The 144,179-nt window shown below is 48.8% G+C and overlaps 3 protein-coding genes across 3 annotated transcripts; 1 reads left to right on the top strand and 2 right to left on the bottom strand.

The window, feature by feature from the left end:
* Nucleotides 1-2,718: 2,718 nt before the first annotated feature.
* On the bottom strand, nt 2,719-38,831 carry CNIH1 (cornichon family member 1). The gene is made up of 5 exons (XM_082275389.1): nt 38,646-38,831; nt 24,742-24,810; nt 7,220-7,332; nt 5,845-5,988; nt 2,719-3,197 (listed from the first exon to the last, which is right to left on the bottom strand). Exons 1-5 carry the CDS (start codon nt 38,724-38,726, stop codon nt 3,170-3,172), a joined length of 435 nt encoding a protein of 144 aa, XP_082131515.1. The 5' UTR covers nt 38,727-38,831; the 3' UTR covers nt 2,719-3,169.
* Nucleotides 38,832-58,769: 19,938 nt separating this feature from the next.
* On the bottom strand, nt 58,770-89,257 carry GMFB (glia maturation factor beta). Its single transcript, XM_082275396.1, has 7 exons — nt 89,160-89,257; nt 84,339-84,435; nt 75,253-75,302; nt 70,704-70,768; nt 66,484-66,551; nt 61,679-61,752; nt 58,770-59,217 (listed from the first exon to the last, which is right to left on the bottom strand). Exons 1-7 carry the CDS (start codon nt 89,160-89,162, stop codon nt 59,146-59,148), a joined length of 429 nt encoding a protein of 142 aa, XP_082131522.1. The 5' UTR covers nt 89,163-89,257; the 3' UTR covers nt 58,770-59,145.
* A 486-nt stretch (nt 89,258-89,743) lies between these two features.
* CGRRF1 (cell growth regulator with ring finger domain 1) lies at nt 89,744-116,379 on the top strand. The gene is made up of 6 exons (XM_082275383.1): nt 89,744-89,868; nt 94,081-94,220; nt 96,064-96,241; nt 99,153-99,300; nt 112,097-112,204; nt 116,011-116,379. The coding sequence occupies exons 1-6, from the start codon at nt 89,765-89,767 to the stop codon at nt 116,329-116,331; spliced, it is 999 nt and encodes a 332-aa protein (XP_082131509.1). The 5' UTR covers nt 89,744-89,764; the 3' UTR covers nt 116,332-116,379.
* The last annotated feature ends 27,800 nt before the right edge of the window (nt 116,380-144,179 follow it).

The following is a 144,179-nucleotide window of genomic DNA, read 5'->3' as shown; positions in this document are numbered from 1 at the left end:
CTGCATGGAATGACAGAGAGACTCATCCTTAAAGTCACCATAACCACGTGTCACTAAGCTTCTACCTATCACACTTCTTCACTAGGGTCTATAACCCTGCACTCTAATATGTACTTACCTTGTACATTGTTTTACCATTAAATCGTTTGATTAATTCTCTTTAAATACTTGTTCGAATATCATTGATACCTGGCCTTAAAAGTCCCATCCAAAATTGGCCTGAAGTACCGACACATATATCATTTACCCAAGGACGACGGCAAACCCGTATTGCAGATAGGATAATAGAGATCAAATCTTTTACGTGAGCAATAGGCAATTTCTGCCTATCAGATAAGTTCCCAATGACACCATCGTTCCTTTTAGCTATCTGTAAGGGGGCAATTCTTCCCAATGATGACAAGAGTAAGGAGCATTCTTCCCACTGACTGTCACACTAATGTGTCATGAGTTGTAGATTTTTAATTTTTATCAGGGGTTCCCCGAGACCAGAAATTCATTTCAAGGGTTCCTCTGTGTTGAAAAGGTTGAGAAAGGCTGCCCGACACTGGCATCCTAACAACCAATGATGTTATCAGCTGATGAAAAGGTTGAGAAAGGATGCGCTAGACCAGTGATAGCGAACCTTGGCACCCCAGATGTTTTGGAACTACATTTCCCATGATGCTCATGCACTCTGCAGTGTAGTTGAGCATCATAGGAAATGTCGTTCCAAAACATCTGGGGTGCCAAGGTTCTCCATCACTGCCCTAGACACTGGCATCCTAACAACCAATGATGTGATCAGCTGATGAGGATGTCCGTTGGCTCCACAGCATCCTTCTTTGACACCCCCCTGTGCCCTGGGGTCACATTAGCTGAGAGAGGGAGGAGAGAAATATTGGAATACTAGTCAGTATCAGTGTGCAAAAGTGTATTTGCTTTGTAAGAAAAAACCACCTCTAACATTGGGTGTCCTACAAGTGGAAGTTGCTGCATTATGTAAAAACTATTAGAATAGTTTTCACATTTTATTTTAGAATGGGGCGCCTCAAGACTGTCCATAATTTTAAAGGGTGACTTGACTGAAAAATGGTTGAGAAACCAGTCCCACACAACCCTTTCCCAAACTTCTTACCTTGGAGGAACACTAAATAATTTTCAAGATTTGGAGAATCGCGATTTTTAGACACCGCTACCCCAGTGATCTCCATTATAGCTGAGCCGCTGCCCTGCTGCATTCAGAAGACGTCGGCTGCTCCGCATGGGTGCCAATCAGAGAATGATTTGGGTTTTCTAATTGAATGCAAATCATTCTCTGACTGAGAAAGGAGTAGAATGTGATGTCTCCGCCCCATCTGATCACAGAATGCTTTGTGTTCATTCAGAAAATGCAAAGCTGTCTCTGAATGGTGCCTGTGCTGAGTAAAGACTCGTACACACTTGATGAAAATCAGACGAAATATCCTCCGATATTTCTCTCATGCTTAGCAGTTATAACCGTTTTTAGTTGACAGTGCAAATTTTTCGTCCGATTTTTTTTTTTTGGGACATCTGTTCCTAGACTTCCGGGTCATCAGCAACTTCAGATCATGCACAGTCTTTCGTATCCGATTTTTCGCGGACGTACTGCATACACATTAAGCAAAAAGTGGTCGTCTGGGGACGGACGATAAAAATTTTGGCGTTTGTCCCTCCGTTTTTTTTTTAGTTGAAAATGTCCGCATCGGCTGCTGAACGTTGTGTACACACTAGCCGAAAATCATACGATTTTACCTCGGACGGGAACCTTTGGCAGATTCTCTACTAGTGTGTATCCCACTTAAGTCGACTGACAATTCTGTGGTCAGAATGCAGCAGGACAATCGGCGTGGGACCCAGAAGCCACTGGAGAGTCACTATAGTAGTGGTGTCAACATCAGTGATGTCCAGCTTCAGCCAGGTATATCATTCATTATATGTAGTTACATTGATCCAGCTCTGACCAATGTAACACCTGCTGATGCCTGAAATTATCCTCTGCCCCATAGAACAAAATTATTTGCAGTAATAATCCTAAAAAAAAAAATGCATGTCCACCAACATCGGTCAGTGTAGAAGTGACCCCCCCTTACATTGGTGGTCAGTTTATATTGTGGACAGTGAAGAAGTGACCCCCCTTACATTGGTGGTCAGTTTACATTGTGATTAGCGTAGAAATGACCCCTTACATTGGTGGTCAGTTTACATTGGTGGTCAGTTTACATTGGTGGTCGGTGTAGAAGTGACCCCTTGCATTGGTGGTCAGTTTACATTGTGGACAGTGTAGAAGTGACCCCCCCTTACATCGGTGGACAGTGTAGAAGTGACCCCCCCTTACATCGGTGGACAGTGTAGAAGTGACCCCCCCTACATCGGTGGACAGTGTAGAAGTGACCCCCCCCCCCCCCACATCAGTGGACAATGTAGAAGTGACCCCCCCCCCCCCCCCCACATCAGTGGACAGTGTAGAAGTGACCCTCCCTTACATCAGTGGACAGTGTAGAAGTGACCCCTTGCATTGGGTGGTCAGTAAAGGTCAATCTGATCACAGAGCCCCTTGAAACCTCAGTGGGGAACCCCGGTTGAGATGAATACTAAACTCCATAAGCACCCTGAAAGCCGAGTGTGGAACCCAAATCACAGCATCAGTATTCCCCCCCCCCCCAATACCATTGTACCCCATCGAGTCCCATCAACCAGGGGGATGCTATGGAGAGGTAAAATCAACAGCGAGGAGTTTATTCCAAAATTACAGGGTTGTGAATTTTGTGGCAGTCACTCAGATGAAAACCCTTCCTGAGGCCCGGGTCTGGCCTTGTTGTTCTATCAATGCTGCAAGATGACTTGCAAAAAAAGAAAAAAAAAAAAAAAAAAAAAAAGGATATATAAGGGGGTACATAAGAAAAAGCAGCGAGTAAATTTGCGGGAAAAGACAACTTTTCAAAGAATGATAAATATACATAAATCTCTCAGTCTTCAAAAAAACAAAAAAAAGAAAAACGCTTCCCATCTTCACAAAACTGGATCTGGTAAAACCCGGGAAGTGGAGTTTCCCCACTTGAGGTCTTCCGGGGACTCGTTGGCCGTTGTAGTGGGATCTTGTTGGATCAATTGCCTATAATGTTTATAGTTTGCATGCAAATAGCTGGAGCCGGCGTCCTCAGCGTCTTTATGAGCTCACTAAGACGTAAATCATGCTGGAAGGAGAGAGAAGAAAAAGTTTCAATGACGGCGGAGATTAAAGCAGAACTCCAACTTTGTAAATACAGTAAACCCCCCTCCATTGCGGGGGTTACGTTCCGGACCCACCCATGATAAGTGCAAATCCGCAAAATAGAAAAGACCCCGATATAAATACAACCTAGGCATGGTTTTTTACTGTCACTGTATTTTTAAAAGCAGTTTAAGGTTTTTAAGCACACTTTTAAAACAATAGAAACTCATTTAAACATAAAAGATACTGAGAGAGAGCAAGAGCTATGGAAAAACACAAAAATATTTAATTAACAATGATTTAATTAGTCAAAATAATATAAATAGTTCTTACAGAAAAAAAAACGCATAAATCCAGGACCGCGAAAACTGAACCGCGATGGAGCGGGGGGTTCACTGTACTTCCAGAAATCTGTCCCAATGCATTTTCCTCCAATGTCACCCGCCTACCTGTATTCCTATTGTAAATAATGCTTGGTTTCAATGAAATGCCCTACTTCTGGCTGCAACAGACCAAGTTTAGATTCCTAATTGTATTGCTGGAGACTAAAGGAGGTGGCATTACCAATGCTGATGCTGGGTGGGAATGATACAACCCCACCCCTGTTCTTGGGTGGGATTGAATGGATCACAGTGTACAAAGAATACCACCTGAGCCCTGCTTGGAGTAAACTTGCGGCATGCAAATATCTCCATTATACTTTTAAATGTTACAAGACAGGTGGAGCTAAAACACTTTATACCGGGGGTCTTCAAACTATGGCCCTCCAGCTGTTCAGGAACTACAATTCCCATCATGCCTAGTCATGACTGTGAATGTCAGTTTTACAATGCCTCATGGGATATGTAGTTCTGCAACAGCTGGAGGGCCGTAGTTTGAGGATCCCTGCTTTATATGGAGAGCAATGCTCCCCCCCCCCCCCCCCCCAGAAACTACATGAGACCCAAAGAATTATGGGGCACAGAGTTTCAGGAAATTACATTGGGTGGAAAGTGATGACATCACATGGATGTCAAGAAGTCGCTTTAGGATGATAGAAGCAAATGTTTGAGAACACCACGGCAGGTGTGTTGGCAGCTGACTACCTACACGGGGGAGGGGAAGGGAGTTGAGCTTTATAAAACTAGCAAAATCAGTTTGCTTACACATTTATGATAAAAAAAAGCGTGCCGGTGATTTATGGCAAGCAGCACTTAAAAAAAAACAAAAAACAATTCTATACCGTGTCTATGTGAGTTAGGAGGCGCAGAGTGTAAGCATCCCGAGGGTAAGGATTGATGCCAGTGTGCAGTATGCATGTAAAGCGCTCAGCGCCATATAAATACCAATAATCTGCATGTTTGTGAGCTTATTTACAGAGAATAGCGCACACATGCAAAAGAAATGACTATCAAATATAAAGGCAATCAATAAATAAAAATGGGGGTTTGGTCCCACCATATGGCCATATCGTGCTCAAGCCCACCACTGCGTCAAAGTACCCCATTATCAGTGGGTCCTACACTATCCATAAAAAGAAGGACGAATCCAACCTCTCACCATTGGAGATGCTTACTCCTTACTGGGAGAGATGTGCAACTGCACTATGAGGGACTCCTCCTATATCTGCTTACTAGTGGACCCTGATAAAGTACAGGTGTGTGTGGGGGGTGGGGTGCTCAACCTCAGAAGTCTGGTCAGACCGAATACATAATAATCAAAGAGCTGGGGGGGCACACCCTGAACAAGCATTTCTAAAGCTCTTTGTTTGATTATTATGTATTCGGTCTGACCAGACTTCTGGGGTTGCAGTTGCACATCTCTCCCAGTAAGGAGAAAGTATCTCCAATGGTGAGAGGTTGGATTTATCTTTCTTTTTATGGATAGTGTAGGACCCACTGATAATGGGGTACTTTGACGCAGTGGTGGGCTTGAGCACGATATGGCCATATGGTGGGACTAAATCCCACATTATCATCCCAGGAGATAGAGTGAAGGATTATGGACTGTTTGAGTCATTTCTGAACTTTTTCCTGCTGCCTATGTGACATCTATTGCATTTCGGACTTTTGTGCAGTGGGCACAGTATTTTTTTGGCACTTGCTTCTTGACAAGTTTGCGCTACTATATATATATAGGGATATTGCTGAGTATCTATCTATTATATATCTTTCTCCATATGTTTTAGTTAAGTAGCTGCATAGCCAATTTATTTATTGGTGAGTGGTCCTCATTTGAAGCGCTTGGGATAGCTTATACCTTTATTTGGTTTTCGTTGGGCATTTAAGCTGTCATATTATATACTTTGACGCAGTAGTGGGCTTGAGCACGATATGGCCATATGGTGGGACCAAATCCCCATTTTTATTTATTGATTGTCTTTATATTTGATAGTCATTTCTTTTGCATGTGTGCGCTATTCTCTGTAAATATGCATGTTCCTTGGTTCATAGCTGCACCAGCTTTAGAAATGCATGTTCAGGGTGTTTTTCATAGCTGCACCAGCTCTTTGTTTGATTGTTTGTGAGCTTATACAGGAATGTAAAACGCTGCAAATAAAATGAGGTTAAAAAAAAAAACCTTCTACCTTTATAAACACTGATGATGCAAAGATGATTCACTTCTAGGGCAGAGGATGAGAGAACACTTACCCATAAAGGTAGTAGAAAAAGGAGAGCAGGTAAAAAGCTAATTTACACCATCCTTCCTTCTGACAGTATGCCAAAATATCTGCATTCATTATAGTGGTGGGGTCATAGAGGCCGGGTCCGCTCATCACTGGCCGACTCATATACCTGCAATACAAGAAAATCATCCAAAAAGACTCATTTCCTATCATTAAAGCTGTGCAAAGAAACTTTTTTCTATATTTAAACATAGATAATAAAAAAATATACATTATATATATATATATATATATATATATATATATATATATATATATATATATATATATATATATATATATATAGAGAGAGAGAGAGAGAGAGAGAGAGAGAGAGAGTATATATATATACATACATACACACACAGATATATATATATATATATATATATACACACACACACAGATTATTATATATATATATATTATAGAGAGAGAGAGAGAGAAAATATATATATATATATATATATATATATACACACACACATATACATATCTATATATATATATATATATATATATATATATATATATATATATATACACACACACACATACAGAGAGATTATATATATATATATATATATATATATATATATATCTCTATCTTCCTTACACGGGTCAGCATAAGTGTTGGGAGGGGGAAGAGTGCATTTTGCGCGGTCGTGCGGCGCTGTACCCAAATTACAATTAATGTCCCCCCCCCCCCCCCCCCCCCACAGAGATTTCTTTTGGTGGTATTTGATCACCTCTGCAATTTTTTTTTTTTTTTTTTTTTTTTGCGCTATAAACACAAAAAAAAAAAAAAAAGACTATTCTGAGAAAAAAAATATATATATTTTTCCCTTTCTGCTATATAACATTTCCAATAACAAAAATTTAAAAATCTGTTTTCTTAATTTTAGGCCAATTTGTATTCTGCTACATATTTTTGGTAAAAAAATAAATCGCAATAAGTGTATATTGATTGGTTTGTGGTGTTCAGATACACTTTAAGGGCTCATTTACACTAGTGATTGAGGGACAGTATCCCCCCCCCCTCCCCCCATGCTCGCCGTTTAGCGGCAGAGGTGGTAGCAGGTGGTGTAGATATGAACCTTCCTTTGTAGCCGCAGCATGAATTATACACCCCCATCACTCTGCAAGCACCCCCCCAATCTGGTGCAATGCGTATGGTTGTGGTGCCCTTCATGCAGAGCTCAGGTGGTGGAAGAGGCAATAAAACATCCATTCACCACCTATCATCAAATGCTCTCTGAAGAGCAATCCAATGGCAGATTGCCTTTCAGAGACCAAAGCGAGTGTGAATGAGCTCTATAGGATTTCATTATAAATGCTGATAGTAATGAGTGAAATCTTACCTCCAGATGTGGTACGCCAGCAGCGGCATGTTCAAACTGAGAGTGAGCCATTCCGCGGCACATAGAAACATAACACAGAAGAACGCATGGATGAGATACTCTGGAAGGACAAGCTGCAAGAAAAACGACAAAACAGAAAGAAGGGTTACATGGACAGACGTGTACAGAGCCCCCCCTGTATACAGGGACATCGCCTCCCCTACACTACACCCCCCCATCAAACACTTTCCTCACATTTCCAGTTTGTTTTAAGGCAGAACTAAAAGCAAAATAAACCTAGAATGCCGCATGTCCCCAACATCTGCTGTATTTTCTCATGCCCCCCCCCCCCGTAACATTCTTATTACTTGTTGATCCTGCTAGTGAATCTTTTTTTACACTTCCTGTACCAGGCCAAGCTGTCCAGCATCCCTTGGCTGTTACAGTAAGCCTCAGATTCTGCTGTTCATTGATCAACCAGCAGGGGGCAGTGACTGCAAAGAATGGGATAAAAACACAGTGACCGTCCTGCAGCTTTGGAAGCGGGAGCTCATCCTATTAACCACTTCGGGGGCAGAAAGATTTTCCCCCTTAATGACCAGCCCCTATTTTGCGATTCGGCACTGCATTACTTTGAATGACAATTGCGCGGTCGTGCGACACTGTACCCAAACGAAATTGATGTCCTTTTTTCCCCACAAACAGAGCTTTCTTTTGGTGGTATTTGATCACCTCTGCAGTTTTTATCTTTTCCGCTAAAAAAATAAATAAATAAATAATTTTAAAAAAAAAAAAACTTTTTTTTAGGAATTCTGAAAAAAAATTTTTTTTTTTTTTATTTCTGCTATAAAACATCCAATTAAAAAAAATATATATATATTTTCATCATTTTAGGCCAATATGTATTCTTCTACAGATTTTTAGTAAAAAAAAAAAAAAAACTCCCAATAAGAATATATTGATTGGTTTGCGCAAATTTTATTGTGTCTACAAACTAGGAGAAAGATTTAAGGCATTTTTATGCATTTACTAGTAATGGCGGCAAGCCACGTTTTTTTTTAGCAGCACTGTGACATTGCGGCGGACAGATTGGACTCCTAACTGACATTTTTGACACTTTTTGGGGGGACCAGTGACATTAATATATGCACTGTCACTGGTAGGGAAGGGGTTAACCCTATGGGTGATCAATGGGTTAAATGTGAGCCTAGGGGAGTGATTCTAACTGTGGGGGGGGGGGGGGGAGACCAGTGACATTACTACAATAATCAGTACTAAAAATGTGCACCAATACAGTACTAAAGGGGTAAGTGTGTCCCTAGGAAGTGCTGTCTGTGTGGGGGATGAATATAGAGATCCGTGTTCCTAAATAGCAGGAATAGAAGATCCCTGTGTTCATCTGTGACAGAACGGTGGTCCGCCTTGTTTACATCAGCAGACAGTCCTTCTGTCTCTATGGGGGGGGGGTGATGGCGGGTGGCCAGGGGACATCACATCCGCCGGACCTGCTGATTGGATCCCCCTGTGGCCAATTGGCCGGCGTGTGTGCCCCCACTGGCTATTGCGTGAAATGAGGTACAGGACAGGTGCGTTGTTTCGTGCAATAGAGCCGACCTGCAGCAGTAAAACTACAGCGGTTGGTCAGTCAGTGGTTAAAGGGAGGCCTTCCAGAGAACATAAACTGGCAGGATCAACCGGTCATTCTAAATCCATTACCCCCCCCCCCCCACCCCCACCAATATCAGAAATAAAACTTGAGCCACATTTATTCACAAGGCAGAAGGGAGCCGTTAATAAAATGAAAACTAGTATTTGGATTAACATACACATTATTACATTTCTACCCCAGGAAGGGGTTAATAATCACAATTTTGCAACTTTGACATGCGTTAGTAAAGCCGCACAGAACTACTTTGTGGATCACAACGCTTTTTTTTTTTTTTTTTAGGACAAATTGGGCTTTTGGTGGTAAATGATAACGGCTATCAACCGATAGATTTTTATTATCAAATGAAAACTGGTCCAAAACAGTAAAAAAAAAAAAAATCTTTTTATTTAGCTGTATATTTCTTGGTACAACCAGAATCTTCCACAAAAGAAAAACCAAAATAAATTCTCCCGCTCCTAGCGATCGCAGCGATACCTCACATGTGTATTGGTTAGTAGTAGTTTGTACCCGGAGTACCGCCCAGAAACAATAGTGCTTTTTTTTTTTTTTATCCTGCCTAAAATACACCGACATTAATTAAAAAAAAGAACCGACCCGGACCCAAACACTAACCCTGGCACCGACCTAAATCTAACCTTCATCTAGGTATTTTTATTATTTAAATTCTCGCTTTATTTTTATTTTAACACTTCTTTCTACAATGTATCTCCTTTATCCATTCACTAAGAAAACACAGGGGGTGGGCTTCATTGTGATAGCCAATCAGAGGCTATTACAGCGATCAGGTGACCCGGAATTGGGAGTTGCGGATCCCAATTGTTAGTATGGGGCTCCCAATGAGACCAGCACAAAGGGAGATACCAAAATAGGCGGCCCCACCAGAAAAAAGGGCGGTCCAGTGAGGGCGGCAGATTTGTGTTACCTCAGCGTCGCTCAATCAACATCGACTCTTTTTAATCCTTATACTGCCAGCATTAATAAATAGATAGGAAAGGAGATTTACTTGTTTTATACTTTTTTACATTTCTTGTTACTTCCTGGTTTCTGGCCTAGGCAAACATCCATCCCATGAAGGGAGGAGGGGCTTTCAGCTAAGCACACCCTCTCCTGCCTGCATGCCTGAGCTAAGGGCAGATGGATTAATAAGTAGTAAATGCTATCTGAATCATCTGCCCTTACTCAAGATGGCCACGGTCAGAAATGCTAGAGGGGGTGTTTTCAAAAGTGATTTCTCAACAAATACAGCAAGGAGACATGGATGGATGGATGGATGGAAAGGAGGATGAGGACGTTTGCTTTGAATATATGTAAATAAAAAAAACTGAATGAAGTCGTGTTTTCAGGTTGTGGAATGAAGTCGTGTTTTCCGGTTGTGGAATGAAGTCGTGTTTTCCGGTTGTGGAATGAAGTCGTGTTTTCGGCTCACGGAATGAAGTCGTGTTTTCGGCTCACGGAATGAAGTCGTGTTTTCGGCTCGTGGAATGAAGTCGTGTTTTCGGCTCGCGGAATGAAGTCGTGTTTTCGGCTCGTGGAATGAAGTCGTGTTTTCGGCTCGTGGAATGAAGTCGTGTTTTCGGCTCGTGGAATGAAGTCGTGTTTTCGGCTCGTGGAATGAAGTCGTGTTTTCGGCTCGTGGAATGAAGTCGTGTTTTCGGCTCGTGGAATGAAGTCGTGTTTTCGGCTCGTGGAATGAAGTCGTGTTTTCGGCTCGTGGAATGAAGTCGTGTTTTCGGCTCGTGGAATGAAGTCGTGTTTTCGGCTCGTGGAATGAAGTCGTGTTTTCGGCTCGTGGAATGAAGTAGTGTTTTCAGGTTGTGGAATGAAGTCGTGTTTTCGGCTTGTGGAATGAAGTCGTGTTTTCGGCTTGTGGAATGAAATCGTGTTTTCGGCTCGTGGAATGAAGTCGTGTTTTCGGGTTGTGGAATGAAGTCGTGTTTTCAGGTTGTGGAATGAAGTCGTGTTTTCAGGTTGTGGAATGAAGTCGTGTTTTCGGCTCGTGGAATGAAGTCGTGTTTTCGGCTCGTGGAATGAAGTCGTGTTTTCGGCTCGTGGAATGAAATCGTGTTTTCGGCTCGTGGAATGAAGTAGTGTTTTCAGGTTGTGGAATGAAGTCGTGTTTTCGGGTTGTGGAATGAAGTCGTGTTTTCGGCTTGTGGAATGAAATCGTGTTTTCGGCTCGTGGAATGAAGTCGTGTTTTCGGGTTGTGGAATGAAGTCGTGTTTTCAGGTTGTGGAATGAAGTCGTGTTTTCAGGTTGTGGAATGAAGTCGTGTTTTCGGCTCGTGGAATGAAGTCGTGTTTTCGGCTCGCGGAATGAAGTCGTGTTTTCGGCTCGCGGAATGAAGTCGTGTTTTTGGCTTGTGGCGCTCAGATGAAGTCGTGTTTTCGGCTCGCGGAATGAAGTCGTGTTTTTGGCTCGTGGAATGAAGTCGTGTTTTCGGCTCATGGCGCTCAGATGAAGTCGTGTTTTCGGCTCGCGGAATGAAGTCGTGTTATCGGCTCGCGGAATGAAGTCGTGTTTTTGGCTCGCGGAATGAAGTCGTGTTATCGGCTCGTGGAATGAAGTCGTGTTTTCGGCTCGCGGAATGAAGTCGTGTTTTCGGCTCGTGGAATGAAGTCGTGTTTTCGGCTTGCGGAATGAAGTCGTGTTTTCGGCTTGTGGAATGAAGTCGTGTTTTTGGCTTGTGGAATGAAGTTGTGTTTTTGTCTTGTGGCGCTCAGGTGAAGTGCAGTTGCCCTTCAGGCCGGGAACACAGATGGATTCCGGCTCTGTGATTTACTCATCCTGGCACAATACAGATTCTCATCAGCCTGAATCTTCTTATTCTGAGATCGAAGGCAAAAACAGGAAAAGAAAACTGCAGAAACCACCAAAAACAACCAACCAATGGTCTTCCCTCCAGTGTTATTGGGGGAGGGGCAGAACCAATCATGGTGTAATGTGTGACAAATGTAATATTAGTACAGGCAGTACACCCCCTGCTAAGGAAGGGTTCCTATATTCTGATCAGCTATTTGCCCACTTGACTACCAGAGAAATCTTTGAATTGTTCCCAAAAAATTTCTTTTTAAATCTGCATTTTTTGCTATGAGAGTGTAAACCCCCATGAACTATATAAACACCGCTTCAACAAAATGTAAGGAACACTTTTTAATCAGAGTATAGCATCAAGTTATTAAACTCCCGGGATGTTGATCTGGTCAGTTAAGTAGCAGAGGGGGTTGTTAATCACATTCAGCTGCTTTGGTGTTCATGAAATTAACAGGTGCACTAGATGGGCAACAATGAGACGACCTTCAAAAACAGGAATGGTTTTACAGGTGGAGGCCACTGACATTTTTTCCCTACTCATGTTTTCTGACTATTTTTCTCTAGTTTTGCATTTGGCTGGGGTCAGTGTCACTACTGGTAGGATGAGGCCATACCTGGACCCTATAGAGGGGGTCAGTGTCACTACTGGTAGAATTAGGCCATACCTGGACCCTATAGAGGGGGGTCAGTGTCACTACTGGTAGTATGAGGCCATACCTGGACCCTATAGAGGGGGGTCAGTGTCACTACTGGTAGCATGAGGCCATACCTGGACCCTATAGAGGGGGGTCAGTGTCACTACTGGTAGTATGAGGGCATACCTGGACCCTATAGAGGGGGGTCAGTGTCACTACTGGTAGCATGAGGTCATACCTGGACCCTATAGAGGGGGTCAGTGTCACTACTGGTAGGATGAGGCCATACCTGGACCCTATAGAGGGGGTCAGTGTCACTACTGGTAGGATGAGGCCATACCTGGACCCTATAGAGGGGGGTCAGTGTCACTACTGGTAGCATGAGGCCATACCTGGACCCTATAGAGGGGGGTCAGTGTCACTACTGGTAGCATGAGGCCATACCTGGACCCTATATAGGGGGGTCAGTGTCACTACTGGTAGGATGAGGCCATACCTGGACCCTATAGAGGGGGTCAGTGTCACTACTGGTAGCATGAGGCCATACCTGGACCCTATAGAGGGGGGTCAGTGTCACTACTGGTAGGATGAGGCCATACCTGGACCCTATAGAGGGGGGTCAGTGTCACTACTGGTAGGATGAGGCCATACCTGGACCCTATAGAGGGGGGCAGTGTCACTACTGGTAGGATGAGGCCATACCTGGACCCTATATAGGGGGGTCAGTGTCACTACTGGTAGGATGAGGCCATACCTGGACCCTATAGAGGGGGGTCAGTGTCACTACTGGTAGCATGAGGCCATACCTGGACCCTATATAGGGGGGTCAGTGTCACTACTGGTAGGATGAGGCCATACCTGGACCCTATAGAGGGGGGTCAGTGTCACTACTGGTAGCATGAGGCCATACCTGGACCCTATAGAGGGGGGTCAGTGTCACTACTGGTAGCATGAGGCCATACCTGGACCCTATATAGGGGGGTCAGTGTCACTACTGGTAGGATGAGGCCATACCTGGACCCTATAGAGGGGGTCAGTGTCACTACTGGTAGCATGAGGCCATACCTGGACCCTATAGAGGGGGGGTCAGTGTCACTACTGGTAGCATGAGGCCATACCTGGACCCTATATAGGGGGGTCAGTGTCACTACTGGTAGGATGAGGCCATACCTGGACCCTATAGAGGGGGTCAGTGTCACTACTGGTAGGATGAGGCCATACCTGGACCCTATAGAGGGGGGTCAGTGTCACTACTGGTAGGATGAGGCCATACCTGGACCCTATAGAGGGGGGTCAGTGTCACTACTGGTAGGATGAGGCCATACCTGGACCCTATAGAGGGGGGCAGTGTCACTACTGGTAGAATTAGGCCATACCTGGACCCTATAGAGGGGGTCAGTGTCACTACTGGTAGCATGAGGCCATACCTGGACCCTATAGAGGGGGTCAGTGTCACTACTGGTAGCATGAGGAGATACCTGGACCCTATAGAAGGGGTCAGTGTCACTACTGGTAGTATGAGGCCATACCTGGACCCTATAGAGGGGATCAGTGTCACTACTGGTAGTATGAGGCCATACCTGGACCCTATAGAGGGGATCAGTGTCACTACTGGTAGTATGAGGCCATACCTGGACCCTATAGAGGGGGTCAGTGTCACTACTGGTAGCATGAGGCCATACCTGGACCCTATAGAGGTTGCACAGGCAGTCCAACTCCTCCAGGATGACATCAATACTTCCCATTGCCAGAAGGTTTGCTGTGTCTCCCAGCACAGTCTCAGGATGTTGTCAGCCATGCATACAAGAACATGGGGGTCATACAAACTACTGAGGACCATTCTGAGGTCCTGCAATGAAATTTCAGCAAAATGGACTCGCCTGCTGCATCATTTTTTCACTTTAATTTTTGGGGTGTCTTTGAATTCAGCCCTCTGTAGAGCGATCATGACCAGTCCAGTCCATACCAGTATAGATCCTAAACACATTACCCAGTCCATATCAGTAAAGATAACCAGCAAGCATACCCCATTTACATCTCATGTGTTTTCAAAGTGTTCCTCTCATTTTTGAAGAGTGAGAATGTGTGTGTGTGTGTGTGTGTGTGTGTGTGTGTGTGTGTGTGTGTGTGTGTGTGTGTGTGTGTGTGTGTATATACACACACACACACAAACTGGTGGTAGTTACATTTCTCGCAACATTTTCTCAGCTGCTTATCAAACGCTTATTTTCAGAAAAAATAAGCTAAAATGAATTTTAGTGCAGACACACCCATACAAAATTATACCGAATTTTTTGATGGCCGGGGAAACTGTCAATGGGGCCAGGAAAGTGATGTGTGGTCAACAACTACAAGGGGAGGAGAGCGGACGTGTTTTGGCTCTCCTTCCTCCCGCCGCCGCTCCACAACCTGGCGGCACCCGCTATGCCGGTCCCGAGCATGCAGATGGGCAAGCTGAGCCCAGGATACATAGGGGGGGGGGTTTCAGGTGGCAGCCCTTTGCCAGAGCTCGACAAACCCCAGGTCGCCATGGTAACAAGTAGTTTCATCCTGGCACTTGGCTGGTAACCGGTCCTCTGTATGGAGACACTGGGAGTCTTCCTTTCCCTCCACTTCAGCTACTTAAGCACAGATCCTCAGCTACACCAACCAAGGAATTACAGCTGTGACCCCAAAAGTGACATTATTCACAGAAGGGATGGAATGTTCCCCGAGTTCCTCCCGCTCCGACTGTATGAGCCGTTTCCTGTGGTCCTGGGCTCCCTGGGTGCTGTGGCGGGGGAGGGGGGTACTTTGAGAGCCCCAGAAAAGTCATCACTTTGCCATCTCAGGATGGGCCCACAGCCCCGTGAAGGCTGGAAAAAGAAGTCAATACCCCGGGATGTAGTATTCTACCTATACGGGGGGGTGCGGGAATTAAAGATTTGGATTTTTTTTTGGGGGGGGGGGTGATTTAGGAGGACTCCATTACACCATTCTAGGACCTCTGGGCAATCTTCAATATGAATTTGTCAAACCCTTCTTTCCTGAGTGTCACTGCTTTTGCACTCCTTCCAATATCGTAGAAAGTAGAGATGTGGGTATAAAACAGGTGGGAGTCTTCCGATGCCGCCCCCCCCCCAGTCTTTTCTATCTAGACTCCCAATGTAGGTCAACTGACAGTACTTTTATCTCAACCTCTACAGAGCTACATGAAGACTGAGACCCCAGTGTCACAAACTTCCGTCCCCCACTCCTTCCTTCCCAACTCATACCTGTCCTTATTTCTGATAATATTCTCAGGATTGCTTTGAATGTCCAGCAAGAAAATTTCAACTCCGTCTAACTCTGCAACCTGCATCTATGATGGCCGATGAGGACTGCCTTTTATACTGTCTCTGTTTTTGCTGTTATCTATTTGCCAACTGCCGCTATAGCAGTGTTACCGCTACAGGGGGGCCGCACTGCACAGGATCATAATTATATATATATACACACACACACACACATATACATACATACACACAGTGGATAAAAAAAAAGTCTACACACCCCCGTTAAAATATCAGGTTTCTGTGATGTAAAAAAATGAGACAAAAATAATTTCAGGACCTTTCACCTTTAATGTGACCCATAAACTGTACAACTCAGATGAAAAAACAAACTGAAATCTTTTAGGCATTTCGAATTTCCAAGGCATTCGATATTCCATGGAACAGTGAAGACCGTCACCGTCCAGTGGAGAAAATTTGGCACCACAGTGACATCACCAAGAACTGGACGTCACCCCAAATTTGTTTGAAAAGACGAGAAGAAAACTGGTCAGGGAGGCCAAGAGGCCGACAGCAACATTACAGGATCTGCAGGAATATGTGGCAAGTACTGGCTGTGTGGTGGCATGCGAACTAAAGGACGACGGAGGGGCCGGCGTGAAAAGGGGAGGAGGACGGAGGGGCCCGCATGAAAAGGGGAGGAGGAGGACGGAGGGGCCGGCGTGAAAAGGGGAGGAGGAGGACGGAGGGGCCGGCGTGAAAAGGGGAGGAGGAGGACGGAGGGGCCGGCGTGAAAAGGGGAGGAGGAGGACGGAGGGGCCGGCGTGAAAAGGGGAGGAGGAGGAGGACGGAGGGGCCCGCATGAAAAGGGGAGGAGGAGGAGGACGGAGGGGCCGGCGTGAAAAGGGGAGGAGGAGGAGGACGGAGGGGCCCGCATGAAAAGGGGAGGAGGAGGAAGACGGAGGGGCCGGCGTGAAAAGGGGAGGAGGAGGAGGACGGAGGGGCCCGCATGAAAAGGGGAGGAGGAGGACGACGGAGGGGCCGGCGTGAAAAGGGGAGGAGGAGGAGGACGGAGGGGCCCGCATGAAAAGGGGAGGAGGAGGAGGACGGAGGGGCCCGCATGAAAAGGGGAGGAGGACAACGGAGGGGCCCGCATGAAAAGGGGAGGAGGAGGACGACGGAGGGGCCGGCGTGAAAAGGGGAGGAGGAGGAGGACGGAGGGGCCCGCATGAAAAGGGGAGGAGGAGGAGGACGGAGGGGCCCGCATGAAAAGGGGAGGAGGAGGAGGACGGAGGGGCCCGCATGAAAAGGGGAGGAGGACGGAGGGGCCCGCATGAAAAGGGGAGGAGGAGGAGGACGGAGGGGCCCGCATGAAAAGGGGAGGAGGAGGAGGACGGAGGGGCCCGCATGAAAAGGGGAGGAGGAGGAGGACGGAGGGGCCCGCATGAAAAGGGGAGGAGGAGGAGGACGGAGGGGCCCGCATGAAAAGGGGAGGAGGAGGAGGACGGAGGGGCCCGCATGAAAAGGGGAGGAGGAGGACGACGGAGGGGCCCGCATGAAAAGGGGAGGAGGAGGACGACGGAGGGGCCCGCATGAAAAGGGGAGGAGGAGGACGACGGAGGGGCCCGCATGAAAAGGGGAGGAGGACGGAGGGGCCCGCATGAAAAGGGGAGGAGGACGGAGGGGCCCGCATGAAAAGGGGAGGAGGACGGAGGGGCCCGCATGAAAAGGGGAGGAGGACGGAGGGGCCCGCATGAAAAGGGGAGGAGGACGGAGGGGCCCGCATGAAAAGGGGAGGAGGACGGAGGGGCCCGCATGAAAAGGGGAGGAGGACGGTGGGGCCCGCATGAAAAGGGGAGGAGGACGGAGGGGCCCGCATGAAAAGGGGAGGAGGACGGAGGGGCCCGCATGAAAAGGGGAGGAGGAGGAGGACGGAGGGGCCCGCATGAAAAGGGGAGGAGGAGGACGACCGAGGGGCCCGCATGAAAAGGGGAGGAGGAATATAAAAAGCTAAAAAAAAATTCATTAAACAAAAAAAATAATAATAATAATCTTTATAAATAAGTTGTATTTGTGTATTATGTGACAACCTACCTAACCTGCACATCCCCGTGTTAATATCATGCAGAACAATCTCATAACCGGTTAATAAAATGGATTGGGAACTATGGACAGGACAAAGGATTGTTTTTATGAGTGAAATATGAAGGGAATTTGAAATAATTAAACTGTAAAATGCCTTCTGAATGATGTAAGGAGTGACAGACCGGGAACATAAATTGGCGCTATGAGCATCAATGAGCGCTGATTCCATTTTCAGATGTATATCCCACAGTTTGTGGACTCAAACTATCCTTCAGTCTAAATAATAATCACTGATTTGGGTTATTTTCACCAAAGAAATACATTTTATCCTAAATTTATGAAGATTTATTTATTTGCAAACTTTTATAACAGAAACAAAGAAATACGCAGGCTTTCTTTCCAAATTTTTGATCCTTTTTTTATTTACTTAGCAAAAAAATAATAAAGAAAAACCCAGTGGTGAACAAATACCACCAAAAGAAAGCTTTGTGTGAAAATAATGATAAAAATGTCATATGGGTACAGTGTTGCATGACCGTGCAATTGTCATTCAAAGCGTGTCAGCGCTGGGCAGGAAGGGGGCGAGAGCCCGCTATTGAAGGAGTAAAACTTATTAGTTGGAGTTTGATTTTGTTTGCCACTTAAAGGAGCTGAAAAAGCTGAAGGTGCATTCTATGCATTAAGATAAAAAAAATCTTCTGTGTGCAGCCCCCCCCCCCCCCCCCTCAATACTTACCTGAGGTCATGTAGATCCAGTGATGTTGCAGGAGTGTCTCAGCTAACCTGGACTCCCCTCCTCCCCCGTGCGTGGCACCATCAACTTCAGCTGCTGTCAATCAAAGTCAGTCAGCCAATGAGGAGAGAAAGGGGGCGGGGCTGGGCTGCGGCTCTGTGTCTGAATGGATACGCAGAGCTGTGACTCGGCTCGGGTGCCTCCATAGCAAGCTGCTTGCTGTGGTGGCACTGAACAGGAGGGGCTAGGAGCAGGAAAGAGGGACCCAAGAAGAGGAGGATCGGGGGTGCTCCGTGCAAAACCAACTGCACACAGGAGGGAAGTAGAACAGGTTATTTAAAAAAAAAACGAGACTTTACAATCACTTTAAAGTATTAGCTGCAGTTTTACTGTTTTTTTGCTCAAGTCCTTAAAAAGCAGAACATGTGCACAGCATTCCCCCCCCCCCCCCCTTCCCAGCAATGTGACATCTGGGACCTCCCTCACCCCATCATCTTCTGGGTTCTGCATCTACAGATATCTTCAATGTGGGAAAGATTCCAACACTTTTAGAAGAGGCGGGAGTGGGGGCAGTCTCCCCCCCCCCCCCCCAGTCCGTAAACCTGGAAGTGATCCGGTCCAGCCATTTACTGGGCAGAAAGTGAGGGCAAGATGACCCCCTACTCGGCTCTATGCCCTTGGAGGACCAGAGCGACCTCTGACATCACTTACGTTCAAAAAATTATTTTTTCTGCTTTTGGAGATAAATGAGAGATCTGCGGTCTTTGTAAACCCCAACTCTCACCCCCCCTTTAAAACTAAGATATATATATATATATATATATATATATATATATATATATATATATATATATATATATATTTATATTTATTTATTTAATTTTTTATTTTATTTAAAAAAAAAAAAAAAAGCAGAAAGTCCGGCGCCTCAGGAAATAATACCAGGGTTATGGCATCCAGCTGCAGCCATCACCCTCGGTATTAAACGTCAAAGTCATGACGTATTTTCCCAGTTAGGTGGTTGGAAAGTAGTTGTAGCGGGATGATATGCAGCTGCAAGCACCATCTTCATACAGTGTTTTAGAGGTGGCGGTTGGCTCTCTTGTAATAGCAATCAGAGCCCTTTCGGGATAGTGCTGTGCCGGAGTGATGTCTGAAGCTAGAGGCCTCACCCCGGTACCGGCGTCCATAGCCGATGGTCGGCTGTCTTGTAATGACCGAGAAGCCACTCGGCTGTCATTGCAAGGATCGGGAGAAGACTCCTCCCCCCCCCGGGTCTCCCGTCCCACCGGGAGACCCGGGCATCCTACCTGCACGGCAACCGAAGACCCAATCAAAGCGGCATTCGGCTCTGATTGGGTCTCCATGTAAAAACCGGAAGTGATGTCATGACCTCACTTCCGGGTACTCTGCGCCACATTCAAAAAACGTACAGCATTCAAAACAGCCAAACTTGGAGTTTTGAATGCTTTTAAGTGCAGAGGAGGGGTTTGGGGTCCCTCCACAAGAGTGCCAGGTAAAAAATAATGTAAAAATTTTTTTTTTTTTGTGTACGAAATTATTGGCCAATACCAATACGCGATGACCAAAATATCGGTCGACCCCTAATTGACGCCCCCAGTGATTTGCATACGGCAGTGTGAACTGCCTGCGAGTTGAGTGCAATATTGGAACCCGCAGTGGATTCCCGCATCGCATATGTGTGTGAACCGGCACTTAAGGTCACTTTTTCCTTTAATACCCGGCTGATTCTGTGGCTCTGAAGATGAAGAATTCAGTTAAACCCTCTGAAGGCAGAGAACAGTTTATGGAATTTTAGTCAGCAAGCAAAACCAAGTAGCTGCGTCTGAGCAGATGAACAGATTTATTCCGAATCGGAGGGGATGGAAATGAAGCAGGCATGTCTGGGGAGGGGGGGGGGGGGGTAAAAGAGGGGGCGGAGGAGGAGAAAACAATCCAACAAACAGATGTTCCTAAATAATAAAAAAGGTGGCAGTTGAACATCAAGCGGAATGTACACACCTTGAGTGCAATTTTCACTCTTTTAATCTTTTTCAGCTTTTCAAATGTCTTTTGTTTGCGACAAAGTAAAAAGCAGATTGGAAGAATGTTAGTGTGACAGCTGGCAAGAGATTAATAGATAAAATACCAATCAAATCGCTCATCATAAAAACGCACAAACTCCCAGAATTCATCACAACCTCTTAAAGGTACAGTCCCCACTAACGCAGATTTATCTTTTAGCAATGAGCAGGATTGTGTGTAATGTAACCTTTCTCCTCCGCAATAATAATATAGAGCCATCAATGGTCAACTATTCATGATTTTAGATTGTAAGCTCTCACCAGCCGGACCCTCCTATTCCTCTTAGACTGCTTTGTTGTGGAAATTTAATTGTGGACATTTTCTTTAGTTAAATAGTTATAATGTCTCCCAGTGTCGGTTTTACAGATAATCGCTATTCACAGTGATTGTCGCTTTAACTGTCATTGCAGGAAAGACTTGTTAGTGAAGACCTTCCATTGGATGAGATGGCACAATACTTGTAGCAAAGAGTCCATCGCATAGGTCTATGTCTGCAGTTCGGGGCCCCGTACTGCGGAGATATGTTTGTGATATGGAAATTCTTATTTTACCAAGATTAATAGAGGGCATCTTTTAGTCACATTCGGATCGGTGTGATTGAAACACTGCTACTATTGTCTAATGCAGATAAAGCCTTATCAACTGGAACAGTTAGAACGGTCACTGTCATATTTGGTTTATATATGAATCCTATATGATTGGACCCACTAATAAGTATGAGTACATGTTTATGGATTGACATGAATGAACAATGGAAAGCCATGTGCCCCTTGTGGCAGTTGAGCCCTTTGTTCGCTCGTGTCCATTCATGGGCTTGTACTCCACAGTTTCTATTGTGTTTTTTGAATGTATACATGTTCTGCGATTGGTGGTCTTGAAGCCACTCCCTGTAACTCCCTTTTGTTAAATAAACCTGATGTGTCCTGGAGAAGGCAGGTACTCAGAGGAACCCTCCAGAGAGCATCGAATTGACTACAGCAAGCTTGTCTGTTCATTTCTTTGCTGCCAGCGCTGGGAAACTTTATACAGAAGAGCGGTACAATTGTACTTTTCAGTACAAGCTATTAATAGCGTTTGGTGAGCATTAATTTTGAGCACATTGAAGCGGGTTTCTATGCTCCAAGCCCTATTAATTTCCACGACAGCTTTTAGCCGGGGCACCCCAAGACCTAAAAATTATTCCCAGAGTTCATGTGGCGAAAAAACATTGAGGGCCAGTTCACATCACATGCAATCCAGTGCATCTTATTCTTATTATTAGATTAATGAAGGATAGTAGGTGATATGGTTTTCAATGACCGTTCACACCAGTGTGGTCAGTTCCAGAAAAAAAAAAAGTTAAACATGCTGCATTTTTCCTGCACGGGAAAGCAGTAAAACGCATCAAAACACACCTAAAAGCAACAAAAGTGCATGAATAGTAGGTGAAATGGTTTTCAATGACAGCTCCAGAATAAAAAAGTAAAACATGCTGCATTTTTACTGCACTGGAACACAGTAAAACGCATCAAAAACGCACCTAAAAGCAAAAAAAAAAAAAACACTGGCTTTCCAGGTGCATTTCTGCATGTGTTCTTCATGCATTTTTGATGCAGTCCAATGCATTTTTATTTCTACATCAAAAAAAGCATGGATAGTAGGGGATATCGTTTTCAATGACAGTTCACAGTCAGTGCCAGAAAAATGAAAAATAAAAAAGTATAACATGCTACATTTTTCCTGCACTGGAATGCGGTAAAACGCATCAATAACACATTGGAACATATATGTCCTTATATATAAATAAGGAGGGGGGGGGGGATGCACTGGACTGCATATGAGAGGGGGAAATGCACTGAACTGCAACAAAAACACGCATGCAGAAAAGCATCTAGAACGGATCCGGACTGCGTTTCTATGATGTGAACTGGCCCTGAGAAATGCTTCTGTTTAACTATTTCAGCTCCAGGCCTTTTGTCATTTTTTTGTTTACAAGTTAAAATCTGTATTTTTTGCAAGAAAATCAGTAGAGCCCCCAAACATATATATTTTTTAGCAAAGACTGGAGAAAAAAAATGGCGGTCGTTGCAATTGGTTATGTCATGCAGTAATTTCTCAGTGTTTTTGGGGAATTTTTGGGGAAAAATACACTTTCATAAATTTTAATGTAAAAATCAATATATAGCCCAATTAGTTTTTTGTGAAAGATGTTACACCGAGTAGACACAACATGTCATGCTTCAAAATGTCGCACACCCGTGGAATGGCATTTAACTGCGGTACTTAATCTCCATAAACGAAGCTTTAAAAATGTTTACAGTTTAGAGTTAGAGATAGTTTAGCGCTAGAATTATTGCTCCCGCTATCCCGCTATAATGATCAAACCTGGATTACATATTCAGACGAGATCTACATTGGCGTTTGCTTCTGCCTGCGAGCCCGGAGGGATGGGAACATTTTTTATTATTATTACTTTATTTTTTCACTATCCCATTAATTTTATTAATTTTTTTTCTGTAATTACTTTTCCGATTACAAGAAATATAAAGATCCCTTGTAGCAGGAATAAGGCATGAAAAGGTCCTCTTTATGAAGACTTCTGGGGTCAATAAGACCCCACATTTCTCCTCTGCTTTCCAGGGTAAAAAAAATGGTGGGGTTTACATATGCCAGAGCTGAAAGTCTGCCAGGGTCATAGAGATGGCTTGGGGATCATCTGGTACACAGTCAGTTCTATGGTAAACTGCGACATCAGATTTCTGGCCTCCCAGGGTCATAGAGATGGCTTGGGGATCATCTGGTGCACGGCCAGTTCTATGGTAAACCACGACTTCGGATCTCTGGCTTTCCAATCGCATGGGAGAGCCCAGAGAGGCACCGTTGGGTGGCAGAAGGACGTCCCCTCCCACCGCCTGTAAAAGCAATCCAGCAGCTAATAAGCCACTAGGATGGCTTTCACAAGAGAGGAAACCATCAGCTGAAAACAAAGATATCTGGATGAAGACTGTAGCTGCACCCTTAATCCACTTCAAATCCAGGACATCATATGACATCCTATGGGCAGGAGGTGGTTAACAAAACTTGGGTTATGCTCTTGTTTATAGGCCTTTTACGCACCTTCCGAAGCCTGACTGAAAAACACTCTGTTCTGCATTGCTGCTAGGCACTCCCAGCCATTACTGCTCTCCCCCACCATGACAGTAATAAGCCCGCCGACCCCCCCCCCCCCCCCCAACGTGTGATCCACTATCCCCTCCACTACAGCATCCCCAGAGCTACTGCAACCGAGGGGGGAGAGAGCGTATGTCAGGACGGGGTGGGGGAGTATGGGGTTGAATTGGCTGGAAGTGACTAAGCAACAAAGCAGAGGAGGGGGCGGTTCAGCCAGGCTTTGAGAGCTACACCTATAGCTGGGACTTTCTTTTTTATCATCTACAGGTGCTCCTGATCTCCATAGGCAGTTATACCGGCCATAGAGGAGGAGATTTTCTTTTTGGTTGAAGGAAATTGCTCGATTGCCCCATCAACACACTCAATGCTGATTGTGTTTTCCCAGTAGGGGGAGCTGTCCTTGCCGGGAGAACACACAGTGATTACTGCTCGCTCCTATAGCTGCCGGCAATAATGTAACGAAAAACCGTTATAAAAAGGACATTTGTATTAATAGAAGAGCTCTAATCGTGAAAAACGGGTCGCATGCTGGGTCAGTAATCCGCATGGTTGCTTTGCAGTGCCGGGGTCCTGGGTGCAATTCCAATCAGGACCTCATCGGCAAGGAATTCAAATGTTTTCCATGTTTGCGAGTTTCCTTTTAGTAGACCAGCTTTCTCCCAACAAAAGCCATTGCAGCATTGTAATTGGTAAAGAGGGACGGCGGTAGGATTAGGAGATTGTAAACTCTTCTAGGCCAGCAATTTAGGTCAGTGACTCGGTGTAATCTGTAAAGCTCTGCATAGCACATCAGGCAATAAAAATTACATTTAAATGAGAAAAACAGCTGAATGCAGCGAAATGGAATCTCAATTCCACCAGAAAATATAAAAAGTCAGTGAGGTTTGGTGCTGCAACAGAACTAAAAGTATCAGCATGTCCCTCACATGGTGCGGGCTTCAACCCATTTTTACAGAAGCTGGACAAACTTTGCTTCCAAGGACAAGGCTGCGAAGTGGGACCGTACCTTTATCCCCACCCCCTCACACGCTCTCATAAAGACGTACATTCACTGACACAGCAAGCATGAATGATGCACGCACACAGGGGGGGGGGGGGGGCTCTGTCATGAGAAGGGACTTACCGGATTGAGGGTGTTACACTGGTCTATAGGATTCTTGTAGTCTGTTTTCAATTCATCAAAAGCAATTATCTGAAAAGGAGAAACAAAATAAAATTACTTTCCATCCCCAAACCCTAAAACTATGTCTGTCTGTCTCTTCTATATATCCACCTAAGGACACGCCCCTTTTCTAGCAATTTTACAAGTAAAAATTAATTTTTTGCTAGAAAATTACTTTTTATGTCACATGGTATTTGCACAGCGGTTTTTCAAACACAATATTTTTGGAGAAAATACTTTTGTAATACAAAAAAAAACTGCAATATACAGTATCTCACAAAAGTGAGTACACCCCTAAGTGACAATGTCCAAATTGGGCTCAAAGTGTCAATATTTTGTGTGGTCACCATTATTTTCCAGCACTGCCTTAACCCTCTTGGGCATGGAGTTCACCAGAGCTTCACAGGTTGTCACTGGAGTCCTCTTCCCCTCCTCCATGATGACATCACAGAGCTGGTGGATGTTAGAGACCTTGCGCTCCTCCACCTTCTGTTTGAGGATCCCCACAGATGCCCAATAGGGTTTAGGTCTGGAGACATGCTTGGCCAGTCCATCACCTTTACCCTCAGCTTCTTTAGCAAGGCAGTGGTCATCTTGGAGGTGTTTGGGGTCGTTATGTTGGAATACTGCCCTGCGGCCCAGTCTCTGAAGGGAGGGGATCATGCTCTGCTTCAGTATGTCACAGTACATGTTGGCATTCATGGTTCCCTCAATGATCTGTAGCTCCCCAGTGCCGGCAGCACTCATGCAGCCCCAGACCATGACACTCCCACCACCATGCTTGACTGTAGGAAGACACACTTGTCTTTGTACTCCTCACCTGGTTGCCCCCACACACGCCTGACACCATCTGACACCAAATAAGTTTATCTTGGTCTCATCAGAGCACAGGAGATGGTTCCAGTAATCCATGTCCTTAGTCTACTTGTCTTCAGCAAACTGTTTGCGGATCTTGTGCATCATCTTTAGAAGAGGCTTCCTTCTGGGACAACAGCCATGCAGACCAATTTGATGCAGTGTGTGGCGTATGGTCTGAGCACTGACAGGCTGACCCCCCCAACCCTTCAACCTCTGCAGCAATGCTGGCAGCACTCATACGTCTATTTCCCAAAGACAACCTCTGGATATGACGCTGAGCACGTGCACTCAACTTCTTTGGTGGACCATGGTGAGGCCTGTTCTGAGTGGAACCTGTCCTGGTAAACCGCTGTATGGTCTTGGCCACCGTGCTGCAGCTCAGTTTCAGGGTCTTGGCAATCTTCTTATAGATAAAAAATCCCAAACTAAATGAGATAATATAGCGCTTGCTGATATGTGCAGGGGACTGGGAGAGTAAAAAATGCAATATAATATAATCTAAAATTCTCTAAAACTTTAAAAGAGCTGTACCCTTAAGACATAAATATCATAAGAATAATTAATGTGCCAAAATCAAGTCCAAAAATTCACAGTGACAATAAAGTGCTGAGTGACATATAAAATAGTTCATAAGTGGTTCAGTGATAAATATTCCAAAAAAAAAAAAAAATGCCAAGAAAAGATGAAAAAGTGCTGGTGCTAAATCTTCCAATGAACCAGGATCTCCAATCATGCAGATATTAGGGTAAGATGTACACTCACCAGATGAGGTGGGTCTCAACTACCTTACGGCAAAGAGACCGATAGCGCTTTAGTGACCCTCCAGGTCAGAATGCTGGCAACTGCTGGGCTCCTGTCCCTCTCCGCTGGGATCCTCCAAGCGGAATGTGCGGGTTCCACACGGTATCCCCAGGTGTTTAAGGAAAGAAGGACATGCTCCCAATAGTACAGTACCATTAAACGAAGTTTATTCAATTAAAAGAAGTTTTATTGACCTGAGACCTTGTAAGGCCCCTTTCACACATACTGACCATTTGTCCGTTTTTCATCCATCCGTTGGCGGATTAAAAACGGACATCAATGCATTCCTATGGAAAAACGGATGACAACGGATGATCATCCATTCACATCCGTTTTCATCCGCTTCCATCAATATCAGTTTATTTTTTAACGGATGAAAGCCCTATTTTTCTTCTGTTAAAAAAACGGATCGAACGAAAAACAAACAAAAAAAAAAAAAACGGACAAAAAAACTGATACATTTTGACGTGACTGAACTGATCGGACCGTATGTGTGAAAGGGGCCTAACACTAACGAGTCACATGACACCGGGGAGGGAAAATGGCTAATTGAGCCCAATTTGGAGATTGTCACTTAGGGGTGTACTGACTTTTGTTGCCAGCGGTTTAGACATTAATGGCTGTGTGTTGAGTTATTTTGAGGGGACAGTAAATTTACACTGTTATACAAGCTGTACACTCACTACTTTACATTGTAGCAAAGTCTCATTTCTTCAGTGTTGTCACATGAAAAGATAGAATAAAATATTTACAAAAATGTATAGGGTGTACTTACTTTTGTGAGATACTGTATAATGCAATTTTTGGTCAAATATAAAAGATGTTACGCCGCGTAAATAGATACCAAACAAGTCACACTTTTAAATTGCGCACGGTCATGGAACAGCGACAAACTACAATACCTAAAAATCTCCATAGGCGATGCTTTAGAAACTTTTACAGGTTACCAATTTAGAGTTACAAAGGAGGGCCAGCGCAAGAATCATTGCTCTCGCTGTAACGTTTGCAGCGATAACGCACATGTGCGGTGCACACTCTGTTTACACATATGACTGCGGGACCTACTTATAATTACATCATCTGTGACCAGAAGAGCCGAGGGCAGAAGACCAGAAGAGCCGAGGGCAGAAGACCAGAAGAGCCGAGGGCAGAAGACCAGAAGAGCCGAGGGCAGAAGACCAGAAGAGCCGAGGGCAGAAGACCAGAAGAGCCGAGGGGAGAAGACCAGAAGAGCCGAGGGGAGAAGACCAGAAGAGCCGAGGGGAGAAGACCAGAAGAGCCGAGGGGAGAAGACCAGAAGAGCCGAGGGGAGAAGACCAGAAGAGCCGAGGGGAGAAGACCAGAAGAGCCGAGGGGAGAAGACCAGAAGAGCCGAGGGGAGCAGACCAGAAGAGCCGAGGGGAGCAGACCAGAAGAGCAGAGGGGAGCAGACCAGAAGAGCAGAGGGGAGCAGACCAGAAGAGCAGAGGGGAGCAGACCAGAAGAGCCGAGGGGAGCAGACCAGAAGAGCCGAGGGGAGCAGACCAGAAGAGCCGAGGGCAGAAGACCAGAAGAGCCGAGGGCAGAAGACCAGAAGAGCCGAGGGCAGAAGACCAGAAGAGCCGAGGGCAGAAGACCAGAAGAGCCGAGGGCAGAAGACCAGAAGAGCCGAGGGCAGAAGACCAGAAGAGCCGAGGGCAGAAGACCAGAAGAGCCGAGGGCAGAAGACCAGAAGAGCCGAGGGCAGAAGACCAGAGGGGAGAAGACCAGAGCTCGTCCCCTCCCCTTTCCTGGCCTGCATGCTTGGATAAGGGTTTGGTATGGATTTTGGGGGGGGGGGGGGGGGGACTCCGTAGTTTTTTCGACGTGGGGCTCCCCTCAAAATCTATACCAGACCCGAAGGGCCTGGTTTGGAACATGGGGGGAGGACCCCCACGCCGTTTTTTTTTTCCCCCATTTTGGTGTGGAGTTCCCCCTCAAGATTCTCAGAGCACAAGTGGCACCGCAAGTTGGATCATCCTGATCTGAATTGTGATGCGCCTTCCATTCAAATCAATAGGGAACCATTGATTTTGAACGGAGGCAGAAAAAACGCTGCTAAAAGCGACGCGGCCAAACGTGCAATAACGTCACTGGAAAAAGCTACTAAAAGCACGTTTTTACAGCTGCTTTTTCCTGGCGTTGGAAGTGGCTCTGCAGCTCGTTGTTTCTGACGCCCTGTGTGCATGGAGCCTTATTTTTCTCCCCTTCACAGGAGAGATCTCCTTACAGCTGCTTCTCATCTCTCTCCCCTCCCCCACCCTTCCAACAAGAGGCATTTTGCAACCATTGGTATTTTTCTAACATCTTAAAGGGGTTGTAAAGGCAGAAGGTGCATTCTACAGTGAGGGGAAAAAAGTATTGACCCCCTGCTGATTTTGTACGTTTGCCCACTGACAAAGAAATGATCAGTCTATAATTTTATTGGTCGGTTTATTTTACCAGTGAGAGACAGAACAACAAAAATATCCAGAAAAGCACATTTAAAAAAAAAAATGTAAAAATTGAATTTCATTTTAATGAGAGAGAAAAAATAGATTTTGATGAAACATAATACCAGATTGAGGTACCACAGAGGTAGCGGGAACCTTCTCAGAGGAGCCATATGGCGCACTCCCTCTATAAAGGTACGAATCAAAGCATGCATAGCTAACGGGCGTATGAAATATATAGCCAAAGCCGACACTTGGCCTTTGATAGTGCCCAAAGCCGACCCCTTTTCAACTCCTTTCTGCAGAAAGGCCAAGACCCTAGCTATCGAAAACAAGCGAGGGAACACCTTCAGTGATTCATATCATAAAATATACGATTTCACGTACGATGATATGTCTTCCTAGAAGTCGACTTTGTGATTCCTACGCTGTTGAAGGCTACGAAGTCAGAAAGACCTCTCTCTCTCTCTCAACACCTGGCTTTCAACAGCCATGCTGTTAAAGCCAGTCACTGTAAAGCAGGATTGAAGATTGGACCTTGAGACAACAGATCTTCCCTGAGAGGAAGTCTCAAAGGAGCATCAGCGACAAACCTTACTAGGTCTGCATACCAAGACTGGCGAGGCCAATCCAGAGTCACCAGAATGGCCTGAATCCCTTCCAGCTCTATCCTGCGCAGAAGCCTTGGCAGGAGTTTCAAGGGAGGAAAGACATAAATTAGCCGATACTGACTACAAGAAGCCACCAGAGCATCTGTGGCGATCGGCCAGAGGATCACGAGACCTGGCTATGAATCTCTGAACCTTCTTGTTGAGGCGAGAAGCAAACAGATCTACCTCGGGAGTGCCCCACCGAACACAAAGGAGATGAAACAGGGACCACTCCTCTTGATCCAACACCTGACGACTCAGACAATCTGCCTGCCAGTTTTCCACAACTGGAATGTGTACCAAGGTACCAGGTGGGCCCAAATCCGAAACAGATTACCTCCCACCTAGGATGGGGGTGCTGTCAGCCAAGGGGAAGCTGCGACTCAGGGTGCTCCAGGTCGTGTGTGTCCCAGCGAGATGGTCAACTCACAGGCTCGTCCCCATCCACTGGGGCACTGTCGTGGCAAGGCCTAGTTCTGGACTATAACCTGCTCATGCTCACTGGCCAGGCTGGCAGACCTTAAGGATCTAGATTATCCAGTGCAAAACCTTAGCTGGCTGTTGCTTGTAGTTCCTCTGGATCTTGGTCCTCAGGAACTAACTAGTGAAAATAAAAAAATAAAAATCACTTTCCTATAATAGCGAAGACCAAAGTCCCAGCAGGAAGCAAGGTCCTATTCCTTAAACTAGACAGAAAAACTGTTTTATGACAGCTGGGTGTGTGGGGTTACACCTGCAGGGACAGCCCCTATAGGTGTGGTTAAGCTTTTTTTCCTGCCTAGTGCCTGTTCCTGATAGGAGGAGCATAACCCTATAGACTGACTAGATGGAGCTGCGTCTGTCGAACGATAGAGAAATAAGTATTTGATCCCCTATCAATCAGCAAGATTTCTGGCTTCCAGGTGTCTTCTATACAGGTAATGAGCTGAGATTAGGAGGATTCTCTTAAAAGGGAACGCTCCTAATCTCAGCTTGTTACCTGTATAGAAGACACCTGGCCACAGAAGCAATCAGATTCCAATCTCTCCACCATGGCCAAGACCAAAGAGCTGTCCAAGGATGTCAGGGAGAAGATTGTAGACCTACACAAGGCTGGAATGGCTACAAGACCATCGCCAAGCAGCTTGGTGAGAGGTGACAACAGTTGGTTGGAAGAAACAGAAAATAACTGTCAGTCTCCCTCAGTCTGGGGCTCCATGGAGGATCTCACCTCATGGAGGTTCAATGATGATGGAGAACGGTGAGGAATCAGCCCAGAACTACACAGGAGAATCTTCTCAATGATCTCAGCTGGGACCATCGTCACCAAGAAAACAATTGGTAACACTACGCCGAGAAGGACTGAAATCCCGCAGCACCCACAAGGTCCCCCTGCTGAAGAAATCACATGGTACAGCCCGTCTGATGTTTGCTAATGAACATCTGAATGATTCAGAGGAAAACTGGGTGAAAGTGTTGATGCCAAAGAGCTTGAATTTGGTCTCATCTGACTACAACTCAACTCGCTGTGTTTGGAGGAGGAGGAATGCTGACTATGACGTCATGTCATCGCTTCCAGGTTACTACATCAGAGTCTTCGGCCAGCGGGCGTATGTGCCAGCTGGTCTGGTCGCTCTGGCCTCCCGGTGGGACGGGATCCAACAAGGGAATTTTTATTAATAAAATGTATGTTTTAGACCCATGTCACCCTTGTTTGACCATCAGCGGGCCATCTGTATCCATTGGCCGGACTCGCTCTTCTATGGCGGATGTGTATTTATACATATGCAATTCATGTTTTACCTTTTGATCAAGTGTATACAATAAATTTAATTTTAAATGTATCTTTTTCTTTTTTATCTATTATGCTCACCATTGCATATTCCACACCCTCCAAAGTCCCCTCTTTTTATTGAGTGGGGTTTGACTCCCTGTAGTTCCTTGTTGGGCCCCGGAGAACCTCCCTCACTTTAGTTTTGATTATCTTTATTGGGATGCGGGTGTGGTTGATTGCAATTATTCTCAACACCCATCCCCTCTTTTCCTATATATGTATGTTTTATTATAAATTTGGCATAGAAGTTCCCTTTTAACCACTTAAGGACTGGAAGGTTTTACTCCCTTAATGACCAGGCCCTTTTTTGCGATTAGAACGGACAATTGCGCGGTCGTGCAATGAATGCTGTACTCAAATAAAATTGATGTCCTTTTTTTTCCCACAAGTAGAGCTTTCTTATGGTGGTATTTGATCACCTGCCAAAAATATGCACTGTCACTGTACTGACACTGGCAGGGAATGGGTTAACACCAGGAGCGATCAAAGGGTTAAATGTGTGCCTATGGAGTGCTTTCTTACTGTGTGGGGGTTGTAATCACTGGATGAACATAGAGATCAGTGTTACTAAATAGCAGGATCCGTGTGTTCATCACTGACAGAACAGCGGTCTGCTGTGTTTACATCGGCAGACCGCTGTTCTGTCTCTATGGGGAGTGATCGTGGGGGCCCACCTATCTGCTACAGGAAGCGATGTACAGGTAACGTTGTTTTGCGTAACAGAGCCCACCTGCGGCAAGTGGGTAAAGTCCCCGTGCATCTGTGGGGGTCTTTGTTGTAAAACTATTTAAGGCGACGCTGGGGCAGGCAGGAAAAGGTTAAAAACGCAATTTGGAAGCAAACTGTTCTTCACCCCAAAAATAGAAACTATTTTCCTAATTTCCTGAATCTTCTACAAGACCCGGGTGATGTCATTGGCAGAGCTGGAAGCTTGGACCCCCCAAGGAGGCAGGGCTCGAAGCCTGGACCCCCCAAGGAGGCAGGGCTCGAAGCCTGGACCCCCCAAGAGGCAGGGCCCGAAGCCTGGACCCCCCAGGAGGCAGGGCCCGAAGCCTGGACCCCCCAGGAGGCAGGGCCCGAAGCCTGGACCCCCCAGGAGGCAGGGCCCGAAGCCTGGACCCCCCAGGAGGCAGGGCCCGAAGCCAGGACCCCCCAGGAGGCAGGGCCCGAAGCCTGGACCCCCCAGGAGGCAGGGCCCGAAGCCTGGACCCCCCAGGAGGCAGGGCCCGAAGCCTGGACCCCCCAGGAGGCAGGGCCCGAAGCCAGGACCCCCCAGGAGGCAGGGCCCGAAGCCTGGACCCCCCAGGAGGCAGGGCCCGAAGCCAGGACCCCCCAGGAGGCAGGGCCCGAAGCCTGGACCCCCCAGGAGGCAGGGCCCGAAGCCTGGACCCCCCAGGAGGGAGGGCCCGAAGCCTGGACCCCCCAGGAGGCAGGGCCCGAAGCCTGGACCCCCCAGGAGGCAGGGCCCGAAGCCTGGACCCCCCAGGAGGCAGGGCCCGAAGCCTGGACCCCCCAGGAGGCAGGGCCCGAAGCCTGGACCCCCCAGGAGGCAGGGCTCGAAGCCTGGACCCCCCAGGAGGCAGGGCTCGAAGCCTGGACCCCCCAAGAGGCAGGGCTCGAAGCCTGGGACCCCCCCCCCCCAAGAGGCAGGGCTCGAAGCCTGGACCCCCCCCCCCAAGAGGCAGGGCTCGAAGCCTGCACCCCCCCCCCCAAGAGGCAGGGCTCGAAGCCTGGACCCCCCCCCCCCCCAAGAGGCAGGGCTCGAAGCCTGGACCCCCCCAAGAGGCAGGGCTCGAAGCCTGGACCCCCCCAAGAGGCAGGGCTCGAAGCCTGGACCCCCCCAAGAGGCAGGGCTCGAAGCCTGGACCCCCCCAAGAGGCAGGGCTCGAAGCCTGGACCCCCCCAAGAGGCAGGGCTCGAAGCCTGGACCCCCCCAAGAGGCAGGGCTCGAAGCCTGGACCCCCCCAAGAGGCAGGGCTCGAAGCCTGGACCCCCCCAAGAGGCAGGGCTCGAAGCCTGGACCCCCCCAAGAGGCAGGGCTCGAAGCCTGGACCCCCCCAAGAGGCAGGGCTCGAAGCTTGGACCCCCCAGGAGGCAGGGCTCGAAGCCTGGACCCCCCCCCAAGAGGCAGGGCTCGAAGCCTGGGACCCCCCCCCAAGAGGCAGGGCTCGAAGCCTGGACCCCCCCCCCCCCCAAGAGGCAGGGCTCGAAGCCTGGACCCCCCCCCCCCCCCAAGAGGCAGGGCTCGAAGCCTGGACCCCCCCAAGAGGCAGGGCTCGAAGCCTGGACCCCCCCAAGAGGCAGGGCTCGAAGCCTGGACCCCCCCAAGAGGCAGGGCTCGAAGCCTGGACCCCCCCAAGAGGCAGGGCTCGAAGCCTGGACCCCCCCAAGAGGCAGGGCTCGAAGCCTGGACCCCCCCAAGAGGCAGGGCTCGAAGCCTGGACCCCCCCAAGAGGCAGGGCTCGAAGCCTGGACCCCCCCAAGAGGCAGGGCTCGAAGCCTGGACCCCCCCCAAGAGGCAGGGCTCGAAGCCTGGACCCCCCCCAAGAGGCAGGGCTCGAAGCCTGGACCCCCCCCAAGAGGCAGGGCTCGAAGCCTGGACCCCCCCCAAGAGGCAGGGCTCGAAGCCTGGACCCCCCCCAAGAGGCAGGGCTCGAAGCCTGGACCCCCCCCAAGAGGCAGGGCTCGAAGCCTGGACCCCCCCCAAGAGGCAGGGCTCGAAGCCTGGACCCCCCCAAGAGGCAGGGCTCGAAGCCTGGACCCCCCCAAGAGGCAGGGCTCGAAGCCTGGACCCCCCCAAGAGGCAGGGCTCGAAGCCTGGACCCCCCCAAGAGGCAGGGCTCGAAGCCTGGACCCCCCCAAGAGGCAGGGCTCGAAGCCTGGACCCCCCCAAGAGGCAGGGCTCGAAGCCTGGACCCCCCCAAGAGGCAGGGCTCGAAGCCTGGACCCCCCCAAGAGGCAGGGCTCGAAGCCTGGACCCCCCCAAGAGGCAGGGCTCGAAGCCTGGACCCCCCCAAGAGGCAGGGCTCGAAGCCTGGACCCCCCCAAGAGGCAGGGCTCGAAGCCTGGACCCCCCCAAGAGGCAGGGCTCGAAGCCTGGACCCCCCCAAGAGGCAGGGCTCGAAGCCTGGACCCCCCCAAGAGGCAGGGCTCGAAGCCTGGACCCACCCCAAGAGGCAGGGCTCGAAGCCTGGACCCACCCCAAGAGGCAGGGCTCGAAGCCTGACCCCCCCAAGAGGCAGGGCTCGAAGCCTGACCCCCCCAAGAGGCAGGGCTCGAAGCTTGGACCCCCCCAAGAGGCAGGGCTCGAAGCCTGGACCCCCCCAAGAGGCAGGGCTCGAAGCCTGGACCCCCCCAAGAGGCAGGGCTCGAAGCCTGGACCCCCCAAGAGGCAGGGCTCGAAGTCTGGACCCCCCAAGAGGCAGGGCTCGAAGCCTGGAACCCCAGGAGGAAGGGCCAGAAGCCTAGACACCAGGAGGAAGGGCTGGATTGCAGTCTTGCTGTAATTGAAGCTCCCAGATGTGCGGGAAGGGGACATCACCCAGACTTCCCAGCAGCATTAGAGGAGGGGGGTGAGGTTTTATTTTGTTGACAGGTTTACCAATGACATTATTAAAGGGAATAGATCGGTGAGAGGAGGGAATTAGCAGACCTTGTGTGTGCCATGGGGTGATGTATTACAGAGGGTGGAGGATGGTTTCTTTTTGCACACTTTACATCATTGCCTGAACTTCGCACTATGACCAACACAGAGTGATAATTAAGAAATGAACCTTCTACTAGCAGGAGGAGGAGGTGCAGATAGAGATCCCATCCTCCTCTCTATACTCCAGGAACCCCTGAGATCACAGAGCCGCCATAATGCAAATCTTTACTTCAACCTGGCCAGGCTGCCGTGCTTTACTGCAATAAAAAAGGGTGGTCAGGACTTGGCTGTGCATTATGACGGAGGGGGAGGGGGGGGGGATCTGAAAACTGGCTGAACAGAGTTCAAACCTCTGTACTGTATTTGTGAATGTATATTGGCTCTATTTGTTATTTCATCTATTAAAGTAAAATGGAAAATGTATGACAAAGTATTCAATGTGAAGCGGCACTGAGAAGGTGGAGGGAGGTCACACCTGGGAGGAGGATCAGCACTCCGCTCTTCCATCACTCACCTCTCTACTCTGACAGGAGGGACTGTTTGTTCTGTTCCAGCTGAATTCTATCCAACTGACATTAGGGAGTTCATTAATTCTGTCCCATATGAAGCCACATTCACACAGGACTACAGTGTACACCCATGTGAGGGCCGAGTGTGTATGATCGGGGGTGTACAGGTGTTCCTGCCAGTCCCATTCATGTCAATTGGGCTGCACACGGACGCTGCTCCCAATCTGACAGCCGGGCGAGAGTGGACCTGGCCGCTGCTCCCAATCCCACAGCCGGGCGACAGTGGACCTGGCCGCTGCCCCCAATCCCACAGCCGGGCGACAGTGGACCTGGCCGCTGCCCCCAATCCCACAGCCGGGCGACAGTGGACACGGTCGCTGCCCCGAATCCCACAGCCGGGCGACAGTGGACACGGCCGCTGCCCCCAATCCCACAGCCGGGCGACAGTGGACACGGCCGCTGCCCCCAATCCCACAGCCGGCGGGAGTGGACCTGGCCGCTGCCCCGAATCCGACAGCCGGGCGACAGTGAACCTGGCCGCTGCTCCCAATCCCACAGCCGGGCGACAGTGGACACGGCCGCTGTTCCCGACACGGCCGGACTCCCAATCCCACAGCCGGGCGAGAGTGGACACGGCCGCTGCCCCCAATCCCACAGCCGGGCGGGAGTGGACACAAAAGCTGCCAATCATGTTCAATTACAGGGAGCACATTACCCATGAGAGGGCGGCTCTAACGGACCTGCGACCCACAATGTGTTTGTGTGCTTCCTTCCAGTGTTGAACATAGAAATCAGATATTACAGCGTCCCCCATACAAAACTAACCAAGAATAGCTTGTATAAGATCTGAAACATTCATTGAGCAAACTCACGCCGAATATAAACCCTTTTTTTTTTTTTTTTTTACACACATTATTATAAGTGTAAACACATCCCACAGTAGGCAATAGGTGAGTTAATCAGCACAATCAATGATGTGTGGAAGACAGGTGGGTGAGCGGATATTAGCATCTGCTATGAGTCTGACTGTGCGGAGCCGTCTCCTATTGGCAATAGACAGCTAGGCCTTTACCATGGATCCTCGGCCTAGAGTCCCAGAGTCTGTGTGTCTTGGGGAGATGTGGACTTAAATCCAAAGTAACATAAATCCAAGCGCCCCCCCCAGCATACACCCCACAAACAGCAGGGTTCCCGCACAAGCCAGGGCCCATAGTCAGTAGGCAAGAGGCTAGCCTGCCGTCCCCTCCAAAAGCCCCTGTCCTGAGTGAGTTTGTGGCCTGGTCATTAAGGGGGCAAATCCTTCCAGTCCAGAACTGGTTAACTTTAGCTAAATAACTAGCAGTCATCAAGCTCCTGAAGTACAATACACATTATTATCAGTGTAAACACAGAACCCACAGTAGACAATAGGTGAGTTAATTAGCACAATCAGCTTGCAGTCCCCGCCAAAAGCCCCGTCCTGAGAGAGTTTGTCACAGCAGCGCCATCAGAAGATCTCATACAGGGGGTGGATGTGAGAGCATCTGATCTGTCATCTGCAGTGCTGGACTAGCGGCCCCTGCAGGCAGAAATAGTGTCAGTGAGGGACCTCATGTCAGAGGTCCCCCCCCCCCAATCATGTCAGGGATTTCCCCCATCATGTCAGAGGTCCCCCCCCCCCCCAATCATGTCAGGGATTTCCCCCATCATGTCAGAGGTCCCCCCCCCCCCAATCATGTCAGGGATTTCCCCCATCATGTCAGAGGTCCCCCCCCCCAATCATGTCAGGGATTTCCCCCATCATGTCAGAGGTCCCCCCCCCCAATCATGTCAGGGATTTCCCCCATCATGTCAGAGGTCCCCCCCCCCCCCAATCATGTCAGGGATTTCCCCCATCATGTCAGAGGTCCCCCCCCCCAATCATGTCAGGGATTTCCCCCATCATGTCAGAGGTCCCCCCCCCCCCCAATCATGTCAGGGATTTCCCCCATCATGTCAGAGGTCCCCTCCAAAATCACAGGTCCCACCCATCACGTCAAAGGTCCCCCACAAATCACAGGTCCTCCCCCCATCACGTCAGAGATCTCCTCCATTACATCAGAGGCCTTCCTAATCACATCAGAGGTCCCCCCAAATCACAGGGCCCCCCATCATGTCAGAGGTCCCCCCCCCAATCATGTCAGGGATTTCCCCCATTATGTCAGAGGTCTCCCACCCAAAATCACATCAGAGGTCCCCCCATTACATCAGAGGTCCCCCCATTACATCAGAGGTCTTCCTCATGTCAGAGGTACCCCCCCCCCCCAATCACAGGGCCCCCATCATGTCAGAGATCCCCTCCAAAATCACAGGTCCCACTCATTGTGTCAAAGGTCCCCCACAAATCACAGGTCCTCCCCCATCAAATCAGAGGGTCCCCCCAAATCACAGGTCCCCCATCACATCAGAGGGTCCCCCCAAATCACAGGACCCCCCCATTCACGTCGGAGATCCCCTCCAAAATCAGATATCTCCCACAAATCACAAGTCCTCCCCCATCAAGTCCGAGGTCACCCCATCACATCAGAGGGTCCCCCCCAAATCACAGGACCCCCCCATTCATGTCAGAGATCTCCTCCAAAATCACAGGTCTCCCACAAATCACAGGTCTCCCCCATCAAGTCAGAAGTCCCCCATCACATCAGAGGGTCCCCCCAAATCACAGGTCCCCCATCACCTCAGAGGTCGTCCCCCCCCCCCCCCCCCAATTACATCAGAGGCCTCCCTCATGTCACAGGTCCCCCCAGCACATCAAAGGGCCCTCATTGGTTACCCCAGGACAACCTGCCATAGCAGTTCCTATGTGATCCCAGTCAGGTGACCCCCCGTACTGTGTACAATTTGTGGGGTCACCATTATAGCTTGGACCCATCCCCCATCCCATATACGGATTATGAGGGAACTTGGTTGCTACTGGCAACACCCTTCTTCACAACGCCCCTCCCCCTATATGACTGTAGACCAGGATGACTTGTTGCCCCTGGCAACCAACACCCTGATAGGAAAGCTGGAGCAGGCCGTCACCCATAGCAACCATCTCACTGATTGGCTGTGGGGGTACCAGTGATGGGGGGCGGGGAGTGTCAGCTCCCCCTCTCTGTGTGTCTCCCCGGTACTCACATGCCAGATAGCGAAGAAGATGAGGGCGGCGGTGAGGAGCAGAGCCAGCATATAGCAGAAGGCCGCGAACGTGAACGCCATGTTCAGTCCGGGGAGCGAGGAGGAGGCGGCCGGCGCGGGGGCTGCTGGGAAAAATCATTCACCGGGCCGCCGCTCGGCCTCAGGAGACGTCAAGGGGGAGCGCGCACGCAGAGCTGTGAGCAGTCAGAGGCCGGAGGGCGCGCACGTCGCTTACCAAACCCCGGGCCCGCGCGCGCAGGGCTGTGAGGCAGCAAAGGCGGAGGGGAGCGCGCCAGCCGGGTCTCTGAGGGGAGAAGCGGGGGCGCGCCTCCTCAGTCCTGTCACCCATTGATGGAGAATGTCCAATGGCAGCCCCCTCATCCCCATCACTCCTCCTCAGCCTCCATAACTCATCCCCATCACTCCTCCTCAGTCTCCATAACTCATCCCCATCACTCCTCCTCAGTCTCCATAACTCATCCCCATCACTCCTCCTCAGCCTCCATAACTCATCCCCATCACTCCTCCTCAGCCTCCATAACTCATCCCCATCACTCCTCCTCAGCCTCCATAACTCATCCCCATCACTCCTCCTCAGTCTCCATAACTCATCCCCATCACTCCTCCTCAGCCTCCATAACAATCCCCATCACTCCTCCTCAGTCTCCATAACAATCCCCATCACTCCTCCTCAGTCTCCATAACTCATCCCCATCACTCCTCCTCAGTCTCCATAACAATCCCCATCACTCCTCCTCAGTCTCCATAACAATCCCCATCACTCCTCCTCAGCCTCCATAACTCATCCCCATCACTCCTCCTCAGTCTCCATAACAATCCCCATCACTCCTCCTCAGTCTCCATAACTCATCCCCATCACTCCTCCTCAGTCTCCATAACAATCCCCATCACTCCTCCTCAGTCTCCATAACAATCCCCATCACTCCTCCTCAGCCTCCATAACTCATCCCCATCACTCCTCCTCAGTCTCCATAACTCATCCCCATCACTCCTCCTCAGTCTCCATAACTCATCCCCATCACTCCTCCTCAGTCTCCATAACTCATCCCCATCACTCCTCCTCAGCCTCCATAACTCATCCCCATCACTCCTCCTCAGTCTCCATAACTCATCCCCATCACTCCTCCTCAGCCTCCATAACTCATCCCCATCACTCCTCCTCAGTCTCCATAACTCATCCCCATCACTCCTCCTCAGCCTCCATAACTCATCCCCATCACTCCTCCTCAGCCTCCATAACTCATCCCCATCACTCCTCCTCAGTCTCCATAACAATCCATATTATTATATCATAACCCCTTCCTGTCAGCCATTCACTTCTATTAAAGGGTAACCCCCCCCCCCCCCCCCCCCCATCTATTACTGGAAATTACACCTCAAATCAGGTTTTTTTTCTGAAAGCAGAGACCCCAGAGAATAAAATGGCGGTCATTCCAATTTTTATGTAACAACATATTAGCGCAACAGTTTACGAAACGCTGAATTTCTGTAAAAAGTACGCTAAAATTCATCGATTCTATCTATTTTGAGCACAAAAATGCAAAGTATTGACAAATTTGTTTGGGTAAAATATAAAAGATGAGTTTGTGTCAAGTAAATCGATCCGCAACGCGATAAACCTGAGAATTGCACGCGCCTTGTATTTTCCATACGAGATGCAATAAAAGGCCCTTCAGGGTCGTCGGTTTAGAGATAGCCGCGAATTACGGTCCTAGGGATATTGATCGCACTCCGGCGTGTACGGCGATACCTCACATGCATGGCGCAATTTATGTCTACGTGTGCCTGCAACCGCTCTATGCTAGCGTTTCCATCGCGGTGTGTAGGAAGGGGTGACGGTGCAGCTTTTACATTGGTTTTTTATATTTGATTTAGGCCGCTATCACCAGGGATGTGCAGAGACCTTTGGAGGGCTCAAAGTATAACGCCCCGTCACACATTCTGTCCGTTTCTTTGGCGGATCTGAACGGATGCCCAATGCATCTCTATGGGGCATCGGATGTCAGCGGAGACAAGTCCACTGACATCCGATCCGATCCGTCAAATCTGGACGGATGGAAACCCTATTTTCCATGCGTCCAGCGGATCGGATCGGATGGGATTGGATGAGAACGAACAGACAGTCCGTTCCCATCCGATTCCCCCATAGAGAATAGAGGGGACCTGACAGCTCTGTCTCTGCACACAGCGTGGAGACAAAGCTGCCATCCGCCTGCTCAGCGGGGATCGGCGGATCGATCCCTTGCTGAGAAAAATGCAGTCAGGTGTGAAAGGGGCCTAAGGCTGCTTTCACCAGGGCCGTGCAGAGTCCTTTGGAGGGGTCAAAGAATAACGCCCCGGTCACACATTCTGTCTGTCCGTTATTTAACCATCCGTTGACGGATGAAAAACAGACATCAATGCATCTCTATGGAAAAACGGATGTGAGCGCCGGTTCACATTAGTGCGATCACAGAGATCGCATGTAATTCGGAGCGCACTGCTCCTAAAATTAAATGCGATCTCATGTGCGGTGCAAATTTCAGCCATACAGTTTGCATGGCTGAATTTGCACCGCAATCGCACTAAACACGCACAGGACCCTTTTTTTAATCTGCAGCAGAATCGGATCGCATTGTGGTTCACACTAGTGCGATCCGATTCTGTGCGAACTTGCAGATCGCACTGCGATATGCGATCTCAACTGGGGGTGTCGTTAACTTTTAATTGACACCCCCAGCGTATCGCATATGGCAGTGTGAACACGCTGTATATTCGCAGCGTTCCTGCATTGCACAAATGTGAACCGGCACTAAGTGGATGATCATCCATTTACATCCGTTTTTTTAAACTGATCAAAGCTTTATTTTTCTTCCGTTAAAAAAAAAAACCAGATCGGACGAAAATGCAATGATGTAAACTGGCGAATGGTCGGTTTTTCATCCGTTTTTGCATTGGTAGTGGATGTAAAAAAAAAAAAAAAAAACTGAGGAAAAACTGATGATCACGGATGAAAAACCGAGGAATACTTCATCCATTTTAACGTGACTAAACTGATAAAATGAACGGTCCGCATGTGTGAAAGGACCCTAAAAGAGGCACATGGAACACGGCTTCATATATAGGGCCGTGCTCAAAATATCTATAAAGCAATGTATGGCGACGCATTCCTTCCTGATACGCGTATCGATACGGATGATTCTGTACTGATAGGGCAGAAGAATGCTGGAATGCGGCTTTGAAAAAGAAACAGAACAGAAAAGACTATTTTAAGTTTAAAAGTTAAAAAAATATTTTGTGTCTTAAGTTGTGGCAACCTGAAGGCTTTTTCTTCCCTGTTATACAGAATAATAAAGAAGGTACTGCTGGTGGGTACTACTGCCTGGTACTGCTGCCTGGTACTGCTGCCTGGTACTGCTGGTGTTTACTGCTGGTGGGTACTGCTGACTGGTACTGCTGACTGGTACTGCTGGTGGGTACTGCTGACTGGTACTGCTGACTGGTACTGCTGACTGGTACTGCTGGTGTTTACTGCTGGTGGGTACTGCTGACTGGTACTGCTGGTGGGTACTGCTGACTTGTACTGCTGGTGGGGCCTGCTGCCTGGTACTGCTGATGGGTACTGCTGACTGGTACTGCTGGTGGGTACAACAGAAGAAAAGATCAGCGCTAGCCACAGTTGTTAATGTAGACATTAGGACAGCAGCCCATGTGAACCAATAAGGTTCATTGAAGAACATATGTTAAAAAATTAGATTCCAAACCGGTAATTTGTTGCAATGAAGCTGCTGGTCAATGGGGGGTACACAGCACACGTCACCACTGGATGAAGTCCGCACTGTGGGGGGGAGGATACCTTGGATGATGAATTGCTCAACCGACACACAAAAGGGGGAGGGAGGGGGGCACACCGAACCAGCCCATGTCCACTATGAGCTGCTGGTGGGTACAACTGCCTGGTACTGCTGCCTTGTACTGCTGACTGGTACTGCTGGCGAGTACTGCTGACTGGTACTGCTGGTGGGTACTGCTGGCTGGTACTGCTGGCGGGTACTGATGGCTGGTACTGAGGGCAGGTACTGCTGGCTGGTACTGCTGGCAGGTACTGCTGATAGGTACTACTGCCTGGTACTGCTGGCGGGTACTGCAGGCTGGTACTGCTGGTGGTAATTGCTGACCGGTACTGCTGGTGGGTACTACTGCCTGGTACTGCTGGCTGGTACGTAATGCTGACCGGTACTGCTGGTGGGTACTGCTGGTGGTAATTGTTGACCAGTACTGCTGGTGGGTACCGCTGGCTGGTACTGATGGTGGGAACTGCTGATGAGTACTGCTGGCGGGAAATGCTGGTGGGTACTGCTGGTGGGTAATGCTGGTGCTAATTGGGGACGGGTACTGCTGGCTGGTACTGATGGCAGGTACTGTTGGTGGGTACTGCTGGCTGGTACTGGTAGTGGGCACTGCTGGCTGGTACTGCTGGTGGGTACTGCTGGCGGGAAATGCTGGTGGGTACTGCTGGCAGGTACTGTTGGCGGGTACTGCTGGCTGGTACTGGTAGTGGGCACTGCTGGCTGGTACTGCTGGTGGGTACTGCTGGTGGGTACTGCTGGCTGGTACTGTTAGCAGTACTGCTGGCGGGAAATGCTGGTGGGTACTAATGGCAGGAAATGCTGGTGGGTACTGATGGCAGGTACTGTTAGCAGGTACATGCAGAGCGGATGCTTTCTGTATCTCTCCTCTCACAGGCGGAGTTTATTTGACATCACCCCGCCTGTGACAGGAAGGAGCCGGAAGTATACAGGAAGCATCGGCTCCATTCTGACTTGGGAATACACTGACAGCCGAGCAGCCAGGACATGGCGCAGCACTTGCAGGTAGGACCAAAGTAGTGCAGGGACTACTTTGAAGTCGCACAGATATGAACGATACTCATTGGAAATCATGGGGTAAGACTTGTCATGCAACTTTCCAGTCCCAAGCCGCACAAATGTGAAAGAAGCCTTACAGTTGCCAAACGCCTAACTGTAAAATATACATCGTGATTTTTACGTCAAATACCGGGGGGTGATGGCTGCAGCTAGATGCCATAACCCCGGTATTTTCTTTTCCCTCAGGCACCGAACGTTCAGATAAAAGTGATCCCACAGTGCAGCCATCCACCGGCTATTTAACGTCAAAATCATGGCACACCCCTCCCGCCGCTTCTAAAATTGATCCCGCGGCAATCCCAGTGGTTCTTACGTCACCGATCGCTGAGTCATGCAATCGATCGTTTAGACCCCAGATCTCTCCATAAAGAGGACCGCCCTGCGGTATTATCACAAGGGATGGTTACATTTTTTGCGATATCAATAAAAGTCAGACGGTAGCAACGATGGGACAGTAGAGATCCAGGAAGGCCCTGCAGCCTCCGTGAGGGGGTCAGGTGGGAACAAATGGGCTGCAGGGTCCATACTGAACCTGAGGAACCCGCCATGCAAAATTTCAAAAAAAATTACATATTTTTTTTTTAAAGCGGCGGCCCCACAGCGCCGAACCCCCCCCCGCGCGGCCATATTGCATTTTCATAAAATAACAGCGGCTGTAGATTGAAAAGGAAAGGTAATTTTTAATAACATTCAAATACAATATGACTTGTTTCGTAATTGTATTCGCTATTTTATTTTTCTTTATTTGCTATATTTGTTCCCATGAAAGTGGAGTTACTCTTTAAAAAAAAAAACACAGACGGAGGCGGGTATCAGATCACTGCCCTCCTCACTAACTCGTGACAAAGGACCGGCCTATCTCACACCACGCTGTCACTTACGTAACAATGCCACTATCAGCTGCACCCTGGGGAAAGATTTTCCAGCTCGCGGGACCACAATCTACCAGCAGGCTAAGAGTGATTGTCACTGGGCCAATTAACCCTTTAAATGCCACCACCTCCATTTGGTCAGAGCGGGAGGACGCTCGTAATTCTAGCAATTATAATTTTAGAATAATCGTCTGTAACACACACTGTCACCACAGACAGGAATGTTCATAGGATTTATCCTATACAGTAACACTCTTCAAGATACAGGTTTTATTTTTTAGCTCGCATTAAGAGCTTAGGAACAAGGTTAACACTTTTCAAAATAAGGCTTTAATAATGAAAAGATCAAAGTTGGTGCAAATAAAATATCTACAGATAAAAGGTGTTTCAAAGAAATAGAGACATCATTTCAGCAATAGAGAAATAAGGTAGAATTGCAGAGGAAGGATACTTGCAATCAATGTCCTGGGTGTTATCAGAGTTCAGTCGATGAGCCAGGTGTTATCGGTTCTCAAACTTGACAGATGTTCCTGCTTTGATGGTAAAGGAGAACTATCTCAACTGGTTAGGGGGTCTCCCTTTTTCTCTGGGATCAAAGGGGTGTTGACAGATGGCCCTGACCAATAAAACAGAGTATCCCATGGGCTGTCCAGAGTTTATGACAATATCAGGTCCCTCCTCTACAGAAGGTTTTATACCACTATTCAGATCTTCCAATATGTACCAGTTGCATTCTTGAAACTGATTTGGGTTTTTTACAGTAAGGGCAATAAGATTGTGGAACTCGCTTCCACAAATGGTGGTAACTGCGGGGAGTATGGCTACTTTTAAAAGACTCCTGGACATACATCTCCAACATCAAAACATTCAGGGTTGTGGGAAATGAATACGTCCACACACACCTACATGGGTTGAACTGGAAAGACTATTGTCTTTATTCAACCTCAACTACTATGTAACTATGTATGTAATTGTTCAGCATTGAATTTCGCATCCAGGGATACTAAACACAGAGTAGCTCAGATAAACCTGTCACCCAGGGAATATCTGACAGCTATCTTCCCTTCTATATGTGCTAGTGTGGTCATGTATGACCGTATTTCGTTCAGTACAACATTTCTCATTCAAATATATACTTTTTGTTAATGTGTCATGTTCCGGTCTGAGTTAACCACTTAAGCCCCGGAAGATTTTACCCCCATTCCGACCAGGGGGTATTTTGCGATTCGGCACTGCGTGACTTTAACGGACAATTGCGCGGTCGGGGGACGCTGTACCTAAACAAATTTGGCGTCCTTTTTTTCCCACAAACAGAGCTTTCTTTTGGTGGTATTTGATCACCTGTGCGATTTTTTGATCATGCGCTATAAACAAAAAAACAGCGTCAATTTTGCAAAAATAGCAATATTTTTCACATTTTTTTTATATGAAATTCCCCCCAAAAAAAATGTAAAAATCAAAATTTTTTAACATTTTCGGCCAATTTGTTTTATGCTACCTATGTTTGGTAACAAAAAATCGCAAAAAGCGTATTTTGATTGGTTTGCGCAAAAGTTATCGCGTTTACTAACAAAGGGAAAGATTTTTGTCATTTTTGTTGTTTTTTTTTTAACGCGTAATGGCGGCGATCTGCGATTTTTTTTGCGGTACTGCGACATTGCGGCGGACAGATCGGACCCTTGACTGACATTTTTGACACTTTTGGGGTTACCAGTGACATTTCTACAGTAATCAGTGCTATATATATGCACTGTTACTGTAAAAATACACTGGTAGTGAAGGGGTTAACTTTATTTGGGAGGGAGGGGCTGTGTGTGTCCCTAGGGGCGTGATTCTAACTGTGATTGGCTGTGGCTTCAACTGTATGCAGAGTGATCAACGGATCTACATAGTAGATCCATGTGATCAGTGTCTTTACAGCGAGGAGAATGACAGGTGGCTTGTTTACACAAGCTGCCTGACATTCTCCCTCTCCCCCGCCGATCGCCGAGTGGCCTGCGGACATCGGGTCCGCTGGTCACACGCGCGGGGGGGTCCGTGACCACGCGGGAGCGGGAGCGCGCCTCCGGCGGCGCGCGCTCGCTCCCTAGACCCTCACAAGCAAGCAACGTAGCCCTACGTTAGTTTGCCTGTGAGGGGCTGACCGCCGACGTAGATAGTCGTGCGGTGGTCGGCAAGTGGTTAATGAATCGTGTGTGAATTTGTTAAGTTTTGGATTGAGCAGAGCTCTAGGATTGCCTTTTACGATCTCCATTAGTTCTGGTTATCCTTAATGGATTTGGTCAAAGTTTTACGATAAGAAAAGAAAGGAGGCGCAAACAACTAGTGCATTACCCATGGTCACCATATAAAATATTTTAGTATAATGCCAAATGCATACTCACAGACAAGAAGAATGGATAAAAATCATATAACAAGAATCCACCACACATGGAATGGAACATGTCCTTGTTGATAGGACCGCTAACACGTTTCGGGAGTCAAGCTCCCTTCATCAGAGCTGACTCCCGAAACACGTTAGCGGTCCTATCAACAAGTACATGTTCCATTCCATGTGTGGTGGATTCTTGTTATACGATTTTTATCATTCTTCTTGTCTATGAGTATGCATGTGGCATTTTATTAAAATATTTTATATGGTGACCACGGGTAATGCACTAGGTGTTTGCGCCTCCTCTTTTTTTTTTTTTTCTTGTATGTACTCATGTTGGAGTTCCCCACCTGAGGAGAGCAGCACGCTGGTCATCCCCTTCGGAGTGAGCGCTTGGCTGAATTGTTTGTTTAAAGTTTTATGATAGGCCTGGACAAAAGAAACAAACATCCTGCCAGGACTCAGTTAGCGGTTTACAGCTCTGCACAGGCCTAAGTGCTGGTTTTTGATGCCTGAGTTGTGATAACGGCTCTTTTGAAGTGTAAAAGCAATGCATTCCATGAATTAGAGGAGGAGGGAGGGGATAATCACTGTGGTAATGTGTAACTGTTCTGGAAGACTGTCATGGCTGACCTATAATGACTGAACAACATGGCTGCTTGCTACAGCTTTTCGTGTGTCCAGTACGGGATATCATTAAACCGATATTTTCTACTTTCCGGTTTAAAACTAATAAATCGAATAAAATCAAAATTCCTTATAAATGCAGTTATGCATCAGGGACACTGACTGGTGACAGTATGGTAAAAATAAAAAAGGGTTTTTAATTTTTTCTTTACATCCATCCGGTCAGCCTGTCTTCAGCTCAGTGTCACCAAAGGGACATTGTACTCCTCTTTGCGAGTCGATCGTGATTTTTTTTTTTTTTTCTTTTACACTGTTATTGCTTATACAGTGATGATCACTGTATAAGCAATCGTTTTAGCTGTCATTTTAGCTTTGCATTCATAAACAGCTTGCTTACGGTTGTGATCGGCTATAGCTAATAACATGGTACAGGTAGCCATGTGATCGCTATGATCAATCATAGGGATCACATGATACCCGGTTACCGGTAGCGGACACAGCAGTCACAGGAGGAGCATGCAGCACGCTCCTAACCCGGATGAGGCATTATCACGTACACTATATTACCAAAAGTATTGTGCCAAGTGAAGAGTTTGGTGGAGGGGGGATTATGGTGTGGGGGGTGTTTTTCAGGGGTTGAGATTGGCCCCTTAGTTCCAGTGAAGGGAACTCTTAGGACTTGTGCATACCAAGACATTTTGGACAATTTCATGCTCTCAACTTTGTGGGAGGAGTTTGGGGATGTCCCCTTCTTGTTCCAACATGACTGCCCACCAGTGTACAAAGCAAGGTCCATAAAGACATGGATGAGTGAGTTTGGGATGGAGGAACTTGAGTGGCCTGCACAGAGTCCTGCTGACCGCAACCTGATAGAACATCTTTGGGATGAATTAGGGTGGAGACTGCGAGCCAGGCCTTCTCATCCAACATCAGTGCCTGACCTCACAAATACACTTCTGGAAGAATGGGAAAAACATTCCCATAGACACTCCTAAACCTTGTGGACAGCCTTTCCAGAAGAGTTGAAGCTGTTATAGCTGCAAAGGGTGAGCCGACTTAATATTGAACCCTACGGACTAAGACTGGGATGCCATTAAAGTTCATGTGTGTATAAAGGCACACAATGCTCGGCCAAAAAGAAAAAGTTGCCTCCTGGAATTAACTAAGCAACTAACTAAACTAAGCAGTAACTCTCCTTGTCAGGGAATGATCCAAAAACAAACTGGCTCAGCTACCAACACTCTGCAGAATAGCGCAATGGCGCATAGAAATTCGTCAACGCTACTGCGCATGCGCAAACGGACATTCATGGAAGCGAAGATTCATGAGCCAGTGTGCATCGCGTGCGCCACCGCGCACGCAATGAGTAATGGATTGTTCGCGCCCAGCGGCCTATTTAAAGCAGCCAGCTCCAGCCATTAGTTGCTGGATGATCTTCAGCTTCCCTGCTTGTTCCTGTGTTTCTGTTCCTTGCTATTGGATTACCCGTTACCGACCCGGCTTACCTTGACCTGTCTTGTCTCTACTTCTGGCTCTGACCACCGGCTTGTTTACCTACTCTGCTCCAGTCTACTGTGCCCGTGTATGACCCCCAGCTTGCTCTCTCAGGTTCCTCTACTGCCTGATGAACTGTGTTTGACTACTTGGCCTGACCTTGCTTCTGTCTCTCCCATTGGCAACCTCCCTCCGGATACTCTCAAGAAATCCTGCCTTGCAGTACAGCCTGCTTGTCCAGTCACTAAACAGCGGTCACCCCTTCACCGGAGCCTGTTGCAGCTGGCGACCCCTGTTACTTTGGGCACAGCACTCCCTGTTTCCACCTTCAGGGGTGCCTTGCACTTAGCCACAAGGGAAGCCCTCTCAGCACCTCTGCCTCTGATCAGGTACGGGACACTCCTATTGGATATTACTGCATGTGCCCAAAGAATGAGGTCAGCTGACTACCTGAATATACTGAATGACCAGGTTATTCCATCAAGGGAGTTTTTCTTCCCTGATGGCACGGGAATATTCCAAGATGACAATGCCAGGATTAATCGGGCTCAAATTGTGAACGAGTGGTTCAGGGAGCATGAGACATCATTGTCACACATGGATTGGCCACCACAGAGTCCAGAACTTAACCTATTGAGAATCTTTGGGATGTGCTGGAAAAGGCTTTGCACAGTGGTCAGACTCTCCCAAGATCTTGGTGAAAAATTAATGCAACACTGGACGGAAACAAACCTTGTGACATTGCAGGAGCTTATCGAAACGCGCCGTAATCAAAGCTTAAGGTGGTCCAAGAAAATATTAGAGTGTGTGACCTTTTTTTTGGCCGGACAGCGGAGAGAAAGGGGGAGAGAGAGAGATGCAACTCTAACAGTGCCTGCCAGTCTGAGCTGGGCAAATTTCCCTTACTTTTTGCAATACAGAAGAGGGCGCTATCATTCTGGGATCATCTACAAAAAAGCAGTCCTGACTCCTCCCATCATAAGGCCCTACTGACCAATAAGAACCAGTCCAAACCTGGCGGTCTGCAACAACAACTCATCAGCGCCTTGTCTATCGCAAACTCCCAACAATTTGGCCTGACAAAATCACAAATAAAGAACATAATGAAACATTCCAAAAGAAAAATATGTTGAAGAATGGAGAAATGAAATAAACTCCAAGAAACTAGGACTGAACGATAGTCGATATGATATTGACTATCGTTCTGTGGCCGTAGGCGATATTCATATCGCCGAGGTCACGATATTTGCATAGGCAGGGGGAGGGACTCGGAGGAGGACAGGAGGACTCGCAGACTTCCGTGTTAGGCAGGGACTCGGAGGAGAACTCACACATCCAATCCACTGCAGGCTGCAGCCCGCCCCACACATTCAGTGAGTTACTCTACTACGCCCTAGTTTTTTCAATGGCACATTCAGGCAACCTATCACGCCGTGAGCAGCTGCACAGCTAACCAATCACGCGTGCCTGCACACCTGATTGGTTCGCTGTGCCGCTACTCACGGCGTGATTGTGCCATTGAGAAAACTAGGGCGGAGAGTGAGACTCACTGAACGTGTGGGGCGGGCTGCAGCCTGCACGAGTGAGTAATGTAATGTATGCGGCTGTGCTCCTTTCTAATCCACCGCTCCAGCCTCCTACCACCACTGCCAGTAGCAGTATATATGTGAAATACAATAATCTATATTGGCATGGTGTGTATACAAAAAGGGAAAAGTAGATGTATGTATATATATGTAGAGGAAAAGAAATTATTAATAATTCAGAGGTGATTTATATATTTATATATTAATAATTGATTTTCCTCTACATATACATTCATCTACTTTTCCCTTTTTGTATACACACCATGTCATTATAGATGATTTATTGTATTTCACATATATACTGGCAGCACCAATCACTTCCTCTTCCTTTTTATAATCTATTATATAACCCCTTCCAGGGTTATATTCTGAAGTGGGCTGCAGCCAACCTCCTTTATATTTCTCCATATAAAGGACGGGTCCCACAATATCGCAATATATATCGTTGGAAAAAAAATATCGCAATATATTTTTTTTCCAATATCGTGCAGGCCTACAAGAAACTGTTTACCAGTCACTGCAGAGAGACTACAAACTGGCCCCATAACTGGAGGTGCTACAAGAGCCCAAAGACAGACAGACCCTGAGCCTGTACAGACTGAGCGCCCACAGCCTGGAAATGGAATTAGGACGGCACAGAGAAACCTACAAACCCAGGGAGAGCAGATTGTGAACCAGGGGGTACCGGAGGACGAGGACCACTTCCTGCTACAGTGCCCTAAGTACTCATTAGTGAGGGACACTCACTTCCAGAGACTCTCCACTTTCATCCCGGACTTCAATTCTGTAGAAGAGAAGAGGAAACTCCAAATCCTACTGGGAGAATAGGAGCCAATGGTGAGAATAGCTGCACAATATGTGACAGCGTGTCACAGACTGAGAGGGACATGAAAAACTTAAAAGTTCCTAAGGACTTAAAAATCCTTTACATGGACTCACCCCCATTCCCCTTTATATTACCCATTACACACCCCCCCCCCCCCCCCCAAAAAAAAAAACTCAACTGCTTTGGCAATGCTAAATTGTATTTTGGTCCTGCCAATAAAAAGGAGAGAGTGAGAGTGTGAGAGAGATAATAACAATAAATGCACAACAAATGCTCAGTTTAGATACAGAAAGACATAAATAATATTTGCAGGAACTCTTGAAATTGAAATGATTTATTTAACCAAGATAAAACCATAAATGCACAAAACACCACGGCTGGTACTAGAAATATACAGAGACATCATATACTACAACCTGGGAAGGCAGCAGAAGGTTCAGTCTTTTCATCATCACATTACAAACATCCAAAGTGTTCATTTTTTAATTGCATACAAAATAAAGGCAAAAAACAAGTTCACAAGTAAAATAATTTCACCAAGTTTCAGTAAGAAATAAAGTGTGTCCGATGTGCTTTATATACAGAGAACACGGAGATCTACCAATCAGAGGAGAAGGGCCGGAGCAGAACCGGCGGCCATCTCTGCCACGGAGATCAGGTAGTTTAGTGTTGTAAGGAATGTGAATGAATGAGTTCAGAACATGCACAGGGCTGAAATGAAGGACTAACGGGTCACCCTCCGAGCCTCGGCATCCTGAAACTAGAACTGTATCTGCCTCCCACAGCAGCCAATCAGCTCCTGCTTTTTACTTTCTAACCTGAAGAAGCAGCATGAAAAGGCAGAACCTGATTGGTTTCAATAGGTAATGCAGGCAGTTTCACTTTAATACATCAGGTGCTAGAAAACAAACAGTCTTAAAGTCCTGGTCCTAAAGTCTAAGTCAGACCTTTGTGAAAAAAAATATTAAATCCGACCATATTTAATTGAAAAAATGTGCATTTGTTTATTTTTTATTTTCTTGCATAGAAAGCCTTAGAAAGCATTGCAACTGCAATCAGGGGAACATGGATGCAATGCCCAGGCTCCTGCTGCTGCTGGTACAGACCTTTAGTTAGAGGGTTGATAAAAGGACCACAAACATGGTGCCTCCTGGTGGCACTGTGGTTCCCTGGGGGGGAAGGGTTGTAATTCCAGTAACCACCAGCAGGTGTCTCAGGTGGAAACTTGTGGAATTACAACTCTCAACCCAGGGAACCACAGTGCCACCAGCAGGTGATCCGGGTCCTGACACTCACTGCATTCTGCTCTGTTGCAGAAGGGGGGGCAATGCCACAGCGAATGCGTGCCGTAATCAAAGCCAACAAAATATTAGAGTGTGACCCTTTTTTTTTTTGGTGGCGACATTTTTTTGGGCCAGGCGGTGTATGTGTGTATATATATATATCCAAATTAAACAACTGGATGGTGTTGAACACTTCAGGTCAGAACTGCCAGACGCAGGTTAAGGAGACCCAGCAGGTCAAAACAATACCGTCTTGCTTCAGCGTCCTGCTTCAACAAAAGGACCTGCCATGCTAAAAGGAACCTCATGGGCGGAGCATTCACTAAAGGGCTGGCCATGCAGAAAAGCAATCTCCTTTTTAAAGAGGACACAGACCTCACAAAATTAACTGAAATGTTTGAGGAATTATAAGCTACATTGTTAACTTTCAAGAGCGGAATGTGAACACCAACGGATAATGGAATAGATGCAAAATTAAGCCACCCATATAAAACAACTTCTTAAAAAAACGGAATGAACCAATCGCTTACTCCAATGGGAATAATAGGCAATAATTGCATTGAGTCCGTGCTCCACCTCACCTCCTCTCAGTGAGCTCTACGGGATGTATTGCTTTGAGTCCGTGCTCCGCCCCGCCTCCTCTCAGTGAGCGTGGATTTAAAACATTACATCCCGTAGAGCTCACTGAGAGGAGGCGAGGCGGGGCGGAACACGGACTCAATGCAATACATCCCGTAGAGCTCATAGTGGGAGCTGCGTCTGTCAAAGAACTTCAGAGAAAGGTATTTTACGGTAAGTACAAAAATCCAGTTTTCTCTATCGTTCATTGACAGATGCAGCTCCATATCTTCTTAGACCATTGGGCCAAGAAGATATGGAGCTGCGTCTGTCAAAGAACTTCAGAGAAAAGTATGGAGCTGCGTATGTCAATGAATTTCAGAGAAAAGGATTTTACGGTAAGTACAAAAATCCAGTTTTCTCTATCGTTCATTGACAGACGCAGCTCGATATCTTCTTAGACTATTGGCCCACTGGTCTAAGAAGATAAAGAGCTGCGTCTGTCAAAGAATTTTAGAGAAAAGTATTACACGGTAAGTACAAAAATCAAGTTTTCTCTATCGCTCATTGACAGACGCAGCTCAGTATCTTCTTAGAATATTGGCCCAATGGTCTAAGAAGATACGGAGCTGCGTCTGTCCATGAATTTCAGAGAAAAGTATTTTACGGTAAGTACAAAAATCTAGTTTTTTTTTTTACTGCCCCTTTGCACCCTACGGCCCACAGACTGGTGGAATCTCATAAAAGCCTGAATGCATTGAAATATTTAGGAATTCATCTTCATTACATGGGGGAAACAATCAGAAAAATCTGAGGGTTATTCAATTTACACCTTTTGGTGCCATTTTGGCCCAGTTTCTTCAATTTAGGAGGATGTTTATGGTCCCTATCAAACAATAACTGGCTCTAACATCGGAGCCAGAAAAATCGGTTTTGGGGGGAGGCCAATGGCATTGCCTTACAGTAACAAATGACATTCTACATAGCCCTTCAAAAGGCCGTAGTAGAAGTTTGAATTTGGGGATCACCCAGAAGGAGCCTTTGATAAAGCAATCCCAGAGAGCTCCGATTATGGGCTATATACAGGGGTGAAAGAAAATGGCCACCCTTAGGTCATGGAATGGCAGGTGCTGTTCATGGAGATGAAAACTGTATATAAACCAGCGAATGCAGATGCTTTAGAAAGCATACGACCTCAAGCTCAATACTCAATAACATGACAAGTATACTGACCGGTTGTATATTCTGGACCCAAATAAGCCAAAAATTGATCAAATGTGAACAATACTTACCCCGGGTTCCTCCTCTAGGCAAAAGGGGGACCTCATTGGGCTTCTTGCTGGATCCTGGGAAAGCCAAGGATCCAAAATCTCATAAGAATGGACGACCACTTGGTGCTGGAGCGTCTTCTTGCAAGATTTGTCATCTTCAACTTTCCCAAGATCCTAAATGAGACTCAATGGTTTCACCAACACCTGGAGGGAGCAAACTTCCAACCTTTACTGGAGGATTAGAACTGAGAGATGATCAGGCTGGTCCACCAACCAAAGTGTCTACAGGGAGGATTGTCCCTGCCCCTCAGTGACACAGACTGTGCTCACGCAGCGCATACGATCTAATGAACATGTCTGCTCCATTTTCAGATACTTTGATAAAGGAAACCGTTAAGGGGCTCATTCACACGGGCAGGAAAAAGAATACACTGTGTGCATTTAAATGCTGCGTTTAGTTTTTTGTGCATCTAAAAAGCTTAGAGTGCCTCTGGCAATTCTCCGGCGGTCCCCTGTGCTGTGGGTGACGGCATCCACAGAGCTCATCCAAGCACAATAGATCATGCTTGAAGGGAAAGACACCGTACTCCTATCAGCCCAATTATATGGAGATTGAGAATGGCCTCAGCCTCGGCACGTTTCGCCCCCATCACCAAGTCCTGTGTGTGGGAAGAATCAAGCAAGAGGCACGGCCTCTGACCTGGAGATCGAGAATGGCCTCAGCCTTGGCACGTTTTGCCCCCATCACTCAGTCTTGTGAGTGGGAAGAATCAAGTAAGAGGCACAGCCTCTGACCTGGAGATCAAGAATGGCCTCAGCCTCGGTGCATTTTGCCCCCCATCACTAAGTCCTGTGAGTGGGAAGAATCAAGCAAGATGCACGGCCTCTGACCTGGAGATCGAGAATGGCCTCAGCGCGTTTCGCCCCCATCACTAAGTCCTGTGAGTGGGAAGAGTCAGGTCAGAGGCACGGCCTGTGAGGTTGTTCTCGATCCCCATCTGATACTTGGGCATTACCTATACTAATCAAGGAGCCTATACACACTGCTGCATCTACATGCAAAAATGTGCGCTGAGTTTAGCCATACACACAAAAAGTAGATAACAGTCGCCTCCATGGCCACACAGATCTGCAAATTATAGGTGCGTACATGAATAGACGCACATGCATGTACATGTGTAGTCATTTATTGCGATAAACAAAGAACTTTATGGGGAAATTTATTAAAACTGAAGCACACAGAATCTGGTGCCGCTGTGCATAGTAACCAATCAGCTTCTAACTTCAGCTTGTTCAGTTAAGCTTCAACAATAAGCCCCCGTTCACAATGAAGGCGGGTTTGTAATCATGCGGATTCAGCCAGAGGTGTAACTTGAACCTTCAGGTCCCCGGTGCAAGAAACCATGAAGGGCCCCCCGAACCCCTGGCCGGGGCCCTTCCCTTCAAGCCTGGGGCTCTTCCCACTGATCCTCGGGCCCCTTACTCTCGTTCCGGGATCCTTTATTAAGGTCCTGCAGCGGGACCCTTTCACAAGTTCTGCAGTGGGCCCCCTTCCTGCCATCTTGGGGGCTCCCCACGGTGGTGCAATGTCAGGGCCCGATTGCAAGTGTGACCTTTGCGATCCTGAGGAGCACACAGGGGCCCAGAGACAGCAGAACACAAGTGAACTGGATAGGAGGAGTGGCGGGGCAGCATACAGAGGAACCAATCTCCTCCATTTTCCTCCTGCAGCTACAGGAGGAAAAAGGAGGACAGTGATTTCTCTACATGCTGCCCCCGCCCCCTCCTATCCAGGTGTACAGGGGAGCCGCACAGGCCCCCTGGAGCATGGGGCCCGGTTGCAATTGCAACCCCTGTAGTTACGCTCCGGAGTTCAGCTGAAAACTGAACCCACAGTTCAGTGCAAGTTCGGGGATGATTTGAAAGACATCTGTGCGGGTTCATGCACAGATATCCATTGAAATCACCCCCGAAATCGCCAAAAGCAGTGCAGGAACTAAATTTGGAAATCACTTGGGACAATTGCCGGCAATAGGCTGCAATTTGGCATGGCAAATCGTGCCGATGTGTACGGGGGCTAAAATTTGGAAGCCGATTGGTTTCTATGCACAGCTGCACCAGATTCTGTGTGCACCAGCTTTAGTACATCTCCCCCTATATGTCTAAACAGGAGTCCTGTCGGTGTGTATTTAACTCAGGATCTTCTGCTAGTTCTGCGTTCCATGCAGAAAATACACATATATGATGGTGTGAATGAGCCCCTTACACCCCACTACCATAGAGCTTCTCTGTACTTTACGTATTAAATACAGCAGGGATAGGTAACCTCAGTTCTCCAGCTGAGGCAAAACTACAAGTCCCATGAGGCATTGCAGGACTGACAGCCACAGGCATGACTCCCAGAGGGAGAAGCATTATGGGATCTGTAGTTTCTCTACAGCTGCCCCTAATATACAAATCTGTGCCTGGAATATGAAGAGGTATCAGAATGCGCTGTAAGATATAACATGACTACAGGGAAAACTTACAAGCCGTCAATCAGGACAAAGTTTCTGCAATGATGCGCTATGGCGGCGGAGTATTGGGCACGCAGCGATAATGTAATTTGTCCCTTTTCCTGTAAAAACATTTCAGGTGAACAAATAACACTCCAATCGTGTTCACTAGCAGGATAATCGATGTGAAGATCACATTATATCACATGATGGGTAACAGATACAGCAATGGCGCTCAACTCCTTGGCTCAGAGGCTCCCCAGAGGTTTATGTTTAATGAAGAATTCCAGGTATGGAGATTGTTACATAGTTACATTGTTCGAGTTTGGACCACCTCTGTTTATTCCATACCTGTGCGATCCTCTAGAGCAGTGGTCCTCAACTCCGGTCCTCAAGGCACACTAACAGGCCAGATTTTAAGTATTACCTTGGGGAGATGCAGACTATAAGACTGCAATCACTGAGAAGCAAATGATTTCACCTGCGACGTATTTCAGTTTTCTTGCAAACCTGGCCTGTTAGTGTGCCTTGAGGACTGGAGTTGAGAAACACTGATCTAGAGCAGTGGTCCTCAACTCCGCTCCTCGGGGCCCACTAACAGGCCAGATTTGAAGTATTACCTTGGGGAGACGCAGACTAGAATACTGCAATCACTGAGCAGCAAATGCTATCACCTGTGATGTAATTTAGTTATCTTGCAAACCTGGCCTGTTAGTGTGCCTTGAGGACTGGAGTTGAGAAACACTGCTCTAGATCAGTAGTCCTCAACTCCGGTCCTCGGGGCACAATAACAGGCCAGGTTTGCAAGATAACTAAATTACATCACAGGTGATCTCATTTTGCTGCTCGGTGATTGCAGTATTCTAGTCTGCATCTCCCCAAAGGTAATACTTCAAATCTGGCCTGTTAGTGGGCCCCGAGGAGCGGAGTTGAGGACCACTGCTCTAGATCAGCGTTTCTCAACTCCGGTCCTCAGGGCACACTAACAGACCAGATTTTAAGCATTCCAGTATACTGGAACTTTTAACCCCCCTCCCCCCTCCCCACCTCCCAGCCCAGCACAGACTGCTCCAGTAACACTGGCATTTTGCTTGCACCAACTATTCCTCATTTTTGCAGATTTTAAGTATTACCTTGGGGAGATGCAGAGTAGAATACTGCAATCACTGAGCAGCAAATGATATCACCTGTGATGTATTCCAGTTATCTTGCAAACCTGGCCTGTTAGAGGACCGAAGTTGGGAAACACAGCTCTAAAAACAGGGATCTCCAAACTACGGCCCTCCAGTTGTTGCAGAACTACACGTCCCATGAGGCATTGTAAAACTCTGGCATTCACAGACATGACTAGGCATGATGGCAATTGTAGTTCCTCAACAGCTGGAGGGTTGTAGTTTGGAGACCCCTGTTCTAGAAGGAAATCACTGTATAGACACTGCTACTACACCGCTACTACAGTAGCTTCCAGGTCCCGTGCGGAGATGCTGCCCTGCCGCATTGTGAATACAGGAGGTTGGCCGCCTCTCTTTTCTAAATAAATGCAAAGTGTTCTCTGATTGGATGAGGTGGAGATCAGGACATCGCTGCCCCACCTCATCCATCCTTGAACGTTTTTTTGTAAGCTTACCAAATTTCAGCTTTAATAAAGCTTTACCCCTACTATTGGGGACCACAAATACTGAGGGGGGGGGGGGGGGGGGGGCCTAGAGGACCAGGAGTTCTGCGTCACCAAGTCACAGCACAGGTATGCCAGTTGCACCATAAATAATACAAAACAGAAAAATATCTATACAGGATAAAGGTAAAAGGTAGAAAATCCAGAACAGAAACATGGAGCTCCAGTCTGCCCAGGATTACATGGGCAACATGTTAAGGAACTACAATTCCCAGCTGACTCCACCCTCTAGTAAGGTCTGCTGGCACTTGTAGTCCCCTCCACAAGTCATGGTCCCCCCCCCCCCCCAGGTTGCCCATCCCTGCCGTTGCTCCCACATCTTCCCCTCCGAGTGGCTCTGCAGGTAGGAGGGGGAGGGGGGGGGCTGCCTGGGAAGGAGTTAAGCCGCCGGTTTATTTTAGGAAATTCTGCACGTTTGCAGCACAGACGCACGGCGAGTGGGCGGACATCTTGTCTAAATGAGAATTAAGTACAAAGGGAATACTTCGGGCTCTTTGACATAGAAAAATAGAATTTAGTGGAAAAATCCCAGCTTTTCGATCAGCCATTCCTCAGTGAGGTCTTCCGTGTTCCGGATCTCAAATACCTGCAAGAAAAAAAAAATCGCCAAAAATTATTATTGGGTTTACAACGTGACAGAGAAAATAAAACCTTACATGGAGAATTAAACATTTCATCAAAAACAAAAAGCACACACAACATATACACACAACACATACACACAACATATACACACAACATATACACACAACATATACACACAACATATACACACACGTATTTATATACAGTATCAGGAATCAGGGCAGTTCTGGGACTTTAAATGAGGCTCAGCGTCTCCATCCCTGTATATGGAAAATGAGGAAAGAGGGCTGGGACTGTAAATGAGATGCGTGAGAACAACCGGCCTTTAGTAAAAAATTTACTAAGGGTCTGTTGTTCTCATGCATCTCATTTAAAGTTATATACAGTATCTGACAAAAGTAAGTACACCCCTCACATTTTTGTAAATATTTTATTCTATCTTTTCATGTGACAACACTGAAGAAATGAGACTTTGCTACAATGTAAAGTAGTGAGTGTACAGCTTGTATAACAGTGTAAATTTACTGTCCCCTCAAAATAACTCAACACACAGCCATTAATGTCTAAACCGCTGGCAACAAAAGTGAGTACACCCCTAAGTGACAATGTCCAAATTGGGCCCAAAGTGTCAATATTTTGTGTGGCCGCCATTATTTTCCAGCACTGCCTTAACCCTCTTGGGCATGGAGTTCACCAGAGCTTCACAGGTTGTCACTGGAGTCCTCTTCCCCTCCTCCATGATGACATCACAGAGCTGGTGGATGTTAGAGACCTTGCACTCCTCCACCTTCTGTTTGAGGATCCCCCACAGATGCTCAATAGGGTTTAGGTCTGGAGACATGCTTGGCCAGTCCATCACCTTTACCCTCAGCTTCTTTAGCAAGGCAGTGGTCATCTTGGAGGTGTTTGGGGTCGTTATGTTGGAATATTGCCCTGCGGCCCAGTCTCTGAAGGGAGGGGATCATGCTCTGCTTCAGTATGTCACAGTACATGTTGGCATTCATGGTTCCCTCAATGAACTGTAGCTCCCCAGTGCCGGCAGCACTCATGCAGCCCCAGACCATGACACTCCCACCACCATGCTTGACTGTAGGAAGACACACTTGTCTTTGTACTCCTCACCTGGTTGCCCCCACACACGCCTGACACCATCTGAACCAAATAAGTTTATCTTGGTCTCATCAGAGCACAGGAGATGGTTCCAGTAATCCATGTCCTTAGTCTGCTTGTCTTCAGCGAACTGCAGGCTTTCTTGTCCATCATCTTAAGAAGAGGCTTCCTTCTGGGACGACAGCCATGCAGACAAAATTTGATGCAGTGTGCGGCGTATGGTCTGAGCACTGACAGGCTGACCCCCCACCCCTTCAACCTCTGCAGCAATGCTGGCAGCACTCATACGTCTATTTCCCAAAGATAGCCTATGGGTATGACGCTGAGCACGTGCACTCAACTTCTGTGATAGACCATGGCAAGGCCTGTTCTGATGGGAATTAAACCGCTGTATGGTCTTGGCCACCGTGCTGCAGCTCAGTTTCAGGCTGTTGGAAATCTTCTTATAGCCTAGGCCAGTGATGGCGAACCTTGGTACTCCAGATGTTTTTAAAACGACATTTCCCATGATGCTCAACTACACTGCAGAGTGCATGAGCATCATGGGAAATGTCGTTTCAAAACATCTGGGGTGCCAAGGTTCCCCATCACTGGCCTAGGCCATCTTTAGGTAGCGCAACAATTATTTTTTTCAGATCCTCAGAGAGTTCTTTGCCATGAGGTGCCATGTTGAACTTCCAGTGACCAGTATGAGAGAGTGATAGCGATCACACCAAATTTAACACACCTGCTCCCCATTTACACCTGAGACCTTGTAACACTAACGAGTCACATGACTCCGGGGAAGGAAAATGGCTAATTGGGCCCAATTTGGACATTTTCACTTAGGGGTGTACTCAATTTTGTTGCCAGCAGTTTAGACATTAATGGCTGTGTGTTGAGTTATTTTGAGGGGACAGTAAATTTACACTGTTATACAAGCTGTACACTCACTACTTTACATTGTAGCAAAGTCTAATTTCTTCAGTATTGTCACATCAAAAGGTAGAATAAAATATTGACAAAAATGTGAGGGTGTACTTACTTTTGTGAGATACTGTATGTAGACTTCCCTTACCCCAAGCTGGACCAATATAACTATGTGCCTCCTATGAGATGTCTCATCACATCAAAGAAGCACCAGAGGGATGTGGAAGGGAGGGGCCAGCCAATGACTCACTCAGAGAAGATGAAGATTTGGGGGGGTCCTGGGGGGTGCGCAGACTCTGCCCATAGGGTACATGCAGTGAATTGAGGCTTCAATGATGGTTCTAACACACATCGTTACACCACAAGACTAACTGTTTTTGGTAAATTATCTGAAATATGATGAAAAAATAAAACATGAAAGTAAATCTCATGCAGACAATTACCTTTGTGAGTTCAGCTTTCTGAACAAGTTTGTTTTTGCTGCCGGCATACATCATCTGCTGTTCTGGCTTGCAGCCTAGGTTAGAAAAAAAAAACATAAAAACTACTGTCCATTCATGACATAAAGGAGGAAATGACTCAATAGAGGATATTTAACATGAAACGCGTTGGCCATGTTTTAGGTCATATGCTAACAAAGTGATAAATGTTCCCCAACCAGCTGGAGTTTCCAAAACCATCCATTCATGCATGGTGTTCCTCACCCACCTCCACAATCTCAACCCTACTCATCACCTTTGGGATGAATTGGAATCATGATTACAAGATGGGCATGCTCATCCAACATCAGTATCTGACCTCACAAATGGCCACTAATTCCCACAGACACCCTCCAATATCTTGTTGAAAGTCTCCCCAAGAAGAGTTGAGGATGGTATAGTACCAAAGGAGGGTAATGCCATATTAATGGCCATGGTTTTGGAATGGGATGCCCAAAAAGCTCTTATAGCTGTGATGGGTGGAGGAACTCGAGTGTCCTTCACAGAGCCCTGACCCCAACTTCATCCTACTGATCACCATTGGGATGAATTTGAATGCCAACGGTGAGCCAGGTCTTCTGACCCAACATCAGTATCTGACCTCACAAATAGGCACTGATTCCCACAGAAACCATCTAAAATCATGTTGAATGCCTTCCCAGAAGAGTGGAGGATGAGTAGAACCAAAGGAGGGTATTAATGGCCATAATTTTAGAATGGAATGTCCAACAAGCTCATTTAGGTGTGATGGGTGGAGGAACTCGAGTGTCCTTCACAGAGCCCTGACCCTGACTTCATGCTACTGAACACCATTGGGATGAACTGGAATGCCAACGGTGAACCAGGTCTTCTAATCCAACATCAATATCTGACCTCACAAATGGCCACTAATTCCCACAGACACCCTCCCCAAGAAGAGTTGAGGATGGTAGAGTACCAAAGGAGGGTAATGCCATATTAATGGCCATGGTTTTGGAGTTGGATGCCCAAAAAGCTCATATAGCTGTGATGGGGGAAGGAACTCGAGTGTCCTTCACAGAGCCCTGACCCTGACTTCATCCTAATGAACACCACTGAGATGAATTGGAATGCCAATGGTGAGCCAGATCTTCAAATCCAACATCAGTATCTGACCTCACAAATAGACACTGATTCCCTACAGAAACCCTCCAAAATCATGTTGAATGCCTCCCCAGAAGGATGGAGGATGAGGGTATTAATGGACATAACTTTGGAATGGGATGTCCAATAAGCTCATTTAGGTGTGATGGGTGGAGGAACTCGAGTGTCCTACACAGAGCCCAGACCCTGACTTCATCCTACTGAACACCTTTGGGATGAATTGGAATGCCAAAGGTGAGCCAGGTCTTCTAACCCAACATCAGTATCTGACCTCACAAATAGGCATGGATTCCCACAGAAACCATCTAAAATCACGTTGCATGCCTCCCCAGAAGAGTGGAGGATGAGAGTATTAATGGCCATAACTTTGGAATGGGATGTCCAACAAGCTCATTTAAGTGTGATGGGTGGAGGAACTCGAGTGTCCTTCACAGAGCCCTGACCCTGACTTCTTCCTACTGAACACCATTGGGATGAACTGGAATGCCAACGGTGAGCCAGGTCTTCTAACCCAACATCAGCATCTGACCTCACAAATAGACATGGATTCCCACAGAAACCCTCCAAAATCATGTTGAATGCCTCCCCAGAAGAGGGGAGGATGGTATAGAAACAAAGGAGGGTATTAATGGCCATAATTTTAAAATGGGATGTCCAACCACCTTTGTAATGAATTGGAATGCCAATGGTGAGCCAGGTCTTAGAATCCAACATCAATATCTGACCTCACAAATAGGCACCGATTCCCACAGAAACCCTCCAAAATGATGTATAATGCCTCCCCATTAGAGGGAAAGATGGCCATAATTTTGGAATGGGATGTCCAACAAGCTCATATATGTGTGATGGGTGGAGGAACTCGAGTGGCCTTCACAGAGCCCCGACCCTGACTTCATCCTACTGAACACCATTGAGATAAATTGGAATGCCAACGATGAACCAGGTCTTCAAATCCAACATCAGTATCTGACCTCACAAATAGGCATGGATTCCCACAGAAACCATCTAAAATCATGTTGAATGCCTCCCCAGAAGAGTGGAGGATGAGGGTATTAATGGCCATAATTTTGGAATGGGATGTCCAACAAGCTCATATAGGTGTGATGGGTGGAGGAACTCGAGTGGCCTTCACAGAGCCTTGACTTCATCCTACTGAACACCATTGGGATAAATTGGAATGCCAACGATGAACCAGGTCTTCTAATCCAACATCAGTATCTGACCTCACAAATAGGCACCGATTCCCACAGAAACCCTCCAAAATTATGTATAATGCCTCCCCAGAAGAGGGCAGGATGGTATAGAACCAAAGGAGGGTATTAATGGCCATAATTTTAGAATGGGATGTCCAACAAGCTCATATAGGTATGATGGGTGGAGGAACTCGAGTGTCCTTCACAGAGCCCTGACCCTGACTTCATCCTACTGAACACCATTGGGATGAATTGGAATGCCAATGGTGAGCCAGGTCTTCTCATCCAACATCAGTATCTGACCTCACAAATGGGCACAAATTCCCACAGAAACCCTCCAAAATCTTGTGGAAAGCCTTCCCAGAAGAGTGGAGGATGCTAGAGCCACAAAGGGGGCAACATCATAATAATGGCCATGGTTTTGGAATGGGATGTCCCAACAAGCTCATATAGGGGGTGATGGTCAGGTGTCAACAAACCTTGGGTCATATAGCATATCGCAAAGCTTGACAAATCCCAGGTGCCAGGTTGCCATGGGGACTAGAAATCGCATGCTGGCACCTGGGCATTTGTCATCCTATTCACTGTTCCAGGTATGCACATTTTGTTTTGCCCGGCGTCCGCAATATGCAGTTCCGGACGCCGGGCAGATCGTCTTTTTCTACATTGAGCCCTGCAAGGTTCATCTGGCAGGTGGAAGCTTCCACACACACATGGGTAAAGTGCCCCCTCCCCCCACGTGTGCGCCCTCCGCTATGTATCCCAGGCCCTGTTTTCCCATTTGCAGGCCCAGGACTGGGTAGCGGTAGCGGGCGCCACAGGGTGGAAGGGAGGGAGAGAAGACACACTTCCACTCTCCCCCCCCATCTTGTTCCTGACCCGGAAGTGACGTGTATCATCACTTCCGGGTCCCAGTCCACAGTTCCCAGGAAAGAATGGAATGCAATGCCATCTTCACTGCATTACATTCAGTGGTGCACAAGGGAGATGTTGGGGGTCTTTTAGAACTTGGATGTCTCAAGAAAGAGAATTTGTCACCTAAAAATCATCACATAGGGGACTTTTTGTCCTTCTATGTGATAAAAAAAGAAGTAAAAAAAATAAATAAAAAATATATATATTTTTTTATTTTGTAAAAAGTTGAAGTAACACCTAAACACATAAAATCTCCACCCTTTGCAGCTATAACAGCTTCAACTCTTCTGGGAAGGCTGTCCACAAGGTTTAGGAGTGTCTATGGGAATGTTTGACCATTCTTCCAGAAGCACATTTGTGAGGTCAGGCACTGTTATTGGACAAGAAGGCCTGGCTCGCAGTCTCCACTCCGTATCATCCCAGAGGTGTTCTATCGGGTTGAGGTCAGGACTCTGTGCAGGCCAGACAAGTTCCTCCACCCCAAACTCGCTCATCCAAGTATTTATGGACCTTGCTTTGTGTACTGGTCCCAATCATTTGGTGGACAGAGGGGGTAATGGTGTGGGTTTTTTTTTTTTCTTTTTAGGGGTTGGCTTGGTTAGTTCCAGTGAAGGGAACTATTAAGGAGTCAGCATACCAAGACATTTTGGACAATTTCATGCTCCCAACTTGTGGGAGTTTGGGGATGGCCCCATCCTGTTCCAACATGACTGCGCACCAGTGCACAAAGCAAGATCCATAAAGACATTCCATACATGAAATGGTCCATAATGTCTTGGTAAGCCGACACCTTAAGTGTTTCCTTCACTGGAACTAAGGGGCCCCTAAAAAAACAACCCCACACCATAAACCCCCCTCCACCAAATGATTTGGACCAGTGCACCAAGCAAGGTCCATAAAGACATGGATTAAGGAGTTTGGGGTGCAGGCCAGTCAAGTCCCTCCACCCCAAACTCACTCATCCATGTTTTTATGGACCTTGCTTTGTGCACTGGTGCGCAGTCATGTTGGAACAGGGAGGGGCCATCCCCAAACTCCTCCCACAAAGTTGGGAGCATGAAATTGTCCAAAATGTCTTGGTATGCTGACTCCTTAAGAGTTCCCTTCACTGGAACTAAGGGGCCAAGTCCAACCCCTAAAAAAAAAGAAAGAAAAACCCCACACCATTAGTCCCCCCGCATCCCCACCAAATGATTTGGACCACTGCACAAAGCAAGGTCCATAAAGACATGGATGAGCGAGTTTGGGGGTGGAGGAACTTGACTGGCCTGCACAGAGTCCTGACCTCAACCCGACAGAACACCTCTGGGATGATATAGGGCGGAGACTGCAAGTTAGGCCTTCTTGTCCAACAACAGTGACTGACCTCACAAATACACTTCTGGAACACTGGTCAAACATTGACCATATAGTGTATTTCCACAGAGCGTGCTGCAAGTTCTCTGAAATAACAGAAGCATGAAGTTTTTTAGTCATTCCAATCAGAGTTCTTTTTCGAAAAAAACCTTCCTGCAGTTCCCAAACAGCTCTTAGACTTACCTACAGGGCTGGAAAAGATGAAACACAAGGGGTAGGAGACTCTTCCATCTTCATGCTGGTATTTATAACTGTACACTATGAATGTAAGCCAAGATTAAGGCAAATAAAAGAAAAAATGTTTGAAATACGGCAAACATGAACAAAAATATACCCAGTGCTGTGGAATCTACAGTAACATAATGCCCCCCCCCCCCCCCCATAGACACAGAAAGCCATGGCTCCACATTTACTGCATGGCCAAACCAAAATCCCCTGCGATAGGATTCTGAAAGGTCCTTACTTCTACAAACATTAAAGTAGAACTAGATGCAAACCCCCCCCCCCCCCCATTTTGGATAGAGTAATGAGGGTTATAACCCCAGTAAGGTTTATATTTGCCATCTGTACCCCATTTGGGAGATTTCCCTTCACTTCCTGTCCCATAGCCAAACAGGAAATGAGAGGAAATCCCTGAAAATTATGGGAATTCCCTTGGGGACATCAGAACTAGTGTCCTCATTGGAAGATTTCTCCTCTATTAATTTTCTAGGGACAACCCAAAATTTGGGATTTTATTTTAATTTCACGTTCAATGCTGATGGTAAACAGGGCACAGAGAGGGAGAATCTCCATAGCGGGGACACAGACAGCAATAAAGGCTGACAGGCGTTCTAATACCTCGGACTTTAAAGTGTATTTCCACCTGTGCAGTCCAAACATATGTACTGCAGGAGGCACCATCAGATGCCTGCATGCAATTTATGCTGTGCTGCAGTATACACCTGGACCCCAAAAAATACATAACACTGCGACGAGGAAATAGTGACCAACTTGTGGTCACTGGAGCCATTAACTGTGGCCAAAACCAATTCATGTGGCCACTGGAGCCACTGTCTGAGGTCAAGACTAATTCCTTTGGTCATTCGAGCCATTTCCTATGGCTGAAGCAAGCTCCTGTGGTCACTGGAGCCATTACCTGTGGCTGAAGCCAGCTCCTGTGGTCACTGGAGCCATTACCTGTGGCTGAAACCAGCTCCTGTGGTCACTGGAGCCATCACCTGTGGCTGAAACCAGCTCCTGTGGTCACTGGAGCCATCACCTGTGGCTGAAACCAGCTCCTGTGGTCACTGGAGCCATCACCTGTGGCTGAAACCAGCTTCTGTGGTCACTGGAGCCATCACCTCTGGCTGAAACCAGCTGCTGTGGTCACTGGAGCCATCACCTGTGGCTGAAACCAGCTCCTGTGGTCACTGGAGCCATCACCGGTGGCTGAAACCAGCTCCTGTGGTCACTGGAGCCATCACCGGTGGCTGAAACCAGCTCCTGTGGTCACTGGAGCCATCACCTGTGGCTGAAACCAGCTCCTGTGGTCACTGGAGCCATCACCTGTGGCTGAAACCAGCTCCTGTGGTCACTGGAGCCATTACCTCTGGCTGAAACCAGCTCGTGTTGTCACTGGAGCCATCACCTGTGGCTAAAACCAGCTCCTGTGGTCACTGGAGCCATCACCGGTGGCTGAAACCAGCTCCTGTGGTCACTGGAGCCATTACCTCTGGCTGAAACCAGCTCCTGTGGTCACTGGAGCCATCACCTGTGGCTGAAACCAGCTCCTGTGGTCACTGGAGCCATCACCTGTGGCTGAAACCAGCTCCTGTGGTCACTGGAGCCATCACCTCTGGCTGAAACCAGCTGCTGTGGTCACTGGAGCCATCACCTGTGGCTGAAACCAGCTGCTGTGGTCACTGGAGCCATCACCGGTGGCTGAAACCAGCTCCTGTGGTCACTGGAGCCATCACCGGTGGCTGAAACCAGCTCCTGTGGTCACTGGAGCCATCACCTGTGGCTGAAACCAGCTCCTGTGGTCACTGGAGCCATCACCTGTGGCTGAAACCAGCTCCTGTGGTCACTGGAGCCATTACCTCTGGCTGAAACCAGCTCGTGTTGTCACTGGAGCCATCACCTGTGGCTAAAACCAGCTCCTGTGGTCACTGGAGCCATCACCGGTGGCTGAAACCAGCTCCTGTGGTCACTGGAGCCATTACCTGTGGCTGAAACCAGCTTCTGTGGTCACTGGAGCCATCACCTGTGGCTGAAACCAGCTCCTGTGGTCACTGGAGCCATTACCTGTGGCTGAAACCAGCTCCTGTGGTCACTGGAGCCATTACCTGTGGCCAAAACCAATTCATGTGGCCACTGGAGCCACTGTCTGAGGTCAAGACTAATTCCTTTGGTCATTTGAGCCATTTCCTATGGCTGAAGCAAGCTCCTGTGGTCACTGGAGCCATCACCTGTGGCTGAAACCAGCTCCTGTGGTCACTGGAGCCATCAACTGTGGCTGAAACCAATTCCCATGGTCACTGGAGCCAATTCCTGTGGCTGAAACCAACTTCTGTGGTCCATTGAGACACTTCCCATAGCTGAACCCAATGCTTGTAGTCACTGTAGCCACTTTCCATGGTTGAAACCAATTCTTGAGGTCATTGGAACCACTTCCAATAGATGATACCAATTTCGGTGTGACTGGAGCCACTTCCCATGGCTGACAGCAAATCCTTTGGTCACTATCAGGTTGTAGTCTGCCAAAAATCCTCCCACTGGCTCAACAATATATTTGCAGCACTAGGCGCATATTTCACTCCCATGGCTACACCCTTTAATTTTTTTTAAAATAAGAGCCATTATGCCAGAAATAATTGTTGGCCATGGCCAGCTCTAGGGCTCTAATCAAGAAATCTTTCAGTTTATTCCTAAGCCTTGATTTGGTGTCCAAGGCTCTTTTGGTGGTGGTGGCCAATACATCCTGCTGTCCTAGGCTGGTATACAATCAATGGTGACCAATAGAGTGCTCTCCCTCACAGGTACATCCTATAAAATGTTAATGAGGTTCTTTCTATCCTAAAGGAATGAGGGATATTCCAGGACCAATAACAGGTAATCTAGAGGCATCAGGAACAAGGTATCTAACTGCCTCCTTCTTTTATAATACTCCTTCCTCTGGGCTGCTTTTACCATACTTTTAAGTTTGGATCTCAATAAATTTGTTGGGATTCCCTTCAGTTTTTTATATGTAACCTTGTCACCTACTAACCTATCCAGTTCCTTGTTGTAATCAGCTTTATTTAAAACCACAATGCCCCCCCCCCCCCCCTTTATCAGCCAATAGTATAACTATGTCTTTCCTCTTTTCGCACTTTTTTTACCTTTTTGTAAATTCCCTTTCTTTCTAAACTTCTTGCCATTACTCATTCTAATATTCCACCAAAGACTTGAATACCTCCAGATATTGGATAGAAGATTACTTCGGGTTGAATGTGGAACGATTTCTCAAGCAACATTCGCTTAAACTGGTTTCTCTAGAAAATGTTTTTTAATCTTTATTTTCCTAATAAATTTCTTTTTATCAATGAATGCATTGAACTTATCAAAACCTTTATCAGGGGCATATTTTAGACCCAGTTCCAAAACCTTTAATACATTGGTAGTGAAGGTAGCATTACAAATTACAAATACCCTGACCGATTGTTCTCTTTTTCTTTTTATTCTCCGCCCCCCCCCCCCCCCCCCTCCTCTGCATCCTCTAGGGTTTTTCTTTGGGAACCATTTATTTGCCTTTGGGGTGTTCCCCATGGTTGCCATTAAGGTGCCATCTTCTGGCCACCTCGGGGTGGTGGGGGTCCCACCCTGATTTCAATATTGTCCCCCCCATCACTCCCCAGTGACCCTGCTGGCCTCTGTTCTGATATCCAGCCCCTCTCCTTCGTGGACCCAGGATACCCCCACGTCCCCTCCACTGAAACCCCCCCTGATATTGAATATCCCTATATAGTTCATCAGCATAAGCAAGGGGTTGGAATCTATTCTGAGTGGGGACCCTGTAATTGGACCTATCCTCGGGTGTATGGTAGTTGTAATGATATCTGTATGGGGGGCCTGTTTTCCAGATTCTTTTGGCCCATTGTTCCCCTATTGGTTGGATTTCCACTAGCCTTCCCAGTTCCCCTGGGGTGGAATGGATGATTGGAGTGGAGATGGTATCCCCATCGTATCCTCCTGCTTCCCTAACTGGTGAAGGATGTGTGGCCCACAACCCTCCCTCAACATCGGCCCATCGCTATGACAGATGGGTCATCAACTAATAACGAGGGATGGAGGCTGGGGGAAGATGAACAAGGGCCGGAAAAACCACAGACCCGCACACACTTCAAGCACATGTCTGGTTTTAAACAATTGGCGCCGATCACGGGGTAAAAGGATATCTGGGCTGTCTTTCTGGTAGTTCATCTTTCAGCTCATCTGGAGAGATCCCCTGCTCAGAGAAAAGAGAGAAATAGCAGCAATTAGCAGGGCCGGTCCCTGGGTGCAGTAATTGCAGAGCTGGATTGGCCCTGGGGATTTGGTAGAAGGTTGGGATAATTTAATCACAGCTCTGCACAAAAACACGCACACAGTCCCTACTGATACCGTGCAGCTGCCACCCCTCACCAACAGTGACGGAAATATTCCCCGGGCATGGCTCAGCAAACCCAGGAACCAACCTACGTCTTCTAGACTCCATGGGGTGCGTTCCTAATCTTCACTTATTAGAGTAACAGACCAGATCGCTGCAAAATACCCCAAACAGAATTCATCAGAACAGTCAGTGCCAAACACCGAGACCTCCCCTGCGAGACCTCCGCTCCACTGAAGGTTAACAGCGAAGAATTCATTATAATTATATATATATATATATATATATATATATATATATATATATATATATATATATATATATATATATATATATATATATATATATATATATATATATATACACATATATACACATACACACACACATATATATATATATATATATACACACACAGTATCTCCCAAAAGTAAGTACACCCCTCACATCTTTTCATGTGACAACACTGAAGAAATGAGACTTTTCTACAATGTAAAGTAGTGAGTGTACAGCTTGTATAACAGTGTAAATTTACTGTCCCCTCAAAATAACTCAACACACGGCCATTAATGTCTAAACCGCTGGCAACAAAAGTCAGTACACCCCTAAGTGACAATCTCCAAATTGGGCCCAAAGTGTCAATATTTTGTGTGGCCACCATTATTTTCCAGCACTGCCTTAACCCTCTTGGGCATGGAGTTCACCAGAGCTTCACAGGTTGCCATTGGAGTCCTCTTCCCCTCCTCCATGATGACATCACAGAGCTGGTGGATGTTAGAGACCTTCCCCTCCTCCACCTTCTGTTTGAGGATCCCCACAGATGCTCAATAGGGTTTAGGTCTGGAGACATGCTTGGCCAGTCCATCACCTTTACCCTCAGCTTCTTTAGCAAGGCAGTGGTCATCTTGGAGGTGTTTGGGGTCGTTATGTTGGAATATTGCTCTGCAGCCCAGTCTCTGAAGGGAGGGGATCATGCTCTGCTTCAGTATGTCACAGTACATGTTGGCATTCATGGTTCCCTCAATGAACTGTAGCTCCCCAGTGCTGGCAGCACTCATGCAGCCCCAGACCATGACACTCCCACCACCATGCCTGACTGTAGGAAGACACACTTGTCTTTGTACTCCTCACCTGGTTGCCCCCACACACGCCTGACACCATCTGACACCAAATAAGTTTATCTTGGTCTCATCAGAGCACAGGAGATGGTTCCAGTAATCCATGTCCTTAGTCTGCTTGTGTTCAGCAAACTGTTTGCGGGCTTTCTTGTCCATCATCTTTAGAAGAGTCTTCCTTCTGGGACGACAGCCATGCAGACCAATTTGATGCAGTGTGCGGCGTATGGTCCGAGCACTGACAGGCTGACCCCTCCCCCACCCCTTCAACCTCTGCAGCAATGCTGGCAGCACTCATACGTCTATTTCCCAAAGACAACCTCTGGATATGACGCTGAGCACGGCACTCAACTTCTTTGATCGACCATGGTGAGGCCTGTTCTGAGTGGAAACTTTCCTTTTAAACCGCTGTATGGTCTTGTCCACGGTGCTGCAGCTCAGTTTCAGGGTCTTGGCAATCTTCTTATAGCCTAGGCCATCTTTATGTAGAGCAACAATTCTTTTTTTCATACCCTCTGAGAGTTCTTTGCCATGAGGTGCCATGTTGAACTTCCAGTGACCAGTATGAGAGAGTGAGAGCGATAACACCAAATGTAACACACCTGCTCCCCATTCACACCTGAGACCTTGTAACACTAACGAGTCACATGACACCGGGGAGGGAAAATGGCTAATTGGCCCCAATCTGGACATTGTCACTTAGGGGTGTACTCACTTTTGTTGCCAGCGGTTTAGACATTAATGACTGTGTGTTGAGTTATTTTGAGGGGACAGTAAATTTACACTGTTATACAAGCTGTACACTCACTACTTTACATTGTAGCAAAGTCTCATTTCTTCAGTGTTGTCACATGAAAAGGTAGAATAAAACCTCATAGGTCCAGACAGACTATGTCCACAGCTGACAGGTTTCGGGGATGAAGCCCCCTTCCTCAGAGTAAGAGCTCTTGCTTGACCCCTGAGACGCGTCAGCAGTGGACATTATCTGGCTGGAGCTATAACGATTGAGGGCTGGCATCTGGGTCAGAGTTTGTGACATGTTATCTTTTTATGTGGTTTGTTTGTTTTTATCTTTACCTTTATTAAAGTGCCTTGGATTACGCACTAAGCGTTTGCGCCCTTTGTTCTTTCTAGATTACACTGACTTACAGGAAATACTCTGCACATGCTCAGATGTGCTGAAGATCTCTGCCAGGGCCTGATGGGTGGGCGGAGCCTTTTGGCATACAGCACATCCGGAAAGTATTCACAGCGCTTCCCTTCTTCCACATTTTGTTATGTTACAGCCTTATTCCAAAATGGATTAAATTCATTATTTTCCTCAAAATTCTACAAACAATCCCCCATAATGACAACGTGAGAGAAGTTTGTTTGAAATCTTTGTAAATTTATTAAAAATAAAAAAAAGGAATAAATCCCATGTACATAAGTATTCACACCCTTTGCTCAATACTTTGGTGAATCTCCTTTGGCACCAATTCCAGCCTACAGTATTTCTGAGTATGATGCTACAAGCTTGGCACTCCTATTTTTGGGCAGTTTCTCCCATTCTTCTTTGCAGGACCTCTCAAGCTCCATCAGGTTGGATGGGGGAGCGTCGGTGCACAGCCATTTTCAGATCTCTCCAGAGATGTTCAATCGGGTTCAAGTCTGGGCTCTGGCTGGGCCACTCAAGGACATTCACAGAGTTGTCCTGTAGTCACTCCTTTGTTATCTTGGCTGTGTGCTTAGGGTCGTTGTCCTGTTGGGAGATGAACCTTCACCCCAGTCTGAGGTCCAGAGCTCTCTGGAGGAGGTTTTCATCAAGGATGTCTCTGTACATTGCTGCACTCATCTTTCCCTCCATCCTGACTAGTCTCCCAGTTCCTGCCGCTGAAAAACATCCCCACACCATGACGCTGCCACCACCATGCTTCACAGTAGGGATGGTATTGGTCAGGTGATGAGCGGTGCCTGGTTTCCTCCAGACATGACGCTTGCCAATCAGGCCAAAGAGTTCAATCTTTGTTTCATCAGAGCAGAGAATTTTGTTTCTCATGGTCTAAGAGTCCTTCAGGGGACTTTTGGTAAACTCCAGGCGGGGTGTCATGTGACTTTTACTGAGGAGTGGCTTTCTTCTGGCCACTCCCATACAGGCCTGATTGGTGGAGTGCTGCAGAGATGGTTGTTCTTCTGGAAGGTTCTCCTCTCTCCATAGAGAAATGCTGGAGCTCTGTCAGAGTGACCATCGGGTTCTTGGTCACCTCCCTGACTAAGGCCCTTCCCCCGATCACTCAGTTTGGCCGGGCGGCCCGCTCTAGGAAGAGTCCTGGTGGTTCCAAACTTCTTCCATTTACAGATGATGAAGGCCACTGTGCTCATTAGGACCTTCAATGCTGCAGAAATGTTTCTGTACCCTTCCCCCGATCTGTGCCTCCATACAATCCTGTCTCCGAGGTCTACAGACAATTCCTTGGACTTCATGGCTTGCTTTGTGCTCTGACATGCACTGTTACCTGTGGGACCTTCTATAGACAGGTGTGTGCCTTTCCAAATCATGTCCAATCAACTGAAACTCCAATCAAGTTGTAGAAACATCTCAAGGATGATCAGTGGAGACAGGAGGCACCTGAGCTCAATTCTGAGTGTCATGGCAAAGGGGGTGAATACTTATGTACATGGGATTTATTAACTATTTTAAAAAATTTGCAAATATTTCAAACTTCTCTCGCGTTGTCATTATGGGGGATTGTTTGTAGAATTTTGAGGAAAATAATGAATTGAATCAATTTTGGAATAAGGCTGCAACATAACAAAATGTGGAAGAAGTGAAGCGCTGTGAGTGCTTTCCAAGATGGCGGTGTAGCGGGGGGGGGGGGGGTATGGGGGCAGAGCCATAAAGAACAGGGGCTGAAGTTTCTGTTTAAGCAGCGATGTAGATCAGCAATTCTGCTCCCCACTCTACCTAAAACTGGAAATCAATGTTTTGGCTGTAAATACGCCATCAGACTGATCAGCAATATCTTTTATTGATCTGTAATGTAGAATCTCATTGCAACTTGTATCCAGGAGTGTTAATAACCTAGTGAATGTTCATCATTCCTAAATAAAGAGGGGGAGGGGGGCAGGATATACAAGGAGATGGCGAGCGTCTCCGACATACAACGTGGCATCTGTAGGTTTAATGGCTGCCCCACCCCCAACATAACTAATATATAGGGATTGGCACTGATCAATGACAGGACTGACCTCATGCTCCTCCTCCAGCACCACAAGACGTCGGTCTTTATCTATTTTCACTGCAAAAGAATCAGAAGACACAAATCAGCGATTTATCCCTGGACAGCAAAAAACACAGATAAAAAAGATACAAAATTACCCACTTCAAGACCCCGCCCATTTCTGACATTTTGTTGTTTACAAGTTAAAAATCTGTATTTTTTGCTAGAAAATTACTAAGAACCCCCAAACATTATATATATATATATATATATATATATATATATATATATATATATATATATATATATATATATATATATATATATATTTATGCAACACAAAATATTGCAGGGATCTCCATTTTATTCTCTAGGGTCTCTGCTAAAAAAAAAAAAAAATTATATTACACATACACACATTATATATATATATATATATATATATATAGTAATATATTTTTTTTTTTTTTTTTTTAGCAGAGACCCTAGAGAATAAAATGGAGATTTTAGATATTTTAGGAAATTTTTAGAAAAAACAGAATTTTTGTAAAATCTTACCTGTAAAATTCCTTTCTCTGAGTCCTCCGACAGTCGCCGCCACTTCATATTCGTCACTATGGGGTTAATGACCTTTGCTCCGTAGGAGTAGCTAGGCAACAGAATATGTCAATATTAAAGCTTTTAACATATCCCACCCCCAGGGGGTGTTCCCCTTAGTCAATACCCTCCTACTTCCTGTAACCATACCTCAGTTTCAGTAGAATAGCAGTAGAGTATACAACCAAACCCCAAAAGAGGGGCGGGGGCGGCGACTGTCGGAGGACTCAGAGAAAGGAATTTTACAGGTAAGATTTTACAAAAATTCAGTTTTCTCTTACGTCCTCCGACAGTCGCCGCCACTTCATATTCGTCACTATGGGGACATCCCAAAGCAGTGCAAACATGAGGGGTGGGAAACGCAGCCGCGCCTAAGGCAACGCCGTCTCCACATCAGAGAAAGTAACCTTACCAACGGAAGGAAACCAGCTGGGTAGCATGAAAAAAACTTGCTCAACAGGAGCAACAACCCAGGAAAAAACAAATAACCTAGGGATAAAAACATCCCAAACAGCCAAGGGCCCAAAACAAGGGACCCTAAAGAACTGCCGCACTAAGAACCTTGCGGCCAAAGGAAGCATCTGCCGATGCCTGAACATCCACCTTGTAGAACTTTGAGAAGGTGTGAACGGACGACCAAGTCGCCGCCTTACACACCTGGGCCACAGAAGCCCGATGGTGACAGGCCCAAGACGTACTCAGAGATCTGGTAGAGTGCGCCTTCACAGGCATAGGAGGAACTTTTCCCTTCAAAGCATATGCCTGTTCAATGGTCTGCCTGATCCATTTGGCGATGGTAGAAGCCGACGCCGCCATGCCCTTCCGAGGTCCCTCTGGAAGAACAAATAAGGAATCTGACTTGCGAAAAGATTCAGATTGCAGGTAAACCCTGATCACCCGAACAACATCCAGGGAGTGTAAATCCACCTCCTTCGGATGTTTGGGCTTCGCGCAGAGCGAAGGCAAGACAATGTCCTCATTGAGGTGAAATTCCGAAATCCTCTTCGGAAGAAAAGAAGGGTTAGGTCGCAAGACCACCTTATCCAAGTGTACGACCAAATACGGAGACCTGCAGGACAAGGCTGCCAGCTCCGACACCCTGCGAGCCGAAGTGATCGCCACCAAAAAGGCGACCTTTTTGGACAACAGAGGCAACGAGATCTTCCTGATCTGTTCAAAAGGAGCATGTTGTAACACGGACAGAACAAGATTCAAGTCCCAAGGAGGCAGAGGTTCCCTCCTAGGAGGGACCAGATGTCGCACCCCTTGAACAAAAGTGCTAACCAAGGAGTTAGACGCCACAGGACGTTGAAAAAGAACGGCCAACGCAGATACCTGACCCTTGATCGTAGCCAGCGCCAAACGCTGGTCAAAATCCGTTTGAAGGAAGGACAACACCCTAGACACCGAGTACGTGCGAGGTGAATACCCCCTGGACTCACACCAGGCAAAAATAGGCCTTCCAAGTACGGTAATAGACCTTCCCCGAGGAAGACTTCCTCGCATTGATCAAGGTGTGAATGACCTCAGGGGAGAGACCCCTATCCTTCAGGACCTCGGTTTCAACAGCCAGGCCGTCAAAGCCAGCGACTGTAAAGCAGGATGGAATATCGGTCCTTGAGACAGGAGATCCTCTCGAAGAGGCAGACGCCACGGCGCGTCGATCGCCAGATTACGAGGTCCGCGTACCAGGACCGGCGAGGTCCACAAGAATCACCGCGTGCGGTTCCGAGGTTAACCTGCGAAGGAACCTGGACAGCAGTTGAATCGGTGGAAATGCGTACATCAGTCGGTACTGATGCCACGGAGCTACCAACGCGTCTGCCCGAGGATCGCGCGTCCTTGCCACGAACCTTCCCACCTTGTTGTTTAGACGAGACGCGAACAGGTCCACCTCCGGAAGACCCCCACTTCGCGCACAACATCTGGAAGACATCCGGGTGAAGGGACCATTCCCCCTGGTCCAGGGTCTGGCGACTCAGATAATCTGCCTGCCAGTTCTCCACCCCCGGAATGTGAACCGCTGTTATTGCCGGGACGTGCGTCTCGGCCCAAGACAGAATGTCGGCCACCTCCCGAGCCGCTCGAGCACTCCTGGTGCCCCCTTGGTGGTTGATGTAGGCCACCACTGTGGCATTGTCCATCTGCACCCGAACCGGACGGCCCCGCAGCCTGTCCGTCCAATGTCGAAGGCAGAGATTTATCGCTCGCAATTCCAGAATGTTGATCGGGAGGGAGGAAGGGACAGAACGCCCAGAATACCACCCCAGCCCGACAGGCTGGCATCCGTGGTGATCACCGTCCATGATAGAGGACGAAAAGACTTGCCCCCCGACACCGTCGGGGACTGGAGCCACCACAGAAGATTCCTTCTGGTGCGATGACTCAATGAAATCTGGAGATCCAGAGATTGCGGTCGGCCGTCCCACCTGGACAGGATCTCCGCTTGGAGACCCCGCGTGTGAAACTGGGCGAAGGGAATCGCCTCGATGGCCGAGACCATCAATCTCAGGCTCCGCATGCACGTCCGGAGGGACGAGCACGGAACGTCCCGGAGGGACCTGACTTCCTCCTGAAGAGTCCTGAGTTTGTCGTCCGGTAGGAAGACCTTCGCCTGGACCGAGTCCAGGAGCATTCCCAGGTAGGGAAGACGAACCGACGGATACAGTGTCGATTTTGGAAAATTTATCGTCCAACCAAACTCCTGAAGAGTCTGCGTCGTGACGGACAGGTCCTTCACCAGACCCTGGCTGGTCGCAGACCGAACCAGAATGTCGTCCAGATACCCCAGGACAGAGATGCCCTGGGCTCTCAACAAAGCCAGAACCGGTGCAAGCACCTTGGTGAATACCCGTGGAGCCGAAGCGAGACCAAAAGGTAACGCCACAAATTGGTAGTGATCCTCCGCAATGGCGAATCGAAGGTACCTCTGGTGACCCTCGAAAATCGGGATGTGAAGGTACGCATCCTTCAAGTCGATGGAGGCCATGAACTCCCCCGGAACCAGGGCAGCCACCACCGACCGCAGGGATTCCATGCGGAACTTGCGAACCCGCACAAAGCGGTTCAGAGCTTTCAAGTCCAGAATTGGACGTACCTTGCCCACCTTCCTGGGCACGGTGAACAGATTGGAATAGAACCCCCGAAATCTGTCCCGATAAGGCACCGGAACCACCACCCCCTGAGCCCGCAGGTCCCGCACCGCCAGGTGCAGATCCCGCAAACGCTCCGGAGACAGTTGAAGATTTGAGGGGAAAAATCTGCTCTCCGGCCGAGAGAGAAACTCGATCTTGTAGCCAGACCGAACGATTTCCTGAACCCACCTGTCCCGAACACGGGCCAGCCAAGGTTGAAGAAAACCGAGCAAGCGTCCCCCCACCCCAGAACTGGGTGAGGGCGCCCCTTCAGGCCGCATTGTTATGGGCAGCGGATCCGGATTGGCCGGACTTCTGCTTACCTGTCCACGGCTTCTTTTGGGAGCCTTGACCTTTGAATGGCTTGCCCTTATAGTGCGACCGAAAGGCACGAAAGGACCCCTGAAAGGGCCGAAAAGAGGCATGCTTCTTACCTTGAGCGCCCTTAGCCTTGTGGGATTGGGGCAAGAGCGTGCTCTTACCACCCGTGATCCCCTTTATCAGTGTATCCAAGGACTCGCCAAAAAGGCGAGATCCATCATAGGGCAGATTGGATAAGATCTTGCGCGAAGATTGGTCCACAGAGCAACACTTCAACCAAACCAGGCGGCGAGACAACACCGCCACACTGTGCACACGTGCAGCCACCGGTACCATATCCAAGTCCGAATCACACAAATACATGACACCCTGATGGATTTGATCCACCATGGCCAACGTCGCCGGAGGGGCAGAATCAGCCACCAGGACGCGTCTAAGCACCTGCGTCCAACTCGCGACAGCCTGGGCTGCCATAAGTGAAGCAAAAAGAGCTTTTAGCATAGAGCCAGTAATAGAATAAGTATGACGGGCAAGAGACTCCAGCCTCCTGTCCGTGGCATCCCGGAACACCGGGGTATCCTCTGCAGGAACCGCAGTGGACTTATTCAAAACCGCTATCGCGTGATCCACCGGAGGCGGCACGCACCAACGCTCATCCGTAGCGGGCGTGAAAGGATAACGCAGCTTGAACCTACTCGGCACCGCAAAAGGCTTGCGTATATTGCGCCATTGTTCCTTAACAGCGCGCTGAAAATCATCAGTGCAGGGAAAAACCTGCGATGTCTTGCGTCTTTTCTGCGTCCCATAAGCAGCCAAGGCAGCAGGAGGACAAGGTTCATCCTGTAAGCGCAGTGTCTGTTTGATAGAAGCAACCAATTCATCCATGAGCGCAAGCTCTTCAGACGAGCCAGGGGGAGAATTATCAACCCCTTCAAACTCTGCCTCCCCTTCAGACTCCACCAGATCCAGGGAGGAACGGGACCCCGATAAGGAGACCCCAGCCATGGCAGCCCCATCACCCTCACCCTCACCCTCTGAATCAGAGGAAATTGAAACTCTGGGCCTTTTAGTGGATTGAGCAGCCACAAGCATTTGCACCTGAGCAGCAAGGTTAGCCACAACCGTAGCCAAATCACCCCCTGGGGGGGACACAGCAGTCCCTTGGCTTCCCACCAAGGTGGCTGGAAATTTGCTTTCCTGAGAATCCATGCCCCCAAGTATGTGGAATAATAAAGGGTTAACTGCCCCTTTAAAAAGCGCGGCGAGCACAGCCCACCGCACACACACACCAGCACAAGCCGGCCCCCACAGGGAAAAAGTACAACTCAGGCAAGGATACAGGGATAGAGAGGTAAAAACCTGGAGAGACCGCTGCTGCTGCTGCCTCGATCGGTGCGCCCAGGGAAGAGGAAGTGATGTCACGCAGGGCGCTCTATTAAAGCCTATGGAAGGCTACAAAAAAATGGCCGCCTGCAGTGCTAACATGCGGCCGGAGCGATCGCCGCCAAAATGGCGGCGTTTGGCCCCGAAACGCCGCTCCTCCACACACAGTGAAACCGCCAAAAACACATGCAGTAAAGTAAAATAATGGCGGACCGCCGCAGCGGTCGCCGCAAATGTGCATAACACGATACAATCTTGCCCCGCAGCACACAGCCTGTCACACAGTAAAACACAGCACATAATCTGACACAGAACAGTGCAGCATAGCCCCCCTCCTTGCAGCCCACAGAATGCAGCCAAGCAGACAGGGAGACCAAACAGTGTGAACAGAGGCAGGGTTTCACAGTCCCAGACTGACACCCCCCAAACAGACAGGTCCCCACACAGATACACTTACCTCCTAAATGGCGTGGGGAACCCGCACAAGCGATCAAGCCACTGCACATGGGACAGGGAGAGTCGCAGTCAGGACAACTGCGGAACGATACCGCAAGGCGTCCAGTGAGGTAGCCACCTCACCATAGCATCCCTGCACCGAACAGGGATGGGTCGTTCACTGAGCCAGGAAAAATACCTGACTGAACGCTCGATGGCAGGCTGGGAAGCCACTGACCCACAACCTGCGACCAGGGGGATCAGCCCGAGACCCAGTCCGCATGATCCTCTTCATCAGAAGAACTAACTAATGCTGACAAAAGTAACAGCTAAGTAAAGAGAGAGAAAAAAACTCAAATAAAATCAAAAAAGAAGAGAAAGGCTGAGACAAAATGCCCCAGCATAGAGACATCCAGCTACTCCTGACAAGCTAGACATTGAAACTGAGGTATGGATACAGGAAGTAGGAGGGTATTGACTGAGGGGACCACCCCCTGGGGGTGGGATATGTTAAAAGCTTTAATATTGACATATTCTGTTGCCTAGCTACTCCTACGGAGCAAAGGTCATAACCCCCATTGTGACGAATATGAAGAGGCGGCGACTGTCGGAGGACGTAAGAGAAATACACATTTCTGAATAAAAAAAAAAAAAACACAGTAGTTAGCCTAATTTTCTTTTTTTTTTTTCAATGTAAAAGATAATGTTACGCCGAGTAAATAGATACCTAACATGTCATGCTTCAAAACTGCGCACGCTCGTGCAATGGCGTGGTGCCAAACTTCAATACCTAAAAATCCCATAGGGGACGTTTTAAAAATTTCAACAGGTTACCAGTTTAGAGTTACAGAGGAGGTCTAGGGGTTGAATTATTACTCTCACTCTGACGATCGTGGCGATACCTCACATGTGTGGTTTGAACACCATTTAGATGTGGACGCGACTTGCATATCTGTTCACTTCTGCGCGCGAGCGCCGGGGAGCTTTACATGTTTTTTTTTCCTTATTTTTCTTACTTTTTTTATTTTTTCATTGTCCCTTAATTTTTTTTTTTTTTAAATCACTTTTATTTCTAATAGAAGGAATGTAAACATCACTTGTAACAGAAATAAGCATGACAGATCCTCTTTAATGTTAGCTCTGGGTTTAAGCGCCGGTTCACACATATGCGATGCGGGAAGCCTGCGAATCCACTGCGAGTCCCCGCATCGCATTCAAATCGCAGGCAGTTCACACGGCCATATGCAAATCGCTGGGGGTGTCAGTACAAAGGTAACGACCCCCCCAGATCAGTTCGCATATCGCAGTGCAAACTGTCAGTTCGGACAATCGGAGTGCATAGGTGTGAACAAAAAAAAAAAGGGTCCTCTGCGAGTCGTGTCCGAATCTGATGTGAATTCAGCCGTACAATCTGTACAATCTGTATGGCTGAATTTCCATCGCACAGACATCGCATGTGATGTGTAGAGCAGTGCAGTGCGAATCACATGCAATGCCTGACATCGCTATAGTGTGAACCGGGGCTCAAAACACCTCACATCTCACATTTACACTTAAAATGTAAACAATGTTACTTTGTATCTCTCTATCTCCCGTCTGGTCAATGTTTATAAACAATGTTACTTTGTATCTCTCCATCTCCTGTCTGATCAATGTTTATAAACAATGTTACTTTGTATCTCTATCTCCTGTCTGATCAATGTTTATAAACAATGTTACTTTGTATCTCTCTATCTCCCGTCTGATCAATGTTTATAAACAATGTTACTTTGTATCTCTATCTCCTGTCTGATCAATGTTTATAAACAATGTTACTTTGTATCTCTCTATCTCCCGTCTGATCAATGTTTATAAACAATGTTACTTTGTATCTCTCTATCTCCAGTCTGATCAATGTTTATAAACAATGTTACTTTGTATCTCTCCATCTCCTGTCTGATCAATGTTTATAAACAATGTTACTTTGTATCTCTCTATCTCCCGTCTGATCAATGTTTATAAACAATGTTACTTTGTATCTCTCTATCTCCAGTCTGATCAATGTTTATAAACAATGTTACTTTGTATCTCTCCATCTCCTGTCTGATCAATGTTTATAAACAATGTTACTTTGTATCTCTCTATCTCCCGTCTGATCAATGTTTATAAACAATGTTACTTTGTATCTATCTCCTGTCTGATCAATGTTTATAAATAATGTTACTTTGTATCTATCTCCTGTCTGATCAATGTTTATAAACAATGTTACTTTGTATCCATCTCCTGTCTGATCAATGTTTATAAACAATGTTACTTTGTATCTCTCTATCTCCCGTCTGATCAATGTTTATAAACAATGTTACTTTGTATCTCTCTATCTCCCATCTGATCAATGTTTATAAACAATGTTACTTTGTATCTATCTCCTGTCTGATCAATGTTTATAAATAATGTTACTTTGTATCTATCTCCTGTCTGATCAATGTTTATAAACAATGTTACTTTGTATCCATCTCCTGTCTGATCAATGTTTATAAACAATGTTACTTTGTATCTCTCTATCTCCCGTCTGATCAATGTTTATAAACAATGTTACTTTGTATCTCTCTATCTCCCATCTGATCAATGTTTATAAACAATGTTACTTTGTATCTATCTCCTGTCTGATCAATGTTTATAAACAATGTTACTTTGTATCCATCTCCTGTCTGATCAATGTTTATAAACAATGTTACTTTGTATCTCTCCATCTCCCGTCTGATCAATGTTTATAAATAATGTTACTTTGTATCTATCTCCTGTCTGATCAATGTTTATAAACAATGTTACTTTGTATCCATCTCCTGTCTGATCAATGTTTATAAACAATGTTACTTTGTATCTCTCTATCTCCCGTCTGATCAATGTTTATAAACAATGTTACTTTGAAGCCCCTCACCTTTTCATAAAACACGCAGCAGCTGCTCTGCATTGATGTCAGGCGGCACCATAGAGAATAATGAGGTTTCCATGGTCATGCAGTGCAACAGCAAGCGCAGGAGAGAGCGCAAGAGAAAACGCAGGAGAAAGCCCAGGAAAAACCCAGGAGAGAGCGCAGGAGAAAACGCAGGAAAAACGCAGGAGAGAGCGCAGGAGAGAGTGCAGGAAAAACGCAGGAGTGTGAAGAGGCTAAAAGAGGAATGTCAGCTTTCTGATAGCGGCCTTCTAGCACATTATATAAAGGTATATAGGGACGCGCAGGTTTATATTATCGGCGGTCACTCACTGATAATGGCGGCATTGTTGGTCTCTTTGCGGAAACGAAACTTTTTCAGCTTCTCCACCAGAGGCTCATCCACCTCACACACAACCAGGGACTCGCTCTGCGGAATGAAGACACAATATGAGGAAATCGCATCTAAATTATTTATTTATGTAGTTCTTGGAATCTGTGCTGGGACAAGATCGAAAAATTCCAAGTGCCCATCCCCCCACCTCCTATCGACTACTTTAGCAGCACTTTGCAGGTTCTGCTATTTTTGTACCCCCTCCGTCCCAGGAGCCCACCACTCAGTGCAGCCTCTTCTACCCACCCCTCAGTGCAGCCTCTTCTGCCCACCCCTCAGTCCAACTCTTCTGCCCCACTGTTAGTAGAAATTTAGCCCCCCTGCCTTGGTCCCACTGTATGTAGTAATGTAGCCCCCCCCTGTATGTAGGAATGTAGCCCCCCTGCCTTGGTCCCACTGTATGTAGGAATGTAGCCCCCCTGTATGTAGGAATGTAGCCCCCCTGCCTTGGTCCCACTGTATGTAGGTATGTAGCTCCCCTGCCTTGGTCCCCCTATATGTAGGAATGTAGCCCCCCTGCCTTGGTATGTAGGAATGTACCCCCTCTGCCTTGGTATGTAGGAATGTAGCCCCCCTGTATGCAGGAATGTAGCTCCCCTGTATGTAGGAATGTAGCCCCCCTGCCTTGGTCCCCCTGTATGTAGGAATGTAGCCCCCCTGCCTTGGTATGTAGGAATGTACCCCCTCTGCCTTGGTATGTAGCCCCCCTGTATGTAGGAATGTAGCCCCCTGTATGTAGGAATGTAGCCCCCCTGTATGTAGGAATGTAGCCCCCCTGTATGTAGGAATGTAGCCCCCCTGTATGTAGGAATGTAGCCCCCCCTGCCTTGGTCCCACTGTATGTAGGAATGTAGCCACCCTTCCATGGTCCCAATGTATGTAGGAATGTAGCCCCCCACCTTGGTCCCACTGTATGTAGGAATGTAGCCCCCCTGTATGTAGGAATGTAGCCCCCCTGTATGTAGGAATGTAGTCCCCCCCTGTATGTAGGAATGTAGTCCCCCCCTGTATGTAGGAATGTAGCCCCCTGCCTTGGTCCCCCTGTATGTAGGAATGTAGCCCCCCTGCCTTGGTATGTAAGAATGTAGCCCCCCTGTATGTAGCAATGTAGCCCCCCTGCCTTGGTATGTAGCAATGTAGCCCCCCTGTATGTAGGAATGTAGCCCCCCTGTATGTAGGAATGTAGCCCCCCTGCCTTGGTCCCCCTGTAAGAAGGAATGTAGCCCCCCGCCCTGGTCCCACTGTATGTAGGAATGTAGCCCCCCTGTATGTAGGAATGTAGCCCCCCTGCCTTGGTCCCACTGTATGTAGGAATGTAGCCCCCCTGCCTTGGTCCCCCTGTATGTAGGAATGTAGCCCCCCTGCCTTGGTATGTAGGAATGTAGCCCCCCTGTATGTAGGAATGTAGCCCCCCTGCCCTGGTGTGTAGGAATGTATATGACAGATAGCTGTGTGTATTGCTCATTCCAATATAAACTTATAATAATAATAATAATAATAATAATAATAATAATAAAAGCATTTCCTCTGAGCAGACCCCGAATTCCACCCCCCTGCACCTCCCTGTAACCAGCTTCACTTTATAACTGGGGGCGGGATTTCTGTGACATTCTAAGCCCTCCCATGCACCATTCCCTGTCCAATGACTGAGCCTTGACCAGCCACAGAGGAACCCCCATTGGACAGGGACTGAAAGTGGACCTTCCTCCTAAACCAGGTGTCATATTTCCCTGATCCCCTCCCCCTATCTTGGATGTATATTTTTCCATTTAGATTTTTTTTGTGCTTCAAAGCAGAACTTCTGCATCCCCCCCCCCCCCACTGAGAATGAGGTCAGTGCTCCCCGGGGGCAGGGCAGAGCCCTACATCTGCTCACACGCTATGATGGCGGTACTGAGGGGGGCGGAGCCACAAAAGAGAAATACTGAAGTTCCACTTTAAAGTCTGATGCCAATGCCATCCCCGTGTGATCCCTATGCCGTCCCCCTGTGATCCCCATGCCTTCCCTATGTGATCCCTATACGATCCCAATGCTGTCCCTATGCAGTCCCTATGTGGTCCCAATGCCGTCCCTATGTGATCCCTATGCCGTCCCTATGTGATCCCTATGCTGTCCCTATGTGATCCCTATGCCGTCCCTATGTGATCCCTATGCCGTCCCCCTATGTGATCCCTATGCAGAGCTATCACTGGAATGAAGCACTCAGAAGACTTCTATGGCTGAATAGAATATTTCCAGAGGATGAGAACCGCAAAATAAAGAAAAGAAACAATAAGACAACAATGTAACTAATATGGAAACAATGTAACAGGAAGATTAGTTGCGGTTTCCTCTGATATTCTTCTATCAACATAAATCTTCCTAAACATGGAGTGTTCTCTGACCCCACCCAGAAGGGGGGAGTGGAGAAATGTCAGCTGAGAGGTCACATGGAGTGCCACAGTCCCCCTCCCCTCCCTTCCCCCCCATATTGGTGACCCCGGGACAGGAAGTGATGTGAAACCCAAAATGTTTCAGTTGTGATCGGAATAGAGGAGAAATCTTCCACTGGGGAGACCTCTTCCTCTGACCATCTCCTGTACTATGTCTGCAGTCTCTGACCACTTCCTGTACTATGTCTGCAGTCTCTGACCGTCTCCTGTACTATGTCTGCAGTCTCTGACCATCTCCTGTACTATGTCTGCAGTCTCTGACCGTCTCCTGTACTATGTCTGCAGTCTCTGACCATCTCCTGTACTATGTCTGCAGTCTCTGACCGTCTCCTGTACTATGTCTGCAGTCTCTGATCATCTCCTGTACTATGTCTGCAGTCTCTGACCATCTCCTGTACCATGTCTGCATTCTCTGACCGTCTCCTGTACTATGTCTGCAGTCTCTGACCGTCTCCTGTACCATGTCTGCAGTCTCTGACCGTCTCCTGTACTATGTCTGCAGTCTCTGACCATCTCCTGTACCATGTCTGCATTCTCTGACCGTCTCCTGTACTATGTCTGCAGTCTCTGATCGTCTCCTGTACTATGTGTGCAGTCTCTGACCGTCTCCTGTTCTATGTCTGCAGTCTCTGACCGTCTCCTGTACTATGTCTGCAGTCTCTGACCATCTCCTGTACTATGTCTGCAGTCTCTGACCATCTCCTGTACTATGTCTGCAGTCTCTGACCATCTCCTGTACTATGTCTGCAGTCTCTGACCTTCTCCTGTACCATGTCTGCAGTCTCTGACCATCTCCTGATATGTCTGCAGTCTCTGACCATCTCCTGTACTATGTCTGCAGTCTCTGACCATCTCCTGTACCATGTCTGCAGTCTCTGACCGTCTCCTGTACTATGTCTGCAGTCTCTGACCATCTCCTGATATGTCTGCAGTCTCTGACTGTCTCCTGTACTATGTCTGCAGTCTCTGACCATCTCCTGTACAATGTCTGCAGTCTCTGACCGTCTCCTGTACTATGTCTGCAGTCTCTGACCATCTCCTGTACTATGTCTGCAGTCTCTGACCTTCTCCTGTACCATGTCTGCAGTCTCTGACCATCTCCTGATATGTCTGCAGTCTCTGACCATCTCCTGTACTATGTCTGCAGTCTCTGACCATCTCCTGTACCATGTCTGCAGTCTCTGACCGTCTCCTGTACTATGTCTGCAGTCTCTGACCATCTCCTGATATGTCTGCAGTCTCTGACTGTCTCCTGTACTATGTCTGCAGTCTCTGACCGTCTCCTGTACTATGTCTGCAGTCTCTGACCGTCTCCTGTACTATGTCTGCAGTCTCTGACCATCTCCTGTATAATGTCTGCAGTCTCTGACCGTCTCCTGTACTATGTCTGCAGTCTCTGACCTTCTCCTGTACCATGTCTGCAGTCTCTGACCTTCTCCTGTACTATGTCTGCAGTCTCTGACCGTCTCCTGTACTATGTCTGCAGTCTCTGACCTTCTCCTGTACCATGTCTGCAGTCTCTGACCATCTCCTGATATGTCTGCAGTCTCTGACCGTCTCCTGTACCATGTCTGCAGTCTCTGACCGTCTCCTGTACCATGTCTGCAGTCTCTGACCGTCTCCTGTACTATGTCTGCAGTCTCTGACCGTCTCCTGTACTATGTCTGCAGTCTCTGACCGTCTCCTGTACCATGTCTGCAGTCTCTGACCGTCTCCTGTACAATGTCTGCAGTCTCTGACCGTCTCCTGTACTATGTCTGCAGTCTCTGACCGTCTCCTGTACTATGTCTGCAGTCTCTGACCGTCTCCTGTACTATGTCTGCAGTCTCTGACCGTCTCCTGTACCATGTCTGCAGTCTCTGACCGTCTCCTGTACCATGTCTGCAGTCTCTGACCGTCTCCTGTACTATGTCTGCAGTCTCTGACCGTCTCCTGTACAATGTCTGCAGTCTCTGACCGTCTCCTGTACTATGTCTGCAGTCTCTGACCGTCTCCTGTACAATGTCTGCAGTCTCTGACCATCTCCTGTATTATGTCTGCAGTCTCTGCTGGCTCCTCCCACCAGCCATGCTCCGCCTGTGTTGCATAGAGACGCTCAGAGGCCCAGTGATGACGTCACCAGGTGATATATTTTTGTATATTGATAATTAATGATAATGTGGGAGGGGCCCCCATCCCCCTCCATGGCTGTGCTGCCCCCTGCAGGCCGGGATTGGACATTACACTCAGCAGAGGGGGGAGAAGCTCCCCTGGTGGGGGGGCAGGAAGGTTCTCAGCCCTCAGGGGGGCGGGGACACCTCTCCGGTCACCCCTCCCCCCACACTCACCATCTCCGCTCCTCAGACGTTCCTCCGGCTCTGCCCGCCGCCTGAATTCTCAGCCAACACCCGGAGAGGAGGAAGGGAGAGGGGGCGTCATGTGACTCCCGCCCCGACCAATCATTGAGCAGAGCCTGCAGCAGTGGGCGGAGCCGCACCTCCTCACCTCAGGCCGGCGGCCATCTTGGAAGAGGGCAAATGAGACTTCACGCAGAGAGAAGTCCCCGGGACTGAGAGTATGAAGACGGACATTTCCATGCCGAGTCTCTGAGGGCGGAAATCACAGCGGAACACGGAGTTATTATTACTGAAATCAGGCGCCGCTTTCTTCTGCAGCGTCAATGACGCCATCTTTGAAAAGGGCGACTCCGACTCGGCTTCAGCGGCTAAAAAATTGAAAGAATTTCCTGTGATGAGAATTCTGAAAAATGAAAAAAATAAAAAAAGCGTTCATAGTAATTTATTGCTGTCAAAGTTTTCTTACCAGGAACAAATATGGCGGCTCAGCGCTCAGTGTGATCTGTCACAGCTCTGAGGAACGGACCAATCAGCGCCGCCATACAGCTACGGCAGCCGCCGGGTATAATCCGGTGTGAAGGGGGAGGGGAGCGGCGATGCCGGCCACAGTGCTGAGTACATTGTACGGATATTCCCCGCATTTCTACATCGCCGTGGTTCTAATCTGCTTCCTGGTCACCTGCGGCCTAGTGCTGGGCTGGTGAGTCACAGCCTGGTGTCATCTGAGACCTGAGAACTCCTTCCCCTGTGAAATGTATACAATGTGTGTAGCTGTGTGTCTGACAACTGCGCCGTACCTCAGACAACCGATTTGTACGTCCAACAACCGCGCCGTACGACCGACAACCGTCCCGTACATCCGATCCGACAACCGTCCCGTACATCCGACAACCGTCCCATACATCCGACAACCGTCCCGTACATCCGACAACCGCGCCGTACCTCTGACAACCGTCCCATACATCCGACAACCGTCCCATACATCCGACAACCGTCCCATACATCCGACAACCGTCCCGTACATCCGACAACTGTCCCGTACATCCGACAACCGCGCCGTACCTCTGACAACCGTCCCATACATCCGACAACCGTCCCATACATCCGACAACCGTCCCGTACATCCGACAACCGTCCCATACATCCGACAACCGTCCCGTACATCCGACAACCGCGCCGTACCTCTGACAACCGTCCCATACATCCGACAACCGTCCCATACATCCGACAACCGTCCCATACATCCGACAACCGTCCCGTACATCCGACAACTGTCCCGTACATCCGACAACCGCGCCGTACCTCTGACAACCGTCCCATACATCCGACAACCGTCCCATACATCCGACAACCGTCCCATACATCCGACAACCGTCCCATACATCCGACAACCGTCCGTACATCCGACAACCTCGCCGTACCTCCGACAACCGTCCTGTACATCCGACAACCGCGCCGTACCTCCGACAACTGTCCCGTACATCCGACAACCGCGCCGTACCTCCGACAACCGTCCCGTACATCCGACAACCGTCCCGTACATCCGACAACCGTCCCGTACATCCGACAACCGCGCCGTACCTCCGACAACCGTCCCGTACATCAGACAACCGTCCAGTACAGCCGACAACCGTCCCATACAGCCGACAACCGTCCCGTACACCTGACAACCGTCCCGTACATCCGACAACCGCGCCATACCTCCGACAACCGTCCCGTACATCCGACAACCGCGCCGTACATCCGACAACCGTCCCATACATCCGACAACCTGCGCCCTACATCCGACAACCGTCCCGTACATCCGACAACCGTCCCGTACAGCCGGCAACCGTCCCATACATCCGACAACCGCGCCGTACCTCCGACAACCGTCCCGTACATCCGACAACCGTCCCGTACAGCCGACAACCGTCCCATACATCCGACAACCGTCCCATACATCCGACAACCGTCCCATACAGCCGACAACCGTCCCATACAGCCGACAACCGTCCCGTACATCCGACAACCGTCCCGTACATCCGACAACCGTCCCGTACATCCGACAACCGTCCCATACATCCGACAACCGTCCCATACAGCCGACAACCGTCCTGTACATCCGACAACTGTCCCGTACATCCGACAACCGTCCCGTACAGCCGACAACCGTCCCGTACATCCGACAACTGTCCCGTACATCCGACAACCGTCCCGTACATCCGACAACCGTCCCGTACATCCGACAACCGCGCCGCACCTCCGACAACCGTCCCGTACATCAGACAACCGTCCAGTACAGCCGACAACCGTCCCATACAGCCGACAACCGTCCCGTACATCCGACAACCGTCCGTACATCCGACAACCGCGCCGTACCTCCGACAACTGTCCCGTACATCCGACAACCGCGCCGTACCTCCGACAACCGTCCCGTACATCAGACAACCGTCCAGTACAGCCGACAACCGTCCCATACAGCCGACAACCGTCCCGTACATCCGACAACCGTCCGTACATCCGACAACCGCACCGTACCTCCGACAACCGTCCCGTACATCCGACAACCGCGCCGTACCTCCGACAACCGTCCCGTACATCCGACAACCGCGCCGTACCTCCGACAACCGTCCCGTACATCAGACAACCGTCCCGTACAGCCGACAACCGTCCCATACAGCCGACAACCGTCCCGTACATCCGACAACCGTCCGTACATCCGACACCCGCGCCGTACCTCCGACAACTGTCCCGTACATCCAACAACCGCGCCGTACCTCCGACAACCGTCCCGTACATCCGACGACCGTCCCGTACATCCGACAACCGTCCCGTACATCCGACAACCGTCCCGTACATCCGACGACCGTCCCGTACCTCCGACAACTGTCCCGTACATCCGACAACCGCGCCGTACCTCCGACAACTGTCCCGTACATCCGACAACCGCGCCGTACCTCCGACAACCGTCCCGTACATCCGACAACCGCGCCGTACCTCCGACAACCGTCCTATACATCCGACAACCGTCCCATACCTCCGACAACCGTCCCGTACATCCGACAACCGTCCCATACATCCGACAACCGTCCCATACATCCGACAACCGTCCCGTACATCCGACAACCGTCCCGTACATCCGACAACCGTCCCGTACATCCGACAACCGTCCCGTACATCCGACAACTGTCCCGTACATCCGACAACCGTCCCGTACATCCGACAACCGTCCCGTACATCCGACAACCGCGCCGTACCTCCGACAACCGTCCCGTACATCAGACAACCGTCCAGTACAGCCGACAACCGTCCCGTACATCCGACAACCGCTCCGTACATCCGACAACCGTCCCGTACATCCGACAACCACGCTGTACGTCTGACAACTGTCCCGTACATCCGACAACCGCGCCGTACCTCCGACAACCGTCCCGTACATCCGACAACCGTCCCGTACATCCGACAACCGCGCCGTACATCCGACAACCGTCCCATACATCCGACAACCGCGCCGTAAGTCCGACAACCGCGCCGTACGTCCGACAACCACGCCGTACATCCGACAACCACACTGTACATCCAACAACAGCGCCGTACGTCCGACAACTGTCCCATACTTCCGACAACCGCGCCGTACGTCCAACAACCACGCTGTTGTTCCGTCAACTGTCCCATGCATCCGAAAACCGTGCCGTACCTCCGACAACCGTCCCATACATCCAACAACCGCGGCGGACGTCCAATAACCGCGCCGTACCTCCGACAACCGCACCGTACATCCGACAACCGCGCCGTACGTCTGACAACCGCGCCGTACGTCCGACAACCGCACGGTACCTTCAACAACTGCGCCGTACGTCCGACAACCGCGCCGTACATCCAACAACCGAGCCGTAGATCCGACAACCGCACGGTAACTCCGACAACTGCGCCGAACGTCCGACAACCGTCCCATACCTCCGACAACCGCGCCGTACGTCCGACAACTGTCCCATACATCCAACAACTGCGGCGTACGTCCAATAACCGCGCCGTACCTCCGACAACCGCACCGTACATCCGACAACCGCGCCGTACGTCTGACAACCGCGCCGTACGTCTGACAACCGCGCCATACGTCTGACAACCGCGCCGTACGTCCGACAACCGCACGGTACCTCCGACAACTGCGCCGTACGTCCGACAACCACGCCGTACGTCCGACAACCGCGCCGTACATCCGACAACCGCACGGTAACTCCGACAACTGCGCCGAACGTCCGACAACCGCGCCGTACGTCCGACAACTGTCCCATACATCCGAAAACCGCGCCGTACCTCCGACAACCGTCCCATACATCCGACAACCGCGGCGTACGTCCAATAACCGCGCCGTACCTCAGACAACCGCACCGTACATCTGACAACCGCACCGTACGTCCGACAACTGACCCATACATCTGACAACCGCACGGTACCTCCGACAACTGCGCCGAACGTCCGTCAACTGTCCCACACCATTTATAGATCTCACCCAGAGGTGGAATGTATTCTCTCTGTTTCCTTCCCTTCCTTTCTCCTGACTCCACCCAGACCTAGAAATTGACCTGTTGGTGTTGGTTTTGGATTTGGATTTGGATTTGGGGAGGAAAGTCAGTGAGAATCTCCTCGGCCTTCACTCAGCTGTCACTCCTCATCCTGTATTTTACCTCATTATTATATCAGCTCCATCTAGTGGCTGTAATGCAGAAATACCACAATCAGGAAAATAGAGGATTATAGCCACCAGATGGCGCTGGCAATCATAGGAAATAAATATATTAGTAAACAACACAAGGATTGTTTGTGACAGCGGATTCAATGTTGTCAGACACCGACCCTTCCAGTCTGATCACATGACTGCATGAAAAAATAAACTGAAAGTCTTTTATTTACTTCTTACTCCTTCCAGGTTCGGCGTGGACGTTCCGGTCATCCTGAGGAATTCCGATGACTCCGCCTCCAATACTTTCCTGTCCAGAAAGCGAATGGTACAAGTGAAGAACCCCTTCGGGCTGGAGATTGTGAACCCCGATACCGCCAACATAACATGTGAGTGATTAATGCTGGACTCAAAATATTCCAGCTCCATGTCCTCCACCGGCCTCTTCTCCGTGTCCTCCACCGGCCTCTGCTCCGTGTCCTCCACCGACCTCTGCTCCGTGTCCTCCACCGGCCTCTGCTCCGTGTCCTCCACCGATATCTGCTTTCTGTCCTCCACCGGCCTCTGCTCCGTGTCCTCCACCGACCTCTGCTCCGTGTCCTCCACCAACCTCTGCTCCGTGTCCTCCACCGATATCTGCTTTCTGTCCTCCACCGGCCTCTGCTCCGTGTCCTCCACCGATATCTGCTTTCTGTCCTCCACCGGCCTCTGCTCCGTGTCCTCCACCGACCTCTGCTCCGTGTCCTCCACCAACCTCTGCTCCGTGTCCTCCACCGATATCTGCTTTCTGTCCTCCACCGGCCTCTGCTCCGTGTCCTCCACCAACCTCTGCTCCGTGTCCTCCACCGATATCTGCTTTCTGTCCTCCACCGGCCTCTGCTCCGTGTCCTCCACCGACCTCTGCTCCGTGTCCTCCACCAACCTCTGCTCCGTGTCCTCCACCGATATCTGCTTTCTGTCCTCCACCGGCCTCTGCTCCGTGTCCTCCACCGGCCTCTGCTCCGTGTCCTCCACCGGCCTCTGCTCCGTGTCCTCCACCGGCCTCTGCTCCGTGTCCTCCACCGACCTCTGCTCCGTGTCCTCCACCGACCTCTGCTCCGTGTCCTCCACCGACCTCTGCTTTCTGTCCTCCACCGGCCTCTGCTCCGTGTCCTCCACCGGCCTCTGCTGAGATCCCTTCAGCGGCCTCTGCTCCCTGTCCTCCACCGGCCTCTGCTCCATGCCCTCCACCGGCCTCTGCTCCGTGCCCTCCACCGGCTTCTGCTCCCTGTCCTCCATCGGCCTCTGCTCCCTGTCCTCTACCGGCCTCTGCTCAGTTCCCTCTAGCGGCCTCTGCTCCCTGTCCTCCACCGGCTTCTGCTCCCTGTCCTCCACCGGCCTCTGCTCCGTGTCCTTCACCGGCCTCTGCTCCGTGTCCTCCACCGGCCTCTGCTTCCTGTCCTCCACCGGCCTCTGCTTCCTGTCCTCCACCGGCCTCTGCTCAGTTCCCTCCACCGGCCTCTGCCGCCTATCCTCCACCGGCCTCTGCTCCGTGTCCTCCACCAGCCTCTACTCCCTGTCGTCCTCCGGCCTCTCAGTTCCCTCCACCGACCTCTCCTCAGTGCCCTCCACCGGCCTCTATTCAGTGTCCTCCACCCCCTCTGCCAATCCCTCCACCGGCCTCTGCTCAGTGCCCTCCACCGACCTCTTTTCTGTATCCTCCACCGGCCTCTGCTCAGTGCCCTCCACCCCTCTCTCCCAGTTCCTCCTTTGGCCTCCATGGCCTCCACCCTTCTCTTCCAATCCCTCCACTGGCCTCCACTCAGTATCCTTCACACATAGCCAGCAGGAGAGACAAATCTTTTCATCAGGAAAAAACTGCCAATAGAATAATTACCAGCATCAGTCCTCCCACTTCCTCTGAGCCCAGGTCATCCTGGACCCGCCCCCAGCCTGTGACTGGACAGTGAAAATATAAGCGGCACAGCAATGCGCTCAGCTCTCTGTCACTCTGATCTCTTCTCCTATCAGCATGCTTCCTGTCAGCACATGAACTGATTGGCTCATTATGCTGCTTCTCCCTCTCACACTCCAGCTCTGCTGTACTAGAAGAGGTTTATACCGGCTCACATTCAGGGACCTTCACTGATCAGCGCTAGTAAAAGAAAACATTCTTAGTTGGCAGGAGTGGGCGGCGGTCCCAGCGGTGTGCACTGCAGCTCACTGATAAAGTTTTCTTTGTTTTGTCTGCAGCGGGAGTGACGTTGCGGCCTCATTGCCTGGAGGAGACCACCCTGACCGTTTACTGGGGCTGCAGCGTGCAGAAGGTGCAGGAGGTCCTACAGAGACATGCCTACCGCTTCCTGATAATGACCCCCGGAGCCCTGGAGGAGACGCTGAACAACCAATACCAGCACAGGGAGCAGCATCTGTATCCTTCATCTGTACCCCCGTCTCTGTCTCAGATATTTCCCCCGTCTTGTCCCCCCTTCCCCCGTGACAGAAAAAGGGATCCATCAGTTCCAGGTTGCTTTTCACAAGTACTGTGCCACTAATTCCACCATCTCACCACCAGGGGGCAGTATATAGTCAGTAATTGAATGCTAGTCTATTAAAAAGAGAGTTTATTTTCATGGTGAAGACCGATTTTACAGCACAGAGTAGATAGAGCTATGGGGGGCAACTCTCTAATGTGACTCCCATCACCGAAGAGCCACACATAATAGTGGCGTACTAGAGAAGACGGTCAGAGACTGCAGAAACGCTACAGAAGATGATCAGAGACTGCAGACATAGTACAGGAGACGGTCAGAGACGGCAGAAACTCTACAGAAGATGGTCAGAGACTGCAGACATAGTACAGGAGATGGTCAGAGAATGCAGACATAGTACAGGAGATGGTCAGAGAATGCAGACATGGTACAGGGGACAGTCAGAGAGTGCAGACATACTACAGGAGACGGTCAGAGACTGCAGACATGGTACAGGAGACGGTCAGAGACTGCAGACATAGTACAGGAGATGGTCAGAGAATGCAGACCTGGTACAGGGGACAGTCAGAGATTGCAGACATAGTACAGGAGACGGTCAGAGACTGCAGACATACTACAGGAGATGGTCAGAGACTACAGACATAGTACAGGAGACGGTCAGAGACTGCAGACATAGTACAGGAGAAGGTCAGAGACTGCAGACATAGTACAGGAGAAGGTCAGAGACTACAGACATAGTACAGGAGATGGTCAGAGACTGCAGACATAGTACAGGAGAAGGTCAGAGACTGCAGACATAGTACAGGAGATGGTCAGAGACTGCAGACATAGTAAAGGAGACGGTCAGAGACTGCAGACCTACTACAGGAGATGGTCAGAGACTGCAGACATAGTACAGGAGACAGTCAGAGACTGCAGACATACTACAGGAGACGGTCAGAGAGTGCAGACACAGTACAGGAGACAGTCAGACTGCAGACATAGTACAGGAGATGGTCAGAGACTGCAGACCTACAAGAGAGAGTCAGAGACTAGGATCAACTGCGGGTATAGGATTGTGTATATGGGATTTTATGGTCGGGTTTTCTTTGTTTTTTATTGGTTGAGCCAGACGGACTTGTGTCTTTTTTCAACCTGACTATGTAATAGGATACAGGAGACTGTTAGAGACTGCAGACATAGTACAGGAGAGGGTCAGAGACTGCAGACATAGTACAGGAGATGGTCAGAGACTACAGACATAGTACAGGAGACGGTCAGAGACTGCAGACATAGTACAGGAGATGGTCAGAGACTACAGACATAGTACAGGAGACGGTCAGAGACTGCAGACATAGTACAGGAGACGGTCAGAGACTGCAGACATAGTACAGGAGACGGTCAGAGACTGCAGACATAGTACAGGAGAAGGTCAGAGACTGCAGACATAGTACAGGAGACGGTCAGAGACTGCAGACATAGTACAGGAGACGGTCAGAGACTGCAGACATAGTACAGGAGATGGACAGAGGACTGCAGCCCATGGTCCCCACCCTAGCATACTTACCAATGTTCTGGTTCCAGATGCCAGGACACTGTTAATCACTTACTGCTTTCCAGGTGAGCTTGCCCACTTTATGGGTTGTGCCACGCAGACCCCGCCTCTAAATATGTGGGGACCGCCTATTATACCCAATTTGCAGACTGGTTCCACCGATTCCTACAGATTGCCTTTCTGAATTGTTGCACGTTTTTTGGAATTCCAATACAGCTGATGCTGTGATCCCGGGACACGGCATTGACGGGACAGAGGGCCAAGACTGTCCCAGCAAATCCGGTGTGCCCTCATCATACAATCAGAGTGGTGCCAGTTTTGGTAATCGCCAGTTACCTACTTAATAAGGTTTTTGGGTTGTTTCCGGAATTTTGAGCACCTTTTAAAAATGTTCAGACTTCGGAGAGGGAGAGTCAGCACTGCCAGACAACCAGGACATTTTACTGCAATATTTACCTTCAATCGAGAGATTTCCCCTTTTTGTTGCTGCCTGTCTGGTGACCAGCATCATTCCACTCACTTTCTTAAAGCCAAGGTAGTCCCGGATGAGCCCCCATACTTTAACTGGACAGTGAAAGGAGAAGCAGTATGAATGGCTCCTATCAGCGTGCCTTTTATCAGTACTTGAACTAATTGGCTACTTGTGCTGCTTCGCTTTCTTTCAGTGTGTTCTGTTTACAGAAGTTGATACCAAGACAAATTCGGCATCATTCAGCCTGCTTCCTCGGAACCCAGGTAATCCCGGACAAGCCCCCATAATTTGACTGGACAGTAAAAGGAGAAGCAGTATGAATGGCTCCTATCAGCGTGCCTTTTATCAGTACTTGAACTAATTGGCTACTTGTGCTGCTTCGCTTTCTTTCAGTGTGTTCTGTTACAGAAGTTGATACCAAGACAAATTTGGCATCCTTCAACCTGCTTCCTCTGAACCCAGGTAATCCCGGACAAGCCCCCATAATTTGACTGGACAGTAAAAGGAGAAGCAGCACAGTGAAGAGCTCATCATCTCTCTGTCATTCTGCTCTCCCCTCATACCAGCTTGTTCCTTGTTAGCACATAAATTGATTGCCTCCATGTGCTGCTTCTCCCTATCCCTGTCTGAGCTCTGCTGCACAGGGACGCAAAAGTTGATACCAGGTCTCATTCCTTTCTTGCAGTCTTTGTCTTTTTACCTGTTGTGGCTCTTCTATCTCTCAAGGAATACCTGGGTACAAGTGGAGCCCCTCAGGATCTGCTCTATGATGCCGGCCATCAAACCCCCCCCCCCCCCCCCATTCTCTCCCCAGCACCTTGCTTTCCTTAGCTCATCTATTTAGTGTCCAGAAAGAAAGCAAAGAAGAAATTCTGGTCCAGCTGCCAGAGGACAACAAGATCGAGGATTTTGGCGCTGTTCCCCGCACTCGTTATCCACTTATAGCTCTGCTGACATTGTCCCATGCGGATGACCGGGAGTTATATCCCATTGTGAGTAACGCACTTCATTCTGTTTATGAGAGGACAGCATAGCCACCATTATTGACCCTTTCACTGCCAGGGCCATTTTGGGGGATTTTTTGGGCATGTGTTTAAAAAAAATTTTTATAAAACACCCAAACATTCTGAATTTTTAGAAAGCAGACACCCTGGGCCGCCAATGAAGGGGGGGGGGTAGCACCGGGCCTCCTGTGGGTAGCCCGGGCACAAGGGGCCCAGACAGCACGGAGATCGGTGCGCAGGGGGTGGGACAATTTCAGAATAATGCACTGTGTCTGTGTCTCTCCCTCCAGCAGCTTAAAGTCGGTTTCTTCCTCACTCCCTCCCACCAGCTTTCAGCTGCTGAAGGGAGAGACACAGACACAGTGCATCGTTCTATAATCTGGCCCACACCCCCCCACACTGATCCCTTTCCATTTGCTGCCCACACCTGGCCCCCCTTGGCCTGACCCCCCCCTCCCCACAGTGCTGCCGGTTTCTCTCTCCCACCGGCTGCTGGGGGCACACAGAGTGGGGGAAGGGGCCAGTAAAAATGTATAGGGGTGCCGAGCGAGAGGGGCTGCCCACATCTGATTCCCTCCTGTGTGCCTGCCCCCCCCTCGCCCCCACTAATGCACAAATGGAGAGTGGGGGGAAGGGGCCAGTAAAACTGTATGGGGGGGCGAATCAGATGTGGGCAGCAAATAGAAGGGGATCAGGGTGGAGAGGGGGGTGGAGGAAATTTATATAACGATGCATTTTGTCTGTGTCTCTCCCTCCAGCAGCTGAAAGCTGGTTTCTTCCTCTCTCCCTCACGTCGGCTTTCAGCTTCTGGAGGGAGAGACACAGACAGTGCATCATTCTATAATTTCCCCCACACCCCACCCCCCTCTCTCCCCCCCACACTGATCCCCTTCTATTTGCTGCCCACATCTGATTCCTTCCTGTGGGCCTGCCCCCTCTGGTTTCCGTCTTTCCTCAGCTGCTGGGGGCACACACACGGATGGAGAGTGGGGGGAAGGGGCCAGTAAAAATGTAGCTTACCTGCCCCTTCTTTTTCCAAATTGGACACAGTGAGTGATTGGTAGGGATTGCTCCTGTGTCCATTCATAACTGAGCATAGCAAACTGTGTTTACTATGCTTCAGTTTATGAATGAAGAGGAGCCTCTGTGTTCTGTTCAGGTAGGCTGTACGGGGCTTCATGATTTCTAATGGCAATGGCAGCCCTACCCTGGAGAATGAAATGGTGGTAGTCCCAATTTTATATGTCACATGGCATTAGTGCAACATTTCAGTAAAAAATACACTACACTTCAGTTTTGAACACACAAATGCCATATATTACCTAATTTGTTGGGAAGAAATAAAAGTTTAGATTGGGCTGAGTAAATAAATACCCAACATGCCAAGGCTTAAAACTTTCTGCATCTGTGATACGGCAACAGACTTTGGTATCCTAAATTTTCCACAGGTGATGCTTCAAGAGCTCATGTAGGTCATCAGTTTAGATGTACAGTGAGGGAAAAAAGTATGTGAACCCCTGCTGATTTTGTACGTTTGACTGACAAAGAAATGATCAGTCTATAATTTTATTGGTCGGTTTATTTTACCAGTGAGAGACGGAATAACAACAAAAATATCCAGAAAAACGCATTTCAAAAAAGTTATAAATTTTGATTTGCATTTTAATGAGTGAAATAAGCATTTGATCCCCGACCAATCAGCAAGATTTCTGGCTCCCAGGTGTCTTCTATACAGGTAATGAGCTGAGATTAGGAGGATTCTCTTAAAGGGAGTGCTCCTAATCTCAGCTTGTTACCTGTATAGAAGACACCTGTCCACAGAATCAATCAATCAATCAGATTCCAATCTCTCCACCATGGCCAAGACCAAAGAGCTGTCCAAGGATGTCAGGGAGAAGATTGTAGACCTACACAAGGCTGGAATGGCTACAAGACCATCGCCAAGCAGCTTGGTGAGAGGGTGACAACAGTAGGTGCAATTATTCTGGGTCCCAGGTGTCTTCCATACAGGTAACAAGCTGAGATTAGGAGGATTCTCTTATAGGGAGTTCTCCTAATCTCAGCTTGTTACCTGTATAAAAGACACCTGTCCACAGAATCAATCAGATTCCAATCTCTCCACCATGGCCAAGACCAAAGAGCTGTCCAAGGATGTCAGGGAGAAGATTGTAGACCTACTCAAGGCTGGAATGGCTACAAGACCATCGCCAGGCAGCTTGGTGAGAGGGTGACTGTCAGGGTGCCAGGAAACCAGACCACACGGAGATGCAAGTACAATAAAGCAGTTTATTGGAGCAAACAACAATAAATACACAGCAAGAGTGAGGAAGTGAGAGAAGGAACAAGCCGGGGTCAAGTCCAGAAGCGAGTAGTCATCCAAGCCGGGGTCAAGTCAAGATGCGGGTTGTCTACCAATGCGGGGTCGTCTACCAATGTGAGGTCGTCTACCAATGCGGGGTCGTCTGCTGATGCAGGTTCGAGAGCCAGGAGAGTCGTCAGCCAAGCCAAGTCATACACGTCTTGGAGGACAAACACAAGGGCAAGGACTGCAACCCATCAGGTGATAGATATAGTCAGGTGTGCAACATCATCACTGTGCGACACCCAGGCAGCAGGCAAGTGATGATGCAATCAGAGTTTATAAGAGGCAGCAGTCTGCACATGTCCAAGATGGCTGCCAACAGGAGGGCAAGGAAAGACCTTGACAGTGACAACAGTTGGTGCGATTATTGCCAAATGGAAGAAACAGAAAATAACTGTCAGTCTCCCTCAGTCTGGGGCTCCATGGAAGATCTCACCTCGTGGAGGTTCAATGATGATGGAGAACGGTGAGGAATCAGCCCAGAACTACACGGGAGAATCTTCTCAATGATCTCAGCTGGGACCATCGTCACCAAGAAAACAATTAGTAACACACTACGCCGCGAGGGACTGAAATATTGCAGCGCCCGCAAGGTCCCCCTGCTCAAGAAATCACATGTACAGCCCATCTGAAGATTGCTGATGAACGTCTGAATGATTCAGAGGAGAACTGGGAGAAAATGTTGTGTTCAGATGAGACTAAAATCCAGCTCTTTGGCATCAACTCAACTTGCCATCTTTGTAGGAGGAAGAATGCTGCCTGTGGCCCCAAGAATACCTTCCCCCACCGTCACACGTGGAGGTGGAAACATTTTGCTTTGGGGACGTTTTTCTGGTAAGGGGACAGGAGAACTTCACCGCATCAAAGGGACGATGGACGGGGCCATGTACCATCAAATTTTGTGTGAGATCCTCCTTCCCTCAGCCTGGGCATTGAAAATGGGTCATGGATGGGTCTTCCAGAATGACAATGACCCAAAACACATGGCCAAGGCAACAAAAGAGTGGCTCAAGAAGAAGCACATTAAGGTCCTGGAGTGGCCTAGTCAGTCTCCAGACCTTCATCCTATAGAAAATATGTGGAGGGAGCTGAAGGTTGGAGTTACCAAACGTCGGCCTCAAAACCTCAATAACTTGGAGAGGATCTGCAAAGAAGAGTGGGAGAAAATCCCTCCTTAGATGTGTGCAAACCTGGAGGCCAACTACAAGAAACATCTGACCTCTGTGATTGCCAACAAGGCAAGTTTACTGCCCCTCAGACTTTAGGGGGGTCGGACTGTGGCCAGTGGGAGTAGAAAAGTCCCGACCTCAGTGGGAAAGACATTGCCCCACCTGTGGTGTCAGAGGAAGGAATAGTGCCTCATCATTGGTGTCAGTGGGAGGAATAGTGTCCCATCATTGGTGTCAGTGGGAGGAATAGTGCCCCATCATTGGTGTCAGAGGAAGGAATAGTGCCCCATCATTGGTGTCAGAGGAAGGAATAGTGCCTCATCATTGGTGTCATAGGGCATAATTCCTCCCAATCTTTGGTGTCTCTCACTGGTCTCAGTGGGGAGGGCAATTATTCCCCATTATTGGTATAAGTGAATGAAATCGTGCCCCAAGGGCCCAATCTGGCCCCTGGGCCGCAGTTTGGAGACCACTGACTTAGACAAAAGGTGATGGGAAAGTTATCACCAGAAACAGAAGTGAAGTTTTCAAATGGGGACACCAGTTCTTGTTTCAACACGTGTGCAGAGAGCAGAGCTGTGGGAGGGATGCAGGAGGCTCCGCCTACTACAGAAAACGACAGGAGGGGGCGGAGACCAAACCAGTCCTTTTGCACAAGGAGAGAGAGCAGAACTCTGGGAGAGGCCCAGCAGACTCCACCCACTACAGGAGGGGGCAGAAACAAGACCAATCACCCTGCACAAGGAGAAAGCAGAGCTGTGGGAGGAGCCCATCAGGCTCCACCCACTGCAGGATGGGGCAGAAACAAGACCAGTTATCCTACACAAGGAGAAAGCAGAGCTGTGGGAGGGGACCAACAAGCTCAACCCACAAAAAGAACTACAGGAGGGGGCGGAGACAAGACCAGTCCCCCTGCACTAAGAGAGTAGAGCTGTGGGAGGGTCCCAGCAGGCTCCACCCACCACAGTAAATTACGGGAGGAGGCAAAGACCAGACCAGTCACCCTGCACAAGGAAAGAGCAGAGCTGTGGGAGGTGCCCAGCAGATCCCACCCACTATAGCAGGGGGCAGAGATTAAGACTAGCTACCCTGCACAAGTAGAAAGCAGAGCTGTGGAAGGGGCCCAGCAGGCTCCACCCAATACTTAAAAACTATAGGAGGGGGGCGGAGACAAGACCAGTCTCCCTGCACTAAGAGAGAGGAGAGCTGTGCGGAGGGTCTCAGCAGGCTCCACCCACCACAGGAAACTACAAGAAGGGGGCAGAGACCAGACCAGTCACCCAGCACAAGGAGAGAGCAGAGCTGTGGGAGGTGCCCAGCAGACTCCACTCACTACAGCAGGGGCGGAGACCAATACTAGCTACCCGGCACAAGTAGAGAGCAGAGCTGTTGAAGGGGCCCAGCAGGCTCCACCCACTACAGAAAAGGAGGGGGGCGGAGACAAGACCAGTTCCCCCTGCAGTGGGCGGTCTTTATTACAGGAAGTCTCGCACTGGATGACTGCACAGATATGGAAGATTCTAGAAGTCACATGACCGATGGATTTATTATCCCCGAGTTCAGATTCAAACTTTTTTTTATTCTTTGCAGTGCTGTGTCATGGCGGCTCCACCAACCTCTCATATTGTCTTACAATTATTCCTCTTATAAAAGTGAACCCCTCCCCCCGGCTCGGAATTAGGGGCTGATGACCTGGATGGTGGAGATGAAGGAAGTCCCCTCTAGTAAGGACAATATTCTCAGTCATGCTGCATTTGCATTGTGGGGGAAGAAGGGGGAGATTCGGAGAACACCCCCCCCCCCCTTTTGTTATCTTCTTCTCCTTGTTTTATCTGGATGGAGATCAGTGGGCTGCGGTTTGTTTCTCCCGGATCAGATATCACCTCGCAGATATAAAGGGAAGCCCCTGACTCCACGGATTTCTTTATAGGATTTCACAACTACTTCCAGAAAGTCCCGGCCTTTCCTACGCATGCTGACAGCTTTGTATTTAGAGCGCACCTGTCACCCCGCCGAGGAGGGAGAGCGAGCCGGGCCAAGAATATATATATATACAGAACACTGCCAAACAAAGGGGACCACTCTACTGAATGGATAGGCTGCATTCTCAGTGATGTCATCGCTCTCTAGTGATTGGATAGGCTGCATTCTCAGTGATGTCATCGCTCTCTAGTGAAGGGATAGGCTGCATTCTCAGTGATGTCACCGCTCTCTACTGAATGGATAGGCTGCATTCTCAGTGATGTCACCGCTCTCTAGTGAATGGATAGGCTGCATTCTCAGTGATGTCATCGCTCTCTAGTGAATGGATAGGCTGCATTCTCAGTGATGTCACCGCTCTCTAGTGAATGGATAGGCTGCATTCTCTGTGATGTCACCGCTCTCTAGTGATTGGATAGGCTGCATTCTCAGTGATGTCACCGCTCTCTAGTGAATGGATAGGCTGCATTCTCAGTGATGTCACCGCTCTCTAGTGAATGGATAGGCTGCATTCTCAGTGATGTCACTGCTCTCTAGTGAAGGGATAGGCTGCATTCTCAGTGATGTCATCGCTCTCTAGTGAAGGGATAGGCAGCATTCTCAGTGATGTCACCGCTCTCTAGTGAATGGATAGGCTGCATTCTCAGTGATGTCACTGCTCTCTAGTGAAGGGATAGGCTGCATTCTCAGTGATGTCATCGCTCTCTAGTGAATGGATAGGCTGCATTCTCAGTGATGTCATCGCTCTCTAGTGAATGGATAGGCTGCATTCTCAGTGATGTCATCGCTCTCTAGTGAAGGGATAGGCTGCATTCTCAGTGATGTCACCGCTCTCTACTGAATGGATAGGCTGCATTCTCAGTGATGTCATCGCTCTCTAGTGATTGGATAGGCTGCATTCTCAGTGATGTCACCGCTCTCTAGTGAATGGATAGGCTGCATTCTCAGTGATGTCATCGCTCTCTAGTGAATGGATAGGCTGCATTCTCAGTGATGTCACCGCTCTCTAGTGAATGGATAGGCTGCATTCTCAGTGATGTCACCGCTCTCTAGTGAATGGATAGGCAGCATTCTCAGTGATGTCACCGCTCTCTAGTGATTGGATAGGCTGCATTCTCAGTGATGTCACCGCTCTCTAGTGAATGGATAGGCTGCATTCTCAGTGATGTCACTGCTCTCTAGTGAAGGGATAGGCAGCATTCTCAGTGATGTCACCGCTCTCTAGTGAATGGATAGGCTGCATTCTCAGTGATGTCACTGCTCTCTAGTGAAGGGATAGGCAGCATTCTCAGTGATGTCACCGCTCTCTAGTGATTGGATAGGCTGCATTCTCAGTGATGTCACCGCTCTCTAGTGAATGGATAGGCTGCATTCTCAGTGATGTCACCGCTCTCTAGTGATTGGATAGGCTGCATTCTCAGTGATGTCACCGCTCTCTAGTGATTGGATAGGCTGCATTCTCAGTGATGTCACTGCTCTCTAGTGAAGGGATAGGCAGCATTCTCAGTGATGTCACCGCTCTCTAGTGATTGGATAGGCTGCATTCTCAGTGATGTCACCGCTCTCTAGTGAATGGATAGGCTGCATTCTCAGTGATGTCACCGCTCTCTAGTGATTGGATAGGCTGCATTCTCAGTGATGTCACCGCTCTCTAGTGATTGGATAGGCTGCATTCTCTGTGATGTCACCGCTCTCTAGTGATTGGATAGGCTGCATTCTCAGTGATGTCACCGCTCTCTAGTGATTGGATAGGCTGCATTCTCAGTGATGTCACCGCTCTCTAGTGAATGGATAGGCTGCATTCTCAGTGATGTCACCGCTCTCTAGTGAAGGGATAGGCAGCATTCTCAGTGATGTCACCGCTCTCTAGTGATTGGATAGGCTGCATTCTCTGTGATGTCACCGCTCTCTAGTGAATGGATAGGCTGCATTCTCTGTGATGTCACCGCTCTCTAGTGAATGGATAGGCAGCATTCTCAGTGATGTCACCGCTCTCTAGTGATTGGATAGGCTGCATTCTCAGTGATATTTTTGGTTTGTAGAGGTGACATGACATACAGTCCCAGATGAGTCGCCCACCCCGACTCAGACATCTTACTCATGACTATACCAGGCAGGAAATTTGCTGTCGGGTTACGGGTCGGAGTTGTACGGTCAGTTTACTGGCAGAGGGATCCCGGCTCACAGTCACTCTCTTGTAAATGGAAAACATGGGTTATTCTGGTCAGATGAACACGGCAGACTGGGAATGACCTCCATGTGATATTCACTGAAGAGCTACCTAATTTCCTGTCGCTGATCAGAAAAAAAGGTTGTGTCAGCAGAATGCCAAATTCCTCGCTGATCTTCTGAGTATCGCATATCAGGAACTCCATGGAGCTTTCTACCCCCAACAACATTATTATTATTATTAACCACTTCATGGACCTGAAGGGAAATCTGCACTGCTGGGACAGTAAAGAGCCATGGAAGGGCTGATACACCTTTCCTGGAGAAACCGCTGCTCCAGGCTTCCTTCAGTATCAATTGTGGTCAGCAGCCTAGACAATGGGTCACATGATCTCTGCCAGAGGAGAGGATGAGCCTGAATTATCCTCATCTGTGGTCACGTGACGGGCACTGTGCTAATCTCCATCCCAGCAATGGGTGGTAATATTGGAGTATCAGTCTGCCATAAAGTCCTAAGCCGGCCCATTAGATTTAGTGCCAGGAGGTAAAGCTGGAGAGCCGTCAATAACCAAAGATCAGTTCCAGTTAGTTCTTCTCTGACACTAAGCCGGTAGTGATCCACCGATATCGTTTACCGATATTTTGGTCATCGCATATCGGTATCTGCCAAAATTTTCGGACATTTAAAAATTTTTTATGTTTTTATTTTTACACGGATACTGTTGAGGAGGGATCTGGGGGGTCTAAAAGAACCCAAACCTTTCCTCTGCACTTAAAAGCATTCAAAATGCCAAGTTTGGCTGTTTTGATTGCTGTCATTTTTTTGAATCTGGCGCCGAGTACCTGGAAGTGAGGTCACTCATGAAATCACTTCCGGGTTTTTGCATGGAGACCCAAACAGAGCCGAATGCGGCTTTGATCGGGTCTTCGGCGGCCGTGCTGGCTGGTGGGACAGGAGACCCGGGCGACCGCGGAAGGCGGCGGGAGGGGGGACGACGTCCCCTCCCTGTAATGACAGCCGAGCGGCTTCTCAGCCTCATCGGTTGTCATTACAAGACAGCTGACCGTCGGCTATGGACACCGGTACCGGGGTGATGCCTCTAGCTGCAGACATCACTCCGGTACAAGCACTTTCCCGAAATATCGGTAACCTCCGGGGCCGATTCCAATATATCAGGGAAAGTGCATATCTGCCCTCAATATATCGGCAATATCGGTAACCTCCGGGGGGCGATTCCAATATATCGGGGAAAGTGCATACCGGCCCTCAATATATCGGCAATATCAGTAACCTCCGGGGCCGATTCCGATATAGGGGAAAGTGCAGATCGGCCCTCAATATATCGGTAACCTCCGGGGCCGATTCCAATATATCAGGGAAAGTGCATATCTGCCCTCAATATATCGGCAATATCGGTAACCTCCGGGGGGCGATTCCAATATATCGGGGAAAGTGCATATCTGCCCTCAATATATCGGCAATATCGGTAACCTCCGGGGGCCGATTCCAATATATCAGGGAAAGTGCATATCTGCCCTCAATATATCGGCAATATCGGTAACCTCCGGGGGCGATTCCAATATATCGGGGAAAGTGCATACCGGCCCTCAATATATCGGCAATATCAGTAACCTCCGGGGCTGATTCCGATATATCGGGGAAAGTGCAGATCGGCCCTCAATATATCGGCAATATCAGTAACCTCCAGGGCTGATTCCAATATATCGGGGAAAGTGCATACCGGCCCTCGATATATCAGCTTTGCCGATTATCGGTTGATCCCTACAAGCCAGGCATCGGAATCGAATCTGAGATCTGGAATCAGGGTCACTGTGTGGAAGCAGTGGTCTCTCTGCAGAGGTCCACCCATTTCTGTGTAAAACCTCTGCAGCCAGCAAAGCTCAGCGTGTGTGTGGGTCTTTCCCCTGCATGAGCCCCCACCATGTTTCCTGGGCTCCGTGGTCATCTCTTTCTGGTAAAACGTCACTTCTGGGTCCTGGTGTCACATTCCCCAGCCAGTATGGAGGGGTGGGGGAGGTGGGGGATTAGAAGAAGCTACTGAAGCACAGTCTGTGCTTCATTGGAGGACAGGTGAGACAGTGGTGCTTTTTAGATGCGGATGTTGCACCCAAAAAAACCTGTTATTAAAAAAATGATCACATAGGGGGGGGGGGGGGTTTGTTGTTACCTATGTGATAAAAAATTAAGTTTAGTGAAAAAAAGTGTAAAAAAGATTTAAGTCCCCCCCCCCCCCACATGCATGCATGTACCAGCCTAAACACACGTGTCACCTATGAAAAATATAGGGCAGGGGTGTCAAACTAAATTTAATCTCGGGCCACATCAGCATTATGGTTGCCCTCAAAGGGCCGGTTATATCTGTAAGATTAGATTTTCAGAGCACCCCACACCCCCCTTACACCCTTACATGAGATGTCAAGAGCCCCCCCCCCCCCCAACCATCAGAAGTCAAGAGTCACCCACCCTTCCTTACGTCACAATGCACCCCCTTACCTTGTGCTGCTGCCAGAATGGATCTCGGAGGAAGAAAATACAGGGTCTGGAGGAGGACCTAAGGAGGGATGGAGTCAGCTTCCAGAGTCTGATGAATGCTGAGACCAGGGGAGGCAGAGAAAAGGTGGTGTTGCGGCTGCACAGAGAGGTGCAGGATCTGTAAGGGCAGTTCTGACCGACTCTCTGCTGCGGACTGCTGTGACAGGGGGGTGGGCAAAGACGAACCTTTCTGCAGTTGCACAGAGAAGCGCTGGATCTGGCAAAGGAGTTCCATCCTCTCTGCTGCCTACTACTGAGACAATGTGGGGGCAGAGACGGGGGTGCTGCAGCTGCAGGAGTGGTGCGAGGGCCACATGAAATGGCCTGGAGGGGGGCCGCATTCGCCCCGTGGGCCTTGTGTTTGACACTTGTGATATAGGGTATAGATGTTTATCTCTGTTTTTTGGGCTCACAAAATTATAAGCTTTGACATGTTTGGTATCTATTTAATAATCGCTTATATTTTACTGAAAATTGGGTAATATATTGCGTTCGTGTGCCCTAAAACTCACTTTAGTGTATCTTTTTTTTTTTTTTTTTTTTTTTTTTAGTAAAATGTTGCATTTTATAAACCGTTGCACTAATTATACGTGCCATCCAAAAATTGGAACTGCCCCTCTTTTATTCTCCGGGGTCTCTGCTTTCAGGAAGTAGATCATGTTTTGGGGGTTTTAACTAATCTACTCTAAAATGATTTTTTAAACGTGTAACAAAACACAATAACAGCTCTGGCAGTGAAAGAGTTAAAAGTCCTAATTTTATTTATTTATTGTTTTTTTTGTCTTTTGTTTGAACTTGATGGATTTTTTTTTTTTTTGGGCTGTATTTTGTAACGAAGTAACCAATATGAAATGTGGAAATGGCCGATGTCGGATCGTCCCGCACTGCAGAGGAAGGATCTCCGTGTTTTGGGGCGTCAGATATGGAAGTGGTTAAAAATAATATATATAATATTTTGGGGTCTAAGTAATTTCGTAGCAAAAAATACTGATTGTTACATATAAACAGAAAATGTCAGAAAAGGGGGGTCTGGAAGTGGGTAAAACGGCAGCCGTGTCTTGTGTGTGTGCCCCCCCCCCTCCCCATGTGACCAGTGCTGTATTCTGGCTAGGCCTGACAAGGCCCAGGCCTAGGGTGGCACTTTGCAGGGAGGGCAGCAAAAAAGCCCCTTCCCCGCCTCCACCTGAGACTGTATTGACCACTGGTTGCTAGAGCCGCCTGGCACCTAGCAACCAGTGACATCGCTCTCTCTCTCTCTCTCCTCCCTCCGGTCTCTCTCTCTCTCCTCCCTCCGGTCTCTCTCTCTCTCTCTCTCCTCCCTCCGGTCTCTCTCTCTCTCTCTCCTCCCTCCGGTCTCTCTCTCTCCTCCCTCCGGCCTCTCTCTCTCCTCCCTCCGGTCTCTCTCTCTCCTCCCTCCGGTCTCTCTCTCTCTCTCCTCCCTCCTGGTCTCTCTCTCTCTCTCCTCCCTCTGGTCTCTCTCTCCTCTCTCTCTCCTCCCTCTCTCTCCTCCCTCATCTCTCTCTCTCCTCCCTCATCTCTCTCCTCCCTCCGGTCTCTCTCCTCCCTCCGGTCTCTCTCTCTCTCCTCCCTCCGGTCTCTCTCTCCTCCCTCTCTCTCCTCCCTCATCTCTCTCTCTCCTCCCTCCGGTCTCTCTCTCCTCCCTCTCTCTCCTCCCTCATCTCTCTCTCTCCTCCCTCCGGTCTCTCTCCTCCCTCCGGTCTCTCTCTCTCCTCTCTCCGGTCTCTCTCTCTCCCGTCTCTTTCTCCTCCCTCCCCCCTCTCTCTCCTCCCTCCCCCCTCTCTCTTCTCCCTCGCCTCTCTCTCTCCTCCCTCACCTCTCTCTCTCTCTCTCTCCTCCTTCACCTCTCTCTCACCCCCCTCTCTCTCACTTTCCTCCCTCTTCTCTCTCTTTCCCTCGCCTCTCTCTCTCCCCCCCCTCTCTCTCTCTCCTCCCTCTCCCCCCTCTCTCTTCTCCCTCGCCTATCTCTCTCTCTCCTCCCTCACCCCCTCTCTCTCTCTCTCTCCCCCCTCTCTCTCTCTCTCCCCCCTCTCTCTCCTCCCTCCCCCCTCTCTCTTCTCCCTTGCCTCTCTCTCTCCTCCCTCACCTCTCTCTCTCTCTCTCCTTCACCTCTCTCTCACCCCCCTCTCTCTCTCTTTCCCTCCCCCTCTCTCTCTTTCCCTCCCCCCTCTCTCTCTTTCCCTCCCCCCTCTCTCTCTTTCACTTGTCTCTCTCTCTCTCTCCTCCCTCTCCCCTCTCTCTCCTCCCTCCATCCCTCCCCTCTCTCTCCCCCCTCTCTCTCTCCTCTCCCCCCCACTCACTCACCTCCCCCCTCTCTCTCACCCCCACCCCCTCTCACCCCCCTCTCGTGAGATTTCAGGGGTTCATGCTGGGATTTGCAGTCCTTCAATTTTGTAGGGAGTCACATCCGTTAAATAGGAAATAGCAAATTTACATAGCAGGGGGATGGGGGGCGCCCAAATTTTAGTGTTGCCTAGGGCAGCACAAAACCAAAATGCACCACTGCATGTGACCCGCTGTCTGCTCTTCCAGGTCTCCATGCTGAGTGTTATCCATGTCCCGGACAGAAGTTACAATCTCCCCTGCAGGATCCTCTATCAGTATCTTCTCACCGCGCAGGGACAGTTCTATGACCTGAAGGTAAAATGCTTTCCGGGAAAAGCCGGATCCTTTGTTGCCGTGTTCCGACTTGTGAAATACACAAAGTATCGCAGCGAGGAGCCGCCAAATTCCAGGCAGATAGAAAAGGACGACATTGAAAGCCCAGTGAAAGCTTCATTCACACTACGACTCCCAAAGTTGTGCCGACTATGGAGTGTGACTTTGGGGGGGGGGGGGAGTGCGGCTTGGATACGACTTTGGCTTTGACCAGTGATAATGGAGAGCTGTTACATTGTATAACATTCAGATGCGACTTTCATGCAACTGTTGAGGGTTAGCATAGAAGTCTATGGCCCTTAAGTTGCATGAAAGTCGGACCAAAGTACTACATGAACTCCTGTGAAGTGGCTGCGACTTTAAGTCGCACATCTATGAATGCTTATCATTGGAAAACACGAGGAAGGGCTTGTCATGTGACTTTGGTGTAAAAAGTTGCATGATAAGTCGCACAAGTGTGAATGGAGCCTAAACTCTCCGCCCATTTCAGGTGCATCACAAAAGATGTGCCGGGTCTTACAGTTCTTTAGAAGCAGCTACAGCCTGAGTATAATGGCCAATCTCCTGCCAGCCTGATACAGAGAAGGAGCATTGCACATTGGGTGGAAGCAGTGGTCTCTCAGCAGAGGTCTGACATTCCCCTTTCTAATAAGCAAAGTGCACACTCACTGCTGATTGGGGAGCTCTGGCTGTAACTCAGCATGGGGCCATTTCCCACCTCTACAGAGAGACCACTGCTTTCCAACATACAGCAAGAGTCCCTTTCTGTGTGGAAGCAGTGGTCTCTCAGCAGAGGTCTGACATTCCCCTTTCCAATAAGCAAAGTGCACACTCCCTGCCAATTGGAGAGTTCTGTATGGGACTTGGCAAGGCAGCATGTCACACCTCTGCAGAGAGACCACTGCTTCCCCATAGAGAGCAACAGTCCTTCTCAATGTGAATGCAGTGGTCTCTCAGCAGAGATCTGACATTCCCCTTTCCAATAATCAAAGTGCACGCTCCCTGCTGATTGGGGAGCTCTGGCTGTAACTCAGCAAGGGGGCACTTTGGACCTTTGCAGAGAGACCACTGCTTCCCCATAGAGAGCAAGAGTCCTTCTCAATGTGGAAGCAGTGGTCTCTCTGCAGAGGTGTGATATGCCGCTTTCTAAAAAGCAAAGTGCACACTCCCTGCCAATTAGGGAGCTCTGTATGGGACTCAGCAAGGGGCATATTGGACGTTTTGCAGAGAGACCACTGCTTCCCGATAGAGAGCAAGAGTCCTTCTCAATGTGGAAGCAGTGGTCTCTCTGCAGAGGTGTGATATGCTGCTTTCTAAAAAGAAAAGTGCACACTCCCTGCCAATGGGGGAGTTCTGTATGGGACTCAGCAAGGCAGCATGTCACACCTCTGCAGAGAGACCACTGCTTCCCCATAGAGAGCAAGAGTCCTTTTCTGTGTGGAAGCAGTGGTCTCTCAGTAGAGGTCTGACATTCCCCTTTGCAATAATCAAAGGGTACGCTCCCTACTGATTGGGGAGTTCTGACTGGGATTCAGCATGGGGCATGTTGGACCCTTACAGAGAGACCACTGCTTCCCAACAAAGAGCAAGAGTCATCCTCTGCACCATGCTGGCAGGGGACCGGCTTCTGTACTCTGAGTGTGGCTGTTTTGTAAGGAAAATCTTGAGCAGAATTTACGAAGACTGGAGCAGCTGTGCATGGCAACCAATCAGCTTCTGTCTTTTATTGTCAAAGCTTAACTGAACAAGCTGAAGTTAGAAGCTGATTGGTTACTCGGCACATTGGCTGCCCCCTGTTATTATCTGTAAAGCAGCATACTCAGAGGGGGAGGGTCAGCACTGAAAGCCAATCAGACTCTGCTGCATTGCACATGTGTTGAGTGCTGACCTCCCCAGTCTGCTCCTGTCCAGTTACAGACGGAGGCGGCCCCCGGATCAGGATCTATTGATAACTGCAGTGCAGAGAGGTAGAGGATCTGGCTGTGCTGTCTGTTAGGTGTGTCTGGATCACAAGGCTGGCCAAACTGAATTAGAAATTCTTTGGCAAGGAAACTCCGTTTTATGTGACTCCATACAGTGCCTTGCAAAAGTATTTGGCCCCCTTGAACTTTTTGACCTATTGCCACATTTCAGGCTTCAAACATAAAGATATAAAACTGTAATTTTTTGTGAAGAATCAACAACAAGTGGGACACAATCATGAAGTGGAACGAAATTTATTGGATATTTCAAACTTTTTTAACAAATAAAAAACTGAAAAATTGAGCGTGCAAAATTATTCAGCCCCCTTAAGTTAATACTTTGTAGCGCCACCTTTTGCTGTGATTACAGCTGTAAGTGGCTTGGGGTATGTCTCTATCAGTTTTGCACATCGAGAGACTGAAATTTTTGCCCATTCCTCCTTGCAAAACAGCTCGAGCTCAGTGAGGTTGGATGGAGAGCGTTTGTGAACAGCAGTTTTCAGGTCTGGACTTTGACTTGGCCATTCTAACACCTGGATATGTTTATTTGTCAACCATTCCATTGTAGATTTTGCTTTATGTTTTGGATCATTGTCTTGTTGGAAGACAAATCTCCGTCCCAGTCTCAGGTCTTTTGCAGACTCCATCAGGTTTTCTTCCAGAATGGTCCTGTATTTGGCTCCATCCATCTTCCCATCAATTTTAACCATCTTCCCTGTCCCTGCTGAAGAAAAGCAGGCCCAAACCATGATGCTGCCACCACCATGTTTCACAGTGGGGATGGTGTGTTCAGGGTGATGAGCTGTGTTGCTTTTACACCAAACATAACGTTTTGCATTGTTGCCAAAAAGTTTGATTTTGGTTTCCTCTGACCAGAGCACCTTCTTCCACATGTTTGGTGTCTCCCAGGTGGCTTGTGGCAAACTTTAAACGACACTTTTTATGGATATCTTTAAGAAATGGCTTTCTTCTTGCCACTCTTCCATAAAGGCCAGATTTGTGCAGTATACGACTGATTGTTGTCCTATGGACAGAGTCTCCCACCTCAGCTGTAGATCTCTGCAGTTCATCCAGAGTGATCATGGGCCTCTTGGCTGCATCTCTGATCAGTCTTCTCCTTGTATGAGCTGAATGTTTAGAGGGACGGCCAGGTCTTCGTAGATTTGCAGTGGTCTGATACTCCTTCCATTTCAATGTTATCGCTTGCACAATGCTCCTTGGGATGTTTAAAGCTTGGGAAATCTTTTTGTATCCAAATCCGGCTTTAAACTTCTCCACAACAGTATCTCGGACCTGCCTGGTGTGTTCCTTGTTCTTCATGATGCTCTCTGCGCTTTAAACGGACCTCTGAGACTATCACAGTGCAGGTGCATTTATACAGAGACTTGATTACACACAGGTGGATTCTATTTATCATCATTAGTCATTTAGGTCAACATTGGATCATTCAGAGATCCTCACTGAACTTCTGGAGAGAGTTTGCTGCACTGAAAATTGTAATCGCAGCAAAAGGTGGCGCTACAAAGTATTAACTTAAGGGGGCTGAATAATTTTGCACGCCCAATTTTTCAGTTTTTTATTTGTTAAAAAAAGTTTGAAATATCCAATAAATTGCGTTCCACTTCATGATTGTGTCCCACTTGTTGTTGATTCTTCACAAAAAATTACAGTTTTATATCTTTATGTTTGAAGCCTGAAATGTGGCAAAAGGTCGCAAAGTTCAAGGGGGGCCGAATACTTTCGCAATACACTGTATTGCCGGCAGTTGTTAGCTTGTACTGTGTTGGTATTCAGTGTGATGAATGTTCTGTTTCTTGTCGTTTTTAGCAACTTTATATGTCTACAAGCGAGCAGAGGGCGGATCCTGCGGAGGCCGAGGGGAGCCGGGACAGTTCCAGCGATAAGGAGCTTCTGCAGAGGTTGGGGCTGTCCGAGGAAGAGGAGGAGGAGGAGGAGGGGGGGATGCAGGACGGCAGGGGGAAGGACTGCGTTGTCTGTCAGAATGACACGGTGAACTGGGTGCTCCTGCCCTGCCGCCACGTCTGCCTGTGTGACGGCTGCCTGACGCGTTTCCAGCACTGCCCCATATGCCGGCAATTTGTACAAGAAACCTTCCCACTGCGCAGCAGAACACCGCCAACCGGGTGAGGACCCCCGAGCCTGGACCATGGAACCGCGCCCAGTCCTATCACATCCGTCACTGCGCAGCACAACACCCCCAACCGGGTGAGGACCCCCGAGCCTGGACCATGGAACCGCACCCAGTCCCATCACATCCATCACGGCGCAGCAGAACACCGCCAACCGGGTGAGGACCCCCGAGCCTGGACCATGGAACCGCACCCAGTCCCATCACATCCATCACGGCGCAGCAGAACACCGCCAACCGGGTGAGGACCCCCGAGCCTGGACCATGGAACCGCACCCAGTCCTATCACATCTGTCACTGCGCAGCACAACACCCCCAACCGGGTGAGGACCCCCGAGCCTGGACCATGGAACCGCACCCAGTCCCATCACATCCTTCACTGCGCACTCCCTGCCCACCCCCATAATCAGACTGCTATGGTTTGGTAAGGGGGGTCAGTTACCCACCAGTATGGTAAGGGGGGTATTATAAGGGGGTCAGTTTCCCACCAGTATGATTAGGAGGGTAATTACCTACTGGTATTATAAGGGGGTCAGTTTCCCACCTGGCCTGTAAGGGGGGTAGCTACCCACCGGTATATTAAGGAAGTCAGTTACCCACAGGTATGATAAGGGGGGGTCAGTTACCCACCAGTATGGTAAGGGGGTAATTACCCACTGGTATTATAAGGGGGTCAGTTCCCCACCAGTATAGTAAGGGGGTAATTACCCACTGGTATTATAAGGGGGTCAGTTCCCCACCAGTATAGTAAGGAGGGTAATTAATTACCTACCGGTATTATAAGGGGGTCAATTTCCCACCTGGACTGTAAGGGGGGTAGCTACCCACCGGTATAGTATGGAAGTCAGTTACCCACAGGTATGAAAAAGGGGGTCAGTTTCCCACCAGGATGGTAAGAGTGGTAGCAACCCACCGGTTAGGTAGGGGGGTAGTTACCTACTAGTATGGTAAGGGGGTTAGTTAACCACAGGCATTATAAGGGGGTCAGTTACCCTCCAATATGGTAGGGGGGTAATTACCCACCAGTATGGTAAAGGGGGTCAGTTACCCGCTGATATGATAAGAGGGGTAGTTACCCACCGCTGGTATGATAAGAGGGGTAGTTACCCACCAGTATGGTAAGGGGGGTAATTACGCACCGGTATAGTAAGGGGGTCAGTTTCCTGCTGGTATAATAAGACGGGTAGTTACCCACCGGTATGCTAAAGGGGTCAATTACCCACCAGTATAATAAGGGGGGTAATTACCCACTGGTATAGCAAGGGGGTCAATTACCCATCAGTATGGTAAGGGGGGTAATTACCCATCAGTATAGTAAGGGGGTCAATTTCCCACCAGGCCAATACCAGTATAATAAAAATGTAAGGACCCCCAGATACCCGAAGGAGGGGGTGGGGGTGGGGCAAAGGTGAGTAATTGGGACTTTAAATGTACCGCCGAGAAATCACACAAAATACTCGTTTTTCATTCCCTTTTATATGTTTAACCGCTTCCCGACCGCCCGCCGCAGTTATACTGGCAGGCAGCCCCTCCTGGGCGAACCGACATAGCTCTACGTCAGTCGCGCACCTGCAGCTAGGGGGCGAGCGCGTGCCACCGACGCACTCCCACCCCCACTCATCAGCGGGGACTCCGATGCACAGGGCCGGCGGCTATAAACACATCCAATAAATAAATAAATAATCAAATTTCTTCATGAATTTTGGCCAATATGTATTCTGCTACATGTCTCTGGTTAAAAAAATAAAAAATCTCTATAAGCGTATATTGATTGGTTTGTGTGAAAGTGATGGCGTCTACGGACTATGGGATATATAGTGGGATTTTTATTTAATTATTTTTTTTAAAACTAGTAATGGCGGCGATCAGCAACTTATAATGGGACTGCGATAGTACGGTGGCCAATCTGACACTAACGGATGCTGGGGGGACAGGGACAGGGGACTGACATCTCCAGTGACACTAATTCAGTGATCAGTGCTTATAATATGCACTGTCACTGTACTAATGACACCGGCTGGGAAGGGGTTACCATCTAGGGGTGAACTCTGTGTAATGTGTGCTGATCTCTTTCTTTTTTAATCTCTGCTTTGCAGTGATTGGACACTGAGAGATCATTCCCAGGGCCCCGGGCTGTGATTGGACACATGAATCATTGACCGGGACTTACAAACTCCCGCTGCGTCCAATCAGAGCGGGTGTTGGCGGGATGCGCGTGCCCCAAATCCGGATGTGGGCAGCCACGTATCAATACGTCACTCTGCCTGTGTGGGCCGCCTGCCCATAATGTACTGTTAAGGACACCGTGAAACGCGTCGATCCCAAATACCATACAAGTTATTTGTTACTTTGTTGCTTTTTTGTGAGATTTTATTTGTCAATTTTAAACATGGAGAGAAAAAAAAAACTGTAATTTTATTTCTTATGTGTGATTTCTGGGCGGCACATTTAAAGCCCCAATGACTTTGCCCCTCCCTCCTCCTTCTCCATCGGGGGTCGGGGGTTCTGACACTTTTATAGTCTTAGAAGAGATGGTTTCCATAGTTGGTGTATATTGGGCACTTCCACATAATTCCAACCAATCCCAGAATTCTCCACTGCCCGGGGGTGGAGCTCCGCCTCCAACTGACAACATTACACATCACAGGAAATCAAAAATTATTCTTTATAAAAGTTTTCTCTCTATTTAAAGATTTTTTATTTGTTTTAAGATTTGAATGTGAAATTTGAATTTTATTAATAAGTTACATATCAACAAAATCTTCTGTCTGTGTTTTTATTATATAAGGAGCAGCCATCTTTTCTTATTACATATGCAGCCTCTGCTTCCTGAGTGTGCGGCCTCTGCTTCCTGAATGTGCAGCCTCTGCTTCCTGAGTGTGCGGCCTCTGCTTCCTGAGTGTGCGGCCTCTGCTTCCTGAGTGTGCAGCCTCTGCTTCCCGAGTGTGTGCGGCCTCTGCTTCCTGAGTGTGCGGCCTCTGCTTCCTGAGTGTGCAGCCTCTGCTTCCTGAGTGTGTGCGGCCTCTGCTTCCTGAGTGTGTGCGGCCTCTGCTTCCTGAGTGTGTGCGGCCTCTGCTTCCTGAGTGTGCGGCCTCTGCTTCCTGAGTGTGCGGCCTCTGCTTCCTGAGTGTGCAGCCTCTGCTTCCTGAGTGTGTGCAGCCTCTGCTTCCTGAGTGTGTGCGGCCTCTGCTTCCTGAGTGTGCGGCCTCTGCTTCCTGAGTGTGCGGCCTCTGCTTCCTGAGTGTGTGCAGCCTCTGCTTCCTGAGTGTGTGCGGCCTCTGCTTCCTGAGTGTGTGCTGCCTCTGCTTCCTGAGTGTGTGCTGCCTCTGCTTCCTGAGTGTGCGGCCTCTGCTTCCTGAGTGTGCAGCCTCTGCTTCCTGAGTGTGTGCGGCCTCTGCTTCCTGAGTGTGTGCTGCCTCTGCTTCCTGAGTGTGTGCTGCCTCTGCTTCCTGAGTGTGTGTGGCCTCTGCTTCCTGAGTGTGTGCGGCCTCTGCTTCCTGAGTGTGTGCGGCCTCTGCTTCCTGAGTGTGTGCAGCCTCTGCTTCCTGAGTGTGTGCGGCCTCTGCTTCCTGAGTGTGTGCGGCCTCTGCTTCCTGAGTGTGTGCAGCCTCTGCTTCCTGAGTGTGCGGCCTCTGCTTCCTGAGTGTGTGCAGCCTCTGCTTCCTGAGTGTGCGGCCTCTGCTTCCTGAGTGTGCGGCCTCTGCTTCCTGAGTGTTTGCAGCCTCTGCTTCCTGAGTGTGCGGCCTCTGCTTCCTGAATGTGCGGCCTCTGCTTCCTGAGTATACAGCCTCTGCTTCCTGAGTGTGTGCGGCCTCTGCTTCCTGAGTGTGTGCTGCCTCTGCTTCCTGAGTATGTGCAGCCTCTGCTTCCTGAGTGTGCGGCCTCTGCTTCCTGAGTGTGCGGCCTCTGCTTCCTAAATGTGCGGCCTCTGCTTCCTGAGTGTGCGGCCTCTGCTTCCCGAGTGTGTGCTGCCTCTGTTTCCTGAGTGTGTGCGGCCTCTGCTTCCCGAATGTGTGGCCTCTGCTTCCCGAGTGTGTGGCCTCTGCTTCCCGAGTGTGTGCAGCCTCTGCTTCCTGAATGTGCGGCCTCTGCTTCCTGAGTGTGTGCGGCCTCTGCTTCCTGAGTGTGTGCGGCCTCTGCTTCCTGAGTGTGTGCGGCCTCTGTTTCCTGAGTGTGCGGCCTCTGCTTCCTGAGTGTGTGCGGCCTCTGTTTCCTGAGTGTGCGGCCTCTGCTTCCTGAGTGTGTGCAGCCTCTGCTTCCTGAGTGTGCGGCCTCTGCTTCCTGAGTGTGCGGCCTCTGCTTCCTGAGTGTTTGCAGCCTCTGCTTCCTGAGTGTGCGGCCTCTGCTTCCTGAATGTGCGGCCTCTGCTTCCTGAGTATACAGCCTCTGCTTCCTGAGTGTGTGCGGCCTCTGCTTCCTGAGTGTGTGCTGCCTCTGCTTCCTGAGTATGTGCAGCCTCTGCTTCCTGAGTGTGCGGCCTCTGCTTCCTGAGTGTGCGGCCTCTGCTTCCTGAGTGTGCGGCCTCTGCTTCCTGAGTGTGCGGCCTCTGCTTCCCGAGTGTGTGCTGCCTCTGTTTCCTGAGTGTGTGCGGCCTCTGCTTCCCGAATGTGTGGCCTCTGCTTCCCGAGTGTGTGGCCTCTGCTTCCCGAGTGTGTGCAGCCTCTGCTTCCTGAATGTGCGGCCTCTGCTTCCTGAGTGTGTGCGGCCTCTGCTTCCTGAGTGTGTGCGGCCTCTGCTTCCTGAGTGTGTGCGGCCTCTGTTTCCTGAGTGTGCGGCCTCTGCTTCCTGAGTGTGCGGCCTCTGTTTCCTGAGTGTGTGCGGCCTCTGCTTCCTGAGTGTGTGAAGCTCTCTCTGTCAAACTCCCTCTCTCTCTCTGTGTCACCTCTCTCTCACCCCTCTCTCTCTCTCCCCCTCTCTCTCTCTGTCACCCCCTCTCTCTCTCTCTGTCACCCCCCCCTCTCTCTCTCTCACCCCTCCTCTCTCTCCCTCTCTCTCACCCCCCCTCTCTCTCTCTCTCTCTCTGTCACCCCCCTCTCTCTCTCTCTCTCTCTGTCACCCCCCCTCTCTCTCTCTCTCTCACCCTCTCTCTCAAACCCCTCTTTTTCTCTCTCATACCCCCTCCCTCTCTCAAACCCCCTCTCTCTCTCTTTCTGTCAACCCCCCTCTCTTTCTCTGTCAACCCCCCCCCTCTCTCTGTCAAACCCCCCCTTCTCTCTCCCTCTGTTACCCCCTCTCTTGTTGTTCACACCCGGCACAATGTTTGCCCACTAGAGAGCTCTATGCTGGGCCAAAAAGGGACACCTGAGAAACTTTCAATTCCCTTTTATACATTTTTTTTATGGGACGGAGGATTAGGAAACAAACTATAATGCTATAAATGTTTCTTTAGTTTCCCTTTACATGGCAGAGAACTAATATAGGAACATCACATTTTCAAAATGTAGAAAATGATTAAAATTGATCTGAACAATGGGGGGGGGGGGGGGGGAATGGGTGCCGATACAACTCCTCGCCAAGGCGCTAGATACCCTAGGTACGCCTCTGCCACCATGCCCATGAATTGGCTTCCCCAGTGGCAAATTGGCACGCGCGCCCCTGCTACCAGTCCCAGGAAGCAAGGTACAGGTACATCGTTTCGCGGGACAGAGCCGATCTGCCGCAGTATACTGTATGCATGGCGGCTGGTCGGCAAGTGGTTAATGTAATTTCAAAAGCCATTTGCAACATTTTAGAATCTGCAGATTTCAATAAATAATCCCCTAGTGATCCCGCCATGAAGATCTTTGTTCAGCCACTTCCTGTTTGTAGGGTCATCCAATCACGAGGGCTTTCGGCGCATAACCAAAGTGGCCATTTCTGCAGATCCTATACAGGCACGATCCACTGTTTTCATGATCGGTGGAGTGCTAGACAGGAAGTGGCTGCAAAAGCCCGCAGGAGATCAGCAGCACTGAGATGTCACATGTAAGAACGAGGATTTTATTGGTGAAATTTAAATGATGATGCATAGCGCTTTAGCAGACAAAATCTAAGCTGTTGAATTATGTCAGTGCTGCAGTTTCCAACTTGCCCACTAGGGGGAGTGTGAAGAATGCTGTATTGTCACTGTGGGGGCAGCCGGGACGGATGAACCTTCAATGTATTCATTCATTGCTATGCTAATTATGAAAGTCATTGCACAGCGATTCACCACTCTCAGCCCAACGCATGGGACATCTGTATGATAGGAAAACAAAAGACGGTCTTCATCACCGCCAACTCCCAGCAGAGAGTCCAATGGAAGAGGGAGATACCGGGGGAGTCGCAGTGTATGGACACCCAGCAGAGCTCTGAGAGAATAAAAATTATTACAGTGAGGGGAAAAAGTATGTGACCCCCTGCTGATTTTGTACGTTTGCCCACTGACAAAGAAACGATCAGTCTATAATTTTATTGGTCGGTTTATTTTACCAGTGAGAGACGGAATAACAACAAAAATATCCAGAAAAACACATTTCAAAAAAGTTATAAATTGATTTGCATTTTAATGAGTGAAATAAGTATTTGATCCCTTCACAGAACATGACTTAGTAGTTGGTGGAGGAACCCTTGTTGGAAGCACAGAGGTCAGACGTTTCTTGTAGTTGGCCTCCAGGTTTGCACACATCTCAGGAGGGATTTTGTCCCCACTCTACTTTGCAGATCCTCTCCAAGTCATTAAGGTTTGAGGCTGATGTTTGGTAACTCAAACCTTCAGCTACCTCGACATATTTTCTATGGGATTAAGGTCTGGAGACTGGCTAGGCCACTCCAGGACCTTAATGTGCTTCTTCTTGAGCCACTCCTTTGTTGCCTTGGTGGTATGTTTTTGGGTCATTGTCATGCTGGAATACATCCACGATCCATTTTAAATGCCCTGGCTGAGGGAAGGAGGTTCTCACCCAAGATTTGAGGGTACATGGCCCCGTCCATCGTCCCTTTGATGCGGTGAAGTTGTCCCCTTAGCAGAAAAAAAACCTCCAAAGCATAATGTTTCCTTATGTGTGACGGTGGGGGATGGTTTTCTTGGGGTCATAGGCAGCATTCCTCCTCCAAACACAGCGAGTTGAGTTGATGCCAAAGAGCTTGATTTTGGTCTCATCTGACCACAGCACTGTCACCCAGTTCTCCTCTGAATCATTCAGATGTTCATCAACAAACTTCAGACGGTCCTGTACATGTGATTTCCTGAGCAGGTGAGCGTGGACTGCAGTGGAGAATCATCTTGGTGGTGAGCGTGGACTGCAATGGAGGATCATCTTGGTGGTGAGCGTGGACTGCAATGGAGAATCATCTTGGTGGTGAGCGTGGACTGCGATGGAGAATCATCTTGGTGGTGAGCGTGGACTGCAATGATCATCTTGGTGGTGAGCGTGGACTGCAATGATCATCTTGGTGGTGAGCGTGGACTGCAATGGAGGATCATCTTGGTGGTGAGCGTGGACTGCAATGGAGAATCATCTTTGTGGTGAGCGTGGACTGCGATGGAGGATCATCTTGGTGGTGAGCGTGGACTGCGATGGAGAATCATCTTGGTGGTGAGCGTGGACTGCAATGATCATCTTGGTGGTGAGCGTGGACTGCAATGGAGAATCATTTTGGTGGTGAGCGTGGACTGCAATGGAGAATCATCTTGGTGGTGAGCGTGGACTGCGATGGAGGATCATCTTGGTGGTGAGCGTGGACTGCGATGGAGAATCATCTTGGTGGTGAGCGTGGACTGCAAATTATCATCTTGGTGGTGAGCGTGGACTGCAATGGAGGATCATCTTGGTGGTGAGCGTGGACTGCAATGATCATCTTGGTGGTGAGCGTGGACTGCAATGGAGAATCATCTTGGTGGTGAGCGTGGACTGCAATGGAGAATCATCTTGGTGGTGAGCGTGGACTGCGATGGAGAATCATCTTGGTGGTGAGCGTGGACTGCAATGATCATCTTGGTGGTGAGCGTGGACTGCAATGATCATCTTGGTGGTGAGCGTGGACTGCAATGGAGAATCATCTTGGTGGTGAGCGTGGACTGCAATGGAGAATCATCTTGGTGGTGAGCGTGGACTGCGATGGAGAATCATCTTGGTGGTGAGCGTGGACTGTGAGGGAGGATCATCTTGGTGGTGAGCGTGGACTGCAATGATCATCTTGGTGGTGAGCGTGGACTGCAATGGAGAATCATTTTGGTGGTGAGCGTGGACTGCAATGGAGAATCATCTTGGTGGTGAGCGTGGACTGCGATGGAGGATCATCTTGGTGGTGAGCGTGGACTGCGATGGAGAATCATCTTGGTGGTGAGCGTGGACTGCAAATTATCATCTTGGTGGTGAGCGTGGACTGCAATGGAGGATCATCTTGGTGGTGAGCGTGGACTGCAATGATCATCTTGGTGGTGAGCGTGGACTGCGATGGAGGATCATCTTGGTGGTGAGCGTGGACTGCAATGGAGAATCATCTTTGTGGTGAGCGTGGACTGCAATGGAGAATCATCTTGGTGGTGAGCGTGGACTGCAATGGAGAATCATCTTGGTGGTGAGCGTGGACTGCAATGGAGGATCATCTTGGTGATGAGCGTGGACTGCAATGGAGAATCATCTTGGTGGTGAGTTTGGCCTGCAATGGAGAATCATTTTGGTGGTGAGCGTAAAATGCGATGCTGGATGATCTTGGTGGTGAGCGTGAACTGCAATGGTGGATAATCTTGGTGGTAAGCGTGGAATGTGATGCTGGATGATTTTGGTCATGAGCGTGGACTGTAATATAGGATCGTTATGGTGGTGAGCGTGGACTGCAATGGAGGATCATCTTGGTGGTGAGCGTGGACTGCAATGGAGAATCATCTTGGTGGTGAGTATGGACTGCAGTGGAGGATCATCTTGGTGGTGAGTATGGACTGCAATGGAGGATCATCTTGGTGGTGAGTATGGACTGCAATGGAGGATCATCTTGGTGGTGAGCGTGGACTGCGATGGAGAATCATCTTGGTGGTGAGCGTGGACTGCAATGATCATCTTGGTGGTGAGCGTGGACTGCAATGGAGAATCATCTTGGTGGTGAGCGTGGACTGCAATGGAGGATCATCTTGGTGGTGAGCGTGGACTGCAATGGAGAATCATCTTGGTGGTGAGTTTGGCCTGCAATGGAGAATAATTTTGGTGGTGAGCGTAAAATGCGATGCTGGATGATCTTGGTGGTGAGCGTGAACTGCAATGGTGGATAATCTTGGTGGTAAGCGTGGAATGTGATGCTGGATGATTTTGGTCATGAGCGTGGACTGTAATATAGGATCGTTATGGTGGTGAGCATGAACTGCGATGGAGGATCATCTTGGTGGTGAGGATGGACTGCAATGGAGGATCATCTTGGTGGTGAGCGTAAAATGCGATTGCGGATGATCTTGGTGGTCAGCGTGGAATGCGAGGCTGCATAATCTTGGTGGTGAGTGTGGATTGTAATGGAGGATCATTTTGGTGGTGAGCGTGGACTGTAACTGTGAATAACCTTAGTGGTGAGTTTGGACGTGTTGGATTACAGATGTATAAATTGCCTTACTTGCCAAGACTTTTGTAAATTCTGTTCTGTTCTTCGGACACCCCTTCCAGACAGCACAGCCAGTCAGTGACCACACTTTCCTACACTGCAGTAAAGCAGCACAGTTTAGTCACGGACCTTCCCTAAGTCTTTTAATTGGACGCACAGAAGCCTCACCACACCAGAGAGTCAACACTCTACGTTAGACTGACAGCCCTGCGAAAGGCCCCACTTTTTTGGGGTTACAGCTCAGTAATATAAAGATTCGGGTACTTATACTACTTGTAATTTAAACCTACATTATGGATTTTTTTTTAAAGAAGACCTAACCAGATTAATGATGGTCTTTTACATCTTCCTTCCGGAAGGTTGGAGCGGACGGAGGGGAATGCGGCGTCTGTGTGCGGTTGTAGAAATGTGTGATTGCGGCGTTGGGAAGAATCAGTAAATAGTACATAAAGCGCTCATTCATGGAAGGCAGAGAAAGGGAAGGTAACAATGAAGAGTTCCCAGCTGAAGCCAGCTTCAGATTACACACAGCATTCCTTCTGCCTTCAGTAACTCTTTGCCTTCCGCCGAGGTCTCTGCACACTGGATGGGCTTTGGCCTCTGTGAGTATAAACAGCTCCTTCAGCTGCTATGTGGGTAGGCCATACACTGCCGGTGCATCAGTCCTTGGTGCCAAAATTTCAGCACTGGTAAACTTTGGGCCTGAGAAGTGAAAGTCCTTAAATCTCTCAGAACTGGCCTCAACTACTAAATTATCTCTAATTGCCCTTCTCCGAGCAAATGTAGTTCCTTCCGCAACTCCTCCCTCCCAGCTCCGGGGTGGACATCTTCCCTGGGAAAAAATACCGGCCTTATCTCTTTCCTATTATTAGCATTGGCAAGCAGTCAAGTTGTGGGCAGGTTTACTCTACCCCACCCCCACCTACTAACAGCCTAGTCCACCGTCACATGGCTGTCCATGGCACATCTTCTACTAACAGAGGCTGATGATCCACTGTTGCAGACCACGCTCACCACCAAGATGGCCTAGAATTCCGGACCACGCTCCCCACCAAGATGGCCCACCATTCCAGACCACGCTCACCACCCAGATGATCCACCATTGCGGGTCACTCTCACCACCAAAAAGATTTACAATTGCGGACCACACTTAACACTAAGATGGTCCACGCTCACCACCAACATGATCCACCATTGTGGTTCACTCTCACCACCAAGATGATCCACCATTGTGGTTCACTCTCACCACCAAGATGATCCACCGTTGTGGTTCACTCTCACCACCAAGATGATCCACCATTGTAGTTCACGCCCACCACCAAGATGATCCACAATCATGGTTCACGCTCACCACCAAGATGGCCCACCATTGTACTCCACACTCACCACCAAGATCAACAAACATTGCAGACCATGCTCACCATTAAGATGATCCACCACTGCACTCCACACTCACCAACAAGATGACCCACCATTGTGGTTCACGCTCACCTCCAAGATGGCCCACCATTGTGGTTCATACTCGTCACCAAGATGTCCCACTGTTTTAGTTTATGCTCACCACCAAGATGATCCATCATTGCACTCCACACTCACCACCAAGATCATCAAACATTGCACTCCACACTCACCATCAAGATGATCCACCATTGTGGTTCATGCTTACCACCAAGATGATCTACCACTGTGGTTCACTCTTACCACCAAGATGATCCATCATCATGGAACACGCCCACCACCAAGATGATCCTCCATCATCATGGAACACGCTCACCACCAAGATGATCCACCATTGCACACCATACTCATCACCACCAAGATCATCAAACATTACAGCCAATGGGCACTGCTAACATTGGCAAGCAGTCAAGTTCTGGGCAGGTTTACTCTACCCGACCCCCACCTATTAACAGCTTAGTCCACCATCACATGGCTGTCCATGGCACATATTCTACTAACAGAGACTATTGATCCACTGTTGTGGTCAGGCTCATCACCAAGATGGCCCACCATTCCGGACCACGCTCACCACCAAGATGATCCACAATTGCGGCCCACGCTCACCACCAAGATGATCTACCACTGTGGTTTGAGCTCACCACCAACATGATCTACCATTGTGGTTTATGTTCACCAACAAGACGATCCACCATTGTAAACTAAGCTCATCACCAAGATAATCCACCATTGCACTCTCCACTCACCACCAAGATCATTAAACATTGCAGCCCATGCTCACCACCAAGATGATCTACCATTGTGGTTTACGCTCACCACCAAGATGATCCACCATTGCACTCCACACTCACCACCAAGATGATCCACCATTGCACTCCACACTCACCACCAAGATGATTCACCATTGCACTCCACACTCTCCACCAAGATGATCCTCCATTGCACTCCACACTCACCACCAAGATGATTCACCATTGCACTCCACACTCTCCACCAAGATGATCCTCCATTGCACTCCACACTCTCCACCAAGATGATCCACTATTATGGTTCATGCTCACCACCAAGATGATCCACCGTCGTGGAACACGCTCATCACCAAGATGATCCACTATTGCACTTCACCCTCTCCACTAAGATCATCAAACATTACAGCCCATATACACCACCAAGGTGATCCTCTATTACAGTCCATGCTCCCCACCACCACAACCACCGAGCCAGGGTTGTGGGGATGAGGCCCTTGTCCTCATCAACATAGCCGCCCCTGCCCCCTTCATGTGGAGGGCATGTCGTCTGGCATGCCTTGTAAGAAGGGAGCAGCTCTGCACCTTTTTTCTTGCTAATTACCAAGGGAGTTATTATTTTTAAAAATGGTGAAAACCAACTTGATGGATTCGACCCATTGGGGGTTGGGATTCAGCATTCGATCTTTTGATATATTCGGCTGAACCTGTGTGAACCAAACTCAGATGTCTTCATCTCATCCTAACGCCCTCTGGAGGAACCCCGGGTGAGTACAGAGGGAGGATTGTCCCCGGTGTAAACAGGACAGTTTAGGGACATAATCGATTTAATGCATCGAATGTTAAATGCGCAGCACACCACATCGATCGTACATGCATTGCCGCAATGCATTTGGATGAACCAATCATAAAGGTCACCCGAACTTTTCCAATACAGACGTTGTTCCCAAGCAACACAACATAAGTGAAAGTGTCTCCATAATCCTGATGAAGAATGACACAGCCTGGAATCCCCCCCTCCCCCACTCTGCACTACATTCTCTCATACACAGCAAAACCCATTCAGCATTTTTCTTTCTTTCTTTTTTTTTGAATGAGTTGGCGGTGAGTCATTAACGCATCACATGACCCATTGCACCAGCGCCGGGATCTCCCTCATGCCCAAGTAGGGTTTATCTTACAAATATTCCCAGTCTGCAGCAGAGGAAGTTCAAGAGCTACAAATGTAACAAATTCCTCAAATATTTCCCTCTGCATGAAGAATAAAGCGATTGTGCTTCCCGCTCCCATCTCATCATTGGTTACAAATACTTTTCAGCCCAGGAAACGCATTTATATCCAAAATTCACAGAAACTGCGACGCGTTCTGAGGAAGAGATCAGGTAAAGTGGACCGTCACCCAATAAAACAGCTCTTCTCCTCCAGGCTCCTCCCACTCCTACAAGTGGAAAAAGAACGGAAAATTGAACCAAATACTTAGCACAATGGCGCCAATCAATGGCAGCGTGTTAGCACATCTATGCCGCCATTTTGTCGCAAGGGAATTTCATTTTTATTCGTGCAATGAAATACTTTCTTCTTCCTCGCCCAGGTGAGAATGACCGCAGCCCCCCCCCCCCCCCCCCGCACATCACTCACCCTAGGGGGCAATCTTAGGCTATATTTAGATGTGCGGTTGGGGCAACAAAAATATGCAGTTGACCTGCCAATTCCCCGCTTGAGCTGCAGTAGACAGCGGATGGACGGACGGGGGATGGGGGGGGTCAGGGTTACATTCTGCAACTGCCGCAAAGTTTACCCAACATGCTCCACATTCAAGCAAATGGGGAAAGCGCCTCAAACGCCCCAAAAACTGCATGCGATGTGCGTTTGTCAGCAAAAATGGTCTTGTCTCCACCCCCTCCTGTAGTGGGTGGAGTCTGCTGGGCCCCTCCTACAGCTCTGCCCACTATATGAGCAGGGGGACTGGTCTTGTCTCTGCCCCCTCCTGTAGTTTGCTGTTGTGGGTGGAGCCTGCTGGCCCCTCCCACAGTTCTGCTCTCTCTCCTTGTGCAGAATGACTGGTCCCGTCACCGCCCCCTTCCTGTAGTGGGTGGAGTCTACAGGGCCCCTCCCGCTGCTCTGCTCTCTCTCCTTGTGCAGAGTGACTGGTCTTGTCGCCACCCCTCCTGTAGTGGGTGGAGTCTACTGGGCCCCTCCCACTGCTCTGCTCTCTCTCCTTGTGCAGTGACTGGTCTTGTCGCTGCCCCTCCTGTAGTGGGTGGAGTCTACTGGGCCCCTCCCGCTGCTCTGCTCTCTCTCCTTGTGCAGTGACTGGTCTTGTCGCCGCCCCTCCTGTAGTGGGTGGAGTCTACTGGGCCCCTAACACAGCTTTGCTCTCTCTCCTTGTGCAGTGACTGGTCTTGTCACCGCCCCTCCTGTAGTGGGTGGAGTCTACTGGGCCCCTAACACAGCTTTGCTCTCTCTCCTTGTGCAGTGACTGGTCTTGTCGCCACCCCTCCTGTAGTGGGTGGAGTCTACTGGGCCCCTAACACAGCTTTGCTCTCTCTCCTTGTGCAGAGTGACTGGTCTTGTCACCGCCCCTCCTGTAGTGGGTGGAGTCTACTGGGCCCCTAACACAGCTTTGCTCTCTCTCCTTGTGCAGAGTGACTGGTCTTGTCACCGCCCCTCCTGTAGTGGGTGGAGTCTACTGGGCCCCTAACACAGCTTTGCTCTCTCTCCTTGTGCAGAGTGACTGGTCTTGTCGCCACCCCTCCTGTAGTGGGTGGAGTCTACTGGGCCCCTCCCGCTGCTCTGCTCTCTCTCCTTGTGCAGTGACTGGTCTTGTCGCCGCCCCTCCTGTAGTGAGTGAAATCTGCTGGGCCCCTAACACAGCTTTGCTCTCTCTCCTTGTGCAGGGGCACAAGGGGCACTACACCCCCTCCTGTAGTTTTCTGTAATAGGTGGAGCCGGCTGGGCCCCTCCCACTGCTCTTCTCCCTCTCCTTGTGCAGGGGGACTGGCCTTGTTGCCGCCCCCTCTTGTAGTGGGTGGAGTCTGCTGGGCCCCTCCCACAGTTTTGCTCACTCTCCTTGTGCAGAGTGACTCGTCTTTTTACTGCCCCTCTCCTGTAGTGGGTGGAGTCTGCTGAGCCCCTCCCATAGCTCTGCACTCTCTCCTTGTGCAGAGGGATTGGTTTTGTTGCCGCCCCCTCCTATAGTGGGTGGAGTCTGCTGGGCCCCTCCCTCAGCTCTGCTCTTTCTCTTTGTGCACCGGGACTGGCCTGGTCTCTGTCCACACCTGTAGTTTTCTGCAGTGGGTGGAGCCTGCTGGCCCCTCCCACAGCTCTGCTCTCTGCACAGACCGGTGATGATGTCACTGCTACTTTTACATGGTAATATCTGGGTTTGTAAAGGTGTTTGGTGCTCACAAAGCGGATTTATATCATTTGAGGCTATTGAGAAATATATTTAATGTTTTAATATTAAAAATGAAAATGTGAACTAATGTCTTACACCGGGGGTGGGGGGTCGGGGGTGTTAATTCACCTTTTTGTTTTTCCAAAAAAGATGGCCTTACACTTTAAATGAAAGCTTTTGTGTTCACAAAATTTTAAATAAAGAAAAGTAATGCAGCCACCCAATCAAATTAGTTAAAGTGTATCTAAACCCAATAAGAAGAATGTATCATAGTGTAGCTGGTAATATTCTGCACTTTGTTACATTGTTGTTGTTGGGTTTAGATACATCCCGGTTTGTGAGGCCTGTAGTTTCCCTGTGTGTCCTTTTATAGGTGTGGATGGCGGGTGGAATGGGATGGATCTCCTTCTTCTGCAGTGGAAATGTGTGATGAAGGGAGAAGTGTGGGTCAGGTCAGACGTGGAATGCAGTTTTGTTCCAGCAGATTGTTCCACTGACGTCACCCCGCGGATGGCGGCAGGCGTTGGACAGCTGTCTCTAGATTTTCCCCTCCAGTCCCGGGATCCCGGCCCTGAGATCCATATTGTTTGTTCAATCCTCTCCTACAACTGGGAAACATTATGTGGCCCTCACATGACAATAATACAGACGTCGCATGTGACACGCACGCCCGCCGGTCACACGGAGGCGCTCACACGGCTAAAAATATTTTTTTTTCTTGGATTGGATTAAAAAAGGATTTAAGGTAGATGTGACCGAGCGCCGTTTAGTTTGCTGTTCGCTTTTCTTAGGGGCCCATATACATGTTTGTGGAGTGTTTTTGTGCGTCACGCCGCGTGATGATGTGCGCCGCGTTGCAGCTGGGGTGACAAAACATCCTGAAATCTGCATGTGTCACAAATTTTATAACGTAATCCACTGTAACGTGTTGCCTTAGTCGGGGGGCGTTCAAAACTAATAGGATCCTCAGCGTGACGTCCCCCCCGGATCCTCAGCGTGACGTCCCCCCCGGATCCTCAGCGTGACGTCCCCCCCGGATCCTCAGCGTGACGTCACCCCGGATCCTCAGCGTGACGTCACCCCGGATCCTCAGCGTGACGTCACCCCGGATCCTCAGCGTGACGTCCCCCCCGGATCCTCAGCGTGACGTCCCCCCCGGATCCTCATCGTGACGTCCCCCCTGGATCCTCAGCGTGACGTCCCTCCTGGATCCTCAGCGTGACGTCCCCCCCGGATCCTCAGCGTGACGTCCCCCCCGGATCCTCAGCGTGACGTCCCTCCCGGATCCTCAGCGTGACGTCCCCCCCGGATCCTCAGCGTGACGTCACCCCGGATCCTCAGCGTGACGTCCCCCCCGGATCCTCAGCGTGACGTCCCCCCCGGATCCTCATCGTGACGTCCCCCCTGGATCCTCAGCGTGACGTCCCTCCCGGATCCTCAGCGTGACGTCCCCCCCGGATCCTCAGCGTGACGTCCCCCCCGGATCCTCAGCGTGACGTCACCCCGGATCCTCAGCGTGACGTCACCCCGGATCCTCGGGTGGGAAATTGAAACTTGCTGCTTGGTGGCGGCGGGAGGGTGGTGTGCGCAGACCAGCGGGCGATGGGTCAGGGAGATTTACCTGGATGATCTCCCTGGGCGCCATGACTGGCACTGGAATGACTTCCAGGGACATTAATAGGTTTGATTTAAAAAAACAGCAACTACAGTATTTCACAAAAGTAAGTACACCCTCACATTTCTGTAAATATTTTATTCTAGCTTTTCATGTGACAACACTTACTGGCTTGAATGGGTCGCCTTTACCAGGGCTCGACCATTGAAACAAAGGGGGACATGCCACAAACGCCCCTCAACCACGTACAAAGCGTGCTGTTATGGCGCGTTGGGGGGGCATTTACGGGGTTAAAACAAGAAGTAAGGAGACGTTATATTGCTTCCTCCCCGCCTATCAAACGCCTCTGAACGCAGATCTGAACACAGATGGCTTTTCAGAGGCGCGGCAATCATGGCGCTTATCTAAACGAAGCCAAGCACATACATTATCTGACAAAAGTAAGTACACCCTGACATGTTTGTAAATATTTTATTCTATATTTTCATGTGACAACACTGAAGAAATGACACTTTGCTACAATGTAAAGTAGTGAGTGTACAGCTTGTATAACAGTGTAAATTTACTGTCCCCTCAAAATAACTCAACACACAGCCATTAATGTCTAAACCGCTGGCAACAAAAGTCAGTACACCCCTACTTATTGGCTTAAAAGGCAGGACCCTTTTAAGCCAATAAGTACCACAAATGCCCCTCAACCAATGCAATGCAGGATTGATAGTTTTGGCTGCGGGTGCAAAGTATCGCAATTGCGGCACAAGGAAATCCCCGCCCACTGCCTGTGCAGCTCATGGTAGGGCGGTTGGGGATGCTCAAAATGCGGCTTTTTAACTCTCCCCAAACACAGGTCTCCTGGAACCCCGCGTGTTTTATTAGATGAGCCCCTTCCTGGCCCTTTAACCGGGTTTTAAATGGAAAAAGGAAATGGGGGCAGGAAAGGTCTCCTGATTAGGTGATCACTGTGATTGGCTGTCAGTGTGGTCACATGATCAGGACCCGTCCCCAGTCATGACTAGAGACTGTGAGGTGTCTGTGACAGCTCAGTCACCGTACTGGGAGTGCGCAATGAGAACAGGGACCTTGTCCGCCATTGACACCCCTCCCTCCCTGCCGCTACTCTTATGTGCTAAATGGTTGGCAAAATGTTACATTTTTTTAAAAATTTTTGTTACTTTTTCTGCCTTCTAATTTTTTTAATAATGCACCCCAATATTAATCCCCTGGGAGAAGTAATACACCCCAATATTTATCCCCTGGGAGAAGTAATACACCCCAATATTTATCCCCTGGGAGGGGTAATACACCCCAATATTTATCCCCTGGGAGGGGTAATACACCCCAATATTAATCCCCTGGGAGAAGTAATACACCCCAATATTTATCCCCTGGGAGGGGTAATACACCCCAATATTAATCCCCTGGGAGAAGTAATACACCCCAATATTTATCCCCTGGGAGAAGTAATACACCCCAATATTTATCCCCTGGGAGGGGTAATACACCCCAATATTTATCCCCTGGGAGGGGTAATACACCCCAATATTTATCCCCTGGGAGGGGCCGATATCTGGGCACCTCCATATTACAAAGAGGCAGGACCGGGACAAGAGGTGGTCAGGAGGGGCGGCTGCCCTGGGCACTGTAATATTATGTGAGGTTGGGGGGGGGCACCAAGAGGAGATGAGGGGGGATTTGTGTTGGGAGGGGGAAGTTGGAGAGTGTTCTAGGAGGGGTACTAGGAATGGGGATTTAGGGGATTTGTGTTGTGAGGGGGAATAGGGGGGAAAAGAATTTGTGTTAGTAGAGGAATTTCTTTTTATGGGGGGGGGCAATTTGTGCTTGTAGGGATGATTTGTGCTAGGAGGGGGAGGGGGATTTGTGCTTGTAGGGATGATTTGTGCTAAGAGGGGGGGATAGGAGTGGGGGGGGGGGATTTGTGCTTGGAGTGGAAATTTAAGAGGTAGAGGATTTGTGCTAGGTGGGGTGATTTTTTTTTTTGGAGGGGGGGGAATTGTGCTGGGGGGATTTGGTGAGAGCCAGGATTTGAGCTTGAAGGGGGAGTGGGGGGGGGGGATTTGTATTTGGAGGGGAGGCAGATTTGTACTGAGAGGAGGAGCAATTTATGCTTGGGGGTAAGCATGCAAATCAGTGCTCGATTTTTTTTTTTGGGGGGGGGGGGGATTGTGCTGGGGGAATTTGGTGAGAGAGGATTTGAGCTTGAAGGGAGAGTGGGGGGAGAATATTTGTGCTTGGAGGGAGGATTTCAGCAGGGGGTGGATTTGTACCGGGTGGAGGGGGAATTTATGCTTAGGGGTAAGCATGCAGATTAGTGCTTGATTTTTTTTTTTTGGAGGGGGGGGGGGTATTTTTGCTGACACCTAATGCTCATACATCTTAGGGGGGGGCGCAGTTTGGCATGTTTGCTCGGGCTCTCTGTGACCTTGTCCCACCACTGCAAAAGAGGACTTCCAGATTACACCAATTTTGTGGGGGAGGGGTCCTTGTCCCTCAACATTTAAAAAAAGGTTGTCCCCCCCATTAATCAAAGATGGGGCCTGGTATGGTACAGGTGTTGGGGAGAAGGGGTAGTTGGGCTTTATATGTGGGACATATTTAATGGGAAAGTATTGCGTATATTCGGTAATTGTGAGTTATAGAGGAATGGGGGGGGGGGGGGGGGTGGTGTCAGAGCTCAGAATTCACAGCAAGGTGCAGACCATCTCAGTGGGGGGGGGGGGGGCTCTGCTATATGGAGGCGCCTTATAGAACCTGCCTTTAGTGATAGCACCGGAGTGCAATGCCAGGTTCACTTTAAAGCCAGCTGGGACTTCTAGTGCACAACAGCTGGGGTGTCGTCCCCGCCCTGAGCTGAGGTCACCCGGCGTTCAGGGCGTTCCCTCCATTCTCTGCACTTGGAAAGACTCACAAAGAGTCAAATGAATGTCAGCTGTGCGGCCCGATATCAGATTTCTGCCCAGCAATGTCAATGTTTACAGAAAAAATACAAATCTGGAGCAGAGAGGGTCCCTCCAAATCCTTCCACCCCCCCCCCCTCCAAATTCTCCCCTCTCCTCCGAATCCTCCCCCCCTCCAAATCCTACCCCCCCTCCTCCGAATCCTACCCCCCTCCAAATCCTCCCCCCTCTCCAAATCATACCCCCTCCTCCAAATCCTACCACCCCCCCTTCCCTCTCCAAATCCTCCCCTCCTCCAAATTCTTCCTCCCCTCCAATTCCCCCCCCCCCCCCCACCGCCTCCAAATCCTTCCTCCCCTCCAAATTCCCCCTCCTCCAAATCCTCCCCCCCTCCCCTCCAAATCCTCCCCCCCTCCAAATACTTCCCTCCCCTCCAAATCCCCCTCCCCTCCAAATCCTTTCCTCCCCTCCAAATCCTCCCCTCTCCTCCAAATCCTCCCCTCTCCTCCGAATCCTACCCCCCCATGGGTTGAGTTACATTGTAATGCATTATTTAAACATTTCTCTAGACTTTACAAACTCCTTATATACTCCTGGAGTAAAAAATATCTAATATCATGTTATTATTTATGGTATGAAGGTTTGAACAATCTATAGACTCTGGACGGTGGTCTGAGGAGGCCTGTATTGCACACAGTGCTCTGGATGGTGGTCTGAGGAGGCCTGTAATGCACACAGTGCTCTGGATGGTGGTGTGAGGAGGCCTGTAATGCACAGTGCTCTGGATTGTGGTCTGAGGAGGCCTGTAATGCACACAGTGCTCTGGATGGTGGTGTGAGGAGGCCTGTAATGCACACAGTGCTCTGGACAGTGGTCTGAGGAGGCCTGTAATGCACAGTGCTCTGGATTGTGGTCTGAGGAGGCCTGTAATGCACAGTGCTGTGGATTGTGGTCTGAGGAGGCCTGTAATGCTGCACAGTACTCTAGATGGTATGAGGGTTCCTGTAATGCTTCACAATGCCTTGGACAGTGGTTTGAGGAGGCTAATGCACGCAGTGCTCTGGACAGTGGTCTGAGGAGGCCTGAAATGCACAGTGGCCTGGATGGTTGGATGACATTTAAATGCTGCACAGTGCTCTGGACGATTGTGAGTTGGGACTCTTGGGTGGCCTGTAATGCACACAGTCCTTTGGATGGTAGTCTGGGGAGGCCTGTAAGACACACAGGGCTCTGGATTGTAGTCTGAGCAGGCCTGTATTGCACACAGTGCTCTGGATGGTGGTCTGAGAAGGCCTGTATTGCACACAGTGCTTTGGAAGGTGGTCTGGGGAGGCCTGTAATGCACGCAGTGCTCTGGATGGTAGTCTGAGCAGGCCTGTATTGCACACAGTGCTCTGGATGGTGGTCTGAGAAGGCCTGTATTGCACACAGTGCTTTGGATGGTGGTCTGGGAAGGCCTGTAATGCACGCAGTGCTTTGGATGGTGGTCTGAGAAGTCCTGTATTGCACACAGTGCTCTGGGAGGTGGTCTGAGTAGGCCTGTAAGGCACACAGTGCGCTGGAAGGTGGTCTGAGAAGGCCTGTAATGCACACAGTGCTCTGGGAGGTGGTCTGAGTAGCCCTGTAAGGCACACAGTGCTCTGGATTGTGGTCTGAGGAGGCCTGTATTGCACACAGTGCTCTGGAAGGTGGTCTGGGGAGGCCTGTAATGCACACAGTGCTCTGGAAGGTGGTCTGAGGAGGCCTGTATTGCACACAGTGCTCTGGAAGGTGGTCTGAGGAGGCCTGTATTGCACACAGTGCTCTGGAAGGTGGTCTGAGGAGGCCTGTATTGCACACAGTGCTCTGGAAGGTGGTCTGAGGAGGCCTGTATTGCACACAGTGCTCTGGAAGGTGGTCTGAGGAGGCCTGTATTGCTGCAAAATGCTAGGCAAGCCACACCATTAAGCACGCTATGGTCGCTACCTTGCTTGCTGGGAACAGAAGCACTCACTTGGTTTATAGGCGGAGCTCCAAGGAAACCAGTTCATGGGGGTAGACGTCCCTCCCTCACATGTTTTGTGCCATTTGTATTTATTGATAAAAATGTGAGGTCATTTTCGGTTTTGTCACTGGGTTTTCGTTGGCGAAATTAACACGGCGTGTTTCTGCCATCAATTTAAAAAATTACCTTTTAATTTTCTTAAATTTTTCTCAGTTTAAAATTTGATATGTTTTCTATTTTCTAGCGTGAATAAAATTTGGGTTTATGAGATTTGCAAATCATTGCATTGTTTTTCTGTAGATTTCACACAGTGCCCCAATCTTTTTGATATTGGGGTTGTATAAAAATGATCTCATTGGCACGTTAGAGCAAAAAATACAGATTTTAACATGTAAGCAACACGTGTCAGAAAAAGGCGGGGCCTTTCAGAGGTTAAACTTTTCTCATTTACAGACGGATGTTTATTCTTTTGATCTAAAAGAACGAAAATATACATTGTAAAACATTGTGTTTATAGTAGGGATCGACCGATTATCGGCAAAGCTGATATATCGGTGGCCGATATGCACTTTTCCTAAAATATCAGAATCGGCCCCGGAGGTTACGGATATTGCCGATATTTTGAGGGCCGATATGCACTTTCCCTTATATATCGGAATTGGCCCCGGAGGTTACCGATATTGCCGATATATTGAGGGCCGATCTGCACTTTCCCCGATATATCGGAATTGGCCCCGGAGGTTACCGATATTGCCGATATATTGAGGGCCGATCTGCACTTTCCCCGATATATCGGAATCGGCCCTGGAGGTTACCGATATTGCCGATATTTCGGGAAAGTTCTTGTACCGGAGTGATGTCTGCAGCTAGAGGCATCACCCCGGTACCGGCATCCATAGCCGACAGTCGGCTGTCTTGTAATGACAACTGATGCGGCTGAGAAGCCGCTCGGCTGTCATTACAAGGAGCGGGAGGGGACGTCCCCCCCTCCCGCCACCTTTGGCGCCTCGCCAGGGTCTCCTGTCTCACCGGGAGACCCAGGCATCCTACCTCCACCGCTGCCAAAGACGTGATCAAAGCCGCATTCGGCTCTGATCGGGTCTCCATGTAAAAAACCCGGAAGTGATGTCATGACATCACTTCTGCGTTTTTTACATGGAGACCCGAATGCGGCTTTGATCACGTCTTTGGCGGCGGTGGAGGTAGGATGCCGGGGTCTCCCGGTGGGACGGGAGACCCTGGCTAGCCGCCAAAGGCTACAAGATAGCTGACCGTCGGCTATGGATGCTGGTACCGGGGTGACGCCTCTAGCTGCAGCCATCACTCCGGTACAAGCAATTTCCCGAAATATCGGCAATATCGGTAACCTCCGGGGCCGATTCCGATATATCGGGGAAAGTTGCATATCGGCCCTCAATATATAGGCAATATCGGTAACCTCCGCGGCCAATTCTGATATATCGGGGAAAGTGCAGATCGGCCCTCAATATAACGGCAATATCGGTAACCTCCTGGACGTTTTGAATGCTTTTAAGTGCAGAGGAGGGGTTTGGGGTCTTTTAGACCCCCAGATCCCTCCACAAGAGTACCTGGGAAAAAAAAAATGTACGAAAATATCGGCCAATACCGATATGCGATGATCAAAATATCCGTATCGGCAATAAAAAAAACATATCAGTCGATCACTAGTTTATAGTTATCTCCCAGCCTTGGAAATGATGATAAACATTTGCTGGAAGCTTTTTTATTTGACAGCTGTGAGTGAGCAGAGAACGGCTCTGTATGAATCGAGGAAATGCCGTTTTGAGATGGGGGGGTGATTTGAGATTGCGATTTTTAACGATTATCCGTGCAGCTCTACACAGATGTGGTAAACTATATAAACAGTCAACTGACACCAGCCGGAACCCTTTTGCGCACGTGCTTCAAGTCATGTGATTAAAGGAAATTGGTGAGCAGGTCGCATGTGAGCATTCCTGAGTATTAGTAGCAGAACCGGTTTATCGATGACACTGAGGGTGACCCGCACGGCTGTCCCTGTTGTGTACTCAGATACTTTGCACTGGAAGAGAAATCATAGGAGATGATCAGCAAAAAATCCCGGACAAGCCCCCTTTTGAGCCCACCGCCCCCGAATGTTATCAATATCATGTTTTTAGTACTTGGTGCACTGGTGGGCAGTCATGTTGGAACAGGAAGGGGCCATCCCCAAACTCCTCCCACAAAGTTGGGAGTATGAAATTGTCCAAAATGTCTTGGTATGCTGACAGCTTAAGAGTTCCCTTCACTGGAACTAAGGGGCCAAGCCCAACCCCTGAAAAACAACCCCCACACCATATTCCCCCCTCCCCCACACCATAATCCCCCTCCACCTGTAAGAATTACGTCACCTATAGAGATTTTTAAGTAACATAATTTATTGACATTCTATAAACATGGGAAATTTTAAAGCATGACATGTATGGTATCTATTTACTCAGCGTAACATCGTCTTTTCTATTTTACAAAAAATGGGTTATATATTGTGTTTTAGTGCATTAAATCCATTAAAATATATATTTTTTTCCCCCCCCCAAAAATTTGCTTTTAAAAAAAAAAAAACTGCTGCGCAATTACAGTGTGACATAAAAAAAATTGCAACAACTGCCGTTAGACATGTGCCAGGGCAATAAAATTAAATAAATTAGTTTCACTCAATTCGTTACATTCATCTTCAGAATTCGCTTCATATTCAAATAAAAAAAAAAAATTCAACCGAATTAAAAATTTTTTTTTGAAAAGAATGATCGAATCGTTACTCGATTTTAAAAACGCATTCAAATTCAAATTTTTCCCTGCAGCTGTTGCATTGGGCTATTGAGACTGACTGTCTAATAATTGGAAAATTAGAACAAAATAGAATAAAATAGAAAAAATATATAACCATCTTCCTAAATTCTAATTTTGAGTAAAATGAATTTGAATAGAAAAAATTAGAGTAGAATAAAAAATAATAAAAATAATAGAATAGAAAAGAATAGAATAGAATAGAAAATCAAAAGAATGAAATAAAATATAAAAAATATAACAGAAAAAAAAAATATATAAGTTATATTCTTTCTATTTTCTTCTGTTTTATATTAATTGTATTCCAATTATTTTCTATTCTATTCTCTTATTTTCTATTATATTCTTTTCTATTTTTTTTTTATTTTTTTGATTCTAATATTTTCTATTCAAATTCATTCTATTCAAATTTCTGAAGTTGATTATATTTTTTATATTTTATTTTATTCTATTCTATTGTTTTTCTATTCTATTATTTTGTATTCTGTTATTTTCTATTATTATGGATTCCATTGTTTTGGATTCTATTCTATTCTCTTTTTTTTAACTTTATTTATTATTCGCATATAAATTACAATACACAAAAAAAATCCAAGAGAAAAGATAAACATCAATATCCTATCCCTTCTAGACACTTTCCTATTCTATTTTAATTCGAATTTTGAATATGGTCAGATTCTATTTTAATTCTATTCTATTCAATCCTATTCTATTCTTTCATTTTTATTCCATTGCTTTTTTTTTTTTATATTCTATCTTATTGTATTGATTTTTATAAAACTGAGTTTTAATTTATTATAATTCAATTCTAATTTGTTTTTGAATTCTAACCCGATTTGTTTTTTAATTTGAATCAAATTTTGGTTCGTTATTTCGGATTTATTTAAATTCGTTACTATTGTAATTCGGATACATCTGAATAATAAAAAATTTGTCCGAATTTCGATTCGGAACAAAGTGAACCCGCACATGTCTAGCTATCATTTTATTCTCTGGGGTCTCTGCTAAAATAAAATCCAATATTTGGCGATTCGAAGTCATTTTCTAGCAATTCTAAAAATACAGATTGTTACATGGGAAGGAAAAGTGTCAGAAGAGGCGGAGTCAGGTAGTGGATATTGATACTTTGTGAATTCTGATCCCTCAGTGACATTGTTCGTTCCTCGGAGAGTCAATCATCTTCATTTCACAATATTGATTTCATATTATTGATATTGGGTTTTGTGATTAGAGGTGATGTGGGGACTCGGATGTGATGGGAGGACTCGGATGTGATGGGGGGACTCGATGTGATGGGAGGACTCGGATGTGATGGGAGGACTCGGATGTGATGGAGGACTCGGATGTGATGGGGGGACTCGATGTGATGGGAGGACTCGGATGTGATGGGAGGACTCGGATGTGATGGAGGACTCGGATGTGATGGGAGGACTCGGATGTGATGGAGGACTTGGATGTGATGGGAGGAGTCGGATGTGATGGGAGGACTCGGATGTGATGGGAGGAGTCGGATGTGATGGGAGGACTCAGATGTGATGGGGGGACTCGGATGTGATGGGAGGACTCGGATGTGATGGGAGGACTCGGATGTGATGGAGGACTTGGATGTGATGGGAGGAGTCGGATGTGATGGGAGGACTCGGATGTGATGGAGGACTCGGATGTGATGGGAGGACTCGGATGTGATGGAGGACTCGGATGTGATGGAGGACTCGGATGTGATGGGAGGACTCGGATGTGATGGAGGACTCGGATGTGATGGGAGGACTCGGATGTGATGGAGGACTCGGATGTGATGGGAGGAGTCGGATGTGATGGGAGGACTCGGATGTGATGGAGGACTTGGATGTGATGGGAGGAGTCGGATGTGATGGGAGGACTCGGATGTGATGGGAGGACTCGGATGTGATGGGGGGACTCGGATGTGATGGGCGGACTCGGATGTGATGGAGGACTCGGATGTGATGGGAGGAGTCGGATGTGATGGGAGGAGTCGGATGTGATGGGAGGACTCGGATGTGATGGGAGGACTTGGATGTGATGGGAGGACTCGGATGTGATGGGAGGACTCGGATGTGATGGGAGGACTCGGATGTGATGGAGGACTCGGATGTGATGGGAGGACTCGGATGTGATGGAGGACTCGGATGTGATGGGAGGACTCGGATGTGATGGAGGACTCGGATGTGATGGGAGGAGTCGGATGTGATGGGAGGACTCGGATGTGATGGAGGACTCGGATGTGATGGGAGGAGTCGGATGTGATGGGAGGACTCGGATGTGATGGGAGGACTCGGATGTGATGGGGGGACTCGGATGTGATGGACGGACTCGGATGTGATGGAGGACTCGGATGTGATGGGAGGAGTCGAAAGTGATGGGAGGAGTCAGATGTGATGGGAGGACTCGGATGTGATGGGAGGACTCGGATGTGATGGAGGACTCGGATGTGATGGGAGGAGTCGGATGTGATGGGAGGAGTCGGATGTGATGGGAGGACTCGGATGTGATGGGAGGACTCGGATGTGATGGGGGGACTTCGATGTGATGGGAGGACTTGGATGTGATGGGGGGACTCGGATGTGATGGGAGGACTCGGATGTGATGGGAGGACTCGGATGTGATGGAGGACTCGGATGTGATGGGAGGACTCGGATGTGATGGAGGACTCGGATGTGATGGGAGGACTCGGATGTGATGGAGGACTCGGATGTGATGGGAGGAGTCGGATGTGATGGGAGGACTCGGATGTGATGGAGGACTCGGATGTGATGGGAGGAGTCGGATGTGATGGGAGGACTCGGATGTGATGGGAGGACTCGGATGTGATGGGGGGACTCGGATGTGATGGGCGGACTCGGATGTGATGGAGGACTCGGATGTGATGGGAGGAGTCGGATGTGATGGGAGGAGTCAGATGTGATGGGAGGACTCGGATGTGATGGGAGGACTCGGATGTGATGGAGGACTCGGATGTGATGGGAGGAGTCGGATGTGATGGGAGGAGTCGGATGTGATGGGAGGACTCGGATGTGATGGGAGGACTCGGATGTGATGGGGGGACTTCGATGTGATGGAGGACTCGGATGTGATGGGGGGACTTCGATGTGATGGAGGACTTGGATGTGATGGGAGGAGTCGGATGTGATGGAGGACTCGGATGTGATGGGAGGACTCGGATGTGATGGAGGACTCGGATGTGATGGGAGGACTCGGATGTGATGGAGGACTTGGATGTGATGGGCGGACTCGGATGTGATGGAGGACTTGGATGTGATGGGAGGAGTTGGATGTGATGGGAGGAGTCGGATGTGATGGGAGGAGTCGGATGTGATGGGAGGACTCAGATGTGATGGG

The sequence above is a fragment of the Pelophylax lessonae genome (genome assembly GCF_965119305.1).
Source record: "Pelophylax lessonae genome assembly, chromosome: 13".
In the NCBI taxonomy this organism is placed as follows: Eukaryota; Metazoa; Chordata; class Amphibia; order Anura; family Ranidae; genus Pelophylax; species Pelophylax lessonae.
This window is presented reverse-complemented; position numbering and strand designations above follow the sequence as displayed.

Excerpts from the sequence above, each read along its gene's own strand:
- CNIH1 (XM_082275389.1), bottom strand. The coding sequence starts at position 38,726 with ATGGCGTTCACGTTCGCGGCCTTCTGCTATATGCTGGCTCTGCTCCTC. Across the intron at positions 7,333-24,741 it reads AGTGTAACACCCTCAATCCG|CTTGTCCTTCCAGAGTATCT; the intron begins GTAAGTCCCTTC and ends TTTTTCTTGCAG. Across the intron at positions 3,198-5,844 it reads TTTTTCTACTACCTTTATGG|CATGATTTACGTCTTAGTGA; the intron begins GTAAGTGTTCTC and ends CTCTCCTTCCAG.
- GMFB (XM_082275396.1), bottom strand. Across the intron at positions 66,552-70,703 it reads CCCAGATATCCTTTTACCCC|TTATAAATACCAGCATGAAG; the intron begins GTGATCGGCGCC and ends CATAGTGTACAG. Across the intron at positions 61,753-66,483 it reads CATCTTTTCCAGCCCTGTAG|GCTGCAAGCCAGAACAGCAG; the intron begins GTAAGTCTAAGA and ends TTTCTAACCTAG.
- CGRRF1 (XM_082275383.1), top strand. The coding sequence starts at position 89,765 with ATGCCGGCCACAGTGCTGAGTACATTGTACGGATATTCCCCGCATTTC. Across the intron at positions 89,869-94,080 it reads TGCGGCCTAGTGCTGGGCTG|GTTCGGCGTGGACGTTCCGG; the intron begins GTGAGTCACAGC and ends TACTCCTTCCAG. Across the intron at positions 94,221-96,063 it reads CGATACCGCCAACATAACAT|CGGGAGTGACGTTGCGGCCT; the intron begins GTGAGTGATTAA and ends TTTTGTCTGCAG.